The 144,179-nt window shown below is 40.7% G+C and overlaps 1 long non-coding RNA gene across 2 annotated transcripts; it reads right to left on the bottom strand.

Annotated features, from left to right (window-relative positions):
- Positions 1–66,344: 66,344 nt before the first annotated feature.
- Positions 66,345–115,539, bottom strand: LOC141577744 (uncharacterized). 2 transcript variants are annotated; one of them, XR_012507165.1, is made up of 4 exons: positions 115,313–115,539; positions 103,579–103,664; positions 85,847–85,908; positions 66,345–80,408 (listed from the first exon to the last, which is right to left on the bottom strand). It is a non-coding gene; the product is annotated as an uncharacterized LOC141577744 (long non-coding RNA). The 2 variants fall into 2 exon arrangements; XR_012507164.1 differs by having other exon boundaries at positions 66,345–80,324.
- Between the last annotated feature and the right edge of the window lie 28,640 nt (positions 115,540–144,179).

The raw sequence follows: 144,179 nt of genomic DNA, 5'->3' as shown, positions 1-144,179 counted from the left end.
ATTCCTTTATGAGTCAGTGGGAAGAACTGGATCAGTGAGAGGCACAGAAAAAAGAAAAAAAAAAAACTAGAGAATTTGATGAGTCTGTGATTCTAAGAAATAATGGCATGTGGGAAGCTGGAATCCAAGGTCGGCTTGGCAGCAGCCAAAGAGGAGGCTGCTTGGCTGCTGTAAGCATTCAGAAACCACGTGCAGCTGGATGATGCTTCCTCCCACAAAGGCACATGCCTTGAGATACGTGAGGGACAGCACTAGAAGCCCTCTTTTCTTAACCATGTTGGTATATAGCTATGTGACAAGTCACATAGATTCTCAATTAACTTAATTTCCACTAAAATCAAGTATCTAGACAAGACAAGCTCCAGGATCTCTTCCATCTCTAACACCCCTTTGATGATAAACTTCATTTCATGAAATTATGTTAGGATCAGAGTATTATTTTATTCTCCTACTCGAGTAATTGGCCCTTAAATTCCTCTTAGTAAACATAACATTATCTAATGATCTTTACCCATCTAATGCCCTTGCCATATTTTTGTAGACCTTTATAGCTGAAAAAAACATTTTCATATATGAAACTTTGTGAGATAGATAACAAAGGAACCACAATTTGTCTCAGACCTCATAACTGAACTGGGATTTAAGCTTAGTCGCCTGGAGATGTTGCTGCTCTATCATTCAGCAAAATCACCCACATATTTCTTTCGGAACACAAACTAGATGCAAAGTACTTTGTTGAACAAAAGAAATGCATCATTGAACAAGACAGGTGCAATCCATATCCTCAGGTTGCTCATATATTGTTGGGCAAAACAACACTTAATTATAATACAATGTGATGCGTGTGATGGAAGGGGATGGGGCCATCCAGCAGGAGAATCTAGCCCAGAGTAAAAGCCCATAAAGATCTCATTGGAGAAGTGAAATTTAATTCTGCTCAAGAATGGAGTTGCTTTAGCCAGGCCAAAAGGGAGTTAGGGAAGAATGTTCCAGGCAGTGGGAATAATATGTCCTTTGGATTAAGACAGGATTTCTCTAACAACGTGGATGGGTTGGAGGAAGGAATGTAAGGAGAAGAACAAGAACAACCCAAGATAAACAATGGGCAACTAGAAGATTATTTCCCACTGTGTTTACATATAAAATAACTTTTGAGATTGATGATCTACCTGAATAATTGCAGCTACCTCACATCGAAACTGGATAAATTTTGGATAATTTAATAAAACATTAAATCAATATGTATCCTGGGAAGTCTATGAAACTCTGAATGCCTGCCACATCCATAGCCCTCATCTATGGAAAGAATCCGCAACAGGTAGTCCCCTTCCTAGAGGTCAATCAGGTTTGTACCATGTGGCCTTCAAAACCCTGGAGACATCTGATCGGACCAGGGATTGATGTCTGAGACATTGGTAGTCATAAGAGGTGCCCCCAGGGAAGGACTATATTTCACAGAAGTGCAAGAGATTGGATAGTAACTGAAGGATCTAGTCAGTATATTTGAAGGTAAAACAGAAAGACAAGGAGGACAAGAGATACTATGACTGCAGAAAGCTATAGAAGCCATGAGTAAGAAGAAATCATGCTGAGTGTGCAGGGGGTTAGAGAAAGAACAAGAGTAGGTAAATACAGTTCAAGGGAGCAGGGGGCAAGGGAGTAGGGGGGGCAAGGGAGTAGTGGGGGCAAAGATGGCAGGGGATGGGGAAGGAGGAGGATGAAGGCAGAAGTAGTAACAGAAAGAAGCAGAATTGTAGAAATTGAAGAATGACTGAGAAGCCATTTATTGAGTTAGAAAGCTGCAGAATGCCAATGGTTTGGAGTGGATTTATGCACTGCTGTTGGGAGTGTTGCCAGGGACAGTCTTTCTGGAGAGCAATCTGACACAACTTAGTCAAATTAAAATGAACACTACATGTATTTCCCAAGAATATCTCACATAGGCACATAAGGGGATTTATGTGAAGATGTTCATTATAGTGTTGTTTGTAGTGACTGGCAGTTGGCAACAATCTGGAAATGCATCAGTAGAGATTATATAGGCAACATGTATCATGGGGAACTAAGCAAATATGAACATGAACAGCCTAAAGGAACTTTTAATAATACAGATGAACTTATATATAGTGATGGGTGAAAAAGGTAAGAACAGAAGGAGACATATAATAAGGCAGCATTTTTCAAGATGAAAAATACAAATATTAAAGAAATATATGCTTTACAAGAACATGTACAAACCAAAAGATATACACTAAACCCAAAAAAGAGGGTGGAGGGGTATAGCTCAGTGGTAGAGCATGTGCCTGGTGTGCCTAAGGTCCTCAGTTCAAACTCCAGTGCCTCTGTTAAGGGGGGAAATAAATAAGCTAAATTTAATATTAAAAAAAAAAGAAAAAAAGTGGTTGCTAAAGGGTAGGGGAATAGAAGACTAGGATGCTGGAAGGGGGATAAAAATAAACAAGAAACAAGATAAAGAATAGCCGTGGCCTGAGGAACACAATTTGCTCAAATAACAAAAGGAGGGAAAGATGGAGAGGAGAAAAAAGTGAGGAAAAGAGAGTAAAGTTGGTGACAAGCAGACAAACACTGGTCATATGACAGGTTATGGCTGCAATAACCTAAAAGGTTAAGAATGATTTTCCAGATCTCTGAGGTCTGGCCATGCAGCTGTGGAGTTTCCTGGACTTCTTTTATGCCACATATCTTTATAATAAACCCCGGTCCTCTGAGGTCATCTGAGCAGGTCTCCATTCTCTAAAACCTTAAATCACCTAAGGAAAAGTTGTAAAATGGGATATAAATGACAAATCAAGCTACCTTTGTAGGACAATTATTAGGTACCAAGCCCTATCCTAGGCTTTTTTATATGTCGGATATTACTTAATTCTAACAACAATTGCATGTTTAGGTACAATTATTATCTTCATTATACGAATGAGGAAACTGAAACACAGAGAGGCTAAGTCACATACCCAAGGTCACAGCCAGTAGGTAGTAAGATGGGATCCAAAATCAGGCAGTTTGGTTATAAAGCCTGTGCTCATAACCACAAAGTGGTATCACAAGATGCTCTTGAGTAAACTGTATTTGAGTGGCTAGCTTTGCTCAATGTCAAGCTTGACTAACTTCTCAAAATTCTTAGATTTTTAAAATTCAGTAACCCCAGTAGAGGCAGTTAGTAACACTTAGACTGACTCTGAAGTACTCAGATTTGGAGGAAGGAAATGTTACTCCAGGCATGCCATGTTTGATTCTAAAACCATGATCTTCCTATTTCATCATGAGTGTTAACACCAAGGACACTGGATTTGGAGTCAATGGTTCATCTCTCCCAGGCCATGTGACCTTGTGTGAGTCATCACGCTTTCTGATCCTCAGTTTCCTCATTTGAAAAGCTGTGACTAATAACAATTCTCATAGCTTGTTATGGGCATTAAATGAAGTGATATACAGTAAAGAACTCTGAACATTGCACAGCCTGTGTTAGGAGCCTGTGACACACTATTTGAGGTGACCCTTCAGGCTCTTCTTCTTCCACCCTGTGCCTTTTGTTACGTCTCAACACCAGGTGGGAGAGCCTTGGCTTCCTGTTGCATGAACATCAACCTGGGAGTTAGGCTGTGGTCACCACCAAGTCCATGGTGCTGTTTGGTAGTTAACATATGTGGTAATTGAGTTTAGCCTCAGTGTTGTTTGTTTTTCAACTCTGCATGGAGTAACTTGGTATTTCTGGGTGTGTTTTCAATTTTCTTGGCAATGAGAGCATCATAGGACTGTATTTCCCACCCTTACTCTCTGGGTTTTGCCACATCTTTTCTCCACCAGCCCTTCTCTGAGTCTCCTCCCACACCAGAATCTGATTGGTCCTTCCCTGGAAGTCCTTTAAAACTATATTTGTCACTTTCTTAGGAGTCATATCTTTATTCTAGTGGTAAATGTGCTTATACTTACTATGCCCTGTTTAGAGTAGGAGCCCTTAAATGAGTCCTTGCCTGCTTTACCTTTAAGTAGCTTGGTGTCTGCCATGTAGGGGCACATAAAAGATGCCCAGTGAACCAAAGAGCTGTGAACCCACCCTTCAGGTCACCCAGACTGCATGAAGTAAGGGGCCTTTGATGAGTCGCAGGCCCTACTGGTGTAAAGAAAGATTCAAGGGACCAGCAGCACCATCTGACATCAGCTTTCAAGCTCTCCATTGCTTTTCCTGGAAGGGTCATGAACTTAGCACTGTTTCACTCCACTGGTTCTAAGACTTGGGGCTTTCAGTTACTACCATTCATTGTTATGAATCTACTCAAGAAACATTTATGAAGTGCCTACTTGTAGCTGACTGAGGGCCCAGGATTAAGAAGACTAAAATGTGAGTCTTGCCTATGAGAGGCCATGGTCTGATGGGAAACATAAATGGAGGCAAAAAACTAAAATTCAATAGCAAAAAGAAATGTAACAGTAGAGATGTGAGCAATTGGGAGCAAGTGGACCACAGTGAAACTTTTCACGTAAAATGTTGGGAGAATAAAGGGAGTGACTGAATCTTTGGATGTTCTTTGAAGTAGAATTTGAGCAAGAAAACGGAAGAAACTAAAGACCTGGAATGACCTGTTCTTTGCTGCACTTTTCTCCTTCCTAAGAGAACAACAAGTGCCAAAGCTCAGAAACATGAGGGAGAAGGTATACTTTGGGTGATGATGAGTACTTCTGTACTGAGATAAGGGTGCTTGAAAGAGGGGCAGAGTTTGTAGTGGCTAAAAGTACAGACATCCTAGGTTCAAATGCCAGCTTGCCATTCACTAGCTTTGTAACCTGGGAGAAGTTGCTCAAGATCTTTGTGCTTTAATTTTTTAATCTATAAAAATATGGGTAACATTATCTACCTTATAAGACTGCTTTCAATGTTAGATCTGTTAACATCATCATCATCATCACCATCATCATCTTAGGAAAGCTTATCCTCTCAACTCATCAAAGCTTAGAGTCTTCTCCCTGGTTCCACCTCACCCCTTGTTGAATGAGAAGCTTCTAGAGAGACTCAGCTAGAAGCGGAAAGGAAGAGCGAGAGGAAGAGCCACAGTGAATGAGGTTGGAGTAAACTGAATGGGAGTCTGGGGTCCAAGAAAGAAAGTCAAACACTCAGGTACCAGTCAGATAGATGAACACAAGAGACCCCAGGCATTTGCTCATGTCAGCCTCATGCACGTGGCTTCTAATGGTATATTTAAAATGTTGGTGAAATTATAATCCTGTTGTAGTTCCTTTGGAGGCTGGTTCATTAATCTAGGCAGTGTGTGTGGCTGGCAGGTAGCCAGCATCATCCCCTGACTCCCATCCCCATGTGACTCAGCACAAATCAGACACTTTAGTATCTTCTGATCCCAAGTTTGAACTTGCCCCTAAAGAAAGCCTGCCTCTCCCTATCCACTTTCTCCCCACCTTCACAATCCATACTCTACTTCCAATTTATCAGCTAGTAAATTCTGAGTTGAACTTGGAGTCAGAGTTTCATTTAGTTTTGGCAAAGAATCAACTTCTTCCAAGAAAAGCAAAAAAAAGGAGGCTGTGGAAGGGAAGGTTTAAAAAAAGCCTAGCTAAACAAAAAGGGCTCATGGAAACAGCCCCACAACATTAAGTAACTCAGTGCAGAGTGCAGAGAGAGCAGTTCTTTTTGATGCATTAAGTGTGGATGAATTTAAAACAGTGTTGGAAATGCTCTGAACATGCAATTGGGGTTACCAACAAAGCATAGATAGGCTCCTGGTTTGGAGAGGTCATGGGATCACCAGTCATTAGCGGGTGACTTCAGAGCTGGAGAGAGGGTCTGGAGGTGACCATGGCACCCACACTCATTTTCATTCTGGATTGTGTAACATCCTTATGCTTGTGAATAGCAGAAGACTTGGTGATCTAAGACTCTGCCCTGTTGGGTCTGTCAACCCCCTGAAGAGCAAGAGACATTTCTGGCAGTGTACAGTATCCCAAGCTACAGAAAAAGACTTGGGAGTAGTTCAACTCCACTTATAATGAGAAAAGTACAAGTCAAACTATCAAACTGGAAAAAAAATTAAGTTTGATCATCACCGTCAGCTTGGAAAAAATATTTTAAAGTTTAATAGCATCCACTACTGGAATTGGTAGGGAAAAATGGCCACTCTCTAACATTGTAGCTTTTAATGTAAGTGCTATTACCCTTTTGGAAGGAAATTTGACCATATTTTTCTCTGCTTCTGTTATCCCCCCTTTTTTCATTCCTTCTTTCATTCATTCTCCTTCCACAGGCCATCATTCCCCATATATTTAATGTTTATTATTTTGCATATATTCTTGTAAAATGTGACATACTGATTTTTTTCTCCAATCTTATTTTATTTAAACTTCTTTATTGAAGTATAGTTGATTCATTTCAGGTATATAGCATAGAGCAATTCAGTATTTTTACAGATTATACCCCATTAAAAGTTACTACAAGATAATGGCTATAATTCCCTGTGCTATACAATATACCCTTGTTGCTTATCTATTTTATGCATAGTAGTTTGTATCTCTTAATCCTATACCCCTAACTTGCCCCTCCCTGTTTTCCTGGTAACCACTAGTTTCTTTCTATCTGTGAGTCTGTTTCTATTTTTTGTTTGTTTTTTGTTTGTTTTTAGTGGGGGAGGTAATTAGGTTTACTAATTTATTTTTTAATAGAGGTACTGGGGATTGAACCTAGGGCCTCCTGCATGCTAAGCACCCACTCTATCAATGAGCCATACCTTCCCCTCTTGTTTCTGTTTTGCTGCATACATTCATTTACATTATTTTTTAGATTACACATGTAAATGATATCGTACAGTATTTGTCTTTGTCTGATTTATTTCACTAAGCTCAATATTCTCTAGATCCATCTGTGTTGCTGCAAATGGCAGAATTTCATTCTTTTTATGGCTGAGTTATTTTCCATTCTATATCTATATACATACCACATCTTTTTTAGTCCATTCATCTCTTGATGGACACTTCAATTGCTTCCATATCTTGACTATTATAAGTAGTGCTGCTATGAACATTAGGGTGCATGTATCTTTTCTAATTAGTGTTTTCTTTTTTTTTCCAAATATATACTAATGAGCAGAATTGCTGGACCATATGGAAATTCTATTTTTAGGTTTTTTTTAGCATTTTTTTATTGATTTATTTTTAGTTTTTTGAGGAACTTTCATACTGTTTTCCATAGTGGCTGCAGCAATTTACATTCCTATCAACAGTGTACAAGAGTTCCCTTTTCTGCACATCCTCCCCAACATTTGCTTTTTGTAGACTTTTTGATGATAGCCATTCTGAGAGGTGTGAGGTGATACTTCGTTGTTGTATTGATTTGCATTTCTCTGATAATTACCAATGTTGAACATCTTTTCACATGCTTGTTAGCCATCTATATGTCTTCTTTGGAAAAATGTCTATTCAGGCCTTCTGCCCATTATTTGATTGGGTTGTTTGGTTTCTTGATATTGAGTTGTATGAGCTCTTGGTATATTTTGGATATTAACCCCTTATCAGTCATATCATTAGCAAATATTTTCTTCCATTCAGTAGATTGTCTTTTTGTTTTGTCAATGATTTCCTTTGCTGTGCAAAAGCTTTTAGTTTAATTAGGTGCCATTGGTTTATTTTTGCTTTTATTTCTTTTGCTTTAGGAGACAGACACCCCCCCCCCCCAATTACTATGATTTATGTCACTGTTCTGACTATGTCCTCTTCTAGGAGTTCTCTAGGAGTTTTAAGGTTTTAAGTCTTACATTGAGGTCTTTAATCCATTTTGAGTTTATTTTTGTATACAAGAAAATGTTCTAATCTCATTGTTTTACATATGACTATTCAGTTTTCCCAGCATAGCTTATTGAAGAGACTGTCTTTCCTCTACTGTATACTCTTGCCTCTTTTGTCATAGATGAATTGATCATATGTTCATGGGTTTATTTCAGGGCTCTCTGTTTTGTTCCATTGATCCATGTGTCTGTTTATGTGCCAGGATAATGCTGTTTTGATTACTGTAGCTTTGTAGTATAGTATGAAATCTGGAAGGGTGATACCTCAAGTTTTGTTTCTTTTCCAAGATTGCTTTGGCAATTTAGGGTTTATTGTGGTTCCATATGAATTTTAGGATTATTTGTTCTAGTTTTGTAAATATGGGTATTTTTATAGGGATTGCATTAAATCTGTGGATTGCTTTGGGTAGTATGGTCATTTTAACAATATTAATTCTCCCACTCCAATAGCATGAGATATCTTTCCATTTCTTCGTATCATCTTCAATTTCCTTCATCAGTATTTTACAGTTTCCTTATATAGGTCTTTTACCTCCTTGGTTAAGCATATTCCTAGGTATGTCATTCTTTTTGAAGTGATTTCAAATAGGATTTTCCAAAACTTTCTCTTACTAATATTTCATTTTCAGTGTACAGAAAAGTAACAGATTTCTGTATATTAATTTTGTATCCTTCAACTTTGTTGAATTCATTTATTAGTTCTAATAGTTTTGGGGTGAAGACTTTAGGGCTTCCTTTGTAAAGTATTGTGTCATTTGCAGATAGTATCAGTTTTACTTCTTCCCTTTCAATTTGGATGTCTTTTATTTCTTTTTCCTATCTTATTGCTGTTGATAGGACTTCCAATACTAATTAAATACAATGTTAAATGTGTTAAATACAAGAGGTAAGAGTAAGCCTTATTGTCTTGTTCACAAATTTGAAGGAAAGGCTTTTAAAGTGTCTGATTTGTGCTGAGTCACATGGGGATGGGAGTCAGGGGATGATGCTGGCTACCTGCCAGCCACACTGCCTAGATTAATGAACCAGCCTCCAAAGGAACTACAACAGGATTATAATTTCACCAACATTTTAAATATACCATTAGAAGCCACGTGCATGAGGCTGACATGAGCAAATGCCTGGGGTCTCTTGTGTTCATCTATCTGACTGGTACCTGAGTGTTTGACTTTCTTTCTTGGACCCCAGACTCCCATTCAGTTTACTCCAACCTCATTCACTGTGGCTCTTCCTCTCGCTCTTCCTTTCCTCCTCCAGCCGAATCTCTCTAGAAGCTTCTCATTCAACAAGGGGTGAGGTGGAACGAGGGAGAAGACTCTAAGCTTTGATGAGTTGAGAGGATAAGCTTTCCTAAGATGATGATGGTGATGATGATGATGATGTTAACAGATCTAACATTGAAAGCAGTCTTATAAGGTAGATAATGTTACCCGTATTTTTATAGATTAAAAAATTAAAGCACAAAGATCTTGAGCAACTTCTCCCAGGTTACAAAGCTAGTGAATGGCAAGCTGGCATTTGAACCTAGGATGTCTGTTCTCTTAGCCACTACAGCCTCTGCCCCTCTTTCAACCAATTTCTCTAGTGATAGATTCTCAACTTGCCTCCAACTCTGCACTTTTGCCAAAAAATGAAAAAAAAAAAAAGCTGTAATGAACATTGTTGTATACGTCTCTTTATGAACATGTATGAAAATTTTTTGTATATATATATATATATATATATATATATATCTTCTCTATCTCTCTATATCTATGTTTATATCAAGGTAGAATTACTGAGTCATAGTATATGAATGTATTTAATTTAATTAAGTAGTACATCAATTTGAAAACATCAACTCAAATTTAAAATTTTACATATTCTTTGACTTGGCATTGTTAAGAATGTACCCTATAGATAGAATTCTGTGTGTTTACCAAGATAGACATTTAAGGATATTTAGGGAAATACTGTTTATATTAGCAAAAGCATGGAAAGTGCTGGCGTGTCATGGGAATATACATTTAAGTGTGTCCCTAAGAAGGGTTACTCTGTAGAGAGGGAGAGAGCACAGTCTCTGGGGAGCAAACCCATTGACTGACTCCTTGGTTCCGTATCTCTTGGCTGTGTACTTTGCTCAGGTACTTACCTTTTTTTGCTTCAGTTCTTTCAATGGTATAAGTCTCAGCCCTGAATTAGTGACAGAAGATGGCAGTCTCTCAAATGCAGAAAGCAATCTGTATGGAGAAGACCACTTGACTGGAGCTGTGACCTGCCCTCCAAAGATAGAGCAATACCATGTAACCATCAGAGGAGACTAAATACCAGGGGACTGAATACCTGACCTCTCTCTTCACCCTCCTCTTATGTTTTCTGGTGCCACCCACTGGCTGAACACAACTGGAAGCCAGAGGCAAACACGTTGTTGATACTCTTCCTACAGATAACTTGCTGGTGCATAGATGAGAGTGCAGAGTGAATCAGGGAGACAGGTGGGCAAATGGAAGGTGTCCAGCAAAATACTTTATGTGGTTTAGGGGGAATTAAATGAGTGTGTGTGTGTGTGTGTGTGTGTGTGTGTGTATGTACACACACACATATATATGCTTAGAACAGTGAGCAGCACACAATACATGCTTAATAAATGTGAATTGTTATTATTGCTATTTTATTAATATTAGCATTGATTCCCTATTAAAGTCATTGAGTCAGATCCAGATGTGCTGCAGTGGGGTTAGGTCTCCAAGACACACCACATTAAAGAAAGAAGATCTGGGCTTAGTGTAAGAAATATAAACCCCTTTGTATAAAAGAGATTTTTGAAAAATTGATTAATGGTCAGTGTCTTTGGAGAGAGAATCTAAAGTTTACATGGGAGTGGGGAGAAGCTTTCATTTTTTATTTTCTCCCTTCTGTTACAGTTGTACTTTCATGCATGAATTTTAATTTTCAAAAATGTCAACAAGTGTTATCTGGGTGTTGAGTTCATGGGACATAGCTTTCTTTTTTGATTATTCTATCATAGTTTTTTAAAGTATTTGTAAGTTTAAGAAGGAAGTATGTTACTGAGAAGTGCACTGTGCTGGAATATTCTAAGTACAAAAATTGGTCTAAAATAGTATTTTTGAGACTGTTAAGGCCTCTGGTGTGCTCATTATTTATTACTGAAGGGTCACCTTGGCCTCACATTCCCCTCCTTTCTTAGTTCTAGAATCTGTGCCTGGAATGAGTGACTTTCAATAGGCTTAAGCAGTAAGACATTCCACAAAACAAGTTCTTGCTGAGAGGGGAAAAATATATACCACTATATGACTCCTTGAGATTTTATGGATCTGTATATGTAGATTTTATGGATATGTGCAAATACATATACATATATTATTCAGCATGGCATAAGTGTATCATAAAGAGAAAGTGGCTGGGCTCTGAAGTCACACTACCTAGATTATTATTCCAGCTCCACACTTACCAGCTAGTTATTGTGGGCAAATTACTCAACTTCTCTAAACCTGGGTTTTCTCACCCCTAGATGATTGCTACCTGCAGCACAGGAACTTTGGAGTATTAAGTGAGATGAACATGCTCGGCACTTTAGGAATCACTCAGTATATGGCAGCAGTTTTTTCTTGTTAAAAGTAACAGCTCAAGCCAGCTTTTTCCAGTGAAGACTTTTGTTTTATTCCAACCCAGTCTCTAACTTATCTATCAGGAATTTCTCCTGGATAGAATGGGATCAAATGGGTGGAAGTGGGCATTTTTAGACATGCATCCCTATTGAGTACCAAGCTCTCTGAGCTCAATATTCTCTTCAATCTTCTCATTAGACCAATGAGGAACACAATGTCTGTGGAAATTCAGTGACCTATCCAAGCTCACAAAGGTGGGATTTTAAAACCAGGCTTCCTGACTTCAACAAGTTACCTTTAAAGTACTTAGAACCCCATCCATGCATGGCCATCAATGACAATTTGTTAAGAGGGACAGAAGGGTATCCACAAGAAATTCTCAGGGTGGAAGAGCTCTAATAGGTCATCAGATCCATTGCCCTCCTGCAATGGCACTCCCTCAGGGGCCAGTGGTCAGGATCAGGGCAGCTTCTAGTATGCAAGATGGAGCAGACCTGAGCAGACCACAGCTATGACCTAGGTGCCCCCCTCCCCAACTTAGCCCTCATAAACAAATTAATGCTTCTCCTTGTGGCAGAGTCCCACTCTTCAACTCAGATACTTTGTGGATTCTTTGAAATTGGAATCTCTATCCCTTGGCACTCCTTTCAAGTTTCACTTCCCAAAAGACTGGGCATTTTTAGTGTCCTCTTAGCTGGGCACCAAACCCTACCACCCTGAAGGGAGTTCTGCTCTGGTATGACCCCCAGTAGATGGGAGGTGTCATCTGAACCAATGTCACCATTGTGATCATCACAGAGACTTTGGCAGACCAGAAGTCCTGGGCATCAGCTCAAGCTAAATAACTTAAAAAGAAAAAGTCCCTGACTTCTAGATCCTGGAGTGGTTTTGCTTCACTTTTAAGGAATGTCTCAACATTAAAGCTGTCTGAAATGAAACAGCAAGTTCCTCATCTTTGAAAGTGTTTAATGAGAGACTGGCAAACCAGTTGATATAAATATTGTAGAGGAGTTAGATGATCTCAGAGTCCCTCATTCTAGGGCAAGGCCTTATCTTTTTCCTTAACTGCCAAAGAGGTGAGTAAATGAAACGAACCCTATATAGAATAAGGGAGAATTTAGTCAGATTTTCCATACTAAAAATTATTTCTGTGAAGGAAAATCAATGTGGTGTCTAGGATGAAGCCCTGGACTTGGAGTTAGGATGTCTGCCAGGATCTATCAAGTAGCTTTCTCTCTGTGCTCTCTGGGTCCTTGTTTCCTTACCTATCACATGAAAGTGTGGGATCAGAGCATCTCTAAGTTTCCTTGTTTTGGGAACTTTGTTTGGGATCCCATAATAGGTCAGAAAATAAAATTCAAACATCTTTCTACAGATAAACAGATGGCAGATCCATGGTCAAATGGTAAAACCCACAGAACTGTCCATGGTGTGTGTATATATATATACATATATGCACACACACATTCATTCATGTTCCTGGTTAAAAAAGGGGGCATACTGGAGAAAGAATTAAGAAAAAGCATCTTAAAAACTTCTGCATCAATATAACTCAACTTGGTCATGGAGGCCTATTCACCAAATGCGGCTCTTTTTTGGCAGCTTATGCTTCAGGCCAAAATAAAGAGGGTCCACATTTTAAATTCCCAGGAACCCTGGCTTCTGTGGGCTAGAAAGATATTCCTGCTTCCATTCTTGCTAGGGCTGCCATAAGAAAGTCCCGCAGGTGGAGTTCCTTGAACAACAGAAATGTATTGTCTCACAGTTATGTAGACTAGAAGTCCAAGATCAAGGTGTCTACAGGATTGGTTCCTTCTGAGGGCTATGAGGGAAGAATCTGTTCTAACCTCTCTCCCTGGCTTATAGATGACCATCCTCTTTCTATGTCTCTTCACATTGTCTTCCCTCTAAGTGTGTTTCTGTATCCAAATTTCCCCTTTTTATAAAGGACACCAGTCTTATCAGATTGGGGCCCACCCTAATAACCTCACTTTAACTTGACTGCCTTCATAAATAGCCTATCTTCAAATAAGGTCACATACTAGGGTGTTGAAAGTTAAGACTTCAACATATGAATGGAGGAGGCGTGCAACATTCAACCCATAATACAATTAATACCACCCCACCTACTCCTCTGGACCTTCTGGGTCATGTCACAGTTGGCAGGATGGGTCCTTGGTAGTGAGTCACGAAAATGACCACATCCTCCTTCAGGGTCCTTCATCCCTTTTGGCACCATTTTCATCCCAGATCTTTAAACCGACATTTGTTTTTTACAGTAATATTTCTTTGGATTGGAGAGTAGTCTGTATGTCTGTGCATTTATGTGTGTGTGGGAGAGAGAAAGACACAGAGAGAGAGAGAGATATTAGCACACACTTCCTCTTCTCAGTACTTCCATTCAGTAGAAACCTACAGCATTTATCTGCAGGCTGTACATGTGTCTAGTTTCTATATAAATAACCAGATTTGGGCTATTGCCTCAGGGTTCTCCTAGAAGAAATCTTGAAATATGAACAGTAAAGCTAGACTTTCCAGGGTGAAGCAGTAGCCTCCCATCCATACCAACACAAAAATGGGCTCAGTGTAAATCAAATCTTATCTTAGTAATTACCCAGCTGGGCATTTATGTTGGGCTGGATCCCAGTGCTCTACCATGATACTTATCATCTCTATTCTGGACTCAAATGACCCACTTTGCAGTTGAGTTCATCCTGGAATCCCATCAGGAGGACAGGAGGAGGGAGGCCCCTGAGGAAACGTTTGCTGCTCTGTGCTCTGGGTCCTCAAAGGCTAGAATCTCTGGCCTTGGTCATGCTCAGGTTGGAGAGAGTACCTGATCAATGCCCAACAGTCCAGAAACATCAGCAGGGAGTAGCTTCCAAGCTCATGCTCCTAGTACATTTTTGACTTTCTTTTGGGTTTAACTGTCAAGGTTAATCCATGATCTTGTTCACCATGTGACTGGCCAAGTATTTAAACTGCCTGGAAATAAGTATCTTAAGCCTACAGCTGCTAAAACAGTTCCAACTTCATGTAGTGAAGCATTATAATATATGCATGAGTAAAGTAGAAGCAGATCATTTTGAAGAGGCAAGAACTCATACAGGGAAGGCTAACATCTTGACTCTGGTCTTCAGTGACTCAGTAATGAAGATTAGGATTAACTCCTAGCTCTTAGGTCTCAGCTGAGAACTCGTTCCAGCAGATTGCCCCACTGTCCAACCTGACTTGGTTCTATGAAACTGCTAGTTGAACATTGCAAAGGTCATCATGAGTAACAAGCCCCATATCAACTTTTCAGATCCTTCAGCTCTGAAAACACTGGGCCTTCCCCAGTTTTTAGGATAAGAAAGAGATTTCTCATCCTATTGTAATGCAAGTCTAACTAGGGAATGCTGCTGCATAACATGAGTTTTACCCATCACCTGGAAACAAGCAAACAAAAAAGGCAAATTGAGGGGCAAGGGATGGTCAAGAAAACTCAGGATTCTCCAGTCTCTGAAGATCCTTCAGAGTGTGATAAGAAATGGACCACATTGCCTACCAATTTCAAAGAGTTAAAGGTGACATTTATCAAGCATATATTACATGCCAGGCATTATGCTAGGTGCTTGTACATTCTCCCATTGAATCCTTATAAAACTCTTTGAGGTAGGAACAATTTCTAGAGCGGTGAGGATCAAATGAACTAATGCACATAAAAGTGCTTAGAAATGATGAAGTGTTATAAAGCCTCAAAGATTCAATGCATGCTATTATTTCATTAAATGACCCCTGAAATTCCTTTTAGCCTAAGACTTACGTAGTGAAATAATAGATGCCTAGAAGATACTTGATACAGCCTTCTCATATACCACAAAGAATCACCAAGAGAAGTGACATCAGCTTGTTAGAGAGGGATAGAAATGCCGTGCAACCTGCTCAGGGAACCACAATCATGTAGAATCTTTCTTCAGTTACCATGAGGGCACTCAGGTCAAATAGGTTGGCTATTGACCAAGACACACATGTTGTCAACACTTAGTCCAGGTGTAAAAGAAGCCAGATTTTTCATTGCCTTCTGCATCTTGGTTAGTGTCTCTGATTGGAGTATAGAATATACAAGGTTGGATCTCTGCTGGACTCAGTTTTCATATTAATAGAATGGGGATAACATTTTGCGTGTTTATACTAATGTACTAGATGAACTGATGTGTTTGAAAACATCTATCAAAGTGTTGACATACAGGAAGTAATACAAATAATAATTAACACCCACTGTTTCATCCTGGTTGGGAAACAAAGACTCAGAATTTGTGGGGCTCATGCAGGGTGACACATTTTATAAAATGGGTGGTGTTTGAAAGGAAGTGAGTCTACAGGCATTAGAGCTAGTGGAGTATGAATGCCCTCAGGGCAAAAGCCCTGTTTGTTCTTATTCACATAATGCCACCCACCTTGTCATTGAGTCACTCCCTTCTTGTTGGCAATTGTTTTTTCTGGAGTGTGGAGGCATATGAAGGAGTTTGTATTGGGACACTGCGGAGTTGTTTTTAACCTCATTAAGGCATATAAAACTAGAGAGCCAGAACTAAAGCTGAGGGCATTAGATCAGCTATCAGGGTGAACATCCTGGTAAATAGCTCGGGAGATGTATAGCTGCGTGGTTGAAACAGCGGCTTTGGAATCTGATAGACTTATGTGTTTGTGAGCTTCCCTGAGCTTTGGCTTCAATAGCTTCCATAATTAGATATGATAATTCACATGAAGGATTTAAACAGTACAAAATAGGTGTTCCATATCCTAAATTATTTCATTTGAAAGTAAGGGAACCAGAATAGGAACTAGAGACAGATTTCCCATGTGTCTAGAAATCTAGACAGATTTCTCTGTGTTCTAGTTCTGGTTCTAAGTGCCCAGTCAACAGCTGCTTGTCTGCCCTTTGCTCTCTGATAGAACTAGAGTATATAAGTGCCAGTGATGCAGTTGAGAGAAAAATGTACAACCACACGTGCTCCAGAAGTGGGAAATGAACTCTGTCCGTATTTGGAAATTGAGAGTGTGAGGGCAGAGGGAGTGAGGGGAGAAGGCTGAATCATGTGGCTGCCATTTGGTCACAGGTTCTCTCGAGAGATCGGCTGATGAGTTCTGAAAGGCAGATCACCTCTAGCACTTGGTCATCAGAGTTGTGGAGGCAGAGCCGCAGATGAAGGAAATTCTGGCTCCTTCCCGTAGCCTGACTGCCCTGCAAAAGGTCCATGGGAGTGCTGGCAGCAATGAGATGAAGGGAATAAATGGAGACATAGAGCTGGATAGATCTGGTAACTGCTGGTGACTGAGTTCTTGTTGGCTACAGCTCATTTCATCTAAGATCCCAGATTGGATATTCACAGGCTGGTTCTGGTATGGGATCCCTGAAAGTCTCCTTGTAGACAGTTTCCCCCATTTAAACTTGGTGAAAGGTGAGTCTGATCCACAATGCCACTGCCTTTTGAGTGCTTCTGGTGCCGACCCCAAAGCCTGTTTTAGCAAATTTAACTGGGGATCAGAGCGAGTGGGCCAGTTACATAGTGATGAGGGGTCATGTCAGGAGAAGCACCTGGGACAAGCTTACCTGTTGATCTGATCAAGCTTTCTCACTTCACATGTTCTCAGAAAATGCTGCTTGTCCTGTCCGCTATGTGCTCAGTGGGAAAATTAAATAGATTTAGTTGCAGGTTGCCAACATATCCATCCATTGGTAATGGCAGATCATAGTGAGCCAGGGTAGGAAAGTCAATGTGGTCTTCTGAAAGCCCAGCATCTTCCCTCCCAGAGGGTGGCAATGGAAAGTTGATGTTGCCTTCCAGTCATTCTCCACACTCACACCCAATGCATGGCCATTATTTACTGCATAGTAGAAGATTTTTTTTTCACTTTGTGTTCTCAACATGTGCATTCTGTGTGTCTGTTGTTTGTTTAAGATAGTGTTACACCTTAAATAAAATTCTAACAAGGACTCTGTCTTTCAGAATTGTTCTCTATAACTTACAGTTGCTTCATAGGTAAACAGCCCATCCTAAGTTATTACTCAAAATATATTCTCTTGGGGGAAGGAGAAAGGAAGAGCGCTTGGACAGAGTGACAAATTCTAAAAAGTCTTGTTTTTTTGGTCACAAAATGGCTTGAGATTTTTCTCCTAGAAATCTCAAACTTTAGAAATTTTTTTTCTTAAACTTAAAGCTTTGTTCCCTGGCAATATGCTAGAAAAGCTCTGTAGGAAAGGACACATGTTACTGCTAATCTCTTGATTACACTTGAATAGGGATGAATATGAGCTTTACACAACATTAATTTTGCTAGGAAAGGGATGAGGGTTGCTTGACTGAGTTGGCAGGAAGAGGTATAAAAGGATGAGAGGGCCAGGAATCGGGCTCACCTTAAGAAGACAGGGGTACAGAAAACATACGCAATGATGTAGAAGCAAATCTTTTGTTTTTTCATAATTTTGAGAAAAATCTGTCTTGATGGTGAGAATCTTGGAACACTGAGATGCACTGTGCCCTGTGCTTTTTCTTTAGCCAAGTCATTGTTAAAGGTAAAGCCACAATTCTTAGACATTATAAAACGAACACATATCAAATGTTTTATGTCACTCAATAATTAATGAGGGAACCAGCAAGTAGTTACAACTGGTTTGAAGGAGAATTCAAAGAACCACACAAATCCAGGCCATGCAGAATGCCAAAGTCAATAATAAATGGTGACATTTCCTGAACTTGTCCAAACTTAAGTGAAATACCCTATTGACGAGCATTTAGGAACCTCCTTATTAATTGTGAGGTTTTGTATTATCTCCATCAGTACAACTTCAAGTTTTTGAAAGCAATATTGAAAACTTGATTTTGTTGTAGTTAATTGTAGGGAACTGTTACAAACTGGGTTCCCTAGTGTTGACCTGTAAGCAGCTATTTTGATTACTGGAAAAGGGAAGATCCTGCCTTGGGAATGATGACCTAGAAGCAGAAATCTTTCTTCCTCTGCACAGATGCCCTGTGTGATCTAAGGGGATCCACATCTCAGTTTCCTGTTTCCCCAGGAATGATGCTAGCTTTGACTTATTTTTCCAAAGGCTTTGCAAGAAAACCAGAAATATAAGATTGTCAAGTGAATTTACATGACCATCAGGACTAGCACCCCAACACAGAAGTTGCTTGATTAAGGCTCTGGCTAACAGCAGAAATCCAAGTAAGGAAGAGGGAGCTATTCCATGACCCTGCCCAGCCTGATTGGTGGAAATCTCCTCAACTCACAAACACTCTTGTCATTTCTCCTGGCAGCCTTCCCCATGCTGTTTGTTTGCAGTGACTTGACACGCTGGCGCCTGGAGACAGGGCAGGGCGGGGAAGGCTTTGGAATCTGCACAACTCATTGCCCTCCCCACCCCCACAAACTCTGTCCTCAAGCTCTGTCTCTGGGCCCTGGGATCAGATTGCTTGCTTCCAGGTGCCAGAGAGACACTTTTCTGTTTGCTCTCCCACCCAAACTGCCCTCAGTTTGTCCTTCCCCTAGGTGGGGGTGGCAAGTGACAGAGGCAGTTTTGAAAAGAATCTTTCTCCTTCTTCCCCCTGCCTCCTCAAACTGCAAGAACTTTTTGGCTCCTTTCCATCACTTGGGGCTTGTATTAGAGATTTGAGTTTGCTCTTGTTCCCTGTAAACAGTTCAGACATTAAGGTAAGGGTACAGTCTTTAGAAGTGAGCTGTTCTTGGGGGATAAGCAGGAATGCTCAGAGATGGTTGCACTGTTGATGGTAATACACTTTTGATTTCAGTGCATGAAGCCTATAGTTCCCTCAATACTTCCATCTTAAACCAGATTGTCTTGCCATTGGCTAATTTTCTACTTCCTCCAGACATAGGATATTACCCAATTTGATTAACTTTCATGTCCTAAAACTGGCAAAAATCCTTTGTCCTGCTGTTAAACTTTTTGGACTATGACTCTTTCTTAAGAACATTTTCTATATGAAGAGGACACCTATGGGTCTTTTAGAAGGCAGAACTACATTAGCGAGGAAATTTTATGTTGCAATCCGGCTCAAACTAATTTAAACAAAAACAAGAAGCTAATACTTCACATAGTTGAGAAGTTCAGGGATGTATTTTAATGGAGAGGTTCAAAAGTGGTCACCAAGACCCAGGCTTCCTGCTGTGAGGGTTGTCATATTTAGCAAATAAAAATACAGAGGACCTTGTTAAGTTTGATTTCAGAGACAGAAAAATTTTTTTTTTTAGTATAAGTATGTCTCATATTGCTTTCTATATTTTAACTCTACTTGGCACCCTATGTCAACTTTCTATTCCTTCTCATGTTGGGATTACTCTCAGGCAGACTCTAGCCTTGAGGTGACAGAATGACTGCTGGAAGCCCTAAACTAACATCTCAGATCATAAGAACCATAGGAAAAAGGGCCACTTTTCCCCAAAAGTTCTAGCAAAAATCCTAGGGCTGCATCTCATTGACATGGCATGGGTCTTGTGGCCATCTTGGAAGTAAACACTCTGTCCAGGGGGATGAAATGTGGTTCAGTCTGTTATGTTTCTACCTTTACAACTGTGATACGGAGTTAAGTCCACCTGAACCACTTGCATTAAGAGTGGGTAGGAGTGTTCCCAAAGTCAAACCTGAGTGATGATATCAGAAGAAAGAGGAATGCTAGCCAGACACCAACTCCATGGTCTAAAAGTAACCATTCTCTAGGGCAAGGCTCACTCCTCACATCACACAGTGGCTTCTTAGAGTCTGATTGGACCATAGAGAAGTGGATCATGGTTTTGCTTCTAATGGGTGAGTTTGGAGAATGGATGGCAATCTAGGTAGTTCCTGAATCAATAGCAATAACAGTACCTAAACATTCATTAGTGCCATCTCTGTGTGGCCTGTGGTACCTAGAATGAGTTTTATATAAAGATAGAAAGGGAGATATTGTTGATGTCCATGAACTTACGTTCTAGTGAGAGGTAGCACGTTGTACCTTGTTTTAAAGTCTTATAATACTCCCTTTGTTTCTATATATAAGTAATTATACAAAGAAGGGATGAATTAATTCCAGATAGGGATTGCTAGAGGAGATACATTTAAGCTGGATCTTAAAGAATAGAGTTTAGACAGGCAGATGGAGAACAGAAAGAGAAAAATTCCAAATGGAGAAACTAGAAAAAGCAAACCTTTTGACTTCAGATTGCTTCTACCTGCATAGAAGGACATTGCTTTTCAGGGAGATGGATCTTGATGTGGGCCCTTGACTTCACTCAGGGACAGACAGACATGAAAGAATCCTGGAAAAAAGTGAATGATTGTGTACTCTGTGTGAGCTAGTAATTTGATAGTCCTTTGAATACTTGTTCACAGTTCATTTAAAGAGAAGACTGAGTAATGTGAGGAGGGCGAGGAGTTGGAGAAGAGGCACTCAATCGCTTTTCTATTATCCTTGGTAATTCTACTCTGGCCCCAAATCTGCATACTCCATTCAACAAATAAAAGATTTGCAGTTAAATGGACTAATCTTCCTTTCTTAGCAAGTATCTGGGGTTCCTTAAGCCTAATACTTGGAGGAAGGAGGGTCTCACCTCCTTGACCCAGGTGCCTTAATACATCTTCTGAGCACTTGCAGTACTCTTCCTGAAGTGAGCTCTGATAAAGTCTATTTTCTCACACTGCCAGGATACCTTATCTCACTGATGATGTTTGGTGTGACAGCCTGCCACCTCCTCCAAATTTGACAATACTCCAAAGAGCTGAAGATTGGAAGAAGACTGGAAATGTTTTGCCTCTTCAGTCCATGGCTGCCTGAGCACGTGGTTCAGAGGAGATCTGAGTATGTGTCACTGGTTCACTTAGGCAAGACTCCTCAGAGCATGAGGTTTTCTCCTGAAATGACCATCAGAGACTGCAGTAGAGGCTGAGTGCAAGAGAAGGGCTACCAGGGGAGATTCCTGGATCTTTCATTTAACCTACACTGAGTGACCCTGAAAATTCAGAAGAATAATTGATAGTTCATAGTTAAACTGAAGGCCTTTTGCTGAGGACTGCCATCTTCAAGGATGGATAGATGTTTGGTGGTAGGACAGCTCTTCCAACTCACAGGCTGCTCTAATCTCCAGCCCAAAGTTCTCCTTTACCTATGCCTTCTATTGACATTGGCCAATCAGAATTCACTGACATGAAAAACCCCAAATTAAATTTTGCTTGAGAAAATATTATTGTTTCAGATTTGTGTCTTTGGGCTATATATATTTAAGACAGATCCCTCTGTGTTGTAGTGAGGATCCTCTAATGAAATGAGCCGGAATATGTGGTTCTAGAAAAAGATGGGCTAAGAATTTTCTAGAAAATAAATAAGTTTGACTCATGATAAAGTTATACATTTGAATCAATGGTTGTAAATAATTGAAGTAGACAAGAAAAAAAACAACATAATGGAATAATAGTTCTAAACAGTGCTGTATAGTATTCTTGCCCCAGGGGAAATTGTATCTACCCTCTTGTTGGACAATTGGGTTATATTCTTTGTGGACAAACTCAAGGGCCCTTTGGTCCCCAGCCCTATCTCCCCATGGTGTGTACAGTGTTCATTTGTGCCCATACCTTTCACATGCCAGCATTACTACTTTTATCCTGGGATCTTCTCTTCCAGAGTGAGTTTGTCCTTATGTCTTTCAGATCCTGGGAGCCAAAAACAATAGCACAGCCTAAAATTTTCCTTTTATTTATTCTCATGCTCCTCATCTATCTTGAAAGGAACTATTTTCTTCATTTTTTTTAAAGAGTCCCCTGGAGGAAACTTGAATACATATGGAAAGAAGCCAGTCTGAAAAAACTATAGACTGCATGATCCCGATAATATGACATTCCAGAAAAGACGAAACTGTAGAGATAGTAGAAAATCAGTGGTTTGGGGGTAGAGGAAGAGGAAAGGGATGAATAGGTGTAGCACAGGGAATTTTTAGGACAGTAGAAACTATTCCATATGCTATCGGATTGGTGGAAACATGACATCGTGCATTTGTCAAAACCCTTAGAATAGCACAACTCAGAGTGAACCCTAACATAATCTATGGACTTTAGTTAATAATAGTGCATTAATATTGTTAATGTACCATGCTAATGAAAAGGTGTTAAAAATAGAGAAAACTGTGTGAATGAGGGAGGGAGCATATGGGAACTTCATATTTTCTGTTCCATTTAAAAAATAAACTTAAAACTACTCTGAAAAATAAAGTTCACTAATTTAAAAAGGAAGGCTCCTTTTACCCTAAGTGTTATTTTTTTTCCTATTTTCCCATCTCTGAATCTTCCTTCAGGAATGTTTGAGTTGAAAGTTACTTAGATTTGCTCAAATTTAGATCACCAAATATTCCTGCATCCTCAGCATTTCAAATTATTTCACTAGAACAAAACACAAATTTATCATTTTTGTGCTTATCTTTAATTGGCCCATGTTCACTCAAACCATGAAGCTGAGTTGTAGGCAAATTTCAGGTCAACAAGATGTTCTTGTTCCCTCCAATTCTATCCTTTCAGATCATGATGTCTTGGTCTTCTCCTCCCTGTGCCTTTTCACTGACCTAAATGCTGTCTGTAAGAAGTTTATGCAAGGAGCTGGTGGGCAGGGACCTTGCATGTAACTTTAGAAGGGTCTCTTTCTCTTGACCTGGTTGAAAAGAGCTTCACTGCATATCATGCTGATCCATCTTGACCATCCTTCCATGCCTCATAAGAGCCGACTTGGGAATCCACTGAGTTTGACTCAAGAGTGTGGTTCATTATCTTAAAAATCCTGGTCATACATATCTGAGATGATCCCTGAAGACTCTCCAGATATTTATTTAATGAGAGCAGCAAACCCAAACAGAGAGCTGTGTGGTTACAAAAAGAATTTTAAACAAAGTCACTGAGTAGTGTTCGACCCCTCTCTTCTATAAACAGGCCCTCTCTGTCATCACATTGGCTGTTCCATAGGGGCCAGAGTTATCTGTCTTGAGACACTGAAATCACAGGGTACTGCACTTCCTCAAGGCAGAGAAAATAGCCTCAGGCCTCAGAGATGGAGGCTTCCAGGCAGATCTTTTAGCAGGACTATCTTAGAAGCCAGAATGTTGTCATTTTCCCCACATTTAGCTCCAAAGGTAGAGCTGGGCTGAGAAGTAGGGAGGAATGACTGTGTGTCTTCCTACAATGTGTCAGGCATTGTATTAGGCACTTTATACAAGCCAGTCCATTCAACCCTTGGAAATGGGTATTAGGATTCCTCAGTTTACAGATAAGGAGAAAGATGGGGAAGGGAGAGAAAGCAACACATCCAAGGTGAAGTGGCAAGATCATCCCTCTAGCTCAGAAAATTCCAACAGTGATACAATGCAAGACACAAATGTGAGCCACATCTGTGGTTTTAAATTTTCCAGTAGCCATAGTTCTTAAAAACGAAAATAATCAGATAAGATCAACATTATTAATATATTTAATTTAACCCAATACATCCAAAATATCCTTTCAACACATAATTAATAAAAAAAATTGTTGAGATATTTTTATTTTTTGTTGTTGTATAAAGGCTGTAGAATCTGGTGTGTATTTTATGTTACAGCCTATCTCAGTTCAGACTTTCAGGTCACATTTCAATTCACATGTGGATCATAGCCTCTATATTAGACAGTGCATTCTAGAACTTTTGCTTTTATCCTTGGGTTCAGTGGTACCACCCAAGCTCTGTTTTGCTCCAGCCCTTCACTGAATTGTGTTTTAATAGGATGCCTTTGACTTTCAGTGAAGAATACAGCAGCATGAGTTGTCACAACCATCAGCGACAACTGTGGGAGAGTTATTGACTGTTACTGGATCATTCACTGCTCCACACAGCCTCACACTATTTAAAGGAGACATTTACTTGTCCTCCCAAATGGTATGTCTCCTTCTTTGTCATAAAGAGTATTTTGTTGTCTATTCTGTGTTTTACTTTGCATTGGCTACCAGGAGGCTCGGGGCCAAACTGGACTCAATATTAGCTATGGATAGATTAGTGATTTAATGGGGGAATGTAATAAAATATTTGGTTAAATGTTCTGGAATTCATGAATATGCATATTCTACTCAGGGTAAAGGACTGTATCTTTTTCCCTTCCTAAGCAAAATGTGCTATATGTAATTTATCATGGTGTATGGCTCTGGGAAATCTGCTATTACCTTATGAGGCATAGCATGGATGATTTTTTAAATTTTAATTTACTTTTGAGACTTTGAGTAGGTTTTGCTTTCTTGAAAACTCTTAAACTGTGCTTCAAAATTAAGTAAACCATAGAGTACTATTCTCTTTCCTTTGGTGAAATATAAAGAAATACAGAAAACAGAGAGTAATATTTTTCCAAATGCAAGCAAGAATAAGTGTTTTCTTCCTCTGCAGAAAAGAGGCAAAAATAGGTGTCTTTTTCTGCCTCTTCCCAACTTCTGTTATTTTTACAGAAAGGTCTGGTGCTATTCAGTCTATTCCATGAAGCCTCACCAGAGAAGTCTCCACAGCTGGTGCTGTTGTGTTGCTGGTTCTCTAAAAGGCATTTGCAAATAATGGTAGAAGATGAGATGAATCTGAAAGGAAACTTTCAAGCCTTTGGAATTATCCAGTGTAACCTTTTCATCTTACAGATGAGGAAACCATCATCGTATCTACCCACAGGGATAGTAACATTTGAAATGGTGTCATCTACCAGGTGTTGCAAAGAGCAGGTGGAAACTTCGGGTGTAACAGAAGGCCATCTCAGAGACATGGGAATTTGTGGGGTGTATCATTTTATCCAGACTCCAAACTTGATCACCAAGCTCATTTCTTTTTAATTCCTTACTGATATCACCCCGCCAACTCAAACCCGCGTCCTGATAATTTAACCTTTATTTCTATCCAAAGTGTATTATATTACTGATTCATCTTGTCCTTGATGATTTGGGCCACTATCTAGAATAGGAAGAAGGAGAAGAAGGAGGAGCAGGGCCAGGAGGAGGAGGAGGAGGGGGAAGGAGAGTGGGGAGAGGGAGAGTGAGAAGTTAAACACTGAGATAAGTGACAAAAATAGCAGCATATCTATTCTTTTCAATTCCTCAGCATGTACTAAGCACCCTCCAAGGTCATGCTGGTGGACACACAGATAAATAAGACCAGCTCATGCTCCTTGCTTTTATTTTTTTAATTTTTTGCATTCCTTTTAAATTGAAAGCATAATCAGTTTACAATGTTGTGTCAATTTCTGGTGTACGCCAAGGGCAAAATCTTGCTGTCAGAATATTGTTTCCTCTATCTCAGGGTTCACATTTCAGACAAGGTATTTGTGGGGTGCCCTGAAGGACAGAGCAAGCTATATGACTCTCTTTCAGTGTGCTCAGTAATAAATGTTTGGGCATCTGGTGGAATCTGGTTTGAGGCTTGCTCCCATCGTAATACGCCACCAGGCACATGGTTCTGGAAGAGGAGCTATGTGGCTAACTTCCTACTCCAATTGTCTAGAGAATCTTATGGCTGTGAACAGCCAGACTGGCCTCAGGTGAGGTCCCACCACTCACAAAGAGACAGAGCTCTTTAACACTTCAGGAACTTTCCACTGTAGTTCCCTTTGCTGGAAATGCTCTCCTTCTCTGGTAGTCATCTTTTGGGTTAGCTAGTTTCAGCCTGAGTTTTAGTTTCTCTGAGTGGCCTACTGGATCGCTCTTTCTAAGAGGGTGTAGGTTACTTGCTTGATTCCTCTCTCATCGGATCCATCTTTGTTCCCTTCTTGTTCCACCCTGAACCATAGGGAACTGGCTCTGGCCAGATCTGGCCAAGGGGAGGCACTAGTAGAATACTGGCATATGGGAAAGGGGGAAGCCAGGGTAATATTCTCTTGTGCCCTATCTTGGTTGGCATCTCCAGCAGATAAGCCCTCACTTCATATTCCCGTGGCGCAGCACCCCTTCTATGAGTCTAGCTTCCAGGTAGCCCCAGCTTCTAGGCTCTGGAAACACCACCTCTTCCCATTGCCCTTCAAGTCCTGGGGGTGGGAGTGGACTTCCTATGTTGCTAACATCTGACGGCTTTCATTGTTCCTCTCTTCTTTCCATCACGTGTACCGCAACTCCTTGTATTAAATTCTCTGTTACACTGTTACACTATCCCCTATAATAGTGGATTATATCACCTTGCTTTGTCTTGTCCACACAGTTCCTTTCACAAGCTTTAATTATTTACTTGCTTATTTGCTTACTAGCATCTTATCTATTTCCTACATTAGACTGTGATCTCAATGAAAAAGGATACTATCTATATTTGGTCACCATCAGATCCTCAATATCTTCACAGTCCCAGGTGCTCAGTAATAATTTATTAAAAGAATAAATAAACCTAATGTCAGGTGTTTTTAAATTTTGGATCCACGAACCATTCAGGAACACATGGATGAGTTTCAGGAGATAAATAAACCTTTTAAAATTACATACAAATGTTTGTATAAATTTGTGTATGTGTTTTTTTCTCCTCATGAGCAGGAATCCATAACTTTCATTAGAGTTTCAGCATATTAAGACCTGACAGGTAAGGGACAGTGCACCTACAAGAAGAGATGTACACATGTACAACTGTTATTAGAATTTTATAATATTGATGTTAGTAAAAGTACATGGGAGCACAGAGGAAGAATTTAGTCTCTCTTTCCGTTGTTCAAGCTAAAAACAGATGTTACCCTTGACATCTCATTTTCTCTTATTCTTCACTTCCAAATCCATCAACAATTGTATCAGTTGGCTCTACCTTCAAAACACATCCAGAATTCAATCTCTACCATCATCACCCTGGCTTAAGCCACCATTATTTTTTCTGGATGAATGAAAAAAGACTCTTGTCTGCCTCAGCTCTTCCCCTTATATAGTCTGTTCTCAACAGAGCAGCTCAAAGTCTGACAGGAGTCAGATCATGTCACTTATTTGTTAAAAACTCTCCAGTGGTTCCCATCTCGCCCAGAGTTAAAGTTAAAGGCCTCCCAAAGCCCTCTTTTCCCCCTCTTTCTCCCTCCTCATTTCCAACCTCTCTCCCTCAGTGTCCAACCAACCTACCTTTTTGCTGTTTCTTCTCCCACCACAGATCTCTGGCAGTTTCCTATGCTGGAATGCTCTTCTCCCATACAACTTCTTCTTTGTTTCTACATTCCTTCCAAGTGTTTGCTCATACAACAAATAATGCCCCTGCTCCCCTCTCTCTATCCTGCTCACCCTGTTTTATTTTTATCCATAGCATGGATCATCATCTGATATACTGTTTATTTAATTTATTTGTTTACTGTTTATCCCTTCCACTAGAACGTGAGCTCCAACAGGACAAGAACTTGGTTTAATTCAAGCTTGAAACAGTGCCTGGAACAAGGTAGAGTCTCAATATATATTTGTTGAGTGGGTGTGATGGTGGTAATATTTAGAGAAACTTAAAAGATGAGTAGGATTTGGAGGGGCAAAGATGGATAAGTGATAGCAGGGGAGAAAGGTCAGTGACAAGCATCCATCAAGGCTGGACTGGGATAGAGTCCTTTCCTTCTGAGTATGTTTTAGTTTCAGAATATTATATTCAATCATCACCCATTTCCCCTCCCCAAGGTCTATCCTAGATAAGTTCATAGGTGGGTAGATATTCTGTTTCATTGAATTGGCATTATTATTATTATTATTATTATTATTATTATTATTATTATTATTATCATCATCATTATTATTATTATTATTATTTGCTTAGTCCATGGGTATAACTGGACTAAAGAAATTTAGAGTTTAGTTAGCTAGTGCTATTTCAGGGTGAGTTCTTGACATACCTGATGAATAATGCAACAGGTGATTGTGTTGGGAGGCAGAAATTGATGATGGAAGTCAAGGAAGGTGAGAGTGAGAAAGACAGAGAGAGAGAGAGGCATAACAAAACCTTACTGACGAGTTTGAGGAGTTCCAGGTTATCCAGTAACTCTTTTCCAGCCTCTCCCATCTGTCATCCTGAAATGCTGGGGAGACTGACTTCAAGGAACACAGTCAACTTTTGTTTTTGGAGACTGCAGGGTAAACATTACAGATCTGGAACTGCTGGCTCAAGACTTCAAAGCCTTGAATAAAGCTGCTGGATGATTTGGAAGCCACCTGGCAGGAAATTTAACTTTTGCAGTTTTTTTCCTTCCCAATCCTTAATTCCTACCTGCCTCCCTCATCCTCCGTAACACCAAATTAGCTATTCAGATGCCATAGATGCAGTTTAGTCTTGGGTACCAGCCAAGGTCACGCGGCTTAGTGCATAAGAAGTGAATGCAAGCTGTATTTCAGACAGAATTTCCAAGGCCAGAGAAGCGGGAGGTATGGGCTTCCTGATCTTGGATTTTCTTCTCCCTTCTACACACACACACACACACACACACACACACACACAATCCATTTCTACTTCTAATTTCCTGCTTCCAGAAAGAATGGTGTGACATTCTTTCTGTCTCTTTTCTATCTGGGTATAGTCCTCTCTTGGTCCCATTTCCCATGGATGCATGAACTCTACACATAAAAGGGTGAAAATAGAGAATAGTCAGTAGGGAATCAAAGAAACAAAAATAATAACTAGACCAGAGGAGTCTCCAAAAGTTAACAAGAGCTTTTGAAACATAAATTCATGCTCTGGAGGGGAGCAGTGAGTGTAATAAACTATGAGAACCCAATTCAAACAAATACATGATTATAATTGTCACGAATTATATAAACCTGGCTCTGATTCATGAGTGTGCTAATTATTTTACTGTTTCCAATGTTAAAACTAAGTTCAAGACTTTTCTCTGTATTATGTAACAGTAAGCTGTATCTACCTACCTATCTATAACTATATGATAGACACAGATATAGTCTATTTATATAATGGCTCAGTGTTTGCTTTCTGTGTCAATGTATATTCTGCATGCCTGCACCTTGGTGTGACCTACAATCAGTCTTAATTTCTGCCTTCTGAATACTTAAACTTCATTCTGTTCTTTATGGTGCTGAACATTATACCATGGTACTCCAAAGTATGATCCCAATAAAAATCTGCCTAATATGAAAAACTAAAATAAAAGCAAACAATAGCCTTAAGAGATTCATCCTAATTAGTTAAATGGAGTTCCTCCTTGTGTATCATTGTGAATATCCTATTTGACCTAGCGTGCTGGTCCAAACACCTCAGCCACTTTAAAACTAAAACACATTTAGCTAGTAGATTTATAAATATGAATCACTCACTCACCAAGTAATTTTTGAGCAACTGCTATGTACCAGGAATGATGTCAGACTCTGAGGATACAGAGTAAAAGGAAACCAGTTTTTGCCTCAAGGAATTCATACTGTTAAAAGAATTCTCAGAACAGCAATCTGAGGTGATGGGTGCTGTGATACAGGGAGAAGGCTCAGGATATGTGGGAGCCTCCAGGAAGTGTATCTGACCTTTGAGACATTCTCTGGGGAAGGTATCCTGGAGGAGGTGATGAAGTTTTGAAAGATTAGCAGGACATAGCTGGGTAGAGGGCATGGAGTGGAAGGTCCAAGAAAGTATGTTCAAAGAGTAGTTTGCAGTGTCCCCAGGAAGACTTGCATCACTGAGATTCTGTGCTTGGAATTACCAGAGCAAAGGTGCAGAGAATAGCAAGACAGTAAGAAACAAGGTTAAAAAAAAAAAAAAAGGTACATAAGCTACTTCTAGCTTACAATGAAATGCAGAAAGATCTTTTCTTCCTTAAGTCGAATCCCATCATCATCTCAAGAACTTGATCTATGTTTTGCCAGTTAACATTCATAGCACTTGAAGAAATGACTTATCAAATTAGATTCTGTAGAATAATAAGCACCAAATAAAAGAAAGAATCTAGACAAAGTAGAACTATTGGGTACAGCACATCTTAATTTTCAGAGCTATAAACAGTGTTGTCACCACAGGATGCAGGCTGGCTCATTAAGTTTGGTGAACTTTTAAGGATTGGCAGTTTTTTTTAAACATCCTTGGTAAGATGATGCTAAGAGATGGCCGACTTCCGGGACTCTGAGGCAAGCTGTAGAGTGGATGGTCATCTCTGGCTCTGCTCCTTGGAGGGGATGGTAGGTAGAAGGAAAAGAGGAAGATACCTTTCCAGCATGACCTCAGCAAAAGGCCATGTGTCCAGGTTGGGGTTGGAGAACCTGGTTTGGATCTAGCCAGAAGCTTGGCTTGGGGCTAAGAGAAGTTGCAGAGTGGAAACGCAGTTCCTCTACTTACTAGCCAAGAGTCCTTCACTGTGCCTCTGTCTTCTTATCTGTAAAACGAGGATATTTTCCACAGCCTACCACTTGGGGATATGTGAGAATTAAACATACATTAATGTCCAGCACTTAGACCCATGCCTGCACCTACTGGGCTTTCCATAAACATTAGCTATTGTCATGCTGTGTTGTTCCCATCATAAATTAAGTGAAATCTTGGCACATAATTAAATGCAGTAAGCATTCATTTCCTGTCTCACTCAATATTAAGAAAATAGATACACAGTGAGAGGTATGACGGAAGGAATGTGGTCCAGGAGATAGGGGGTTGGCCTGGATGACCTGTTGATGACCTACTCAGTTCTGAATCTGTGACTATCTAAGCAGAGCTAGAGGCTTGTCTGTGGTGTGTGTCTTCAGTTATTACTCTGGAGAGCCCCCTGCCCTGCCCTGCCCATGGGAAACACACAAATCGAAACTCTATCTCCTGGAAAATTGTATCCCGCCAAGGCTGGGAAATTGCTCTGTGCCACCCTGTTTCCCACTGGCCTCAGATTCTCTTCTTTAGTCCAAATGTATTTGCATTGTTCTCCAAGTCTGACTAAGGCTAGCAGGGATTCTGTGTAATCCCTGCTCTAGTTTCCTCTGATTTGAAACACACACATGCACGCACACGCGTGCACACACTTCATTTTCACCAGGGTCCCAGGAGGTGAAAAGTCCACTTCAATATGTGCCAGGTTTAGGCTCCAGGGAGCCCTGAGATTTCTCCATCAGCTCAATGGCCTGATTGTGTGTTTGTCTCCGTCCAGTGGCAGGTTGGCAGGTTAGCTGAAAGCTCATCTTGAACAATCACCTCAAATCTTAAATCCAAACACCATGGCAGCTCTCCTGGAACCAGGTCTGTTTTCCTTGCCTATCTGGTTACAGTATTTTAAAACTGAGCAACCTCATTATCAGTAATGTTTCTGAGAACCCAGCATTCTTTTAGAAAATGCTAGCTCTCCAGGGCTGGCAGAAGCTGCAAGGCAGACACAGTCTCTCGCCAGCCACTCTCTTCCTCAGGCCTCACTCAGCCAAATCCAACAGCCCAGCTCAGCAGAAATGAACACGAGGGCTCAATATCTACTAAGGAGCTGGGGTCCTGGGTGACAGAGAAAGGGAGTGGGACCTCTTTCCCCGGAGGTCTTGAAGAATAGGAGAGATGTTTGTGTTTGTGCTGAGCCAGCACCTTTGTATTAGTGAGAGAATTGGATTAGACCTTGGATTTTATTTTCCTGCGTTAGCCTGTATTCATTGTGTCATCTTCAGTTTCAAGTATTGAAATTTTCCAAGCCTCCCTTTCTTCATCTGTGAAATAGTGATAATTACTATGAGGATCAAAAGAAATAATGCATAGGAAAATTAGATAGCCTTCAACATTTAAAAAGAATTACCTATTCCTTATAATATGAGCTTTCTTTATATTTAAAGAATTTACATGGAATTTTCTCACCCCTCTTGAACTAGTTTACAAATCCTTACAGTTTTGGAGGACAAAAATTACTTTGAAATAAGTTTAAAACACTGCTCTCAAAGGGCTCACTAAGTTGTAGGGGAGTCACTACAGTATCCTGAAGGTTTCTTTTTTTTTTTTTTTCACATATCTCAATGTTCTAATGAATGCTGTAGAACAGAAGGACAAACAGATGTCACTACAGAGGGATGTTGAGGAGATGATATTTTGAGCTGCTTCTTGAAGGATGATGAAGAGGTTTCTCCTTGGTGGGTATTGTAGTGTTATTATTCCCAATTAGTTACTGTCGACCTATTTGAGAGGATTATGCATACCCACCCCACAGATTAACTTTGGCCATGTGACTTGCATTTGCCACATGGAATGTGAGCAGAAATGTAGACTATATTTGAACAGAAGCCTTAAAAGGCATCACCAAGTTCTGTTGCTCCTTTTCTTTTTCTTTTTTTGCAAGAATAACACGTTCCAGGGAGGGGCTTCTCCTTCAGCCTGGATCTCGGAATGAGAAAGATCCATGGAACACGAGCTGTAGCCAGCAAGGTCAGTGAGGAATAGGACTTTGTTGTTGGAAGCCACTGAGATTTTGGGGTAGTTTGTTGCTGCAATATAAATGGCTAAAGCCAGCTAATAAAAATATTTGTACCAAAACTGGAGTGCAACAGAAAACCTACAATGTATGCCACTGGCTTCCAGGTTGAGTGTTACACAGCAAGGAAACTTCTTGGTGACTCATGTTATTCAGTAGAGAAACATTCGGTAAAACTGTTGTTTGCAGTATCTTGGAAGGTGGCAGATTATGTTCCTGTGTATGATACCTATGTCTATGTCTCTATCATCTATCTATCTATCTATCTATCTATCTATCTATCTATCTATCTATCTTTTATTGCAGAATTAGAATATACATATTAGAATATACACACTTTGTGTGACAAACCAACCCAGGGGTCAGTGATATGCAAAAGTAAGCATTTATTTCTCATTCATGTGCCTGCAAGTCCCTTGGGCTTCATCTGATCTGAACTGGGCTTGGTGGGGCTTGCCACCAGCTATATGTTGGTTTTTGTCTACTTCGTGTGTTTTTCCCTACTTCGTGTGTTTTTCCAGCTCCTTGGAACAGTGGCTAAATGAGGCATGTTCTTGGGATGAAAGGTGGGAGCAGGGAGATATAGTCCTCCCATGGCATGCGTAAGGGAGGCAATGAATATGAGCTAAACTGTGAGTACCTAATGGACCTGTGGCTTTAGGTGGAAAACAGCACAGAAATTATAGTCACATATGCTGTTTTATTTGTGACCCAATCCTTAATAGATGCTTGCCTTGGGCAGGTCACAATTTTTCTAAACTTCAGTTTCCCCATTTGAAAAAATTAGTGAAAAACAAACCAGTATTTTTTGCAAGGAACGGAAATTCCAGCTAGCTCAAATAATCATAGTGATTGGGTGATGGTGTTTCTCATCAGAAACATTCTGTGGTGTCCAAGGGAAACTCAAGTCTAACCAGGACTTAGAACAGAGGACTCAGTAGCCCCAGGGACCCTCTATGCCCTGTAGACCTTCTTTCATTAATGTGCCTCAGCTGAACCCCATGTGTCTGTTTTTCTTCTATTGAACTGAAGTTGCTTGTGTGTTTGTGTATAGACACACATGTCTTACAATCTAAACTCTTAACTCACATGTGTTACAATCTCTCAACTCTTTCTATGATAATAGGAATAGAATTCATTTTGCTCCTTGGAAGGAAAAGAAAACAGAGATAAGAAGAGAACTGTTCAACACTCAAGTCTTCAGTAGAATTGACTAAAAATAAGATGTTTGGTATGAGAATATTGTTTTCCTAAAAAATGTGTCAAGTTTGGGTTAGCATGAGGTGAAACAGAAGTAGTACTCACCTGGAGATTAGCCAGAGCAGGGGACCATGAAATATACAAACCCTAAGAAAATAACAGATGTTATGCAGGGAGCTTTGGGGAAAGTGTAAGTCAAGTTTCCCTAAATCTGATTAGCACTACCCGAGACTGAGGCAGCCAGGGTCCCTTTCCTGGGCCCTGCACTTCAGAGGGCCCCTTTCTGGCTCTCCTCCAGGGGTGCCTCTCCCTGCGGAGTGAGGAGTTTGCAGAGTCAGAGATAATGCACATCTGGAACCCATACCCCTCTAGATCCATGTGACCTGGAATCTTCTATCCTACTTATCCTAAACTGGCTTCCTAGGCCTGCATAGATCTCTTGCCAAGACTCCTTTGGAGAATGGAGCACCCTACCAGTGTGTATACTTCTGCGCCAGAAGACTGTCCAAGGAGTTTGGTTTGCAAGGATGTGGATAGAAGTTGGATGTTGGATCCTAGGATGCCCATGTTCATACATGTGAGCCCCTCCTGGTGATGGGTGGTGCCTGGAATGAAGAGAAAGGGCTTAGGCCAGGAGTGTCCACTGACACTCTTACTGAAAATCTGAGAAAAAGGCTTATCTCTGAAGGTCAGGGTGGCCCCAGCTGACAGTCCACGAAGTATAATTTGAGGGGAATTGCAAAACCCTGCATATAATACAAGGTATGCTTTGGGTAAACCTGCCCTGAGAATTAACCATAAACCTCCTCCCTAACTAGTATAGTAATGAAGCAGCAGGAAAAATTCAGCTACAATTTTAATTTTCAAAATTATTGTTATGCATTATGATCTCGTAAGAAAAATATTTCATATGCAGCCACCTGTAAAGTAAAATAGGCAAAAGACTTGGTCCTCGCACAAGGCAATAATTTCTCCATTTGGAATGCTAGCAATGTTCCCTCCTCGGAAAGTTTATAGACCTTATATCCTGCCTGCTCTCCCTTAATAAAGAAATGTTAAATATTTTAAAATAAACCTTCTTTAATGAACAGAAATACATGCCCTCCAGGTCTTTTGCTTTTTTAAACATCCTGAGGGCTATAAAATCCCCTGGGTTGACATGTCAGGAGTGTGTCCAACTCACTTGGTTTTGGGGGTTCTCTCTGGTTTACGGGGCTACAGCTGTGATGGGGAGAAAATTCCATTCATCGCTGTTCCTTTATTTGTGTTTGTTGTCTATGTACATTTTTTCCTGATGCTTGACTGAGTAAACTGAATGATTGCTAGCTTTTGTGCTTACTTTTCTTTGCTGGAGAGATTTAAACTCCCCACCATGTGTCCATCATTCACACAGGACTCTTCAAGTACACAGCAGTGTTTAACCTCATGTCCCTGCTCCCTCGTCCCTTAGGAGGAATGCTCTCCTGGACTGAAGAGAGGAAAGGGCACTGAGCTTGGAACCAGATGGCTGGATTGCAAGTCCAAGGCTCTTCACTTACTAACTAGGTAAAGTTGAGCAAGTTAATGGAAAATACTCTTATTAGAAAGAAGCCAGGCACTCACTTACTCCTTCAAAAAGTACTTACCCAGGACAACTTTGACTTAGGCAACATGAGAAGCACCAGGAAAACAAAGACAAAATGCCCAGGTCAACAGAGGGTGAGCAATCACTCTGTGACCTCAGTACTTAAATAGATTAGTAACACCTGCCATGTCTCCCTCCCAGGCAAGTTGTGAAGCTCAAATGTGCGGATGTTCTATCTGTGCCCTGTAGACAGAAGCTATCAATTTTGGGGAATAGGAGAGTGCTGGAAAAAGACCTTATTTCAGAGTTATATATATAATGGATGTGCATTAACTGAGTCGAGTGTATCTGCCTTTTCAGTATTTGTGACTGTTTTGTTGTTGTTATCTCACAACTTCCTTTAAAAATATAAGCAGGAGCAAACTGAGGTCGAAATGAATTTCAATAAAGTTTATCCTGATAATTTGAAAATGGGATCCCCCTGGGATATTGTGAAGCTGGGCTAGGGACCTCGGTCTTGGGATAAGTGGATGATCGTTCACATTCAGAGTGGAGGAAAGCGGCAGGAGATCGCTCACCTAACAACAGAGATCATTGTACACTGGTGGGGAGATCGGGGCAAGAATTAAAATTAGAATAATCTGAATACAAATCCTAACATAGAAAAAGGAAATTTTCCATCCCTACAGACTCCTTGAGCCATTGATTGGAGTTACAGATACTGCTGGTCTCTCAGCAGAAATGTATTAAGACCATATGTAAAGATAAATATTCTGGTTGGAGCAAGATAGGAAAACAAAAAGCAAAGAGCAAATCAGTGGGATACCTCATGGACTGCTGTGTTTCCACCCACACTAAAGAATACTTAGACCCGTAGGAGGTTTAGATCCTGTTCACCCTTTCATTTGCTCATTTATTCAATAAATATTTATTGAGTGCCTGCTGTGAGTTGGGACTTCAGAAGGAAGCAAATCTCGTGCAGCCCCTGCCTTCATGTGTGCTAGTAAAGGACACAGACATTAATCAAATGGGCACACAAACTCATCTACAGTTGTGAGGTTGGTTGCTATGAAGGTGAAGTGTATGGTGCAAAAGGAGGCCATACTGAAGAGGTACTGACCTCGTTAAAGGAAGACACAGTACGGTCCTCCAAAGAAAAGACACTTGACTTCTGCTTGCATCATCACATCTCCTTTCTGTCTCTTCTACCTTGCTCCCCCATCTTTTAGGGACCCTTGTGAATACGGTGGGCCCTGCTGGATAGCCCAGGATAATCTTACCATCTCCAGGTCGTTAACTGAATCACATTGGCAAAGTCCCTCTTGACATGTCAGGTAACATATTCACAGGTGTCGGGGGATGTAGGCATCTTTGGGGAGTTGTATTCTGCCTGCAACACCAGAGCATCTGTATTTAAACCTGAGGAGGAATTGAAGAATAAGTGGTATATGAAAAGACTGTGGCAGCTTTAAGCAACTGATGATTGTGGCTTAACTGTACCAGGCTCAGCCAAAGTGGACGGAAGGTAGGCTCTTAGCAGGAGTAGTGCTAAGGAAATGAGAGGTAGGGCCCAGAACTTAGTGCCTGAATGAAATGTTTATGGTGTATAAGGCTGGTCCACTCTAAAGGCAAATAAATTTCTTGATAATCCAAGGGATCTGTGAATTGACTTGAAAGTACCTGGGTCTGGCACTATGCCTCGCCATGTCTGCAGCAGGGCTGCCTGTGACGAGCCTGGGGCGTTATTTCTCTAAGTGCATTGTGCCTGTCCTTGGAGAGAGTCTGGTTTCCTGCTCCTTTGGAGACACCAAGTATGTGCTGTTTATTAGCACCACCATCCACCCTCTCATACACACCTCTTCCCAGAAGAATCTAAATTGCTTTAATCATATTGTGTGCTTCTTTAGAAGAATTTTTCCAGTTCCGTTTTTTCCAGTTTGCTTTTATGGTCATATTATTTTTTTTCTTCCCGCCTCACTTTCCTTGGGCATAAAACATAGCCACCCTACCTCTGGTATTGGATGCCTACTAGGAAAACCCAAGGGGCTTCAGTCACAGAAACCAAGGGAAAGTAGAGAAGGGGTACTACCCCCACATCCTGGGCCTGTTAGGCTAGGTGGACAGCTGCTGTTGGCAATACTCTGTAAATGTTGGACCCAAGACTACGTCCCTCCCTCTGTACCACCCACAGAGAGCTCAAATTCTCTCCAGTTCCATGCATAATACCTTCCTAAGGAGTCAGGGCTATGAGAAGATGGATTAAACGTAGAAGATTCCATGAATAGTCTGGGGCTTTTCCTGAAAGTCTTCCCAAGCCAGACAGAGACATTGCAATAAAGGAGCATAGAGAGGGGTTCAAATCATTGTCGTCAGGATCTTCTCAAATTCACTGTGGAACCAGAGGTCTAATTTTTGTTTCTAAAATTCATGTTTCTCTTCTCTTTCCCTTTGGAGCTTCCATACTTTAGTGTGTACTGATTTATTCTTTGGGAGGAAGGAAAAACTGGAAAGCCTGAATAGGAGCTGAAATCCTCTGAGCCTCTGCTTTCTCAATTGTGGAGGCTGAGGTTACACCTTGGAAGAGGTTGAGGGCCCTTCTCTTCACCACCCCTCTGCAGGGTATGGGGAAGCAGCCCCTCCCAAACTCCTGACCTGTAAGAGGGAGATGCTCATCTCTATCTTAGGAGAGATGATGTATGATAATGCATGTAAAGCATTTATAAGATACATGGCATCCAAGAAACTTTTAATAAATGTTCCTTAAGAGTCAGGATAATGATGATGATTCCTCAGTTGTTCCAACCTTCCCATCTCGCTGGGTTCTCAAGCTTTAAAGAAGCGAGGATACTTAAAACAAACAAACAAACAAAAATACCCTCCTAGTTCTTTCCCCAAACTTCCCTCTATTGATAAATAAAATTCTAACAACTTACATTGCCTCTTACTTAATGGTCCTACACATAACATTTTTCCCAAGTTCATTCAGTTCTTTATTACTCATGTCTCTGTTGGTCTCCATCAGTTATCATCTCTCATTGACTGTCTGGCTGCTGTGAGGGTTGTTACTTGTAGATTATGATCCTCTGGGGAATAACTACAGACTTACAGAATTCTCTATCTTCTACTCCTTTAGATCCTACCACATTCCTCCCAAGGCACTCCTTTCAAAATGTGAACTGTTAAACATGTTGAGAAGTTCTGGCTTAAATCATCAGGTCACACATTTCCCTTCCCTTCACAGGTTGGACAGTTCAGAGTAGGCTGTGAAGATGATCTGCTAAATGTTCTCCTGCCCTCAAAATAACCTAGTTGATTAGAGGCAGAACCAGTGTCTCAGGTTTTCCTGGAGGCCTCTTCATGACCCTTCTGCTTTTTCATGCCTTTCCCCAAAGAAACCCGTTTCCATGTTTTTCAGAGGGTCTAAATGTTCATTTACAAGACTCACAGAGAGAAAGAAGAAAAAGGACAACAACAACAAAATGGTTCATTGCTCAGTGCAGCCCCTGACAACAGATGCTCCAGCTCCCCTCTTTGCAGGCCATAAAGTGCTCTGTAAAAATTAAAAAGCGTGAATTTATGGTGCCCAAGAGGAGCCAGAAGGTGAGGACGTATCTCCACCCAACGAGTCAGGCATACTGATGAAGCAGGAATATGAAGCCATGCCAATTTCTGGCCAATAAAATCTCTTTCCTGCTTTCCCAGATCCCCGACCTTCTCTTTCCCATGCAAAACTAAGTTGGGACACAAATGAGGGGGGAGGTCAACAAAAAAGCAGCAAAACAAAGCAAAATACCCTGGGTGCCCTGGCCTTGTAGGGGAACAGTTCGATCACAGGGCTTCCCTCTTGGTCCCTTTATTCTTTTCTGTGGATCTCTTGGCCATCTTGCCTGTAAGCACCTCCTGATTTTTCATTTCAGGGAAGCTTGAGTTGGTTACTAGCAAAGACTGTTGCCAAAATAGTTCCAGACGGAAAGAGGAGCCCGAGGTCCTGTGGAGATTGAGAAGACTGGGCAAATCCTGTAGGTGATAGACGAGACACAGGAGGAGGTTTAGAAGACATGGCTAGACTATGTTGGATTTGCGACTTTGACAGACCACTTTAACCTCTCTGAATTTCAGCTGCCTTATCCCTAAAAGGAGGAGAGTGGGACTGAAATGGACCTTGAGATTTCTTTGTCTGATATTCTCTAGTTCTCAAGTAGGTCTGGGACCCAGGGAAGAAGAAGTAGCATGGATTGTCAGGACAAGCATCGTGGGATAGTATGGGAATGAAGTTATTCTGAGTGACCAAATGTTACCTGCACTTTGTCCATTTATCAAACTGTGGTCAAGATTGCATTGACTTATGTTTACATGCCTGGGAATCCTTCCAATTTTTTTGAGTTTGAGACAGGAAGTGAGAGGGAGAGAGGGAGAGAGGGACTGAGAATAAATAAACCTGGATTGGGTGAGTGGAATAACTCTAATGGAGGTAGCAAATACCAAGACAGACAGAATTATGATAACATTCCTTGGTTTCTTGTTTGAGGATAAAAGGTGTCTTCTCTATTACTTAAGGATGTGGCCAGTTACTGCCCCAACACAAATCTCCCAAATAGGTGATGAATTTGATTTACCATTAATCACTGTGAGGCTGAGAGGTGGAGGGAATCCAGATGAGTTACTTTTTGGGTAATGAGTTGCTGCAAAATTGTCTGCCAGTAACCTGAATTTGGCAAAAATAGTAGTCCATCCCCTAGATTAGAGCCTCTGGAACCTAGAGAAAATTGGACTAGATCTCTGAGGTCCAGAAAGTGACAGTAGTTTATACAAGGTCACCTAACTGGCTAGTTGGTAATTTGGAATTCATACCTAAGTTAATTCAGTCACTTGCCAGTGTATGTCAAATGCAGCACATTCTGGGCGAGATGTTGTATGTTTCCATCTCTTGAAACCCTGCCCAATTCTCTTCCCAACAGGTCATAACAACTTGATTTCTATTGAACACACAAAATTGGCAAAGCTGTACATTTCCTTCATTTACAAACCTTTTTTTCTCCTTTTGTTAGGATAATGAGATGGAGAGATAAAAGCATAGATGACGGGTATTTCCTATTTGGAATGAGAGTGGTGATCATGGGTTTAGATGAAGTCTCTATAAATATTCTATAAATACTCCCCAAATAGTCTGAGCTGCTTCCTTTAGGTCCACTTTACCAGTGAAACAGCCTGAGGCACTTGGCAGACAGTTGGGGGGTGGTCTCAGAGCCAGGCGAACACACTTAGAGGAGATGTGCAAGTCTGAGCCTTGGAGAAGTGACTCAGAAAGCGTAAGCTTTTGCAGAAATGCCCAGTAAGTCAAAGCTGTTCTATAAATAATATTTATTTTCTCTTGGGTGCAGTCTTGAGTTTAGTGGCTATATATTTTCTTTTCCTTACTCAGTTTATTTCTTGGTTGTGTATGACTTCTCCACCCAAAAAGGCTTTTGAGTTTCCAATATATACATCTGGAGGGTGTGTGTGTATGTGTATGTGAGTCTGTCGAGGGGAGGGTGTCCTAACCTTGTTATTTAGGGTAGATAGGGCTGGATGAGGTCAGCTGGGTTTTTGAGAGTTCAGGTCAAGGCTCCAACTGGCAGGGAGCAGTCACATCCTCCAAGCTTACAGCCAAGTGCATGCTCTTCCGAAAGTCACTGAGCTGAAGATAAACATGGAGCCCGTAACAGCCTTTTCACTTGATGTCTTTTATTACATATTCTACATTTTAAATTCCTTTGCTTTACTTCTGTATTCTTCTGGATCTTTCAGAACAAACATTGAAGTAGGAAAAAAAAAAGCCAACTGCCCTCTTTCCCCCTTCCCATCCTTTCTGAGTGACTCACTTCAACTGGAACAATTAATCTTAATCAGGATGGTATGACAGCAGAAAAAGACATCCACAGTGAAGTCCTTTGATGCCAAAGACTTAGGCAACAAGCTCCTTCCTCTGGGCTGCAGTAGGGGCAATGTTGCATGATTTGGTTGTTTTAAAAATAGCATTTTGCAAAATTAGAGCTGCCTGTATCTGCAGGATGGGCAGCAGGTCAAGGGTTGTGAAATGCCTGTGCTAACCACCAAGTGTGAGAGGGCACTTTTAATAGTGTTGGCTGGAAGGCAGTACAGTCTACTGGACCCAAACAATCAACTCTACCTTCTCTGAGGGAGATTTAAGACAAACAATTCCACACGTTTGTACTCATGTTTTTCTCCGTGGAACTCAGAGCTTCCGTGAGTGTATCCTTAACCATTAGCCTCATTTTCTGACAGGTGCAATTACTCATCTCCTCTCCTCTACCCATCTCCTGTTTTGTTTTTCTCTGAATGGGTCAAACTTTCCAACAAGCCACCACTACACCTGGTACTCCAGAAATGCTGTGGCCAACAGAGTGTACTTCTTGGAGATGGCTTAGCAAGTTCTGGAATGACTAGGAGGAACCACTTCATCACCTTAAGAGTGTGGTTATACCTTTTAATTTGCAGTTAACTGATTGAGTCCTCATTAGCAGGAAGACTATTCTCTTGAGATCCAAGAATTCCAGGGACTTAGTCCAAAGTTCCCAGTCCTGTTTCCAGAATCAGGGCTGAGAGAGACCCTGAGTGTATACAGTCTGTTCAACTATGGATGCATGTTGCTCAGCTCCTTCCATGGGAGCGTTTGTTAAAAGCTGCCCTGATAAAGACAAATGAGACTGTGACCATACCCTTACAGACCTGGATATGAGCACTGGCCAGTGATTTCAAGGCTGCACACGGGCACCAAGGTTCTCGTCCTTGATCCATGATGTGAGAAAGGCTGTATCAGAGGTGGTGAGGTCATCATGGTGGTGGCATTGTGGGAGGGGTGGATAGAACGGCTTCTAGTTCATTCAGGGTGAATTCTGTCCTTAGAGGCTATTATCTCCTTTCATTCTGGAAGACCTCAGTTGGACTATCCCAGTCCTCCCGGTGTGTGTTAGTCTATTCAGAACACCATAGACTGGGTGGCTTATTTCTTGCAGTTTTGGAGGCTGAGAAGTCTAACCAAGATCAAGGCATAGGCAGACCCAGTGTCCGATGAGGGTGCTCTTCCTGGTTCGCAGATGACTGTTCCCTCATTGTATCCTTACAAGACAAAGAGCTAAGAGAAATGAAGTTCTCTTGTGTCTCTTTTTATAAAGACACTAATCCCATTTGTGAAGGCACCCCCTTCACAATCTAATCCCATCCCCAAATCCCCACCTCCTAATACCATCGCATTGGGAGTTAGGATTTCAACATAAGGATTTAGGAGGCACACAAATGTTCAGTCCATAATATGTTGTAATAAGGTCTCTCTCCCAGGGGGTTTTTCAGCCCTTTGTGAATTTGCCTTTCTTCTCTGTACCTACTGTGAAAAGCATCAGATTTTATTTATACTCTTTCCCAAAGAAATGGCACCTGCTGGCCTTACATTCACAAAACTAAGGGAAGTCACTCCAGTTATTTTTCCTATGGTCTGCTCCCCAATGCCTTGCTACCTTATCTTCCAGATAAAGAGTTTGACCTAATTATTTTCTATATTCTGACTCTGCACACTGTTCTACTGTACCTTCTATTCTTTCAGGATAAGAAAGAAAACACCCTTTGGTCAAATTGTGCTCCAGTGCATCCAACAGCTCTTGGATGTATTAACAAGTCATTGGCAAGGGAACAGAAGTCATAGTGTAAGAACAAACTCCCCTCCTATCCCTCTATATTGGGTGTGTCCAAACAAGGTCTTCAGGTCCCTGTTGACACTACATTTCCCAAAGTCTGTTATCATTTGTAACACAGACATTTCTTGAGCACCAGTACTATGCCAGGCACTTATCTGGCATATTGTAGTACATAGATGGAAAATATAGAATCTACCCAAATGATTACATCATCAAGTAAGGGAGGGCTGAGATACACGTATAAGTAAAAAGGGTTACAATGCAGTATGTGATAGGTTTGCATACCCTAGAAAACAGAACCAGATGCAAAAACTGTTGTGCTACTTCTTTACCAGGGAGTGCAGACCCAGGAAAGGATGAATGAGGAGGGGCAGGGAAAGGAGAAGAACAATTACAAGAGAATGTTTACCAAGCCTGACACCACTAATAAGTATATCATTATTAGTAATAAGTATCACTAATTTCTCAGTCTCGTAGTACTCTTTTCACAGAGGCCTGTGAACTATGGGGTCTCATGGAAGTGCATGGTAGCTGGGGAAGTTTTCACTTTCTCCCATTGGTCAAGCTTCATGTATATCCCACTGGGTTTAATGCCTCAGAAGCAACAAGGATACACAAAAATGGAAAGCAAGAGGTTCAGAACACGGACATGAAAAAAAGTCACTGTCAGGTTGTGCTCATATACAGTTGTCCAGAATCCACACCGGGCAGCTCACTTCAGTGGCAACTGGTCAACAAGGGTCCCTGAAGCACCTGAGCATGGGGAGGCGGATCTGAGGTGATGCATCAAGGGAACTTGATCTGGTAACATAAGTAAGGTCCAGATAAAGTACTTTGGGGATTCAGGCAAGGAATTGTTTCTTAGAAGTGACGTTGGGGACATGATGTTTACAGATGATTTTTGGAGAAGGTAGATCTTGAGTGTGACTGCAGATAGGTGGGATTAGGAGTTATAGAGTCGTGGGATGGGGCTTGGTGGAGAGGGCATCCCACGGAAAGAAGACACTGATTTCAGGGACATAGAAGGGCAGTACTGAGGATCAGTGGAGAAAAGTGCAGGGTTCCATATGGCCTGGGGATGGGAAACAGGAAAGGATGTTGAGGTATAAGACTGAAAATGTAGATGGGTAGCTGGTAGAGACAAGGTGAGGAATTTTGATTGGAATCTTCTGACATAAAAGTTTAAATTCAGAAATCTGAGTCCTTCTTCTCTAATTCTCTTCTATATAGTCATCCACTTGTACACATAATAGCATTTTGAACAAGAATATGATGGACAAGTCTTAGAATTTCACAGATCCATGGAATACATTTAAAAGGTCAGTATACTACCTTTTCCATTTTTCAGATCAATATATTGAAATATGACACACCATAGCTGAGATTCTTACTTTTACTGGTATATTTACAGAGTCCTTGTAGATTTGACTCAGGCATCTGCTGAAGCTGAAGCTTGGATGATGCTTGGGACTCGGCACTCTACCTCACGACTGTCCACTTTCCTGTCCAGGCTTCAGTTTCAGATAAGTGCCCCTCTGGTCAAGACAAGAGCCATCAGTAGCTCTAGGACAGCTAGTGGGGAATAGAATGTTCTATTAAAAAAAAAACCATGAGGAATTCTGGCTAGAAGATGTGAAAATGGAAAAATGACAGATCCACCCCCAAAATCAGGAATATATTATCTCTATTGAAATTAGAGTTTGGTTCTTGGAGTTGATGATGGAGAACACAGGGGTGGGCAATAGCCATTATCACTTGTTTCTTTTTTAAAGGTCCCTGGGACAAGACAGCTTAGATTTAAGGTCTGAACTCACTGAAAGAAGTCCTAACACTTTTCTGATCCTTTTCCAAAAAGGGGATCATAGATTTACCCCATGGTCAGTGTTGAGCTTTCAGCAAGTTTCAGCCTTTCTTTTCCTATAGAACTAAAGTTGGAAGCTTCCCCTCTGAGGATTCCATGAGTAATACCCAGGACTGGAATATGGCCTTCATTACCCAGAGTTCTGGAAGGGAGCTTAGTCTCTTGTATCAGGGCAACAGACTTAAAAAAAAAAAATTCTACAGAATGAAAGATGGCATCTCAGCATTTTGGGTTTTTGTTTCTTTCTTTCTCTCCCCTACTTGAATTAACATGAAGTCAAAAGCAGATCTTAGAGCGGAACTGGCTGCCACATAATTTAGACATGTTTGCATAACATTCCGAAAATAATTCAATAAGAATAGGTTTTTCTTGGAATTTATCACTGCCTGGCAAATTAGAGCCCAAACACAACAACTTTGTGCTAAAAAGTCCTAAGACCCAGCAAATGGAAGTGACAGTCGCAGAGAGCGAGGAAACCCAAGCAGCCAGTCGACTCTCATTATCCGTGATGGTGTGAAGCAGACATAGAAAACACGAGGCAGGAGCAGGGACAAACACTGCCCGCGTTTCAGACTCCCTATTTTCTTCAGGACGCAGCAGCAGATGACAGGCCAAAGTGGCGAGAGAAGGGCATCTTAGGTCTCAGGAATGGTTCTGAGAAATTCTCTCATTCTGTATTTTTCCACGTCTTCAGCTGAAGATTTTTTTTCTTATGGGTTCTAATGCAGAGGACCCACAGGTTCAGAAAACAATAAACTAACATAAACATACAGGAGCAATAAATAGTAGCTTAAAAAGACAGGGTCACAGCATTAAGCCTAAGTCAGAAGATCTGGAATGATTTCAGGCTCTACCATTCTTATGGGGACAAACTGAGTAACTTCTCCACTTTTCAAGTGGGGAGAATAATAGCTTGAATCACGGTGAAAATTATTATCAGTGTGGTACTTCATAGCTGCAGGGCATTTTTAAAGCCGCATGATGTATGCAGGAGATCTCAGGTCTAACTCAGGCCTTTTCTTAGATGTCAGTTCCTTAGGATACCACTGTTACTAGGCTAGCAGTTAAAACTCTTGTAAGGCAGAATTATATACTTGAGTTACCTGCTTGTGGTTCAGTCACCTTTAGACTCTTCCTCACTCTGGACCTTAGTGACTGTGAACATGGTGGGCAAAGCTAAGTCTCTGCTCCCTTGAATGCCAGTGTCCCTAAACCTCTTCTCTTCTCTGACCGGCTCCCTGGTCACTTCATACATGCTATGGCTATACATTTCTCCCAGAGGTTTGTGGCCCAGAATCCCCATCCTTAGCCTGGACTTCTCTTCCAACCCTTGCTCTCTAGTCTGCCACATCTGGCAGCATCTCATTCGCACCTGTTCCTGTCTGAAAGTGGAGTTGTTCTACCTTCTTTTCCCTGTAACAGTGTTTTAATCATTTCAGGCTGCTATAGTAAAATACCCTTAACTTCCTGGCTTAAACAACATACACTTATTTCTCACAGTTCTGGAGGCTAAAATTCCATATCAAGGTGCTGGCAGATTCAGTGTTTGGTGAGAGCCCACTTCCTGGCTGGCAGATAGTCCTACCTTTTTGCTGTGTCCTTGAATGGCGGTGAGAGGAAGCTCTTGTGTCCCATTCTTTTCTTATAAGAGCACTAATCCCATCATGACCTCATCTAAACCTAGTTACCTCCCAAAGACCTCACCTCTGGATACCATGATAGTAGGGGTCAAGAATTCAACATAAGGATTTGGGGATTCAGTCCTTAGCACACAGTGAATGATTCCATCATCACTCTAGGTGCTCCAGCCAGTGGGCATCCACTAGGCAACCTTGACTTCTCTCTTTCCTTCACCATCTACTTTAAATCAGTCAGGGTCATTCTGGCATCCCACATCAACATCTTTTTTTTTTTTTTTGTATATCTATTTTTTATTGAAGTATGGTCAGTTTACAATGTTGTGTCAATTTCTGGTGTACAGCATAATGCTTCAGTCATACATGAACATACATATATTCATTTTTATATTCTTTTTTACCATAAGTTACTACAAGATTTTGAATATAGTTCCCTGTGCTATACATTAGGAACTTATTGTTTATCTATTTTATATATATTAGTTAGTATCTGCAAATCTCAAACTCCCAATTTATCCCTTCCCACCCACTTCCCACCCTGGTAACCATAAGTTTGTTAGTATCTCTTGAATGTACCTACTTTTCTGTATCCTTGATACTACCACCCTAGTTCAAGTTCCTGTTCTCTTTTCCTGGGCTATGATCACAGCTGTCAAATTAGTCTCCATTCTTTCTCTATTCTGTCTCCTTCTAATTCCTTCACCATGCTGTAGCCAGAATATTTCTCAAAAGTGAAGCAAACATATCTCTATTCTGTTTCACATTCTTCACTGGCTTCCTCTTGACCTCAGGATAAACTCTAAATTCTTTAACATTATTTACAAGACTCATCTCCTAAGCTTGCCCCCCCCCTGCCTCTACCTCTCTTTAGTAACTTACATAAGCTGTGGTCTCTGTGCTTCAGAGATCGGAGTCTTCATACAAGATGTTCTTTCACAAAACATCTTCTGCACTCTCACTAGGCACTTCTCTATCCTTCAGTTGGTCTTTACTTCCTGTAGGAAGTCTGCCTGGATTCTCACTCTTTAACTCCGAAGAAAGGAATTTCATAATGCTAGAAGTAGAACTAACAGCAAGTCCTTTCTCTCTACCTGAGTGCATTTTCTACATGGGGAAAAGACTCAGTAGTTCCAAACAAAATAAAAGCAAACTTTACTGTCATCTCCTACCTCTGGTGGACCTGGCGGACCTAGCGAAGCTGGAATGGGAAGTCCCTAGCCCACAGGAAAGGAAATTTAGAGCTCTAGGCAAACTGCACCCACTCAGAGGGAAGGTCATATGCCGTCCCACTACCTGTAGGTCCCCATAGAGTCTTGGGTTCACCTTGCCTGGTTGGGGGAAGCTCAGCAGGCTTACCAGCAGGTTCTATCAGCTGCAATAGCAATGACATAAACAGTGAGTGCACATCCTTGTTGAGAGGAGCAGAGGTCCCTTTCAGATGCTGAACTCTTCCAGTGCAGCTAGGATTCACGGACAAAGTCATCATTTACAAATAACCACACACATTCTCAAATATTATATTGTTGAAGCCAATCACGCTCTAACAAATTCAAAGTTAGTATTTTGGCCACTGTACTTTGAGAGAGATACATCATCTTGTTTATAACTAAAGGCTGTAGTTTCAATTGATTTGGAGAATGTTCTGGTGACCAGAAACAGAAAGTCTCGTTATGAGGTGGCATTTTCTTGGGACAAAGGTCCTAAAAAGGAGGATTTTCCTAGAGACCACTATGTAGTCACCCTCCTGAGTGGAGTTAAATGCACCTTCCTGTTCTGGGGTCCCATATATCCCCAGATTTCTCCTATCAGATCTCTTAACTCTGTATGAAGGTGGCTTATTTAATACTTCTCGGTCCCATCAGACCCTAAACTCTGGAGGGTAGGACTTTAAGTGACTTTTTCAATACTGTATCTCTAGTTCCTGAAAAAAAAAATGTCCTCAGGAAATACTGGTTGAAGATACACACTCTCTGTTACTGCTGCTCAGGACACTGGTATACATGAAGAATAAGCTCTCTGTAAGTGCACTGCTTTCCCTCTGAATCAGATTTATCTGCTGCCTTTATTTCAAGACTGTGTCAGACCAGCCACCATCTCCTTAGGTTAAAAAACATCAAATAGAAAGAAGCTCTTCATTTTACCAACTATAAAGAGGTGAAGGGGAAACACAGAGAGAAGTGAGATTAGAAGCCTATAAAGCAAGGAGAACCTTGTGTTTGGGGTCAGAGGAGCTGGAAACAGGTCAGCAGACACTTGATCAGTTTCTCCCATGTCACCTCAAGTTTCAGCAGCAAATGGGCTGATGGAATATGTTCCAAATCCAAACACTTCATTTCCCCGAGGCCCTGGTCATCTTGATGAATGACCACCATTGTGAAGCAGGCTAAAGGCACTGTCCTGCCTGAGTATAAATCTCGCCTTCTCTCCCCTCATCCAATTCACCCATCTCCCCCCCACCCCAACTCTTTCACTCCCTTTTGCTCCACAAATTATTAGGAAGACATTAAGTAAATCACCCCAGCAAGAATAAAACTGCAAGAGAAACACCTCATCCATAACCAACTCATCACTCCTTTTGCCAAAAGTAGGGTGAAATGAAGACTCTAGCATCCTTTAGAAAAGTTCAGTATCTGGGACACATGTTCTAGGAGAGACTGTGTTCCTCCATTTCCCAATCTTAGGCAAGGTGGATGACCACACCATGAATTTGCAGGGTGTAAGGTTGGAGAAACTACACATTAGTGTAGGGTTGGAGAAACCATACATTGGTGTGCTCACATGGCACCCTTGAATATCTCTAAGATGGACCACGATGTTTTGGAGTGTGAGTAGGAAAAGGAACAACAAGTGAACTAAGGCACATCTCAAGATCTTAGATGAGGATCTGGAGCCAGACTGCCAAAGTCTGAATCCCCTTGCACCGCGTCCTAGTTATATGATCCTGGTCAAATTGCTCAACTCCTCTATAAGCCTCAGTCTGTCTACCTACCTTTCTTTCTTTCTTTCTTTCTTTCTTTCTTTCTTTCTTTCTTTCTTTCTTTCTTTCTTTCTTTCTTTCTTTCTTTCTTTCTTTCTTTCTTTCTTTCTCTCTTTCTCTCTTTCTCTCTTTCTCTCTTTCTCTCTTTCTCTCTTTCTCTCTTTCTCTCTTTCTCTCTTTCTCTCTTTCTCTCTTTCTTTCTTTCTTTCTTTTTTGTAAATTGGGAATAATAATTCTACCCAAGTCAAGGGCAATTGGGAATATAAAATAAGGTGATGCAAGGAAAGGACTTAGCACAAGGAATAGCACCTAAAATATCCTCAGTAAAAACAGATATTATCAATATCAATTCTTGGTAAATCATTTAAAGTGGTATGGTTAAATTAAAATAAATTTGAAACATTTACAAAAAATATTAAAAGAAAATATGACTTCAAGGAAATTTCCTGATTGTATCAGAATTCCCATGGCTTCTGGTACAGAGTTCATTAGCCATGCTGTTTTGGGGCTTAGTTGGACATTTTATGAAGGCTTGAGTCAAATCCCCCTCTTTGTATCTATCTAGCTAGCTAGCTCTATCTAATAAAACTGAAGTCTGAGAAAACGCTGTGAAGTCTGAAACCAGGATCAAACCTAGAATGCAGAATTTCTATTCTCTTATCCATTAGTGTTTATGCTGATACAGTTCACAGTGAACTTTTGAGGTACATAAGAAGGTCTTTCTCCATGCTATTTGTACTCTTCACCCTGAAAAACGGGTGCAATCACTTGCATACTGCAATGAAAGAACTGTAAGCTTAAGTAAATAAATTGGACTGACTTGAAGATCATAGTGGTTTGATTCTTCCACCAGTTGAAGAGATTGGGTATATAAGATGCCTTAAAAAGTCCAAGTAACTTTGCATTCTAACAAGGGAAGGGAGGATAAAAGCAACAAGAGGGCAGGGATCTTTGATGGTCTTCCACTGACATATCCCAAATGTCTAGAAAGTGCCTAGCATTTAACAGGTGGTCCATAAATATTTATTGAAAAATGCTAAAAGAATAAAAAAATTAAACATAGCAATAAGCCAAATGAAATTTTCTTTTTTAAGTTTTAAAACTCATAACAGGCATTAACATTGCCAACTTGCCTCCATTACTAAGTTGCACTAGTAACTTTCTCTTTAAAAGTAACATTTATTGCTTTTAATATTTATAGAGGTAATAAAATTTTTGGTAAAAACCAAAAGATATAAGAAAAAATCTCACTCACTCCATGTCTCAGAGATAATATATTCATCTTTCCAATCTAGAAAATCTTTCCTCTTTTGGATATCTGTGATATCAGCATTCACATAATTCTAAAAATGATCCCCAAATTTCTGGTCCAGTCATCTCTCTATGTATTCTTTCTCTTGGCAGATTCATTCATTGTCATGATTTCCACTACATGCTATGTGGGGAGAACACTTACATTTCCAATTTTAGTCTTACCATTTCTCCTAAGCTCTGGTTCATCTTTTTTGACAATGTGCTCGACATTTCTGCCTTGATGTCTTTCATGCTGATCAGGAATGGAAGAAATTATCTTCTCTTCTCCAGGCATGACTATTTAAATTAAAGACCTTCCCATCTTCCCAGACAAACTATCCAGAAACTTCTATCATTAGTGACTTTCTTTCTCCTTGGCTCAGCATATCCAATTAGTCACAAGACCCTGGAAATTATACTTCCTAATTTCTGTCCCTCTCTGCCCCTTTCTGAGACTAGTGCAGTCATCTCTATTTTATACATTGTTGTTACATTAACCATTTTGAAGCTCAACTTGATCCACCTCTCTCCACTGTCCATGATTTCACATCGTCTGAAAAATAGTTGGAACATCTTAGCCTGGCATCCAAGACTCATTATTTGACCTAAACTAACTTTTTATGAATTTTATCCAACTTACTTTCATACTATGATACAATGGTACAAGCATTTCTGAACACATCATAGTTTTCAAGACATGACCATATCTTCTTTGACTTTGTTTTGTTCATGCTGTTCCCTCTAATGGAATGATTCCTTTTTGCTCTTCTCCTTCCTTCAGTTTCTGAGCTAGGCTAGAAATGATGGGCGTAAGTACTTCCTCTATGATGCCTACCCAAATACCCAAAGCAGGAGTTACTTTCTGTCCTCTGATACCCATCAAATGCCATATTTTTCATGTGTTTCTTGTCACATCCAAAGATGCATAACCGTTATAAATGAACATGTTGTGTCTAGCCTCCTAACTGTGAATCCTTTAAGATCTACACCTTGTAAATGTTATGGAGGAGCCCAAGGCCAGACATAATAACTTACACTGAGACAGAGCATCAGTTTTTACCCCATCTTCTCATTGTTTCCCTATGTTCCTCCTTCCTGAAGGTGATCTTTGGCACAATTTAATACATATTAGCATAGTAATTCATCAAAATTATCTTATTAAAGACAGAGTTGATCAAATTAATTTGAATAGTTCAGCAGTATTGGAGAGTGGGGATGGGCACTGGAACATGGAGCTCAAAAAATGGAAATTAAGAGGTTCTGTTGGGAAACAAGTGAGTGCTGGTGACTGTGATATCATCAGTATAATTTCTAATGGTATGTACTGGTGGATGTTTTCCCCAAGGATGACTGAAATCACCTACTGATGGGATATTTCTCCTAACTCTTATGAGTTGTAGACTTTGGGCAACCATTGCAGACTGACTTGCATGCTGGTGAAGCTGGAACTAGAATTTTCTCTTTTCTTTGAATCATTCAGAAGAAGTGTGTTTACCTGCAAAGTCACAGAAATCCCATGTAATTTAAAGATAGAAAGATTTACTTTTCTCACATAGCAAGAAATCCAGAAGTAGGCATAACTTGGGTCTGAGATCCAGCAGAAACACAGGCTCTTTTTCTGTTTCAGCACCTCCATTTTTAGCACATGGCTTTTGCCTTCCTGTTCACAGGTTGGCTGTTGCATCTCCCAACTCCACACCTGTGTTTCAGGCTTGAAGAAGGCAGAGGACTAAAAGGTTTTACTTGAGGCTTTATTTAGTCAGATGTTCCTTTGTACTGTATTGATCAGATTTGTGTCACATGGATAATCCAGGCTGGAGGATGACTAAGAAAATTGAGTAGTTAGCTATCTAGCCTCTTTTACAAAGGAAGGGAAGTGAGAAATTGGAAATAATTTTAAAGTGAGCCAAACTGTTCTGGCTATTATACCCTCTGACCCTCCTCTACTGCTATTATGGTCTTGATAAGCAGTAACATGCTTCTAGAATGTAGTTTTTTTGCTCTTCTTTTTCTAATTCTTTTAGCTGGTGGGTTAGATTGTTTATTTGAGATTGTTCTTCTTTTTTTGAGGAAGGCCTGTATCACTATAAACTTCCCTCTTAGCACTGCCTTTGCTCTGTCCCATAAATTTTGTGTGGTTGTGTTTTCATTTTCATTTGTCTCAAGGTATTTTTTAATTTCAACTTTGATTTCATCATTGACCCATTGGTTTTTTAATAGCATGTTGTTTAATCTCCATGCTTTCCTTTTTTTTATTCTTTGTTTCTCTGCAGTTGATTTCTAGTTTCATGGCATTGTGGTCAGTAAAGATGCTTGAGATAATTTCTATCTTCTTAAAATTATTGAGGCTTCTTTTGTGCCCAAGTACATGATCAATCCTAGATTGTAGTAAAAGTTGGGTCATGGGAAATGTATGTATGTACGTATGTATGTATGCATTTGCATACCTGCTCTAGGACTAGTTTTGCTCATCCACTGATATATGCTATGATAATTCAATTTCTACTAACTCTTCTTAACATGTTTAAAAGTTAAATACTTAAGAATTGGCTAATTAATCCAAGACCCTAAAGAAACCACCCCCATTCCAGTGAGAGGCTGTAGACGCTGAAGGAACACTCTATTAAAGAATCTGAGAACCCTGCTGTGTGAGACCAAGCAACATTTTTTTCACAAATAGAGAAGATATTATTTAGACTTTAATTTGTGTAGTCTTTAATTTAAGAATGTTGGCCTTTAATTTTTTTGGATTATAGTGTAAAGGAGGATTTGAATTTTTTAATTGCTCTCCAGGAGTTTAATACTGGTAGGCAGTTAAAATTCAAGTTTGAGTCATTCTTATTCTGCCAACATCATATTTCAGATTGTATTACTGTTATTCACACTTACTCTATAACTTCTGATGAATTATGTTGGGCATATCTTGGCTAGTGACAACTTGAGATAGGATAAATAATAGGCAATGGATTGTAATCCTAGGGTGTTTAACCCATTTCAGAGCTTACCAGAGCAAAGGTTAAATTCTGTGTTACGATCCAAGGGGACTGTAGAAAGGAAGGGACATTGGCAGGAGGAGAGAGACCTCATAAGGAGGAAGTCAGATCACCATGAGAGCAGGAATGAATAGTCTATCCCCTGGTAGACCATGAGCCTAATTACAACTTAACAGTTATAATAGTTCTTAAACAAAAATCTTGAGAGTTTAAGAGAGACATTCTCCACTCCTCATGTTTTCACAAAGGGGAGAACATGTCCACTGTACTACTCAGAAAGGGAAAGTAGGGAAGAACTCTCCATCCCTTCTCCACCCTGGTCTTAAGTGGTGGTGTAATTGGATTTTAGGACTTAGAAACATGTGGCTTAGTCCCTCTGAGTTTTCTTTTTCATGGCTCTGCCTTTGCCCTTTCTTTCCTATTGAGCTCATGAGGGTCAGAGGCCAGGTATGACTAAATGCTAGAGGCAGTCCAGAGGACAGACTTTTTCTTTCCTGACTGTAGGGGCCTCATGGGTGTGAGAGGGTGAGTCTGGGTAAAGAACTCTTCTCCACAGACCCTCACACTCCATTGAGAATAGGTCCTGATGTCTGGATCTGAGAACTGAGAAGTGTTCAGAAGACCAGTTGTGACCATATTTTCCAAAATGGTTTGATTGGCCATCAAGCTGATATTTTTCTCTCTCCATCACCTGTCTCCTGTGTCTAAGTTTCAGCTGGTTCCAATGTGAGGTGGGAGAGGTGAGATTAATAATCACCTCTCAATTCCAACAAATATTAGTAAGAGTAATGTTTGTTGGTTCAGCAGAAGATTCTCTCTAAAGGATCTGACCAGCCACACTGCAAGGGTAAAGCCCAGGGATGCATAGAGTCACTGAAAAGACTGAGGGGTCCTTAGGGAAAGGAAGAAGGAAGGAAGCCCCAAAGAGATGGAATTTCAGGATGTCCCTTGGGTGAGGACTCTATATGGATGCATAGGTAACTCAAGGAAAAAAGCAGAGAAATGTTTTGTACCACAGCCTGGAGTTATCTGTGGATGTCTCATAATAACATTTTTTTTTTCTGGTAACATACTGAAACTTCATACTTTCCCAAATATCATGGGAATTACTAAAGGGATGCATATATGTGAGACATTTAAGAAACATCTATTGAATATGTTAAATGAAGGTGAGGAGTTCTATTTCATAGAGTTAATAAGAAATCCAGCAGTCTAAAGGGACACATTAAGAAAAAAAGAAAGCCAAAACCAAATTCTTATTTCTCCAATCTAAAGATTATAGGTGGGACTCACATAAACACTTCACAGAAATAAGTAGGGGTGGAAGGAGGTAAAAAGAAATATGCTATTAAATATATATTATGTTATCAAGCTGACCTGACACCTTCATCTTAAATGATACTTTCATAGTAAAGTCTTTGTTGTAAATTGTTTCATCATCAAGCCTGGGGACAATGCCCTAGAATAACCCTAGGTGAGACTACAAATAAAGGAAAATTCAAAGTATTTCCGTTGTGTTAAGTGGAAAATTGTTAGGGTCACAGATGCCAGGCTGAAAGACCAAAAAAAAAAGAAAAAAATCTAATCAGGAAATACGAAAGCTAAGATTTTAGCCAATTAACTCACCCTGATGACTCATTCCAGATGTATTAAGTTTTCACATTTAACAGCCTCTTCATTGAAAATGCTAAATACCATCTGTCTCCAGCAGATGAGTTAATGCTAGTCTTAAAGCCTTAAAGTTCACATTTCCTAATTCTTTTGTTTGAAAATAAATAACATTTATGTTGCAGCAGCATGGTCTTGGGAATGCAATTTCTTTGCCCAACTGAGAGGAAGAAATACAAAAATTCCAGAACTGAGCTCTCAGGTTGTGAAATGTTCTGTGGGTCAACGAAGGTTGGTTTTGTGCACAAGTTGCTTCAGCTGGATCTGTCCCTGGGATTCTTTTTAAGATTATGCTACTTGCCTTTTTAGCCAAATCTCAATTCTTCATTAAAGTTGAGCCCACATGTGATGCTGGAAATGGGAAATATCTGTCTGGCCCCATCATGATCCTCTGAAAATGCCTCCAAAGGGCAAACAACAACCTTTCCATTTACTCCTCCCTCCTTTCCTCAGCAACAATTTTTTTTTTAAGGTAGGAAAGTGCTATTTGGTTTGTACAAGGACATTTGGCCTTATACATTTTGGGTGTTAAGTAAGAATGGGGGAGGTAATAAAGAAAATTTATCAACAATGTTTTTTTATAAGATAATAAAGGGTAATTGAAGGGAAAAAAGGCCTGCTGTGCTTTTGAGATCCCAGAGACCCAAGGATATACACAAAGTTAGAGTGTGAATTTGATGGGAGTAACGACTGGATTTCACGCTAAGATTAGATTCTGGTTCCAGCCCAGTCACTAACTTGCCAGTGACTATGGGCAAGTGACTTCATCCCATGGGCCCTAGTTTTCTCTTCTTCAAATGATGGGGTAGGACCAAGATGATCTAAGGCAATATACAGATTGCCCTGATGCTGAATGCTTGAGTAAAAAGGGAATTAATTTATATAAGGAGATTCTTGGTGAGGTGGGTTGGCAGCTCCAAGACAAATACTCTGAGATCATTTACTGTTTTACTTTGTCCCGGGCTCTTTGCACTTAAATTCTTAGCATTCCAGGCCTTTCAAAATTGAGCTCTTAACTTACCTTTCCAATTTCTATTGGCACTTCTTCCCTGTGCACAAGCTTTTACTTTTCTTCAAATACCTGCTGTATTCCTTCTCCTGCTATGTTCATGCTGCGGTTTCCACTATACTCTGCCTTCTACTTCTGCTTACGAAAATCCTACTTCATCCCCTAATCATAGATGCATTTTTCAGCATGTCCTTTCTGACATCCCATTACTTATCTCTCCCTAAAACTTTGATATGATTTATCATCCTCTAATCCAGGGTTTTTTAAGCTCAGCACTACAGACATTTTGGCCCAGGTTCTTTTTAGTTATAGGAGACTGTCCTGTTTATTTTAGGATGTCAGCAGCATTCCTGTCCTCCATCCACTAGATGCCAGTGTTACCCTCCCACCTCTCCCCCAACCCCTTCCAATCTGTGGCAATTAAAAGTGTCTCCAGACATTGTCAAATGTCCCTTAGGGGTGCAAAATCACCCTTGGTTGAGAATCACTGCTCTAACCTTCCATCCTGCTCATGGTACCATGTGACTAGTGTTGGCCAATGAGTTGTGAATGTAAGTGAAGTGTTATTTCCAAGCTAAAGCATTCAATTGCTGGTATGAAGCCATTCAGAGCTCTCTTTCCCTCTGCCGCAGTAGCCAGCAATGCCCCAGATGGTGGCTGATTCATTGGGTTGAATCCTACTGTGAGGATGGTATGAGACAGAAACTATAGTCACACCACAAGGTATGTGCAGCATGGGTGAGAAATAATGTTTGTTGTTTGAAGCCACTGATATTTGTGTGTGTGCTGGGAGGGGGCAAGTTTTTTATTGTAGCACAACCTCACTCAAACTGAATGATGCATACCATGTAGCTATAGGTCTAATATAGCTTGAGTCCCTTCTATGTGCCATGTACTGTGTTAAGCTTTCAAAGAAAGACATGAAATTATCAATCACAGAATTTACAACTTAGCCACCTCTTCCATTCCGATGAAAACTCAAGAACAGCTCCAAATTCTGCAAAGCATAATTCAAAATCTTTTATTTTTACCCTCCCATCTACTCCCAATTTTCGCTGACCACACAGTAGTTACCTAGATATTAAAGGGTCTGGAAGATCTTCTATTCTCAGTGTACGTCTACTCTAATATATCCACATGCAAGAGAGTATGTGTTTAAAGATGACAGAGGCCCTGGAGTGTATCCAGACCGCTGGTATCAGGAACCTCACATTATACCTCGATTTGCATAATGATACCTTACTAGGACACAGTGATTTTTATTTACTTCAAGGCACTGTCATATAAATTATCTCATTCAACGGGCTGGTAGTTTTAATCTGACTGGTTTGGGTTTTGTTACAAAGGGGAAAGTCACACAGCTAGTTGGTGGTGAAGAGCTAGAATCATTTCAGATCTTTTTTCATTTGACATGGTTCCAAGCCCTTGCTATAAAGCAGGGTGCTGGGCAAAGACGCCAGCTCTCACGACCCAGGGCCCCAGTGAGGATCTCCTTGTCTCTGTATTTGGAGGTCCCTGGTGAGGCACACTCATCCTAAAGCTGACACCCAGCTCCATCCTTCTAACCAGGGAAGTCTAGCCTGTTATCTTATTTACCTTATGACCGAAATGACAATGCCCATATTTTTGTCACAAAACTGAAGAGCTCACTTAAGATAGTCACACTGCTAGAATTCAGAGTGATTCCGGTTCAGTCTTTTCTGAATCCTGGCCCCTGTGCTGCAAAAGCAATCTCTTCTTCCGTCTTGCCTTCTCCCTGGCTTCCTTGCTCTGTTCCCCAGGGACCTCGCATCTCTTTCCTTTCCTATCTTTCTCCTCCTCTTTGTTCCTGCCATCCATGTCATGGAATAGAAATAGTTTCCTGGGCCACAGCATGATTTGAGTTTAGAAACACAAGTGGAGCCAGTTTCCCACTTAGCAGACAGTCCCTTTCAAAGAACTCTTGACAAAATTATTTAGTCTCTGTTTATACCTTGGTTCCCAAAGGGGCCCATTCTAATGATTGGTAGTTTAAGTAACTGTATAGTTTTCTAGTTTTTACTATTAGCGAGATAGGAAAACGTATCCCGGCTGTTCTATGTGAGACTCTCCTCTGCCCAGCAACTTTACTATGTTCCTTTCCAGGTGCTGATGGGCAGGGCGAATAGCTCATGCGTCTTTCCCTCCTGAGTAATGATTCTCTGACTTTTAGAAACCACAAGGGCTCAGTATCTGGGACAACTCTTAAGGGCTTTATTATGTATTTTGAGCTTCAAGAAACTAATGTGAAGTGGGCCCCAAATTGAGTGTGGTATCTGAGAGGGCAAGAGTCAAAATCTTAAGAGAGGAACAGTTGGCAGCTGTTCTCTGAAATTCTCTGCTTCACCTAAGAGTGTGCTTTTTAGTGACCTATGACATCCCTACACTTCTGCTCGCTGGTCTGCAAATACCCATGGCCTCTCCTGCATCCATGCCTTTGCTTATGCTGTTCCTTTTGCCTACAACTTTCAAAACTTTTCCTGAGTTATCTACCTGGGCTTCTGCCTTATATTATAATAATTGATATTGTTGCCCCCAATTCCTACCAGTCCCATAGTATTACTAAATTACTATCAACTTGAGGGCAAGAATTAGATATGACTTATTTTTTTAAAATTCTTATCCAGCACCTAGCACAGTACCTTGGGCTCAGAATGGGTCTGTGGTACCAGAAAAGAGAGAGTTGGTGCAGTTTATGACCTAGTTCATTGAAAGGTGAGGTCACTCAGACAGGAATTTCACACAAAGGAAGTAAGTCCAGCCTATTACTCCTTGTGGCTGAAAACCACAGCTGACGAATCAGCCCGGGCAGGTTGTCCTTCCAAAGTAGAAATGTTTAGGCAAAGAGGACAAACTGTTTGATGGAGGAAGATTAGAGAGCGCTACTGGGCAGTGGCGAGGAGGAAGCTTTTGTCTGAACTTCCCTGGATCTATGTCACTGACTTGCCAATACACTGAATTTAAAAAAAGGTAATAGCTCACATGCCCAGGCCTAAATGTGATCCTTCCCCTAGACAGACAGGCACACAGGCTGCAAGCCAGGCTCATACTTTGCCCTCTGGTGTGACCTTAGAGGGCAGGACCAGGAACAAAATCCTGGTTCGGGGAAACAATGGTGTGTAAATAATTCACCTCCACTCCCCGGTGACTCTGTGTGACATAGTTGATGGGGGACCTTCACCTTCTTCTGCTGACTCTGGAGATAGCTGGGGAGAAACAGAGCAGAAGAAGAAGAATGGGAGTGAGTGTGCTGCGGGGCTGCAGGATGTTGTCAGGGTGTGTGTGGGCTGGGTCTGATTGCAAGGACAATGGAGGCAGCTCAAGCCCCACCATGCCCTGGCAGGATCCCTGCCAATCACGGAGGAAACTCCCCCGAGCCACATGCAAAGATGACATGGATGGGAAACTCAACATCTCTGCATGATGCCATTTTGCCATGAAAGGAGTTTCTTCCTCCACCCCCACCCCCACATTATCTACTTAAATAGTTCCTTGAAAAAGAAGGATGAGCAATGATGTAGAGCCTAGGAAATTCTATCCGACAGCGGGAGGGTAGAGTAAGTACATGTGTGCACATCGACCACTCCCAACACTTGGGTCCTGAGTCCGGCTTCATCACCTCTCCTTTTCCTTTGCAGAAAGTTCCTAACCCACAAATAGCACATTATGATATGTTGCCTTATTGTATAACTGTCTGTAATTACATAATTCATGTAATAGCTTAATCTTTCAGTAGTTCAGGATAAGCCTTTTTCTCCCTGAAGAGTTGTCAATGTCTAGGAGACTCTACAGTGTTTTTTGGTTCTTTTGTGCCTTATCACAGTTGGCATAGTTCTGGGCAAATGGGCACGTCCCTGTGTATATTTGTGAATGGGCTCATTTTATCAGCTTTATTATCTGATGTCAATAGAATTCTATCATTTTCACTATACCATGACAATAAAATGTCTCCTAAGGGCTTATAGCCAAAAGGAGAGAGAATATGGTCGTCAACCATTCTCCATGTAATTCTATCTATGAATATAAATGAACAGACAAGATTGTGCTATTGAACAAATGCACATGAGTGGCTCAGTGGGCTGGCTGGTGATTTTCCTCTTAAGCACTCAAACCATTTGTCTAACCCCTAGGTGGGTGGCATATGTTTAATGTAAGCACAATATTAATAAGAACTAACATTTACTGAGCACTTACTATGTGCCAGACATGTCCTAAGCCCTTTACATGTTTTAACTCATTTAATCCTCACAACAAACCCTGTAATTACCCCTGTGTTACAGATAAGAAAGGCTGAGGGAAGTTGAACAGCTGGGTTTTGTGAGTGGCGGGTCTTTCTTTGAACCCAGAAAGCCTGGATTCCAAACCCATGCTTTTAATCACTGAGCTGTGTAAGAAAAACATACTCACACACATTTATACTATATCTCTTAATCTGTTTTAGAATAGATATGAAAAATTGTTTTTCTTTTATTGCCAAGTGGGGAGGTTTTTCTTGTATTTTGCATTCTTGACTATCACATTAGGCCAAGCACAGGGCTAACGTTGGCCATCAGCTTAGCACATAGAGCTATTGATCGGCCGTTTGGAGCAGCGCCTCAGAGCACATCCTTGGAAAGGGATATACTGATTAAAGATGAAATGAGGCTAATGTACTGCTCTTGGGAAAAAGATTAAATGTGCTCACAATGAAAGAGCAGACATGACCATAATTAATGAAGTAATAATCACTTTTGGGCTTAAGTAAGTCCTGATTCTTTGATTACAAGTCCTTCCATTTGAAGAGACCTGGAAGGGCTTGTGGTGAGTATCAGTAAAACTGTTTCATCTTAGGGCTGCAGTTGTGCTTGATCAATTTATCTGTCATTTTCCAAAGAGCTCCTGAGGTTTTCTTCTTCCCGTCTTTGTGCTTTCAATTGGTTTTAATCAGAGGCAAGATGCTGATTCAGCTTCTGGTCTGAATTTATTCAGCTGGTGCAAAGGTTCAGTGGCAGGGTTGCATTTACATTTTTATCACTGTCTCTTAAACCTGAATAATTTATCATGTTCTTTCCAGCCCCTCACCCGCATCGTTTTACAGACCCAGAGTGAAGTTCTTGCCTTTGTAATCACACTTATTTGGATACGCCTGCTGTTTCTCATGGACTCTGTCAGGGCAAAGTTTGGGTGGGAAACTTCTTTCTCTACTGACTGATTCCTATTAGTTAGATTTGTCAGCGATTTCTTTGCATGCATTCCCTTTCAAAGTTCGTGGATTCTGCAACAAATTAACTGGCTACAAAATTAAAGGTTTCTGGCTGGGAATCTGATATATTCCTTCTAAATGCATTTTTTTTTTTAGTGAAGAGACCAAAAAGTGACAGTGAACTCTGAAAAGTGACTGTGACATCCCAGCCCAACACACTCTGTCATTCCTTTCAACTTAAATTTCAGTGCACTTTTCTGTTGTTAGATGCAAACTGCAGTTGGTAGCAGTTGATTTGCAGTGGTAAATGATGAGATTTCTGTCATTTCCTAGGATAAGTCTCAGCTCCTGGCATCCTTGGACTCAACTCGCATGCCATGAAGCCTTCCCTGAGACCCTCCCCATCACACTGCCAAGGCTGCATTAGGTTTCCCTCTTCTGTGTTCTCACAGCAGCCTCTGCATACATATCTTTTTTGCTGTGTTCAGCACATTGCGTTGTACTTTTTAATATATCTTTTTCTCTCACTAATCTAAGACATGTGAGGGTGTGATCAGATTTATTAATCTCTGTATCCTTGGTGGATACCATAGTCTCTGCACAGAGTAGATGTGTATAGGTTTTGTTACATGAATGAATGAAAGGACAGTGTCCTATTGATAGCTCCGTGTCATCTCTAGACAATTCTCTCTCTATCCCTAGGGTGTATTGGAAAAAGCATAGACCTTTGAGTCAGACATCTCCGTCCTCTGTTCCAGTTCCCTCACCTTCTAATCTTGGGCTAGTCTTTCAACATCTTTCACATTCCTTTCCTAATCTGGAAAACAGAAATGATAAGCTATACCTCCTTTATTGGGTTTTCGTAAGGATTTCATGATGATTAAGTGTATGATATTTCAGTAAATAAGAGGTGTCATTCTCCCTCATCACTGTATCACTAAACATATGTTCCTACGCACTTAGTCTAGCTTCTCTGAAGTTGAATCTTCAGAACACACCACTGGTCTCTGGCTGTCCCCTCAGTCCCTTCATATTTTTCTTGCTAAGAAGAGGGCATGAGCACCCGGACCCTGCCTGAGCTCTGGTTCAGGATAAGCTCTCACTTTAACTAAAGACCCCTCCCTGGGATCTCTTGCTCACTCTAACCAACTCAGCACAGGCAGTGTCTAATTTTAGAAGGAAAGCAATTACTTGATGTTTGCTCTCTGAGATCCTCTAAATTAGTGACTCTCAACTAGAGGTGATTTTGTTCCCTGGAAGATGTTTGGCAATGTCTGGAGATATTTTCGATGACCACAACTGGGGTGGGTGGAATGATACCCACATCTAGCGGGTAGAGGCCAGAGCTGCTGCTCAACATTCTCCAACGCAGAGGATGTCCCTAGACAGCAAAGAATTATCTGGTCCAGAATGTCAACAGTGCCAGAGTTGAGAAACCCTATTCCAAGTGATAGAGAACGGACACTTTCTTCTTCAACACATAAAAGAACACAAAACAAGTCACAACTACATGTCAAAAGAAGACTCTCCTGAATGTTGATGCTAATAAATTTCTCTGTTCACTTCACTGCATTGTCAAACTAGACCACTATTTACTTATTCTCACCCTACACTAACATTATTCTCTGACAGTATGTATTAATATAAATACAAGTTTCAGGTGGGCGACTGGGTAGCAACAGAAACTTATTAGCATTGGATGGTGATATGGAATAAAAAATCTGTTACCACATCTTCTAGGTTTCTTGGCAGATGAGGATATTCAGCAGCTTAATTTGTGGTTAAAAGCATCATCTTTCTACTCAGGCTACTCTGCTCTGGTGTCATTCCGGGCTCTGCTAGATATTTAGCTGTGATGTTGCACAACTTAACCAACCTCTCTGTGTCTTGATTTCCTCACTGTACAATGGGAAGTGCACCACAGCCTCATAGAGTTGTTGTAAAGATAAGTAACATAAAGCAAGAAAGCAGCTCTTTCATCCTGGCTCTGCAACTTACCTTGGGCAAGTAATTAAAAATTTTTATGCTCAAAGTGGTTCACCTATAAAATGGAAATACTAATACTAATTTCATAGGGATGTTGTAAGCATTACATGAGATAACATATGGAAAATGCTTTTGTGCCTAGTGAACCCTTGAAAAACTGTAATAGTTTCTACTCTTTGAACAGCTGCTATACAAGATCAGAAAGAAAAAGTATCATAATTGCTCACTGGGCAAAGGATGCAGATTGGTTAAGGGGGACTCAGTGATAGTCTATTGGTGTCACTGTCTGGGTTTGCTCTCATTCCTTCTGGGTCCAACAAGTGAAGAAGAATCATCTGTAGAAAATGCGGATGTAGTCAGGTGAGAGTAACTTCAATACAGTACTTACTTAAAGGGCTGAGGAGAAATGTAGACTGTGGAGGGAAGAATTCCTTCTCTCATTCCCATCACCATCAGTGCACTCATGTTCCCTTATTCTGATGATACTCTAAAAGTCCAGTTTGAGAGATTGGTTTAATAACAGAGTCAACATGGTGGTAATTTGGGGGAAAAAAAAAACTTTCAACTGGCAATAATCACTTCTAAGTTAAGCCCCTGGGGCCGTGATCCTGTCACTGAGTTGGATTGAGTGACGTTTCCCTTGGGCTTCTGGATAAGATCTGAATGACAGCGTAGGGCAGTAATGTGAACTGTGCCTAACTGTTTGGGGTGAAGAACAGGGGACCATCAAACTGTCTTTGGGCTTAGGCTGGCCCAAGAGCAAGTACAGGCAAATTAAAGAATAATTCTGTAGATAAATGACATCAGGAAAATATTCCACTTGTCTGATAACTACTGGCTAATAAGACCTACTCTGAATCAAAGATGAAGATGGATGGGATGAGCTCCAGCACTTTATTTTTTTTTAAAGGATTATTATTAGTGCTAACAATAGCTCACTGAGAGTCATGCCTTACCTTATATTTGGGATATGTAAAAACAGTGGGATGGTAAAAATTAAAAAAGAAAGCATTTAAATTACTTGAAAGAAAAGGAGATGTTATAAATAGACCCCATTTCAGAGCCAAATTGCACCTTCCATACCTTATGCAAAAATCCAGTTTTCTTTCTTGCTTGTCTCAAACAGAATAAACAAACAGCAAGAGATGAGAAAGATGACCAGGCAGATTTGACTCAATTAAAAATAAACTCTAAGGCATTCTATAAAATTGGTTCTGTAGCTAACAATAATCCTGTGAAAACAACAAGCAAATTATTTTACAGGCTCATTTTGCAAAGTATAATTTAAAATCATTAACAGTGAGTGTAGTGTGCCCCAAATAATCATGTTCCATTTCAGTCATAAACACTGCATACAAGCATGCTGATGTATACTTACTGAATGTCAGTCCCAGTTTTACAAAACTTTCAAGAAAATGATTGTTCCAATAATCAGAAAACTCTTTTAGAAATAGAAAAAGAGAAAATTCTCCTCAATTAACTATAAGGTCAGTAAACTCTTGACTTCAAAATTAGACAAGGACAGAAGGAAAGAGAAAAATTACAGGTTAATCTCACAAATGTGGATGTAAAATTGTTAAAACAAAACATTAACAAAATAAATTGAATGGTATATAAAACTATGATACATCATAATAAAATTAAGTTCATTCCACAAAGCAACAGTGGTTGCACACTAGAAATCTATAAATATAATTTACCACATGGAATTGAACATAGGAAATATATATATGCATGTATATGTGTGTATATATATATATACAAAATCATCTCAGTAGATGCCAAAAAAGCATTTGATGAAATCCAACACATATTCCATAGATTTAAATATATGTTTATACACATACATGTCTTATATATCCTTATGTATGTATGGGTATATATAATTATATGTTATATAAATATCCTTACATAATTGTACAAGTATATTCTTAACAGTATATATATAATTTATGTGTATGTGATATATACTTATATAAATGCATAGAGTTAGATATAAATAGTCTATATATACATAATAATGTAAATATGTATAATAAATGCATGTATATCATATATATATACATATTTGGGTATAATTACTATCATTATACCAGTACATAAATATGCATGCAGATGTATGGTAGAATAAATTCATTTATTGCATGCTTTTATTTTGGGAGTGTCTTGGCTATTCATTGCTCTTTGTAAGTCCATATAAATTTTAGAATCAACTTGCCAAGTTTCTAAAGAGTCATTTAGGACTTTCAAAATAGGAATTATACTGAACATATAGATCACTAACTATGAACATCTTTATGATATTTAAGCTCTTTGTTCATTTAAATCTCTTTTAGTTAAAAAACTAAAAGTATAAAAGAAAATATCTTTATTTTCCCCATCCTTTGAGATAGAGAAAAATTTCTTAAACAAGACGCAGAAAGACCAAGCACAAAGAAATGATTGATACATTTGACAATAATAAAAATAAAACATTTTCTTTATTAAAGGCTAGTACAAAGAAAATGAAAAACAAGTAATATATTATGAAAAGCTATTTTACTGACCCAAGAATTAATGAATATTTAGCCCTGGAATATACGAAGAGCTTCTACAAGTCAACAAGAAAAAAATGAACAACAGAAAAACAAGCAAATTATTTGAAACAGCATTTCATGGAAGAAAATATAAATGGTGACTAAGCATATAAAATGCTTAGTCCTATGAATATCCAAGAAAATACAAACTAAGATCATAATGAGATGCTCTTTAAAGCTTCTTAATTGGCAATATCAAGAAGTCTTGGAACACCAAGTGTTGGTGGGGTTAAAGTAGATTAAAGGGAACTCATAAGCTGAGTCTACATTAATAAAATGACTTTGGCCAACAATTTGTCATTCTTTGTAAAGTTGAATATTTGTAGTCCCTAAGACCCAATAATTTTAATTTCAGGCATGTATTCCAGAAAAATTCTTATGTAAGTGTACTAGAAAACAGGTAAGAATGTCCACAGCAGCATTATTCATGATTGTAAAAACTGGAGAGAACTTAAAAGATGAATATTTCTTTGTGCCATCTTTGCACAGCATAACGAAACAGTCTGAGTGGAAATGATTGATCTGCAGCTACATAAAGCAGCAAAGATCGATCTCATAAACATAATGTTCTGTGGAAAAACCCCGTTGCAGAAAACTTTGTGATATATCTTGCCATTTTTATAAAATTCATAATTTAGCCAAGGTGCACAACTTTCTTTTTTGTTAAATACATGTGTAATAAAATTATCAACAAGTCAAGGAAATTATATCAACTGAATGTTAGAGAATATTTACCTCTGGAAGGCAGGAGGATGAGATAGGAAGAGGCACACAGGTAGAAAGAATGGAACTGGTAATGGTCTAGCTCTTAAACTGGAATGTAGGTACGTAAGTTTATTTTATGATTGTGCATCAACACTTAAAGATATCCTTTTGAATGCATCATACTTACATAGACACATCTGCATAGCTACACATACATGGTATAAGCTGTGTTCCTGACAGGTGGAATTGCAAGGAGTCCTAACTCATACAAAGTGGGAGCATTGCTCTTCTTTTATTAAATTAAACAGATTAGATTTTATTGTAACACAGCTAGACAAGAATTTTCCAAATCTGCAGAATGAGAATGTGCTCCAGTAATCTGAAACAAATTACTGAAATGACATCTCTCTGAGGTTTCAAACTGGAGAGTAGAAGACACACAGGGTAAGCTGACCTCCAGTGATCCATACCCTGTGGATAATCCCCTTGAGTGTGGGCAGGACCTGTGACTTGCTTCTAACCAATAGAATATAGCAAAGGTGATGGGATATTGCCCTCAAGATTAGGTTATGCTATATGGTAGGCCGGGGAGAAGAAAGGGTCTGGACCCAGCCTGTTGTCTCAAGCTCCTAGTACTTGGAGAAGCGTTCTAAACAGCAGGGATAGATTTACCAAGAAGCCAATGAACTGCCAATGAACTTAAGTTTCAGGACCCTTCCCTAATACCTGCTTCTTCCAAGGCCCTGGGAGAGTACCCAGCAATTTTGCATTTGTAATTTTGGATTCATTTTACTTAAAAGGTCCTCATAGACTTGCAAAAGCTGAAGGTTCCACAAAACCTGGATCTACCCAGGTAGACTACAGAGAACAGGGAGCCTTTGTACCTGCAGATTATCAGGTAAGAAGTTTGCAAATAGAGGTGTTGTTGAACAAGTACTTAAACTAAAGTGCCAAGTTCCCAGAGGAAAGATTTCTTTTATTGGTTAATCCATTCATTCGTATCATTGCAGAAATACACTGCCTCAGTGCAACTCTGACCCTCCAGCCATGTGTGCTGATGCTCCTAGAGCCTTGCTTGGAGACTTCATCTTGATATCCCATCTGCCTTTACCTGCCTGTCTTAGAAATCGCAGTGACATCTCACATTCCACATCTGTAGTTTTATACCAGCCTTGCTTCCCATCTCTGAGCATGATGAGCAGAGAAATTCATCCTCCTGCTTTCATCAGCTTCTCACCTGCTGTAGCCTTTCTCCCAGCCTCTTTCCAATGGGGTCATTGATGCCTTTCTAGAAATCCTAGCATGCCTGAGTACCTGGGGACTGATGCTGACTTTGCTTTGCAGGGGGAGGCTGAAAAGCCCAGTGCAACCATATAGTTTGACACTGCCAATTCCCCCCCAAATCTGTTAATGCACCCTGGAGTGGAAAGTCATAGGCCACAACTGCTCCACATTGAGCGGATAAACAAACCATAAATAACTCTGTGGGCACATCATAAATGTGGGGCCAACCTGTCTTTTTCAGCCCATCTGTCTCTAAAGGTTAAAGGAGTAATGTGAGGTAGAGAGCCTCCTTCCCAGGGGCTTTAAGCAAAATGAAGGGATCAAAACTTAAACCAGAAGTTTCTCTCGTGGGTGGAGTGCAGCATCTGGGCTTCACCTTTGCTAAAGCCAGAACAAGAGGAAGGGGACTGGTATAATTGAAAGAGGGTAAGTGTATAGACCAGGGAAAGAAGTGAAAGAACAGAGACTCTATTTTAGAAAACACTTAAAAATAAATCTTTTGTCCTTGTATATTTACGAACACATATGTATACACACACACACACACACACACATATACACAGACTTCTGCATGACTAGAAGACACTTTCATCTTTACCCGTTAAAAGAACATTGTAACAAGGGCTATAGTTAGGCCACAAGCATGTTGAAATTGTCTCGCGTATGTCTTCTCTTTAATCCACGTAGGTTTATAAATATTTTTATTTGAAATACCTTTAGAAAGTTTAAGTACTTTGCAATTTGCTATTGTCTCCACCACTCCCTAACACCATCCCTGACACTCCTCACAGTGTCTTTTACCTCTCTGGCCTCTAGAACAGGGTTTCTCAACCTTGGTACTAATAATTCTTTGCTATGGGGCTGTCCTATGCACTTTAGGATGTTTAACAGCATCCCTGACCTCTAGGTGCAGGTAACACCCCCCTGTACCAAGAAGTTGTGACAATCAAAAATTTCCAGGTGTCTCTTGTGAAACAAAATTGCTCCAGGTTGAGAATACCTACTCTAGGGTATATGAATTTACCATCCATGCTAGAGGTTTTCTGAGAATGAGAGAGGTAAAGCATTTTACTCAAGGCCTCATAGCTAGTTAGTGCGAGTACTAGGAGTAGTTCTATGAGTTTATATTCCTAGCACAGTGCTCTTTCGCCCATTGTGTGCATAGTAAAACTCCCGTTATGTAAGTCTTATAAGCAGCATTTATCAAAGGAAGGTTACTTGCCAGGTTCAATATATATTTTGGGGTGAAATGCTCAGTTGCATAATTTTGAGGTGATTACCCTGTCTCTGACCTAAGTTTCCTCACTATTTAAAGGAGCCATGGTGATACCTGATATCAAGCCAGTCTGTACTAGATGGCCAGAGTGGTGGCTGAGGCTGGCATTATCTGATTGGTTGGTGATTATGACATATTCGCTGTTAAATATTTTAACTATCATCTTACCTACCTTATTGGATTCTTGTAAGGATTAAATAAGATGGTCCAAATAGTGATGGGAACATTCTAAACCTGTAACACTCTTAGCTATTATTTTTATGCCCCAAATCACTATCAGGTAAAAGAAGGAAGTCCATACCTACTACTTTGACCTTATGTCCTACTGTCCTCCTCTCCTTGGCATGACCTAGCCATGGTCTTTTGTTTTTCTACTTTAGACTCATTCCTACCTCAGGGCCTTTGCACTTCCTGTACTTGCTACCTAAAGTGCCTTTACCCCAGGCTTTTATTTTGCTCTCTCTCATTATGTATATTTCTGCTCAAATGTCACATCTTTAGGGATTCTTTCCTAAACTTCTTTTATAAAAGAGTACCTACCTACTCAATTCCACATAGCTTTGTGCTGTCTGGAATACTGTCATTGATTGATGATGATGGTGATGATGTGTCTTACCTCCTCTTCACAAATAAGGGACTTTGTCTTGTTTGTATTCTAGCTCCAGCATCCTACCATATCATGGTAGAAGCAGAGAACCAAGATGCTCAATTAATACTTGTAGGAGGAATACACAAAGCAGAGAGTTTTGGGGATGTGGTTCAATGACTTTACAGATACTTCCATCACATTCCAGTTCTCACCCCTGAAAATATACCTTATCTTTATAGGTTATTGCTGTTGGCCCCACTGCCTCCTCAGGTGACTCAAATTCTGGAGCATGATTTTGATCAAGGTCCAAATGAATATGTGTGGAAAAAGAGAGTTCAGTAGAGCATCTAGGCTTTATACATGAAGGAAACATTACCCATCTAGGACTCTAAACACTGGGAAGGCTGGATACCTAAGTGGAAATTCAACATCAGAGAAAATCTCACTATAGGGACTCACTCTTCCCTTGACAAGAAATTCTAGTCAATTCTTATCATTTCACCCCTGCAGTCCAAACTATGCAGTTTATCAAGTACATCACAAGATTCATGGCTTTCAGAGTGCTGGGAATGTAAGTGGGAATGGGGCAAGTTAACTCTCAATGGTCAATTTGGTATCATTATATTACTTTAGTACCCATTGGCATGCTCCAGTTTGATCTCTTTTGAAGAAAGTATTTGTTGGGGCCCAAAGAAAATATTAAAAGTCCCATTTTTTTTCTGAGACTGTGAAAGGGACCCATGACACAGATCTGCTTTTACTCCTGCCTGCTCATACACAGCTTTTAGCTCCCCTGATGTTTCTTGGGGTACTCACTGGAATTCACTCTTGTGTTCACCAATATGTCTGTCAACTGCAAGTCACTGCTTGGATTCTGTCATTTTTCTCTCTCCTGCTTTGGTCCCCTGACCATTGTCTTCAATTTCCAAAGCCACTGGGGAACTCTGAATGCTGCCATCACTAAAGTTTACTCCACATTAATGCCAATGTTTATGCTAAGAGGATCATCACCCTAAGTTGTCAGTCAAGAGCAGTGCTATGGCCTTGGCCGAGGTAGGACAATGACACACTCCCCACCTCTCTGTCACACATTTCCATAAAAACTGCAGCTACTGAAACCTTTATGGTAGCAGCTTCCTTGGACTTTCCTCTAATCCCGCTAGCCATAGTCTTGAGGCCAAGTAATGCACTAGACACCATCTCCTCTTCTCTATTACCACCTGATGCTTGCATATATCTCCCTCTTTCCCTTTCAGATGGAAACAAAAGCCCCCATGCAAATCAGCTGCAGCTACACCCAAACATGCCTGAATTTCATTTAAGAACAGGGCTATCTGGGCTCTTCCAGGAAAAAAGAACACATGCCTTTACCTTTACGGTCTAATAAAACAGAACTGAGTAGTAAGGCTCATCGCCAACTGTCTAGGTAGATTTACTTTGTCTAGCACTCTTTCCCCCCATGGCTTTGCTCTTTTGCTCTTCAGTTTTTGGCTTGAAACCTAGATTTCCTGGAACTTTTGCATTAATTCATAGCCCAAAGGCATGAAGAATTAAATGGAAGTCTTGTGTGACTTGGATCTCACTACAGAAACTGGGCAGGTGGGCATCTACATAACCCTCTCTCCTTGGTTCGGGTTCTGTTGTTAGTCTATCCCTCAACTGAATGAGGCCAAATTGACATGCTGCTTAACAAGCTATGGTTCTAAAAGGGAGCACTGTGCAGAGCTCTCAGAAGGCCCCTCTCCATGAGAAAGTATATCGGAACACCATATGTACATCATGTTTCCTATTTAAATTCTACCCATCCTTTAAGAGCTCAACTAGATGTCATCTATCCTATGTGACCCCCTTCCTTTCTCCTAACACTCATCCGAACATTGTGGATTTGCATTTATTCTCCAAATGCTCTCATAGCTCTTCATAATCAAATCCAGGCTGTTGAAGTGCCTTATACCATTTACTTGCATCAACTCTAATAAGATGCACATTTTGTGAGATTAAATATAGAGTGCTGTAACCATTGACATCATGCCTCATTCTGGGTCTTTCTCTTGATAGATGCTCCACGCTGCTACTGTTCAGTCCATTTCACAATTTTGTTAGAAAAGGCAATTCTTCAAGGAGAGTGTGACAAATTAATTTTATAGGAGACTTTTACGTCAGTTGTGTTAAACTTTAACCACACTCAAATTCATAAATAAAGCAAAAAGGAACCAGCATCATTGTTCAAACAAAATGTAGCTCTTTTGACTAAAACTGAATAAATGACCAACTCTCCCCCTTTTATCATACACACACACACACACACAAACACTGTTTTGTGTGAATGGTCCCCGTTGCTTTGCATAAGACTGAGGATTATAATTATAGTCAGGAGCCTGAAATAATCCTGATTTGCCACTTTCTAGGTCCCCTATTGTGATTAGAATTAAGATTTTTAGAAATATGAAGGTTTCAGGGTGATGTGAAGCTGACAACGACACTGTGGGAACTTGTAAAATGTGACAACCTAATATTAATAATCCAATCATATAAAGTGTTCCTGGTCATGTCTGGTTCAAAATGGGACTGAAAATATTGAGCACATTTAAACTTTTTATTTGTGTTCATTTGTGTATTTATTTACTTACGGCTCACCTTGTTCCAAAAGTGATTTAGGGCAAGAGATCCAATTTGGATTTGGTTCATGAGATAAATATCTATGAATTTATTTAACCCACAAATTCAATGTGAACCAAAAGTAATAACCTCATAGTAACTGCACTGGGCAGGTGTCACCTGGAGGGATAATCCACCTGTGCATACAGCAACTTAGGAAGGCAGACAGAGATGGAACACAGAGCAGGTGTATAGTTCAGTGTAGGGCTTAGAACCTTTATCATATAAAGAAAGTTAAAGGGCTCAGGGATATGATATTAGTCTTGAGAGGTAAAGAATTGGGATATATCTGAGAAATGCCTTCAACTATCAAGAACTTTCACATGGAGCAGGCCGCACTGCTTTCTAAGGCTGAACTAGGATTGATGCACAAAACCTATAGCGATGCAGATTCTCATGCAATGAAAGAAACAACTTCTAAACAAAGATTTCTAACAGAGTATACAGCTGTCTTGTGAGGCAGCATGCTCCCCTGCACTAGAAGCTTAGATAGAGCCTCTGTGGCCACTCGCGGGGATATTGCAGGGAGAGTTTGCCCTTTCTGGTCTTCCAGGGCCCGGTCCAGGGAGGGCCTGAAGCCTGGGAACTGAGCCAGCCTGAGTGGCACCTGTTACTGGGGCAGCAGCCCCAAGAGGTTCTGTGCCAAAAAAAGGGATGTGGGCAGTAAAACCAAGAGTAACATAGAAGAACCAAGAGCCAGATATGTCATGAGTGGGTCACCAAAAAGCAAGGGCAGAACAGACAAGAAGCAAGATAAATACATTAGGGGTGGGTGGAGACAAGAAGGATCTGATTTCATGAATTCAGTCTTTTGGTAATGGCATTCTACTGACAGGGAAGTTGACTTGTTTGACTGAGTCAGGTGGGTATTTTTAAAATTAGACATACACACCTGACAGATTCTTGCTTTAGTAGGTTGTTAGATTTCTAACCCTAATATTCTTTAAACCTATAAGTCAATATCCTCTTGTGCTTGACTGTTTTATTTCTACCAACCTCATTATCATCAACAGAGACACTATGAACGAGCCTATGGCTTCATCCAAACTCTATGGCTTCTTGTATCTCCTAAAAAAATAAGCACTAGGTTAGGGAGCTAAATATCAGAGCTATTCACTTAACCATCCTAGTCTTCAGATTATTTATCTGCAAGAAGAAGGAGCTACAAAGAGAGAGAAGCTCTAGTTCCAACTCTAAATTACCAGGAAGGGGCTGTAATTTTCTAATTCTCTTTTGTAACTTTAAGTGTTTTTCCTTACCCCAGGCATCATATTCCATGACACATATTAGCTAATATTTTTTTCTTGGCCTCCAAGTGCATTCCCCTGGTCCCCAATCAATGATACAATCTGGTGATGGAAATACTTCTCTAACAGTACGGGCTGTAGATGTCATGGGACTCTGGATGATGGAGGTCAGACAAAGCCCAAAGGAAGTGGTAGGAAAAGGGGAAGAACATAAAAACATCTACATAACGGAATAGGACTTCAAGGCCTGGTTTTAAAGAGTTTGTAGAAGGAAAACAACATTTAACTTCAGAAGTCAAATTCTTATTGTGGGCTTCCCCAAAAGCAGAATCTGAGATAAGGCAGAAATATGAGTGGTTTATTGGGGAATCCAAGGTATGGATATGAGGGGCAGGGAAGATGACCCGGGCAGGAGGGACAGGCCATCCAAAAGTGGTCACTGGGTTGGTAACCACTAGGAGTGACTAGGTACTTGACCTGTGGGACTGTCTGAGAAGTCTTATAAAATGCATTTTAGAACTGTCCCCCTGGAGGGGGGGTGGTACAGAAGGACATCTACCAATTAATTCTCATTTCCGATTTTCAAGAATTCTCCCACAAGTGTTAACCCTCCAGATCTTTGGGGTTGTGCGTGAGAAATGCTGAGGGATTGCCACAGGCATCCCAAACTGTGACATCAATGAAGCTTCAGGGCATTAATCAAGGAGGTGAGGAGCTCTCAGGTGATTCATGGCTGAGGCTTAATGAAGTCTTCAGGGAACTGGTCACCATAGCCATGGGGTAATGACTTGAAATAGAATCTGTAGTAATACATGAGTTGTACTATATATATATATATATTTATTTATATTTATATTTATTTATATTTATATATATATATTTATTTATATTTATATATTTCATATATATGTAATCCATGTTTCTCTAGATTGCATCCTTCAGAGTGTACAGCTATAGCAACCCCAAGTTCACTTCCTCTCACTCCCACCCCAAAACTGTAACTCCCAGCTGATAATTTCACAAGTACCCTTGAACAAGTCTGATGGACTCCCATAGAGGATCCACTGAGCACTCCCACTGCTTCTCCAGGGGACTGCTGCCACCTCTGCTGGGTACTACTTCTGCTCCTGCTGAGAATTGCCAGCCCTGCCCTAATAACCATGCCACACTTAAAATCCTTTCTCCTCTGCAATTTCATGGCTTGGTTATTTGGCCAGTCTTCTTATTCTCAACTCATTCATTTTGATGAGTTCATTCATTTTCAGGAGACTTCTCAGTCCCTTATGGAAATAGACTCTGGGAAGTAGGGTCTCTAGGTAGCCCATTGGTGAATACAGCTTAAAATTGGTACTAACCCTACATCAGTTTAACTTGAACATTTGCCATAAACATAAAGCAAATGTCACTTATGAGATCTGTTAAGGGAAAGTAAACTTTGGAGCTAGGAGTGGAGGATAACGACAGAACGAGAGAGAATCTGGATGCTCAGCTAGAGAGCAAAAGAAGTGAGCATCCCAAGTCTCCTATATTTTCCTTGTACTAATAACTGTGACTACTTCACATCCCTGGACCCATGAAAAGTGATTATTTGTCTTTAAAAAATGATATTCTTGTACTGAATTCAATTCTGAAAGTCATCACTCCCATGCTTCTAAGTTTCTAATATTTTCCAGAGAAGGCATTTCAGTGGCTTTATTTATCTATGCTATTAAACTGCTCACTATCTAGAATTCCCTGCAAATGAGTACTGCAAAGCCCACATGGTGTCCGGAGCCATTTCCTAGTCAAAACCCATTGGAGACAGAGAACAGTTACCATATTCTGTATACCCTATAGACTTTATAAATATGCTCTAACTGAGTATCTAGGTGGCTACACTTCCCTGCATCTTAAATTTTCATTTTTTTGAGAACCAGGGATAAGTTGCTACTGAGTCATTTCTTCCCAGAGTAGCTAATTCCAAGTCCAATAGAAAATATAAGGAAAAGCTATTTACCAATCTTTTTACCTGCAAATGCTTTTCGTGAATCCTCTCATGGTCCTTTCTTTAGAGTGCCCTAAGGGCAGTGGAGACTTAATATGGTTCTTTTCAAAGAAATCTAAACCCTTTTGAGGTTTGAGTTAGCTCATCGTCTCCTCTTGTACTCCTTCCTCATTGGAGAATGTAGTAAAACAGAGAAAAGGACAGAGGCAGAGAGCCAGGAAGAGGCATCTTCATGGTCAGGAAGAAACTGTCATGGAAAGGATGACAGGAAGCAGGATATTGGAGGATGAGATAAGTTTCCTACTTAAGATTTTTTTCCTGTTGTTTTATAAAAGCATAAACTCTAGCTGGGTCTTTTTGTCTGTCGATCATGGCTGCTGTGCTTGCAGACTACTGACAGACAGAAAGGGACCTTCTGAGTTCATTTTATGTGGTTTAATGTCTTCAGACAGAACTTAAGACACTGTACATAAACACAGAAGAGAGGGGGTAGAAATAGAAGGGTTATAAATGGAAATCTATGTAAGTAATGATAATAATAACAACTATGACAATAGTAATTAATAACTGACATTTATTGAGCGCTACTGTATGACATGGTCTTGCTTATTTGATCCTCAACTGACCCTATTGTATTAGTCTGGAACCTTTTGATTGCAAGTGATAAGACCTTAATCAAGCTAGTTCACACATCACTTTTTGGCTTTGAATCCAGATATTTCTTATTTCCAGGTCCAGGTGATCTAATGATGCAGTAGGACTTAGTCTTACTCCCCTTCCCTAGGTCCAGCTTTCCCTGGGTTAGCTTTATTCTCAGAAAGTCTCCCTCTTGATGGCCAGTTGGCTACCAGAAGTTTGAGACTTATGTCTTATCTTCATGGAAAAGAGGGACTGTGTCCTTGCTTGGCTCTGACAAATTTCCATAACAGAATTTTATTAGCTATCCTTGGGTCTTGAATCCATCCCTGAGCCAGTCAATGGCCATAGGTGTGCAATGTTCAGCTGGCCAGGCTCAAGTCCCATGATAGTCCTGAGGGCTGGGATAGGGTAAAAGGACTGAGAGTGAGAGAGCTAGTTCCCAAAGCAAATTTGCAGTCATAGAAGAAGGAGGAAAAACTTTGAAGTATTATTCAATTTGTCCAAGGCTGGATAGTAAGTTTCCAAGAATATGTTTCCTATATGGTACCAGTTTAGAGTTAGCCAAAAGTGGAAGATTCAAGAGGAGAGAATTAAGCAGAAGCCACTCCTCTAAAAGGCTGTCACGGTCAGACACAGTCATGGCAATAATAATAAACACAGAGGAGCCTGGCTTGTTCTCTATTTGTCCAGCTTGTCTTCTGTTTGTGCAGCTTGTCTTCCCTGCTCTTGGCCCTGCTTTGTGTGTGGTCAGGCCACCACAAAGCACTTAGCTGTGGACCCCCAGACAGTGGCATCAGAGTCCCCTCCTCAAGCCTCCCCTAGTGATCCCACTTATACTGTGCACACTTGGTTTCTCAGATTCTCCTGCAAGCTCTGATGTGTCCCTCCTCCTCACCACTGACTCAGGCAGACTGCTTAGTGACCAATTCCATACTTCTCCAAAACCACTCTGCACACTCAGCTCCTTCTCTGTTTGTTCAATTGTTCTTAATAAAACCCCCTTATTCCCATAACACAGTCGCTCTGTCTTCCTGACTGAACTCTGATAGATACACTGCAAGAGTAAACGTGACATATGTTCAGGATACCCATTATCCTCATTTTACATATGAGAAAATAAAATCGAGGATCAGGGAGGTTAATACTTTTTCTCAGAATCACACAGTTTTTGAGAGGGAGGGTCAGGATTGAAACCTAAGCTTTAAACCAGTTTTGAAACTAGGATTAGGTGTTCCCTGAGAATCTTTTGAGCTGTGTGATTAAAAAGGGTTGGGAAAACAGAGAAAAGGCCAGTATTGGTGTGGGTGTCAGTGGCATAGGGGGTTAGTGGTGGGGGTCCTTGGGGATGTGGGGAGGAGAGAATGGCATTTTGAAGGGCTTCCAACTTGTCTCCATCCTGCCTCACCCACTCCCCCTCCTCTCTGCCCCCAAGGACATGGGCTCTTTCCCTGGTTTCTGCTGTGCCAGTCTCTTTGAACCTGTTCTGTCTGATGCCTATGTTTCCTGGCATCATGGTTGGCAGGCACCATTGGAGCAGCACAGAAGGGGTCATCTCTGAGCAGAGCAGATGAGGACAGAGGGCATGGACCTCAACATGGTGCAGTGCTGCGCCAGGCCAGAGTCAGAGGGTAATGTGTGTCCCAGCCAGAGCCAGGAAGTGGCAGAGGCAAGCTGAACACCCTAGGTCCCTCTGGACTCCAACCAGCACTGGAAATTTTCACGAATGCTAAATCCACTCGCTACTTTACAGGAAAAGCTGACCCTTGAGCCATCTTTCCTTCAGCAGTTCCAATTTGTTTTTCCAGTGGCCTTCTGCCTTAAACATCATTGCAATCAGCTCTTGGGCATATGGAGCTAAATTGATGATCTTGTTGAATAATCAGAGGTTCACACTCACACCCATACAGGAATGAAGTGACATGATCATAAACACCCACACGGTCTCATGGGCCAAAACACATTTGCATGCTTCCTGGCCTTGCCCCCCAAATAAATAACTGGTTATTGAAATTTAAGAAGAACCAAGAAAATTCCAAAGCAGAGCCTCTTGCAGTACAAATGCCTAAATTCATGCCCCATCCTTATTCTATTTCATCATTATTCGCTTATTATTTGTAGCCTAAACTCATTACAGTGATGATAAGATCATTTTGGCTTTTTAGATTTCATTTTCCAAGAATTTCCAAGGAATCCATTCATGGAATAAAATCATCCGGCAGAGATTGGAAAGATATATAGAAGTACCAATTTCTGGATTATTGCTACTGTTATTTATGCTATTTGTGGTTATCAATAATGAAAAATACAAGGATGGTGGAGAAACAAGAAGAATCATAGCATGAACACTGGGCTTGGCATCAGAAGACCTGGTTCAAATTCTTATTACTTGCTGTGTGGTCTTAAACAGATAATATATAATCCCTCGAAGCTTCAGTTATTTCCTTGGTAAAACTGGAATAACAAAATCTACCCAAAAGGTTTAAAATGAGATTTAAAATAAACAATGTAAGTAAAAGTAGCTGGCACATTAGAGTATTCAATAATGTCTGAATAAACTATGACCAATGCACACTCATGCAGAGTTAATTAATACAAGGGTTTTGAAAGCCTAACTATATTTTCCCCCTTGGTCCTGTAGACAACTATTTTTTAAGACGACATCTGTGAGGCATTGCAAGATTTTGTTGTTTCCTGAATGACCAAGTCAAAATGAAGCCATATGGTTTTTATGTTAGAGGGATTACTGATTTTCAAGAAATTAGCATACAATAAAATAATTTACATGTGAGGCAATGCTCAGATTTCAGATAACACAGGCAGCCGATTAACCAGAATAATCCAGTTTTACTGATGGAAACCATTTCCATATAAGGAGTCACACCTGCCAAACTCAGAAAAACAGATCCTTTGGGATTCTTCCTGGAGCTCTAGCATCGAAGAGCTGCCACAGGGAAAGGAAATGCCCTTCTCAGATCTCTTTAATTCCTTCGACCTTTCATCAAGATATTGACCATTTTCAGAAGGGGTGGACTTCCTCCCTTCATTCTCTACCCATTTTGTCATTTTGCTACCTTGAGGCTATTGAATGGGACATGACAAAGTTCACTTTTCTCTGAGACACCAGCTGGGCTTTCCTTTGAATTTAATGTCCAATGATGTTTGTGGCCTTATTTCTCCCATATTCTGTTTAAAGTCATAATTAAAGAATGTCTGGAGAGGATTTGTTCTGGCTGCAGAGGTGTCTGACTGGACAGCCAGAGAGGCAGGTCCTTACCCTCCCTGTAGCATGGCTCCTATGTGGGACTGGGCCTTGGCCTGGACAGGAACCACATTGGCTGGAGGAATATGTGTGTGGCCTCTTTGCCGTGGTAGGGGCAGCTCATACCTGGAAAACGGGATGCAATTCACTTCTGAATCAGCAAGAGGTGTTCGTTAAGCCTCCCTTTGTTGACTTTCTTTCTTCCCCTTGGCTCTGTTTCGAAGACAATCCAGTTCTTATCCCATGACAGAGCTGGATCTGACCAGGAAATAGTCAAAATAGTAACAGATGAAGCACTGTGAGAGATAGAAATATCTTCTTCAGGGAAACTCTTGAGTCTTCCTAGATGCAAAGGGAGACATGAAATTCTTTTCTCAGTGCAGTTTTTCAATATTTTTTTTGAGTTGGCACAAACATATCTTCCCGTAATGAATATGCATGAGGTGGTTTAATTTCATGGAAAATTGCATGATTAACCTAAACATTTTGAATTCTTGATTGGTTCCTCTGTGTGTGAAACATAATAAATAGTACCTTAGATTAAGTTTTAAAGAAATACAAACAACTAGATATAGTCAGTCATCTGAGAACTTTAAAGAGTTACTAAACCTGGTTCAGCTCAATGTCCTTTTCCTGGGCTAAGTAGATATATTTCACCTCCAAATTTTGTAATCCTAGATCAACTATGTCAAATGTGATGGAACCTACACCCTCCAAGGTTGAGATCCAATAACATCTTTACTTGTAGTTCTTGTAGTTAAAAAGAAAGATAAAGAACTTGAGAATCCATTTTACATTATCCAACCTGACGATCTTACTCTTTAATTGGAGAATATAACCTATTTTTAATGTAATTACTGGTATAATTCAGTTTATATCTGCCTTTCTATTATTTGTTTGCTATTTGGCTTACTTGTTTCCAGCTCCTTTTTTTAACAATCCTTTCTTGCTTTATACTGGATTAATAAGGTATTTTTATTATTCCATTTTTTTGTGTGTGTGAATATATTCTTCTACTATTTTTTAGTGATTGTCCTACAGATTACAGTATTGATTTATTATGGTCAAAACAGACTACTATTTTTACCATTTCCTTGTCATTGCTAGAATCTTTTAATTTTATTACTTCCTTTTGCAAAGCTTTATTTTTGCCATTAATTTTAGTTTTATGTATAGTTTTCCCAAATTAACACATTTTTATTTCACTTTTTTTCATTTCTTTATAAAATAGTCATCTCCTCACTAGCAGTTCTCTCTCCTAGAGTGAGGGAGGGGGAGGCAGGAGGTTGGGCACCTCCAAAGGAAAGGGGCTAGGGGAGAAGAGCCAAGGGTTATATATATTTTTAAATCTACAAAATATTGCAGTTATTGTTTTGAAGTATCAGTGTTAATTTATATTTGTCCACATATTTATCTTTTCCAGTGTTCTTTATTTTTTCCTAATTTCCATGTTTTCATCTGGGATGATTTTTCTTTTGTATGAACAACTCTTTTGTTATTTTCTGTAGTGCACACCTGGTAATAAAAAAATTCTGCTGTTTTTTCAATTTCTGAAAAATATTTTTCTTTCAGTTTAAAGAGTGTTTTCAGTGGGTATAGAATCTGTTTGAGATTTCCATTCTTTCAGTACTTTAACTCTGTCTCCTGTCTCCTCAATACATTGTCTCCTGCCTTTCATCATTTCTTTTGAGAAGTCAGCTATCACTCTCACTCTTATTGTTACTGTCTTGAAGGTACATGCCTTTTTCTCTCTGGATATTATTAAGATTTCCTCTCTGCTTTTGGTTTTCAGCAGTTTGGCTACCATGTTCCTGGATATGCTTTGCTTTGTATTTTTCTCACTTGGGTTTTATTGAGCTTTTTATATCCATGTATCCTTCATCAGTTTTTGAAAATTCTCAACCATTATTTCTTCCAATATTGCTTCTGGGCCATTTTCTCTTTTTACTCCTTTTGGAACGCCAATCATACATATGTTAAACTTTTTGACATTTTCCATATGCCTCCTACTGTTTTTACATTTTTCTTTCTCCCTGTAACTCAGTAAAAAACTTGGATAAAAAATGTCTTAACTACCCCCCCCCCAAAAAAAACCCCTTAACTGTTATTAAGCATATTTGTTGAATTCTTAATTTCAGACATTTTTAGTTTTAAATATCTAGATTATCAATTTGGTGCTTTTTTAAAAAATACAGATTCAGGTTACTTGTGGAATGTATACATACTTTTATCTTTCTGTCCATCTTTTCCTCAGTTTTCTTAAAAACATTAATTGTGTTTATTTTAAAGCCATTAACTGCTAACTCTAATATCCAAATTATCTCTGAGTCTGTTTCTAATAGAATGTGCATCGTTTAAAAGAATCACAGATGCTCTGGATGAAATTAAGTTCTACCTAAGAGAGGTTACCCCCTTTCCTCTGTTAGGTAGGAAAGGGGAATCACTGATCTCCTCAGTACAATCAGGAACTGACCTCAGTCTGGGCTGGACTGCAGTTGTCAAACAAAGTTCACCTCTGATTTTTCTCTTGTTTGTTAGTCAGTTGTGGGTCCCAGGGTTTTGAATGAGAGCCTTAGTCCTGAAAAACTGGGAGATTTGGTTCTGACTGGCAGAGACTTTCAATATAGCTCTTAAGTATCCCTCCCCACACAACTTCAAAATTTGGCAAATACCTTGAGGCAGTTCTCCTCCTTCTATGGGTCTTTGTGTCCTTTATTTCCTTCACTATGTGTGAGATTTCACTCTTTCTTTACGAAGCTTTCTGCCCAATTCTCTAGGCTTCCTCATAGATTCATAACTCAGTAAGTGTTCTTTTGAAACCTTCTAAGTTTTCTAACAGGTAACTTTGGGTCCATACGCCTACCAAAAGTTTGCTTGTTTCTCTTTGCTTCTGCAGATTCTCTCAGTCTTTGATAGTCAATTCTCATCCCACAACTATATTTTCAAAAGCCCCCAGTGGAAAAAAGAAATTACTAATATTCATCAGCTCACCTTGAAATGGTTTTTTTCTCCAGATTTTAGTTGATCCAGTCCTCATTGCTTCTGCAGATCTCTGATCCTTTAAAATTGTGACTTTTTTTTCATAATTTGTGTGGTTTTGTCTGTCTGTTGCAGTTAGAACAGTGAACTGCTGTGATCCTACATTCTACCCAGAAAGTGAAATCATGATTTTCTGAGCCATTTTCTAATTGATTGTCTCTAGTCATTGTTGATCAATTTTATTATAATTAACTATGGGTACAATAATGTATGGAAAAAACTCAAAACTGAGTCTGCCCATTTTTTTTAACCAAACCCTTATTCTCTCAAAATTCTAGATCCATTATTTTTATAGGCATTCAATCAATATTTAATGTCAATTTCTTTCTAACAAACTAAATATTCAATAGCTAAAGTAAACTGAAAGATAAACTTGCATTTTTAATACTTTGCAACTGATTATTTTACTTCTAATAACTTGTATGAAAATCTCTCTAACATACATGGCTATTTGTAACTCTTTTGAACTTTTTAATCTATATTTAACCTATGAATCTACATCCCTGTATCCTAACGCTACTGTAAGATAACTGTTGGGTAAAACTATCTGACAGATAGCAGAATACTTTTGAGGAGCCTAAACTGGATTGTGTTCTGATTCCTCTTATTTTTAGCCTATAATTTTATTAAATGAAATCATCTTTATAGGAACAAGACACATGTGCTTATGTAACAAAGAATAGAAGGTAAATTATGATTCTGTACACTGATAATATGGTGACATTGTCATAAATCAAAGATGATCTTGACAGTTGGATCTAGCCTTGAGTTAGTATAGAAAATCAAGTTCAAAACCAAAATTATCATCACTGGTCAAACTTTTCCAAAATTCAGTTAGTTTCTACAACTTACTCTAAATTGAAGAATACATTATTTAATTGGAGGGAGGGATATTTTACAGCTATTTCAACCTGATAGATTCCCTAGGAGTCAGGACACTTCAAATCAGCCACTTCATAGGAACATTATTAAGGACTTTATTATTATTATTTTTAGCAGGTTGAACAACTGGATGGAATATTTTTCAGTGTTAAATAATCCTGGCAAAGGTTCATAATGGAACTCTGAGAAATCAGTTGAGCCCCTTTGTGTGCTGGAATCTGCCCCAAAGTGCTTATTGAGGAAATGGCAGATGGCAGGCAAAAGACATGGGGAGCATATTCAACCTTTCCATCAAGATCTGGAACATAGGGATCTACTCTCAAACACTCCTGCAAACACCCATTATTCAGGCCTCATCAGTAAGTACAACCTTGAATGGTGTCCTATTCAACACCTAACAAAAGCTTGGCTGACAAGGGAGATTCTAAATTCTATGTTTGGTTCAAGTTTGCTTATCTGAAAGAATGGCCATTCTGAGACATTTAAAAAAAATTGTTCAGTTAATAAGAATTATGTCATTTATGCTTTGTAGAGCCAAGAAACTCAGGAGCAATTTGAACTCTTTTGTGATATTCATGCTAGCCTTTATGGTCTGTATATCTGTTTTCTTCCTTGTCATGGCCTGGATTTTCTATTTCTCTCTCCATTTTCCTTTATTCCTATTTAGTCTTTCTTTCATTGAGTATGTTTGTGCTGTAAGCTACCTCAGATCTTTTTGAGCATGATGTGGCATATAAACACATCAGTAATACAAATGTAAATTTCACTGAAATTGTTTGTGGTGTCTCCACATCTCTGGGGTTCCAGCGCGTTTTGACTGATGTTTGAATGGTGTAGTTATCTGTTTTGCTTAATCTTAACCCTAGGAGGAAATGCCTGGATAAATTTCCCCTTCAAATGATCAAGAAGAGGTTCTACAATTTTTTCGAGATTCTGTTTCTCCTAATGCTTTTTAATTTCTGTCAGAATTTGTTGTTATGGGCACTATGGCTTTTGGGTTGCCCAACTCTATTTAATATAGCCATCAAACCCCTATCTGTTGAATCTGGAGCCAGGATAGGCCTGGTGAACTGAAGTAGAGATTTGGGGCTAATTGTGTACCCAGGGCTTTATTTGCATGAGGGCCTTTTAAAATGACATTAGAAGGGGAATGAAATATGAAGGTGAAACTCTAGAACCAATTAGACTCTGTCTCCTGAGGATCTATGAGATGAGGATGGACCCAGATGTAGGAAGAAGGTGTTAACAGAAACAGAAGATGCTGTTTTGGTTAAGACATCTTCTGTGTTGAAATTTGGGCCATAAGAAATGATTCTTGGAAATAAGATGTCAAAATTCACTGCGGAATAAACATGAGGACAAACCTTCCATTTCTGTACAAGGCTCAACAGCAGGGTGAATGACGGAGCACCACAGTGGCCTAGCAGAGGACCACAGGAATAGTATTCTCACCAAGGTACCTGCAGTAGCACACGAGGGGAAGTCCTTCCTTGAAAAACCTGTGGGCATCACTTTGTCTCAAGGAGATTGAATCAGGAAAGGGCTTGTTTTTGACTGTAATTGAGACTCCACTGATGCCTCAAAGAAGCTACTGGGGGGGGGGGGCTTTGAGAAGCTGTGATCAGGCATCAACAGAAGGTGTAAGAAGTCCGTGTAATGTTACTAATACCATTGATGAGCATTAGGGTGAAGGTACCTGGTCCTCTTTCTCTCCAGGACTCTGGCCAATCAAATGTAAACAACAAAGACTTCAGTCAAATGGGATCAAAACATCAACTTTGTTATTCAGATGAAAGGCTTCCTAGAAAGCTGGGGATACAGATTAAGTTGGGGAGCAAAATTGGGATTCTTATCCTCACCTTTTGAAGTGAACTAGTTGGCCTCCAGTGTGATGTACTTCTCCAGCTTTCCTACGTGAGTACTGGTGGAGGAGCAAGAAAAGAGAGCAAAGGTCATCACTTGTCTACTTAATGTGCAGATACCAGCAGTGCAAGGGGAGTCCATCACAGACCAAGAAAGCATACAAGCATGAGAGGTTTCTTGCTTTTGAAGCAAAGTCACCTAACCGAGTAGCTCAGGCACTGTGGTTCCTGGCAATCAGGCCCTCACCAATTAATCACTCCTTTACTCTAAGAAGAGAACTAGTAAGGGATAGAAAGAAGGCTTTAAAAGGTGACAATAGTTCCTTTCTTTGAGGGCCAAGGCAATCACTTGGTTAGAAAAAGAGGCTTCCTCTTTATATAAATGCTACCTCATTGAGCTCATTGGCTGGAGGGACCTGGCAACATCTGGGCTGTATGTAGACAAAGGCAAGCCTTTTACACAAAGTATCTATAAGCATGTTTATGGGGACAGTGGTTATAAGGTATTTACAAGGTCAAAAGTGCAGAGGCTGTCCTAACAGTGAGCAATTGCCTAGTGGTGGCACAGATCTGTCTGCTGTGACCAATGTCACAGTGGCCAGGGTTGGAAAGTTTGACCTGCGTTTTGCACTTGTTCTCCCTCCTTGAGCTGTAACCTTTACAGGCTCTGAGTCAGTCCTTGCAGGGGAACTCTCTGAGTCGTCAACACATGCCATCTCATGGAGGTGGTTCTTCAAAGTCACCTTATGGGATTGCTCATGGAGAAGAGCCTTCTGGGGCCACACCATAAGTGCAGATGCAGAAGCATAATACAATGAGTGTGGGGTTGGGGGAACTATATGTACCATACATTCTGAATGTTTGTGAGGGATACATGGCAGGCCTTAAAAAAAATCCCCTAATCAAAGTCAATGTAGTTGCATCTAACGGTTCCCATAGCTCTTGTAACAAAGCTCTACCAAGAAGCATGCATTCTAGAGTCAGTCTGATTCACACAGGCTGACACTGTGATACTGGCGTACAGGAGAAGCTAAACAGTGATTCAAACTCCTGCCCCAAACACATTAGAAATCACCCTGTGTCTTTCAGGGTCGCTGGCAAGTGGACACAATCAGGGGTTGTAGATCTACAAATGACAAGAATAGTCTATTGAATTTCCTTATTATTGGAAAAAAGGAATGAGGCACGGAGGATAGGAATGACATGACAGGGTCAGCACAAAGAGAGGCCCGGAGAGCAGACATCAACTTATTCTTCTTTTCAGAGGGAGTCTTTCTCTCACAGACAACATGGAATCAGGAAGATCTTGGGACAGGGCCTGGACAGGGCTGAGTAGATTATCCCATTGGCTGTGTGAGGGGTGCACTGAGCTTGGCAGGGTGAAGGATGCAACAAGATCAAAGCGAAGGGCTTTAGGTATTTTAATGTCCAAAATATATGTATTCCATAATACTTCTTTCTCTTAAATTATCTCTATAATTATGTAGACTATTTGCACAACACCAATCACTTGCTAAAATTAAAAGAACAATGATCAGTTCAGTGTAGTTTTGTCTACTTGTAACCCCAATGATAAATCTGACTAATGTTGCCTTAAAATGGCCCGGATATTTATTTGGCTGTCCTCATCATCCATTGGTTTTGTTTTCTGTTTTTGTTTTTTTTTTCCCCTTGGTTTTATTTGCTTTAGTTTGATTTGTTTGATGCTGTTGTTCAAGTTTACTAAGCCCACTTCTCTGTGGTCCACTCTCTCTCCATGTGGAATCTGTCTTGTTGAGGCCCATCTGAGCTGCTATGTCAGGCCCCAGAGTCCTGTCTTCTGGATCTCACGGTATCTGTCTTCTCTTAGGAGAGTTAAGTGTTAACATTGTCCTGACCACATTTGCCTTTCAGGAAGATTAATGGAGTTCAGCCTGCAGAAGATAAGCTTATCTGGGAGGAGCAGGAGAGAGCTAAGCTGTGTCAACACAGCCTAAGGGCAGGAGAGAACCAAATTGATTATTCAGGTTATCTCCACCCTCTGCCTCCCTCCCCCAACCATTTTCAATTCTAACACAATTTGATGTCTGTATAAATGTGAGGACAGATAAAGAAGCAAGCTTATGGAGCAGCTGCTTAAAGTTCTAGTCCTTTCAAGATGTTTAAATGCTCCCAGAAATGCAGTAAAATGGACAAAGTAGAATTTCCCAGAGGGTACACTCCTTGGAGTTGTGAAGGGTTGGGGGAGGGGATTAAGTGCAAACAGTGTGAGACCCCCAGGGGACCTGCTTGAGTACTAGTGATTGCTAAAATTCCTTTCTAAGGAGGGTAAATCTGTTGATGATGTGATTCATTTTCCTAAGAGAAAATAATGCAAATTGTTTTGCAAGGGGAGAAGGAGAGGGCGTCTGCCAAGGCTTCAAAATGCCTCCTACCCTGAGATGCCCCTAGTTGCCACCATCTAGAAAGTTTCTTCTCAACACTTCCCCTGGAAATTTCTACTTTCTCTCAAAGATCTCTCTCTGTTTAAGTGACCTGGAGGTAGCTTACTCAGGGAGGTTTTTGGCTCTCTGATTTAATAAAAATAAGAAGAGCCATTTGTTATCTGTGAGACCCTAAACAAGACACCTCTTGGGCCTCCATGTTCTTTTTACAAACGCATTGCCATCTCAAGTTCATCATCATTTGACATGGCCTTCTGAGGAATTGTCACTCAGTCCGCTGGTTTCACAGTTCTGTCTTAAAGGTAGCAATTGGGCTCTTCCTTGCTTGTAGGCAATTAGCCAGGATTAATTAGCAGTAATAGGTTATTCTCTGGGGTAATAGGCCAAAGGAACCCTGAAATAAGTCTGGACTTCCAACTAGTAAAGAATATGCATGTTAGCTGGGGCATAAATATATGTGAGAATTAAGTAGTAGTATTTGCCATTTGAATAATTTCACAACACAGAGGGATCAATTCCCGTGTATCTATGACTGAGGGCTTCATCAGTTAGATAGATAAATGGATATATAGATAGATATGATATATATCTATCCATGTATATAGGTATACACACAACAATAAAAGCAACCAGACTACATATGAAGCTATACAACACTCATGTTAATCTGGAAAGGTTCGCCCTACTCTTTCACTTGCTGTGTCTTGGACTTTATGCATATATGCACCCAAATTCTTATAGGCTAGTTCAGAAGTAACCTGCAAAAGGCGATGGACTCTTTTGAACCAGCTTAGAGAAAGATGATTCCAAGTAGCAAAGAATAGGACTCATTGTGCGAAGTCTGTTATACCTGAAATTGGCCTCCTTGTCTCCACTCTACAATGTTTCTTCCTCTAGCCAGGGTAAGGCAGGGTGGATTCTGTCCAAAAAGGAGAAAACAGAGCCCCCAAGTGAAACAGGTCTCCATTCAGGGAAATGAAATGCTTTTTAAAATTCTCTACATAGCCCTATTCAGAAACTCCCCAAGAGGCCAGCTGATTCTTACCCTTGTGGAAACCATCACTGTGAAGGTTTAATATACATTCTAAAAAAAAAAAAAAAAAACAAAAACAACCTCCCATTTCCAAATTGTACAGTTTATCTTGTAGGAGGAATTTTGTTTTCTTTTCATGCTGGACCTAAATTTGGCATGCTATGGAAGTTTTATTGCAAAGCATTACCTGAGAGCTCAGCCAAAGATCCCAATTCAAGAATGGCAGCTGGGAAAAGTTGAATGAATGGGCTATTTTTTTTTTTTTCTTTCTTTCCTTCCCTTAACTCCACATGTTTCTCAATTACTGGCTCGTAAATGTAATTAAATAAATATTTTTAAATATGGAAGATGGAGAATGTGAGAACCTGATAAATATGAAACAAGCTTCTAAATCTATGGACATGGCATTTGTGGGCCTATGTTATATGTGTAAGGAGAAAGGTATTGCAAAGCCTTCATAGTGAAGAGGAGGAGCTAGGATTTTCCTGGAAGAGAAGAAAGATTGGTGTCCAAATGTGGATGCAGAGAAACCATGGGAATATGGATACCCCTAGGAGATAATGCTCCAAATGTAAGCTGGATACCCCTAGGAGATAATGCTCCAAATGTAAGCTTGGAAGTGTGTTTATGAGAATGAGGTTATTTCTACAATCTATTTGTTGGATTAACTTCAGGAGGAGGGGAATAAGAAAACATGCATTGCATATTTATTTGGTATTTTCTAGAGACACGTGTCGGCTCCAGCAGCAGTGCAAGGGCACTTGAACTTATTTTGAAGATGCCCAAGACAAGGCTTCAGGGAAATGTTCCCAGGAGAGGAAATAAGGATAATGCTTTAAACTGATGCTAAAGAAAGAACTGGCTCAAGTATTCTGTGACTGTATGTCCTCAGGCCAAACAGTAAAAGAAGTGTAAACACCTACTGTGCTATAGCCTAAGACTTGCTTGTCGCAGGCATGGGTTAGCAATTTTGAAACTCTTCCATGTGAATCCTAGTGATGAACAAATAAGTAAATATGTTGTAGATAAAGGGAGCCAGTGTTCTCATCTGCAGAAAAGGTAGTCATAAGCATGGTAAGGAGAAAAAGATAGAACAAATTCAGTGGTGTTGGATTAGAATTGAAAATTTCAATCTGAACTTATGGCATTTATTACATAGAGAGAAAGACAGAGAGACCAACAGATGTGGTATAAATATAGAGATTTTATGGTGGTGTAGACGTGTGTGTGCGTGTGCATGAACATACATCTATTTCCTAGCTCGTCCTCTTAAGGGGCTTATATCAGTGAACCCCAGTAGCAACGAGCACATCTGGCTTCCAGATCTTGGTTTCTAAGTACAATTCTCTAATAAAAGGAATTAGAGGTCTTTGATGAAATGGTGATTCCATGACTAGAAGGAAAGTAGAAGAAGAATCTAGAATATCTTTTTCCCTCATAAAGTAAGAAGGTGCCCAAAGAATGATGAAGAAATGTTGAAAGGGTGCAGAGGCCAGCTTGTAGGAGTTTCCACTGGAAGCTCTGGGACAGTCTGGACATCAAAATAGATTATAATAGTAAAGGATTATAGCTTATTGAATAAAACAGGAGTCCACTGGTTTAACTAAATGAGCAGAAGGGAAAGCTCTTCCTTATATTAGAAAGTCAGCTAACAAATCTAGAAAACAGGATAAAATTAGAAAATCGCCATTTGGCAGCTATGGCAGTCAGAATGGGGTGCATGTCTCTAGACAATAAGACTTTAAACTCACTTGTAGGTCCTCACTGGGTGTGGTAACTGACCTTTGAGAAGCAAAGTATCTGGATTTTGTAGTACTGATTATACAAACCTAGACAGAGATGTGTCTCACTATTTAGTAAGATTGTGTTAAGAGCCTACCACTTAAGATGATGTGTTTGGGTGTGGAACATGGTCCCTCCATTGCCAGGGACACTAGTGATTTCACCCCATGTTTAGACTGATATCTAAAGTTGGAGAGGCCCTAGAAAAGGGCCTCTAGAACTTGGCCAAGGCCATTGGGTTGGAAGGACACTGCTCCAGACACAGGGAGCAAAACACATCTTTGTATCTCTTACAGAGCTTTGAGTGGTACAGTGCACATGAAAGGACTTAATAAATGTTTGCTGAATAAATGAACAAGTGAATGGCTAAATTTGGGGATAAGTCTTAAATTAATCATTGGGGAAACTTAGAATGGAATATATACCTGTTTTGAGAAGATTGTAGTCTAATTGTACTCTAAAAGTAAAATTTACGCTTTTGGAGCCTGAAGACATTTACAAGTCTTTGTATCCCCCTGTTTCTCAATTATAACTTCCTTTGCATTTATGTATGACAGAGAGCGTGCTCTATGAAATACAACCTATGTAAATGCTTCCTGAATTTGAACATTATGTTGCTTTGTGATTCCCTCCATTTGAGATTCCAAATGATCCCAAGTGGATTTGCTGGGGGCCTTGGATAACTGAGGACCCAAGGAGACAAGGCACACACACACAGCATATACAAGTACACGTACGCCAACAACATAAATAGACACCTAACTAGAAACAGCTGTGCAGAGCTATTTAGTAAAAGTCTGAGTAGCTGGAACCAGCAGGATTGAGTTGGGATTGAGTTCAAACTCCCCCCATGAGGCCTTCCTAAGACTTTGCAGGAGGGCAAGAGCAGGGTCTGGGAAGTGGAGAAACGGAATGGCTCATCCTGTCCTCAGCGTCTCAGTCCCTGCTGACTCTCCACTTCTGCTCACCCTTGCAAGATTGCACACTTTTATTTATGTAACATTCAGGCAGAAAGCAGACTGGAGAATTCTGGGAATATTAACCAAGAAGAAATACAAATCATATTTGACCAAAGGAAAAAGAAGCCTCGGACATCTGCATGGGAATAAAAAGGATATAGACTCCTTTACCTGGCCTCTTTCTCTCAGGAAAGTCAATGGATAAATGATAAAATATATAGCGCATGGAGGATTGAGACACAAGACTTGAAGCACTCAACCCAGAATTTCTGGCATGAATGTGATGTTTATACTCCCTCCAAATCCCTTGTTTCCAAAGGAAATTGGTCCATTGCTAAATAGCACCTCTTCAGTCCCCTCCAGGTTCTGAAGTGGGATAGTGGCAGAGGCATGTCCTCATTTTGAAGGTGAGATATTTTTATTTAAAATGGGTCTCTTCTGAGGAAAAATATACAAGTAGAATCACAGAATTCTAGAACTAGAAGGATCTTAGAAACCATAGAGTCTAAGTTTTTATTCAGAGGAGAAAACAGAAACACGGAAGGTGGAGGGAATTCTCCCAGTGCCCTAGAAAGACTAAGCAGAACCAGTAGGGCAACTAAGGACTAAAAACTCCGATTTCAACTCTAAAAAGATTAGGTGGTACACACCACCGTCCCACCATCTACACAACTGAGTCTTTCTTTCTTGTGCCCTTCGGTTGTCATCCAAAGGCATCAGCTTGATCACTCATCTTAGTTATCTGGTACATTTGAGCCAAATCCAATTCCTGTTTGGTGATCACAGGAAGCAATGCCCATTCTGCCCAATCACCTCAATGTTGTCAAGACTCGGTGGATTTGACATGAGGGATTCCAGTGTCGTTTTGAACAATGGTGACATCGTTGGGGGAGGCATGTAATTCCCAAAGTGCATGAGCTGGGGTTGTGTGTTATGGTGGTTTAAATTTCGAGCTTGAACATTGACTCTGCCGCTTTATAGCAGGTGAAATTTGGACAAGATTCTTTACTGCCTACCTCATGGAATTAAATGAGATAATGTGTGGAGAGGACTTAGTATATTTCCTAATGCATTAAAATCACCATCATTTGCTAAAAATGTAGTAATACTGTTTTATCACTTATGTTTCTAGAGTAAATCTAAGTCAAAATTTTGGTAACTATTAAATGCCAATATGCCCAGGAGCTTGTCTTCTGGCATCAAAGCCACATGAAGCAACCTGGGCTAGTCTATTGGAGGACAAGAGACATGTAGTTCCATGGGTCCTATTGCCCTGACTGGCAGCTCAGTAACTGCCAGACCATGCGACTGGGGCCATCCTCCCTCATCTTGCTGCCAGACAACTATCATGCTCATTGCAGATGCATTAGTAAGCCCAGGAAAGATCAATGGGCTGGCCTAGGCCAGAAGAACTGCTCAGCTGACCCAGAGAATTGTGAGTTAAATAAATGGTTATTTAAGTCATTAATTTTTGAGATGGTTTGCAACCCAAACTAACTGATACAGTGCTGCTATGTGATAATGCCCCAAATGAATGAGAGATGATGATAAAGAAGATGCCAAGAACTCTCCATCAGTAGAATTATTTTCTCAGCAGAGCAAATGGTTTTGCGTGGAGTTAACCCCCACTGTCTTTCTTGGCCCCTCCTTTTCTGGTGAAGAGTGCAATTTGTGACACCAGAATGGAGACTGCTGCTTGGGTGTGGTGGGGGACCAGGACATGACCTGTCCTCATTAACACCATACTCCTACCAGCTGAGCCAACTAGCCTGTCTCTGTCCTCCTGGAAACTTTTACCACCCACTGTCTCCCAGACTAGAGCACCCCACCCATTGGTCTTCCCTGAGAAACAAAGATGCATGCAAGCACGTAGTGGAAATGCCAGGCAGTGAAACTTGGCACACACTTGTTTCCCAGTACTCTGTGTTGGGGTTCCATGAGGGCAGAAATGCCACATTAGAGTCTCAGGTGCCAGAAAGTCCTCACTCCTGGCTGCAGTAGTCCTCCGAGAGGGTGTCTCTAGAAAGAGAAACTCCATTTATTCCAGAAGATCATTCTCCCATTCCTAATCCTCTCCAGGAAAACGGTTCTTACTTATGTTGTAATTTTAATCTCTTTTCTTTATTTCAATCCCAGGCCCTATCAGGTACCAGTTTCACTAGCTTTTAATATTTCATCGAAAAATATCTGTTGATTTGAACATATCAGTCAAATTCTCTAATCTCCTTCTTTTCAGCAGCATGTCAAGGTAAGGGGAGAACTAACAATCGTGTCCTCAGGTCAGTTAGTTTCACGTGGCTTTATTCACTGTTGCCTGTTCCACCTACTTCTGCCCTTGTTTCCTATGGGATCCTCAACTCCTGGGCTCTTAGAGGAAATGGGATATACCAGAGGGTGAGTTTGGCAACTGCCCCAGCACCCACCTTCTCTGCCCTCATATGCTCATGCCTCCTTACGCTTGTCTTCAACTCTTCAATTCTAGCTGCCGTTTGATGAGCCTGCCAACTGCCTCAGGTTCCCCGCTTAGTTTTGGTTTCTGTTCACTCATCCCTCTGATTTTAGCATTCCTCCCTCAGTATGTGTAAGCCCCTGCTTTTGAATTTGGTCTCATGGAGCATCACCCCAGCTCAGCTAGGCCCTTGTCCCCCAATATGTGGCACTCTGGGCATAGTCCCTACAGTTTAGTTTAAGTTAGTCCACCTTCTCCAAAATCAGTGTCTCTAAACTATTACTAATGTTTGAATCTCCACCATTAGAGAATCTCTGCTTTAATTCAGAGGCCGGAAAACTTATTTAAATTAAGGGCCAGATAATAAATATTTTAGGCTTCACATGCCACTTATGGTCTCTGTCACATATTCTTTGTTTTCTTTTTTCCAACCATTTAAAAATGTAAACACTGTGCTTTGCTTGAGGGCTGTAAATAAACAGGTGTGAGCTGGGTTTGGCCTTTGGGCCACGGTTTGCCAACCCCTCCTTTAAATTAAATCAACCTATTCTCAAAATACAAGCGTCCCTGGAAATTGTAACTAACATCTCTGTCTGTATTTGATCATTCTTCTTTCTAGTTCGAAATGGATGGAATCATATTTTGAATATGGAAGGAGGGAGGGAGGGATTGGCTTCATGCCAATCCCGCTGTACAATGAGCAGGAAGAACAGACATCCTGGAAGGCTTGGGCAAAGAGAAGAGAGAACACAGTGCTGAGTCAAAGTGTTCTACTGTATTTTAGTGTTGTGGGATGATATTCAAAACACATAACAACCGGTAAGGCACGGGCACTGCCCAGAGGAGAAGGACATCAAAGAGCCTTTATCAGGGACTAGAGATTCCTCTCAGACCAGGCATTTGTGCTTTCGTTCCTGGATCACAGAGAGGTCAAACTCATTGGGGGCTGGGAGGTGAGAGGGAGTGTGTATTGTGAAGCCTAAAATTCCACGTGCTGCCTCGACATCTTCGAGCCTCACAGGGCACCAAAGGCCTAACTGTGATATGCTCCATACTCAGCAGGAAAGGCTCCCCACCAGGCTAGTTCCTCTATCAGCTGAACCAACTACATTCTGCCCCGTCCTCAATCTGATGGGCTTTAGTTCCCTGCCAGTTCACAAAAGTATTCAAGCAAATCAATTGCAACCTCCCATGAGAACCAGGAGGGCAGCTCATCCTTTTGTTACTACAAAGTCTGCCCTGCACAACTCTGGTTTTTCACTCTGTTCCCAAGTACAACTCCCAAGTGGTCCTGCAAGGCAAGTGTCCTCTTCCCCTGGGATGTGAGAATATGCGACTAATAAACTACTGTCAGCCTCATCTTCCCAGTGTTGGTGTTACATGTTCAGCCATCTCTTACTATTAGGGGGCATGGAATCTCTCCCTCATAAGTGATCAGAACAGGGTGTCACTCTGGATCCTTGGGACAGTGAGTATTGACCAGTACGTAAGGAAGAATTTCAAATTTAACAACCAGTTCAGCTGTATTTGAACGACTGGTGGGGCAGTGGTATAATTTGGAGTCCCTGATATTCCTCTTCCCCAGATTTCTTTTATGGGACAATGCTGCTCTTCAAGTAAGGAGACTGAACTGATCCCAGTACTTCAGAGGTAGCCTGGCCAGAATGGATGAGAGGGGCTACCGTACTTTGTTCTAAGGTGCACTGTTCTAGCCATCTCTGCAAGGAGGAAACTGTCAAGCTCCTAACCCGTTATGACTACAATCCTTGAATCACTGGGAATGAAAGAATATAATGTAGAAATGGTAAAGTCACCATGGAATCTCAGGATTGGAAAAGAACTCACCAGTGTAGTCCCTTCATTATACAAATAAGGATATTGAGGCCCAGGGAGGGGAAGTGGTTTGCACAAGGTCCCAAAGGGGAGAAGATGCTGGAGAGAGAAACAGCAAGGAGAAAGCAGGTAGGGAGAGGGCAGGTATGAAAAGGCAAGGTAGGAATATCGTTATTTGTGGTTTATGGTCATCCAAGAATGGGGAAGTGAAATCAAAGAGAGCAGACTTGTCCACTGTTTGGCTTCTAGCACCACCGAGGTATAATCGTTTAATGAAAAACAAATGGAAGTTGCAAATAAAAGGCCTCGCTATCATTGCCATGATTGGTCAAATTTTCAGATGCACTTACGTTAGCTTACTTGACATTGTTGCCTCCTCTGTGAGAAAGGCAGGTTACAACTCTGATTTTTATTAACACTCCAACATCTTACCTTCTGTGGCTTTCCCAAGTCACACAGCAGAGAGGTTCTGACTCTAGGTCTCCTATAAAGTTAATAACCTCTTTCAAGGAGGGCAAACTTAATCCCTACTGGGTAGCTCTCACTCTTTTAGATCAGTAGGATGCTTGTTTCAGTGAAATTCAGATGCTTTTACTGAAGGGAAATGCTGGATTCCAAGTGAAGTCAGGCATCATAAGAACTCCTGATAAGACTTGGAAGAGGTGGGGTCTGGCCGGGGCTTTGCCATAATGGACTGTATGATATTGCACATGTCATTCCTGTCACTGTAAAATAAAGTTTTGACCAGATGATGTCTGCAATGCCATCCATCCCTGTCATCCTGAGGTTATGATGGTAAGACATACCTCCTTCCCCATCAGCTAGTGAATGGACATGAGCTCACCCGGAGGCACTCACAAGAAGGATTCAGGTGGAGCTCTCTTGCTAAGGTGCATCACAACACAGAATAGTCTCACATCCTCCCAGAAGTTGTAATGTGTAGCCAGGGTGAACCGTGGAGCCTTTTCCCTGCAGTCTTCCAAACAATAGAATATTTCCCACCTTTAAAATAGGTGAAAAAATTACTTAATTTCACATTTCCATTTATTGTCCCAAACCAGGACACTTCTGAGAATGAAAGTGTGGTGGTATTAATAATATCAAGGGACACAGTCATGAGCTATGACTGTCCCAGGGCAAACCAGGATGTAAGGTTGGATCCACCTGTAATAATTGTGATATCCTGGGGAAGAGTAAAAATAGAGGCCCACATAACCCATCTAAATATTGAAAAGCTATACAGAAAGCTAAGAAAGTACTAAGTAAATGTGTACTACCCTCCTGCTTTGAAGAATAAGTCTCTCTAAAGAAAACACCCATGGTCATCCCCTGGCCTCCTTTTTCCAATTAGTTGAGAAGTCCAATTGTGGATCATACTTATATTCTCTTCTGTGTGTGTGTGTGTATGTGGTGTGTATGGTGGGTGCAGGAGCAGGGGAATCTTTCATCCTCTATCAGAGGCTTTGATGACCACTTCCTTACTGCCTGTCTCCAATCCCACCAGCCAGGTGCCTGCAGTGGCCTCAAGCTGTTTACTTAGCCCACTTAGTCCAAGCTGGGAAAACTGTGTCTACAAGGTATCCTAACCTCACCCACCAGCTACACCAGCATAGGCCTTTCAAATTCTCCAAGCAACACTGACACTGAAAAGTCAAGTTCATTTAGAAATTTCAGAGGTCCTCAGAGGACCTTGCGACAACATGGGAGCTTGTGGTGAGCTGGCCCTCAGCCCCAGCCCCTGGTCCCTGGATCACCTCCTTTTTGTTTCCTGCCCAGGTAACTTCTTACACCTTGCAGGCACATGTGTAGACACCCCAGCTCACAGTTCCAAGCTCTGTTCCTGTTCCTAGAAGTAGCTTCCCCCTTGGCTACCCACTGAATGAGAAACATGGCCTTCCTTTGGGAAGGGAATTCTGGAGTCCCAAGTACCCAGAACATGATCTAGAAGGGAGAGTACCAGCTCTGGCATGTTCCCCTGATCTTGCAGATTCTTCATGCTCTGGGGAGAGGTTCAACCTGAGGAGGGCTACAGTGGTGCCTGTAAAGCATGCGGCCCAGAGCAGCACTCTTCTTGTCTGTTCTTGTGAACTAAACCACGTGCCAGATTCATTCAAAATAAGTCAGAGCTCTCATGCCCAGTGTGACTGTATTTGGAGATAGGTCCCTTAAGGAGGTAATGAGGTTAAATGAGGTCATGAGGGTGGGGCCTTGATTTGATGGGACTTGTGCCCTTATAAGAAGAGGAAGAGACACCAGATCTCTCTCTTTGTCTCTCTCCATGCTCACAGAGGAAAGACCATGTGAGGACACAGTGAAAAATGCGGCCATTGACAAGCTAAGGAGAGAGCTGTCACCAGACCCTAACCCTGCTGGCACCTTTGTCTTGGACTTCCAACCTCCAGAACTACGAGAAAGTAACTTTCTGTTGTTTAAGTCACCTAGTCTGTAGTATTCTGTTTTGACAGCCTGGGGAGACTCATACACCTGGGAGTTAGTGCAGTGCTGTGCATAGTCACCCCGATCTCAGACATGCTCTCCCAAGTGGTATGAAAAGGGAGGGTTAGATTATGTTAAGTGGGGTGGGAGGTAGAAGAAGGAAGTCTGATGGATCCAGAGCACGGAGCATTGCTGGGAAGACTGGGCCCCATGAGGCATAATTCCTCCATTATTATATTCATTTAGCAAATAAGTGTTGAATTCCCACTTGTGCCAGGCATTGTGCTAGGCAGTAAAACAAGATAGAACCATCCCTGTTCTCAATGGACCTTCTTTCCAGTGGGATCACAGGGTGGCAGTGTCAGAATGGCCTCTTAAATCCTAAAGAGATAGATGAGCAGCAAAGCTTTCTGGCCCAGGGATCCCTCAGCCTTGCTCTCTGTATGTTCCTCATCTCAGAGGGTAACCCAAGAGGAGGAGGGTCCTTCTGTCGCCTTGCTGAGCATCCCTCCCCTGACACCTCTAGCAACCGGAGGAGGATGGGTGTGATAAACTCTTCCAGCTTCGGAGCTCAGCTGGGCCCCAGATGTAACTCTGGGGAGCCTGCTTGGATCAGGAGGTTGCTGAAAGGTGAGCTCAAGCAGGCACTCTAATTCCTGGCTCTCTGTACAAAAAGGTCAGGCCAACGCAGTGACTTCAGAGTTCCAATCCCTTACTTCTCAAAAAGTCACTAGACTAGAAATTCCCTGGGCTCCCTGGCTACTTAATCCTTCCTGCAATTAGCATCAATTTTCACCAGCCTAAGAGGCATATTCTGCCAATTGGGGAAGCTGAACATGTGCTAGAGGTACCAGGAAGGCAGGAAATAGACAGAAAATATAAAAGTTCATTTCTAATGACCTTCTGCAGAATTTTGCAATCAAAGTATCAAAGGAGAAAAACCCATTTTTACTTCAGTAAAACTTCTAAGTCTTATCTTTTAAATTGAGTGTTCTTTTGAATGTCATGTTAGTTTATTTTTCATGCCTAGGGTTTCTTAGTGTCTTACTCTGACCTTAAATATCATGGAAACAGCACAGGTCAGGGTCGTTGCAGAGGAAGTTCTAGAACCTGGGTGTCCTAGTTGGTTGTGTGACCTTGGTCAAGTTGTGTAATTTCTCTAGACCTCAGTTTCTTTATGCATTAAACAGAAATTGATCTCGACGTTTAAAATCCCTTTTACCTCTAAAAGTCACTGGTGCTATAACTTGACAGTAATTTATATTCCTGTACACAAACCAACTGAGGTTTAAAAGTTATAATCAACTAATTACTGCCATGATGGCAGTAACCCTTGGAAGCCATAGTTGCCCATAGAGCAGAGATGACTCTTTGGCATATGCCTTTGAATGGCTGCTCCTTTGGGACATGGCACATGACTTTGTGGCTTGAAGTGGGATGGAAAATTCACTCTTCATGAGACAAAGGACTCTTTAGGGTCTGGATGCTCAATGCAAAATGAAAACCCAGAAGGGACCACCACGTTTCAATGAAAGATGCTGATGGAAAACAGACACTGGGCCCACATTTGCATGATTCCTGGGGATGCCCAGCTCCTGCCCAACTTACTGCTCTGCTCTGTCAGTAATTGGGAAAATGGAAAGGACCTTGCCTGGCCTCATTTCCAGACCCACTCTATCCAGTCCCCAGGGGAATCCTGATCAAAGTTTGCCTGGGCAATGACCTCTTGGGGAATGTAGTAAATCCTACTCAGTAGGTAATCTTTAAGGGGCCTTAAGGCTTTGGTGCCTTGTGACTCCAAACCTGGGGTCTTAGGGATAGAAGGTTGATTTTCAGGGAATTAGCCATAACCCTATCTGCAACCCCAATGTCTCTCAGCCAACAGCTCTGCCTGGCTGGGAAAGGCGGGAGGTCCAAAGTCGATGGAAGCAACAGCAAAAGAACAGCAAATTCACAGCACTGACATTTTGTATGTGGTTGGGGGTGAGGAATATGCAGTTTCTGCAGAGATAATCCGAGAAGGCTTCTTAGAGGAAGTGGGAGCCTGGGAGTGTTTTAAAGTAGTGGGGGAGGTAAGGTAGCTTGGCAAACTTGAGATTAAAGAGGAGGCTCTCCACAGGCAAAGCCAAGCTGATTAGCTGCCTGAATGCTAGAGCTTGTGAACTCTGTGCACCCACTCAGTGGGTGGTCTATGCTATTGCACAAATTACCTGTGGACCCCCAGAAAGTTGTGGGCTGTGCTGCCTGGGTTGGGCTGCTCTTATTGCTCCTTTTAGTCTTGGGCAGGAGGCAGCCAAAGGCCTCAGCATGACAAGGAGTCAAGGCAAGAGGTGAAGGGGAAAAAGTGGTGATGGACTTGGAGGACACTGGCAGGCAGGTCAGGTCAGGCAAACAGGTTGTTCAGAAGCCTCCACTGTCCACCCATCTGCCCTTCTTCATCTTGCTCTACCCTCCACAAAGCCCTTCAGTATGAGCCCCTTTCCCGCCAGATGTTTTGAATCTCCTTTCCTGCCCTAATTGAAGACAGCTTTTCTTTCTGCTTGAGAAGGAAGGGGAGGAAAGTGCCCTGCAGCTCTTTCCCTCCTTGACTCCCCTGTCCTTCCTCTGGGGTGGAGAAGCTTATCATTTCCAAGTGAAAGTTGGGGTTAAATGGTTCACCCAGCCCTTTCCCAGCAGAAAGCGGGTCTCCCAAGGAAGCCAGCTCCCTTTTCCTGGTAGGAGGAATGTGGTCCTCACCTCAGTTTCCCCCACTCCTCTCCCCTACTGGCACTCACCTCAATAACATAGCTGCAAACCCCACCCCCCCAGAGAAGCTGGGCTTTCTAGCTGTCAGCGGGGGAACAAAGGCTCTTTGCTTCAGATCAGACGTCTTTCCCTGGAGAGAACTGTGGCCAGTTAGAGAAATTATTCACTTTCCTCTCCAAGTAGCACTGGGGCCCACTAAATTAGGGATAACCATAATTCAACACCAGTTATTCCTGAGGGTGACAATTTAGCATCAGAAATCCCTTAAAGACTCACCAGTGGGCCAGTACAGTCATCTGCTAGCCCTGGTGATTTTGTCATTCACATTTGACATTCTGGGAATCATAAGGCAAAGTCAAGGGACCCACATAGAGCCTTGTGGAGCAGCATCCTTTCATTTCATCAGCAACCTACATTTTTCAGACCACCCAAGCCTGAGGATAAAAATAGGGTCCCAATGGCAAATACAGAACTTCTCCAGGAAACTACACTTGTGTTCTGTAGAAAATTTAGACTTCCTCTCAAATTTCTTCCAAGTAGTCCTGGGTTCCTGTCTCCCTTGGTATCTCATCAGTAGCCTCAGAGCATAGAGTGTTCATTACGTACTCTGCAAGCTGGTCCTTTGGGCTACTGTGTGATATCTGGTGATTTTATATACTCCCACCCTGGCTCATTTAGGGTAATGACTCATTGTTTCTGAAATACTGTCACTAATGTCTGCTGAAGATATTCAATTCCTGCCCATGTCTAATGTCAAGGTCATTAGCGTCTATGGTGGGACAACCTCACCAGCTACTACCGAAGATACTGGCATCAATTCTGCTGATGCCCTGCATGCTAGTAGCCCAGCTCTTTTGTTTTTGCTTTGCTATTTCACTGGCCCCACACCATCACAGTGACCGGCATCAAGAAAAGAGAATCTTTCCTTTTTTCTAGAAATGGCAATACATGCCCTGGAAGCAAACACATGTGCCCTGATACTAACCTCATTCTATGGTTCCTTGTATAAATAAATACCTGGCAAACCCACTACATCATTCTTCCACTTGTGTCAAATTTTCTAAATCCTAGCACCTAGACTGTTTTAATTCAAGCTGAGACAGATTCAGAATTACTGACTCTGATAGTTAAGAGCTGGGATTTGAATCCAGGCCTCTACCACTTAGAAACTCTGAGCCTTAGTTTCCTCATCTGTAATGTATAGATAATAATAATTCCTACTAGGTTACATTAAAGGCAATGCGTGCAACTTATGTAACCTAGTACTTAGAATGTGGTCAATAAATGTTGACTATTGTAATTACTATTATTTAATTTTTTCTTAAAGAAGGAGGAGCTGCATTTGAGATAGGTGAGGTAACTTGTCTGAGACTACAAAGCCAGTGAGTGCAAAGGCAAGCCAGTGTACTTCCAGGCATCTGACTCAAGGTTCAGTCTTCTTGAATAACATCATCTTTCCATAGTCCACAGGTGAGTTTCTGCCAGAACTATGTTTGCTTGGTAGGTTTTTTTTTTTTTTTTTCTATTTAATGTCACTGATGAGCCAATGTGGAGAGGACTCAGTACACAGAGCCAAGGGACAGCAAGGCAGGAGATGAAGAGGGACCAGACTGTAAACACTGGTGAAGCAGAGGAAATAGTCCATTAGTCATACAGTTATGTCCAATGTCTTCAGCTCTGTGTTTTATGAAGGAAGTTAGAAGACAAAGCAATCCCAGAGGAAGAACATGAGGCTTGGAGGCTAGTCAAGCTGTGTTCAAATTCTGGTACATTGACCGGCTGCTAGTTGGGTCTCTTAATAATGCACTGACTGGCATTATGAGAGAGCAAGGAAGAACCTTTTATAATTAATCCTTTACTTAAAGAGGTCAGAGAAAAGGACTTTGCCAACATGATACATTCAGATCAGGGCAGATTTAGAATTAGAAACCAGCCTTCATGCCTCTTTTAATATGGTCGAAATAATAGACTCTTTCCTCAAAGGCTCCAGAGTCAAGCCTTGAAAACGGACACATTTCCCCATTTGTCAGTCTCATGTAGGGTGTTCTGGTGAAGTAACCCAGGCTTACCAAGCTGCAGACCAGACACAGGCAGTCATGGGAAGCCAGGAAGCACTCTCTCTTCTATTCTAGTGTTGAACTTCAATTGCTAATGCCTTGGTAGAAAGAATATTTTTCAAAAGGTTAGTTTTACCTTTTAATAAGTATATAACTGCTTTCATGATGGTAAATTAAGGGAAGCAGGTTAATACTCTCTACTAGCTATCTATTGTTGCATCACAAATCCCTCCAAAACTTAGTGGCTTAAAACAGTAGACTTTTATCTGAATTTCTATGCGTCAGGAATTTGAGAGTGGCTTGGCTGGGTGGTTCTGGCTTGCTGTCCTTTATAAAGTTTCAGTCAAGTTGGGGCTGCGGTCATCTGAAGGCTTGACAGGGGATGGGAAGATCTGTTTCTAAGATAGTGCACTCACAAAGCTCAGGACTGGAGACCTCGGTTCCTCATCATGTAGAGATGAAGGGTCAGCTGATGGCCCCCAGAGAAAATGGTAAAGAGAGAGACCGAGGAGGAAGTTGTAATGTCTTTTATAACCCAGTCTCAGAAGCCACACACTACCATTTCTTCCATACTCTAATCTTTGGGAGTGAGTTACTAAGTCCAGGTCACTCTTAATGGGAGGAGATTAAAGCACAAAACTCTTGAAGGAAGAAATGTCAAGAATTTGTGGACATGTATTAAGATCATCACTTGCTCTACCAGCCTGAGCACTATTCATTTGTATGAAATTCCACCATTAGTAAACCCAAGAGAGATAAGGAAATAAATCATTTCCATTTTGCAAACCATTTAAATTGATGCCAATTATGAGTATCTGGAATGGCACTGCCCAGGAATTGGAGGCTTAGGTTCTATGTTACACACTGCCCCTGGCATGCCATAATCCTGAGACATGTCATTTCTTCTGGGCCTCAGTTTCTTCTTTTGTAAAATGAGGTGTGTGGACTAGAAGATTTTTACTGTCCTTCTGGGCTCTGGCATTCTCTCCTTGGATATCATCTATTAGATTTCCAAGTCCTCATTTATGAGAGTATCACTTGTGTGTGCTATCTGTCTACCCATACATATATATGTATATATTTAACATAGTTTTATATGTGTCTCTATGTTTCAAAAGCCTATTTAAATACATCTTTTATGGCTCTTTAGTTTTAGAGGGAAGGTGAGGCTGTTTATGTTACATGAACATATTTTATTTGCCCACAGCAGCCAAAGCACAGCATGCTTTTTCTATAAATGGGGCATGATGGTGTTTTGTTATGAAATGCCTTTTGATGTAGGACAGCCACAGCCCAGTGACTTCCAAATATATTTCAGCCTACTGGAAAGAATAAAATGACAGATCTTTTCATGGCCATGGGGTCTCTGCACACATTTCCAGGAACTTGAGGCCATTTCCTAAATCCAAACAGAGAAACATTGTTTTAATGATTATAAATGTGTCCACTCAGCTTTGAGCAAGCTCCTCCCTCCTCTGGTCCCTGCTCCTCATGTCTGAAGCCCAGCATGGATCAGTCAGGCTGGGTCACAGAGGAAGTGACATACCTGAGTATATTTTTCAAGACAGGACACTAACCCTTCACAATGTTCCACACAACACCCCTGACCACTCCTAGGCCTCCATCTCATGTCCAAAATGCCTATTAATCAGGGGGAGTCTCTGTTTCCCCCAATGGCTACTCACCTTTAGAACAAAATTCTAAGGGGAAAAAAATCTTATAAAACTAGTTAGAACAATTTAGGAATTGAAGAAACTAAGAGGTATTGTTCTAAGTGCTTCTCCCTAACAGTCCCATTGTGCATATACATCCCAGGGTATTGTTCACACAGGTCCAGAGGGGACTCTTGCTTAAAGTCTTCACTGCAGTGGTGTTTGTAATAGTGGGAATTAGATTCAGTCAGGTGCCTATCTGCAGGGAACAGCCAAGTACATGTGGTAGAAACAGGCTATGGGTACTGTGTAGTTGTTAGAAGTGGATCAGTTATCTATTGCTGCACAACAAATTACCCCAAATTTAGCAGCCTTTGGCTCAGTGTGTCTCACAAGGGGGCAACCAAGTGTAATGCAGAGCGCCAATCAGTTATCTCAAAGCTTAAACATACTGGGGGGAAGATTTGCTTCCAAACTCCCTCACAGGCTGTTGGCAGGATTCAGTTCCTCATACGATTGGACTGAAGGCCTCAATTCCTTGCTGGCAAAGTATATTGGTGGTTGTAGGTCAAGCTCACACTCAAGGTGAGGTGATTGTACAAAAGTATGAAAACCAAGACCCTGGAGCCATTTTAGGATCTGCCTATCACATGAAGCAAGAGATTTAAAAACCACACAGCATTGAATACAATACTTAACAGAAAAAAGATAAGAGAATCAAATGTGCAGCAGAATACAGTTTGTATAAATTAAAATACAGAGGAAACAAGGCTACAAGTATTACAAGGATGCAAATAAACTCAAGGGTATGGAACAATCACATCATGTTGTTTGCCTGGCAGGCATGGAGAGAAGAAAAATGAGGATAAATACCTATATAAACCCAGAGTGATGTCTCACAGACACACAAAAAAATGGTGGACTAGAAACTCAGCACCAAGTTCAACTCTCTGCACTTGACGTTCAAAAGAAAGGAAAAGGAAAGTAACAAAACTACCACCCTAGGATTTTGCTAAAAATGCAAATTGCAGCATCTTTACAAGAGATTCTGATTCCATGTGCCGGAGCCAGACCAGAAATCTGCACTTTATGCAGTGCCAGAAGTCCTTCTGATATAGATGATGGTCCACCGATCACCCTTTGAGAAACGCTGCTGTGGAAGGATGGTTTTGAAAGGTACTGCTGGTAGCACCAAAGGTTGTAGCTAATCTCAAATTTGTAATCACAGATTTCATGCAGCCACCTGAGGGTAATTCACCATTACCTGTTGATACTCCTAAGGCTCTGGTTCACAATCCACTGACTCTAGAACTTGTCTTCCACATAAGGCAGATCCTAAGATCTAGGAGGCAAAGTTCAGGAAGGGGTCAGGACAGGAGTTTGGGGAAGATTTCCCTGATTGGCTGCTACAAGAAAACACACCCCAAGGCTGGATTAGCTGTCTACAGAAAAGTCTCTCATAAGTCACTCACCCCACAGTGAGATCTGAGGTATGTGCTAATAAAATTAAAGTGAGAACTTTTAGGTCCTCAGGAATTAGACTGCCTAAAACGCAATCCCTGTAAAACATTTTCCATATTTGGAAAATATAAAAGGTTACATGAGTACATTGACAGGAGAAAATGTGATGAGGTAATGACAAATACCTCACAGGATCTACCCAAAGGAGGGTGGGGAGTCCTGACGTCACAGGGAGGGGGGAACTTGAGAGGTTGCAGGTGTACTTAGGTAGATCCATCCTTATAGGAAAAGGTATGTCAGACCACAAAAGTTTGCCAAGTACTTCTAGTGACCAATAAATTGTTCTTGCTCTATTTTTAAATTCCCTAAGTAACTTTTTGATCTCTGTATACTTTGTTCTCCACATATGGACTGAAAAATTTCTATGTGAGGGGCACATAAACTTTTAGAGTTATTTATATCCTAGTCTTAATTTTTCTATTGGATTTCAAGTCTAATGAGAGTACTCTGATTACCAGATTAATGCAAACAAAGTACATTAATGGTTTCAGAAGTTGTCTCTAATGGTAAGAGCTGTCATGGTTTTTGATTCCTCCTGAAACAGGAATTCAGATACAAGTAGATTATTTAGGAGGTGATCCCAGGAAACACATGTAGAAGAGTAGATAGTAAATCAGGGAACGGAAGGAAGCTGCTAAAAGGCACACATCAAACCAGTTACCATTAAGGACAACTGGTGTTAAAGCCTGAGTGGGAACTCTCTGAGAGACAACATAGATTCTGTACAGTCCATACATAGAATGTACTTCAGAGTTATTCCAAACAAGGGGAATCCATTCACGAACTCTCCAACTGTCATTGGTTGAGGGTTGCTTCCTGAGAGATTAAGGCTCAGACACTTTTGCTCTGTCCTTTATGGGAGCTAAGCCTGCTCTCATGACTATGCAGGATCACAGATGTTTTCCATAAACAGCTCTGAGACTGTAGAGATGAATACCAAGGGGATACAGATGGGCTTTCAACAATATCTGCTAAAATAGATCAAATGTGCTACATGCTTACAGGATTCCATGCACTAGATTAAATGTGTATCATCTCACTTAATATCTGATCACTATTCCTCATTTCCCAGATCAGGGAACAAATGTGGAGTGCAAGTGACTTGCTCACGGTCACACAGTCAGCTAATGGTATAGCTGGAATTTGAACCATACAGTTGGTCTTTAGAATCCATGCTTTTGGCCACTGCAGTCTACTGGATCCCAGAACAGTTTATGTGTAGTTGAGAGAATAGAAATAGATTTCAAGATGTGGGTGTAAAACCCAACTGCTGCACAAAGTACAGATAAGATTTCAGTTTGAGATACAGCACTGGTATTGAAGTATGAACATGTAGATGGAGTTCAAGAATCATCAACGGTCCTGACTAACTGAAATACAAATCACAGGTACTTAAGGGTAAGCAATATTGGGGAGGATTTTGAAGGCCAAGGTTAGGAGTTTACACACTGAGCAAAAAGGAAATATTGAGGCTTTTTGAGCAAGAGCATGGCAGGAGGTAGGCTTAAATAACAGGCAAATGTGCTTATAATACAAACAGTGTTAAGAGAATAACACTGAACAGGAAGCAATGACTTGGCTGGGTTGAACAAAATAGAAGGAAAGATGGAAAACCAAGTAAGAGCTGTGGCAATAATTTAGGAATTTGATGATACATCTTTCAGAGAGACAAAGTCAATGCAAAAGGACAAGGTAAGAAGAGCCACTCTAACTATAGACTTCTGGACCAGGTCATGGACACTAAATGTTTAATGTATCCCAGATTTTGGCATCATTATTGGAGTATGATAATGGAGAAAAAAATCAATGAGTGATGGTTTCTTGAACCAATTCACCATGCCATTCATAGTTGCTGATCAGCCTGAAATATACTATACTAATTGCCTAGCTGATGCATTGTCTTTCTGGAAAAGGACTCTTCTCACTCTCCTTTTGATAGCTGTTCTTTCTATTCTGGAACCCTAAGTGTACACCTGGTCCAAGAGTCTACATTCACCTTTGGCCTAGATATCTTAATCTCATCTATGCCTTTTTCCCGATGACTTTCAAATTCAAGTCGCCAGAACCCACGTTTTTCCTTGAACATCATCTCCAACTGTAGGTTAGGTATCCCTACCAGAATATTCCACCAGCACCTCAAACTCATCATGTCCTAAAACCGAATTTGTCACATTCTTTGACAAGCAAGTTTGTTTTCCTAACTTTCCAATTGATATTAATGATCCCATCATTCCTCAACTTGCCAAGGCTTAACACTTGACATCGTATTGGACTCCTTGTCAACTGTTTACTCCATCTAATTATGTCAAAACCTTGTTGATTCTACCATTAAAGTAACTCTTAAAATTGGTGGAGTCCTCTCTCTTCACACCAGTATAGCACTGTACAGTACATTTCAAAGTTTCATCACCTACTGGGAATATATTCTCACTTCTTATACTGTCCTCTCTGTAAATAAATAGGGCCTCATCCTCACAGTATTTTACTATATGTTTACCTATTGTAGCTATCTTATGATAATAATAGCCAAAAGCAATACTAGGTGCCAGGCATTGTCCTAAGTGCTTTACATTCATTACTTCCTCTAATCTTCACAAAAACCCTTCAAGATACAGACAATTATTAGCCACACTTTATAGATGCAAAAACTGAGGTACGAAGAGGTTAAGTGACCTCCTCAGGATAACCTAAGTAAATGACAGGGCCTGGTTTTAAATCCGGGTCTCTGTCTCTCCAAGGAACAAAGGGTTACATTGAACCTCTTGGCTTCTTTTCTAGACTTTCAACTCCTCGAAGCAGCGGTTGCTCTGTATAACTGTGCGACTTCTGCACAGTGCCTTACTAATAGCAGCTGATACTTGATGTATATATGTTTTGCACGAATGAGACTCCTGCTTGATGATAGAGTTCAGGGGAATATGAAGCTGGAAGTCATTTGTTCCTGCTGTTCCTGTAGAAGGGAGACCATACCTAATTCAGTTTGATGACAGACTTTAACCAGACCAGATCCTTTAAGTAGTCCCTGGCTAGGGTAGAAATGACCCAAGAGAAATCAGACTGCAGCCTACATGAAATCAGACATTGGGCTCAGAAGTATGTGCTAAGCTCTGCCTCTCCCTTCAATCTTGTTTCTATTGGGCTTACTTTGCTGCACACCTGGAAACTCATATTCTTCCCAACCTAAGAAAAGAAGAGTCAGAATTAGACTTAAAAACACAGAGTGCATAGCATGAGAGTACTTGCTAATGTAGGTGGGGCAGAAGCTCTCTAAGAAGCCCGATAAAATTACTTTTTGGCTGAATGAGCTTGCAAACCCCTTCTTGAGGCTAAGCAGTGCTATTTCATGCCTTTACAGCAGGCATTTTCTCCCTGAAAAATCAATGACCCAAGAAAGCAGTTGGTGGTGGGAGGAGGGGGAGTCTCTGAGCTAATCCTTGAGGTTGAGGCAGAAACATGACTGCTGTGGATTCAGCCTGGGGAGATCAAGGGGAAGCATGACTACTTTGTTTGGAGAGGCCCATCTTCAGTTGGCACTATTCTGAGCACTCAAGTTTCCTGTCAATAAGCACTCTACAGGGGAGATAAGTGGATTTGGAGCTGAAGATGGGAGGAGGGTGTCTGGGAAAGAATAAACACATTATCTGAGCCCCTCCACCAAGCCTCTTTACGAAATGCTCAAGGACTCAGACCATGTGTTTGGCAGAGGCTGGTGGGAGGGAGAGAGACTCTCTCCACCCCTGTGAGTGAAGCAAGCTGCAGAGATCTGGTCTAATAATAATAGCCAATATCTGAAGACCATACCTCTGCAGCTTGCTTCTTTGCCCACAGGGGTGCCAGGTACTGTGCTATGGCATTATTAACTATTTTACCACCATGTTCGCTTCAAGACTAGAAATAATTGTCCTCTTACAAAAGGAAAACATCTACATTCATTTTAGAGGGGTAGGTGACAATATTCTGCAAAATGGAAGGTGAAAACAAATACTTGGAAAAGTTTACCTTGTTTTCTTCTATAATGGCATCCCTTCCCTACACATTTTTAAAGCCAAGAAGAGTCCTTCCTAAGAAATTATTGGAGGAAGGGTAAATCAAGGCACACTCAGTTCCCAAAATATTAAATCATTCATTAGTGGCTTTATGTTATTAAGTATGGCCTCCCTACAGAGTACAGGCCAAGGAAACAAGTGCTAGTATTCAGTTTTGAAGAATATAGTTCTGAAAAATAACACATTTAGTTAGGTTTCCCTACAGAGCAACTCAGGCATTCCCAAATCCTCTAGAAGAGCCTTGTGCTTTTAGTAACATCATTGGCTGATTATAAAATCTTTAAATAAATAAATGTGTAGCTTTGATATATATTTTATCACAGAAACAGCTTCCTATTTCTAGCGCATTCCTTCTCCTGGCAGATTTGCTGATATGATGCATGCACACACCATTTTGTTGCTCTTCATCCTACTTTACCCTTTTTCTACATATTTTATGATCTGGCAGCCACCTATAACTCTGGTTTTAATATCTGTTATCTGACCCCCTCTTCTGCCAAACAACCCTCCTCTAGCACCCTAGGGTGAAGACATTCTTTCCTTCCAGTGATATGGTATTCTTCTGCTAGAGAATCAATTTTCCTCTCTCATGGCATTTTCATTGAAGATGTGGGATGTCCTCTGTCATATTCAACTATTCTTCCTTCTTATATTTCTTACAGTCTCATAATTCCTTATCATTAATTGTACAACTATGTTTGCCTGGACTTTTTTCTCATGCAGCTCCACCATAACATGCCCCAAACTGAACTCACATCTCTTAATTTCTTCAGTTCTTCCTTCACCCTGCCCTTATCACTCCCAGCCTCAGACTTCTCAGCTCAGTGAATGACACTGTAATGAAATCTGTTGCTGAAATAAAAGCATAAAAAATAGATATACCTCTTTCCCTTATCTTTCTAGATTCCTCAATCACTGCAATCACTCACAACTACTTCCTAACTTTTTTTCCCTCTCCTTCCTAGTTCTTGTTTCCATCATCTCCACCGGACTATGGCTGCAGACTCACAACATGCTACATTACCCACAGGGTGGGTACCATAAAACAGGAACTTCTACTGAAGTCTCACAACTAGCCTACTCACCATCAATATCCCAACACCACCCCTTTCCCCTGCCTGGCCCCAGATCAGTATAAGTAGAAGACGGGAACAGTAGAGGAAAGAATCATTTTGATGACTTGCAGGCTGAGTAGGGACTGAAATATATTCCTCTTACATAAGCCAAGTGAAGGACTTACCAAGAGAATCTCTTAGAGACTCTGGATGCCCCCAAAATAAAGGCTGGAATCCCAGTCCCCCATTAGAGGTTTGCCTGGGTAGCACACTTGATGAACTTGTAGAACTTCCTGTATGCATTCTTCCCCAACTCCCACCCACGCCCCAGCAGAGAAAAAGAGAACTAGATAGAAAAGGGGAGAGTCTGCACTCCCTCCTTTCATGCTGGCATGGAGACATGAGATTTCTTTGGGTCAAAAGGACAGAACGGAACTGGGTATATGCTATCTGGCTGTCTTTTCTGTTCCTCCATTCAAGGTGGGTGGCCAATGTACCTTAGCACCCAGTCACAATAGGAAGTCACTCTGTAGGGTCAGGGGAAAGTGCTGCTGGGGAAAAAAAAAAAGAGCTAAAAACTAATCTCTCCAAGTCAGACAACTGATATGAATCTCCTTTCTCTAAAAGGGTCAAGAAAGCATTAGTGTGCTGGCCAGTGGAAGGTATCCACTAGCAGCCACATTAGCCAGAAAGGCAGAAACAGCCAGTGGAAAGAGTACAACAGAGGCTACTTAAGCAAGATGCTCTTTATTTCCTTTTTCTTTCATTTCCAACATCTTGCATGGGCTAGAGCCTTGAAGAGTGAGGGGAATGGTTTGGCCTTGCACTGACTATTCCCCTACACTGACCCCTAGGATGGAGAGGAGGAAAGAAGTGAAAGAACAGACATCTCTCCTTCTGGTATCCTCTAAGCACAAAAAGGGAAGAGGATTATTTCTAATAACTGAAAATGATCAAAACCTGACCACCAGGAAGCTGAGTCCAAGATGTCATGACAAGGTCAGTAAGGCATGCCTGAAGGCAGTGACTGGGGAAAACACCCCAAAGCTACTTCATCTTTGCAGCCACTGAGTAAAGAATGTCCAAAAAATGAGTTGTCATAATGACACGCACGTCCCATCATGTCATTCTCCTGATGAAGAGTTCCCAATGACTCCTTATTCCCTACCCTACAGGATAAAAATGTACTGTTTGGATGACTCACAAGGCCATTTGTGATCAGGCACCTTTTGCCTCCATGGTGTCATTTACCCCTTAATTTTAGGTTTGACATTTGCAATTATCCCAGTGTGTCAGGCCTCCCATCCCTCTGCATCTTTGCAAACACAGCTTTCTCTACCAGGAAAGAGCCCTTTCCCAACCTAATCTATAAAGGAAATTCCATTCAGTCTTGGTTTAAGCATGATTTCTTCTATAAAGCCTTTCCTAATACTTGCAGGAAGAATTACTTATTTTTTTCTACCATGTTCCCATTTTACACACAACTCAATGATCATATTGAGTTACTTCTTAGGGCAGTTATTGTGTGTCTGTCTTCTCACTAGACTCCAAGTTCTTTGAAGGCATCAACTGTGTTCTCTCTTATAATCCCATGCCTGGGTGGGAGGGGTGTGATTTAAAGAACAAATCCAGAGCCTGGGCCAAGAACTAACCAGACACTGTGAAATTTGCTTCAAAGAGATTGCTGTAAGTCTATTGATGTGGTCTTTGGGCTGAAGAGTCAAAATCTGACTTTATCTGCTGGAGTTCTTTCTGTTAGATATGTCTTTCTCCCACAGTCTAGCTGATCCTGAACCCATAACTTTAGTTAATTTTAAAAGGCCTATACCCACCCTGACACCACAAACTCTCCTTATCTCACCACAGCAAAGTCTCAGTTGTCTGTAAGAAGTCAATTTCCCCATGTCTCTGACCAGTGCCTGTATTTGATATTGTCATGATAAGATACATACAACTCACTTATTATACATTGTCTTTGGTTGTCTCTCCCTGGGTAGAAATCCAGTTTCATTTAGATGATGACCCTGTAGAAGGCAGGACTTACTTTGCTTTGTATTCCACATGGTAGAGACATGTTTAATTTGGTGAGTGGCTTTTTGAAGTCTGACATGGGCCAGACACTGCAGAGTGGCAGATGTCAGAGGAAACACCCTTGGTCTCTGCTCTTAAGTACTTCTCTGTCTTGGAAGGTTGTTTTCTTTGACCTTGAAGAAAGCTCCGGAGAGGGCCGGGGGAGCACTGAGGACAGAGAGAGGTGCCAAAGCAGATGCCCAGGTCATCAGGGGAATCAACCCTGCAATCCCTGGGATGACAAAAGTCCCATCGAAATTATCCTTACAGACTCTTTGGGTTCCAGCCCTTCAGACGCTTTTCGTCTACCACACTCAGTTTTGACTACATAGCAACTGCCCCACGGGTGTGAAATAGTAGAAAGTGATGGGCCTTAGAATCAGAAATGATTGAATTTAAATTCAATTTAGTCTAAACTGAGCTCCTTAGATTTACTCACTTATTTTTCCTATTAAATGTTGATTAGGTTTACCAGCCTTTTATAGTCCTTTTATAAATACAGGAGGTTGTTGGGATCAAGGCGTAATGTTCCAGATCACTTCCTTGCCTTTCCCTGTGGCCTGATAGGCTGCTGCACCTACCACCACCACAGATTTTCCCAACACACACACACACACACACACACACTCTCTCTCTCTCTCGCTCTCTCTTTCCCTCTCTCTCCTAGTGGGCCCTTTCTCTCACTTCTCAAGTAAACCCTCTCATTTCCCTGAAATGATTCCTCGCCCATCATTATCTCTCAAAAATCTTACTAAATTGCAACAACATTTTAAAAGCTTTTGTTCCTATAAATGAGATTTCAGGCCTCTGAGGTTCTTTATCGCCATAATCAATGTTTCTGGAATTCTAAATATAAGTAAATCTGGCTTTTTATTTCTGTAGACTTGGAAATAGAGAAGCGCACATCTAGTCTATACACACAGAGACCATGCACACGTGAATTTGTGTGTTTGCGTATCATATGTGTTTGTGTATGTAGACACTATACATCTAACAAACATAAAGTGGAAATTACTTTCTACTGCTCCTTTACTCCTGCTCTAGCCTGAGACAAAAGTTTTGCTTCCCTCCCTCTTGCTCACATCTCCCTCTCCCTCCTTTCATTCTGGCTTTTTGCATTTTTACTCCCCTCCTTCACTCTCTACCCCCTCAACTCATTCTTTAAACCTAGTTTTATCCAGATCCTCTTAAGGAATTGCACCGTGATACTCTGAGAGCAGAGACCTGGCCTCCAGGCTAAACGCTGGTGTGTCTTTTAGTTACTAAGGACATAAATCTTCCCCTTAGTTCTCTCTCAGGGATTATTTAAATTGGTCAGATTGAGAATCCATCTATTTCTTTAAAGCCCAACCCATGAAGAGCTGTTAACACAACACAAGAGTTTAAGGCATTAAGCATGTACCTGCAAGTACTTTGCCGTCTTGGTTCTTCATTTCCTCCCCGCTGGGAGTGCTCTCCAGTAGGCTGGGGGACAGGGGAGAGAGCAGAGCCTAAATAAACTGACCTATCTGGAAAAGCACTCCTCTCCATCTTTGCCATTTTAATAAAGCTTAGCGCAGGGAGAGATGTGGAGTCCTTCAAGAACAGGCTCCGTTAAAACAATCGAGGAGTGTGTAAAACACAGCTCAGGCCCCGTGTGCCGGGCTGCAAACTGACGTCACCTCATAAATCCATGGGCTCTGTTCTTGGCCCCAATCTGTGAGGCACAGCCTGGACCCATCAGCAAGCTGCTTTTTCTGGAGATTAATTATTTGTTCAGACAGAGGTCATGTGGAGGGTCTTTAAAAGATTGCTTCAGTGTTTTGCCCCACCCCCTCTCATTTGGGTAAAAAAAAGTGGACTACTCTGTGCAGACAGGCTGTGGAAATAACACAGTGTACACAGAGGCCGAAGCAGAAGGGACTGGGGCGTTGTTTGACCTGCACTGCCCTTTAAAGGGGAGAGACTGAGAGGCAGGGAAGTGAAGGGGCTCATCCTTGGGTTCTTCTTATCTTACTGCCCTAAGGTCATACGTTTCCAACTGTCCAGAGTGGGGTCTGTGGTCAGATTGGAAATGCAATGAATTGAGAAAGGCACAGGGTTTGGGGAAGCCACCCGACAGCGGGGCAGCCGGAAGTGCCCGCATCCAAGGAGGCCTGGACGCTGTTGGAGGCCTCAGATCTTCCCAGGGCATCCTGGCATTGTCCCATCAACCACCTTGATCTCTCCCTGGGGAATATTTTAAACACACCTGAAGGAAGGACAGCACTCACTTAGCAGAAAGCAGAGAAGAGGAGAAAAGGCTGAGGTGTAACAGTTGTCCAATGCCTGAGAGCTTCCAGAAGGATAGCAAAGGCTGGGTCCACTGAGGGCAAGATAATGGGAAATGGATTTTTTTTTCTCTAGGAAAAAGAGACAGGAATTGATTAAACTGGAGTTGGCCAGAAAGTTACTAAAATTTTGTTCACAAATTTTAGGAGAGTGGCAAGCAGTGTTTTGTTGATAAATATTTAACAATTGTCTTCCTAGAGAAGGGTGAAAAAAAGCCTTGGTTTACAGTGTTTACTGATTTCTGTGGTGTAAATACGCCTGTCAATGCTGATTTCCAAATCAGTGTAAGGCCACAGCATGTGGCGATGGGAAGTGATGTACACAGTAGGCTCTTCTGAGCTGGTGAGAGCAGCTCCAGTCCATGGCTGGTTGGAACGAATACATTAAAAGGTAACTAAGGCATGTTCTCAATTCTTGTCCTGCAAGAGTCTTCATGGTACAGCTAAAAATGCTGGAGCCCCTTGCTTGTGTAAATTCTACCCTGTCGTCTGCTCCTAGCTGTGCATTTATAATTTGTATACTTTACTCTGTATACTTCAATAAAAAGTTGAAATATTAAACAGTGTAAAGTAAAGAATTCTTTCCATCCCTTGCAATTACAGACACGTCATTTCTCATCATCATCTCTCCAATAGTTCTTGTCTTTGGGAAGTCTCAGGGTTGGATTGCATTGTCAAGGGGTGAAAAGTGGAATTTCAGACGGCAAGTAGTGTGTGGTCCCCTTTTTAAGGAGTTGGAGAGAGAAAACCTAGCTTCCTTCCAGGTAAAGGGCCTGATTGACGTAGCCTGATGGGAATCATGGTGAGTTCTGTAATGTAACTCTGTTCATAGCCCCTGGCTCCTCTACATGCCCCAAATAAACACCGACTGTTGATGCTGCTTTCAGATGAATCCCCTGCAAGTGCTGGCATAGCAAACTGAGCAGCCATGGGCCCTGCCCTCTGGGGAGGGAGCCCCGAACACGGCTGCCATGCAGGGGATGGAGGGGTAAAACGGGGGCGGTCCCTGAAAGCCAATCCCAGCCTCCTGCGGTTTGGCAGTTGGCCTGGGAGCCCTGGGGCTTTCTGGGGAAAAGCCAAGAAGAAAGGACAGGGTGAGGGAAAGAGGGAGGAGGAGAAGGGGGACCTGCTTTTACAGGCAGGGTAGGGCTGCATGTGCCTGTCAGGGCCAGAATTGTTGACTCTTTCCTGGAATGACTTTCTATAGAGGAGAGGAAAGTCAACCCGACCTGCACAGCCTCCTTTCAACCTCACAACCACCAACCCCGTCAGGTAGATTTTCACATTTCTCAGATGGGGAACCTGAGGCCTGGAGGGTAAAAGAACTGGCCTGTGCAGCACAAATGTTAAATGCTAAAGGAGAGATTCAGTCCCACTGTCTACCTGTTTTGGCACCTCTGGATCAAATCCTTTGATCTACTGGCTAATTGAGTGCAACACTTCTTTGTCTGCTTGTCTTATGCTCCATTCTCTCCCTTGTAAACAAACCCTTTGATGGTTGAAATGGCTAACCAGACTGATCATGCTGACCTCCAGTGATGACAGGGGAGGGGTTCTTCTCTGTAGGGGTAGGTTCGGTGTGGAATTAGCATCTGAAAATCTTAGCTGTGTAGGCACAGGGCACCAGTGCAACCCTCCTGTCAGAAGACAGTTAATAATACCAATGATTTATTTCTTCAACTTCTGGCTTGGGAGAACAGCAACTTGTGTTAAATCAACTGTGTGTCCTCACTGGGGCATCAGCACGGTCAGGTCAGCTGCTCTGTCGTGAATCCAAGCACGTCTATCTCTCTGTCCATCAGTCCTTGTGGTTGCATTCTGCCCTTCAAACCCTCCCTGCACAAACACGAAAATCAGCACAGACTCCTCACAAGGGCATTCGCCCCTTGGCTCTCAGTCAGAATAAACAGGCAAGGCTCTAAATGCTAAAACTCTGCCCCAAAGTGAAACAAAGCCAGCATGGCCACTTGCTGCCTCTCTTCCTGTACCCGTTACACTTTCTGTGTCCTGTCTCCTGCTGCCATTTTGTACTTCTCTATTAAAAAGTCAAACGCTGAAATTTCTAATTGCTCTCTTTGAAGAACTTTTATTGAATTTTCATGGCTTAGATGTCCCATTTTCTCTATTGATATGGTGGTAGTTTGGAGGCTGGGAGGAACAGCAGGGGCTTTTTCTCTAGTTTGAGCAGGTCTACTCACGTGTAGACATGAGCAGCATTAAGCTGAACCATACAAAAGGGTCATTTTGTAAGTGAGAAACAATCCAGTATTAGCAATTTCATAAGGTTCAACCTACTTCACCAAATGCAGAATCTGAAACTGAGCAAGACCTTGCAGGGCCCTCCTGGGTACAAAGCCCCTCGGTGTCCCCCATTTCTTGTTAGTAAAAAAAAAAAAAAAAAGAAAAAAAAGACTATAGTCTCCTAGGCCTTTTCTGACTTCCAAAAAGCAGCCTTAATCAGTTACTAATTAAGGAAGTGAGGGAAGGCAAAATCAGAAGAAAAGTAGTCAAGAAACAACAGTTCAATGATAAACAGAGTCCTATTTCCTCTTCAAGGGATATACATAACAATCTGATGCATAACTTTGTGTTGTTCTGCAGGGACTAAGACCCCTGCACTCAGATGGAGGATGGTGACTACATGCAGAACACAAGAAGGTAGATCCAAGACTGGTTGGAACGAGAAGGCTAATGATTGAGATTCCTCAAACATCATCCTGTTACTTCACCACCAACCGATCAGAAAAAAGCCATGCACCCTGCAGCCCTCACCCCAATTGTTGCCTTTAAAAACCCTTCCCTGAAAGCCATTGGGGAGTTCAGGATTTTTGAGCATGAGCTGCCCATACTCCTTACTTGGCACCCTACAAACAAAGGCTGTACTTTTTCCTTCACCACAACACAATGTAAGTAAATTGGTTTTGCAGCGTGGTGGGCAAGTGAACCTAAGTTCTATTTGATAACAAATCCTCTGAGTGTGGTTACCAGACTTGATTATCTTTGTACTTTGTTGTATTTCTTAGATCAGGCCTCTATCACTAAATGTTTTCTGAGCACAAGAATGAGGGATTGAGAGTGTGTGAATAGGAGAGACATAATATATGAATTATCAGAAACAAAGGTAGGTTTCAACTTCAGAGGGGAATGAGCCTGGGGACAGGGTAAGGGGTGTGTGTGTGTGTGTGTGTGTGTGTGTGTGTGTGTGTGTGTGTGCGTGCACATGCCAGGAGCCAAGCCATTGATAGGTGGGGCCCAAGCTTCTTAAGAAAGCTCCACCCTATCTTCACCTTCCCTGTACAACTGTCTGACCACTTGTGTTGCCATCCTATATTTCTCACTGATGTCACTAAGTTCTTTTTTATCACAGTGTCAACATATTACTTCCAAAATAAATCAATGAACAGATGTTCTTTTGAAGTAAGTGGTATGGTCTTAAGAAACTCCCACAGCTACTTTCTAACAGCCCAACATTGCCAGAGACAATGTTCTGGGTATCCGAGGAGCAAGGACATCAAAACTTAAGATTCAAGAAGTGGGAAGCTCATAGCTTACTGTCTCCTCCCTGAGAAGCCTTTGGACATGATTCAGGAGAGCAAATGAATAAAAGTCAGCACAAAGGAGTGGAAGGAGGGTCACACTCCATGGGAGAAACACAAAGAGGAGAAACATAAGAGAGACAAGAAGACAGACCCCCTGTTTGCTCCTACAAAGCATAGTCTTTGTGTGTTTTTATGTATTGTACATTCTTATCAGTAAAATGTTTTTATTACATTTCCAAGTAAACACATGTTCATTTTGCAAATTATACGCACTTGCTACTATATTGATATACTATGTACATCTGAGACAGACTCAAAATTATAAGTTACAACATAGATAAAATAAAAATGCATAAGAAGTTACACTTTCTTTCCACACCCTTGAAAAATCACCTTGTGCATCCCCTAGGTGAGCTCATGTCATTTTGGAGACCTTTGGGTCGGAATAGCATTGCCAGTAGAAATACAATGCAAATTGCGTAGGTAATGCATAATTGTATAGTAATCCCACTTAAAAAAGATAAAAAGAAATAGATGAAATTCCTTTTAATAATACATTTCATTTAACCCAGTATATTCAAAGTATTATTTCAAAAGGTAGTCAATATAAAAGTCATTAATGAGTTATTTTGTAACTAAGTGTTTGGAATCTAGCATGTATTTTACACCTCCAGTACATCTCCATTTGGAAAAGCCACATTTCGAGTGACCAACCGCTGCACATGGCTAGTAGCTGCTGTATTAGTCAGCATGGGGTTACAGGAATATGACAGCAGGAGGAACGGGAGTCCTGGGGATGTGTGTCTGCAGTCAAGGCTGGGAACTATAGAATAATTATGTTAATCAGCCATTGCCACATGGAGAGTTGTAATCCTCCAGTTCCTTTAACTAGACAACCTTAAATAAGCATATCAAGTTCAGAGTAATGTGATCTTGTTAAAAGGGAATTTTATGTAAGTACATGAATGTATGAGAATAGTAAAGATGTGCATAAACACACAGCAAACAGTGGATACTGGTCACTGTGGGGATAGATTGGAGGTCAGTGAGTAATAGGTTATTAAATTTTCCTTATATGTGTCTATATACCTTGAGCTCTCAAAATGTACACTTTTAAAACATAATTTTAAATGACAAATATCTTTCCAAGGATATGCACTATTTTTTCCCACAGAGAGTATACAGTATTAATCCTTATTGATAAAATAATGTTTCTTCAGTCATCCAGATTTGGACCTACTCATCTTATCCACACAGTCAATGTATTCCTCTTAAAGAATAAAACAGACTTTTTTTTTATTTGGTGGAAGGAAGGTTGGGAGAGGGAAGCTGGGTTTAAGTTTGCCAGATAAAATACAGAACTCTCAGTTAAATTTGAATTTCAGATAAACAATGATTAATTTTTTAACATAAGCACGTCCCATGAGACATTTCCTGTATATGATCCAGGGATAACCGTAATATTTGCATGGGACATACATATTTATACTAAAAATTATTCATTGTTTATCTGAAATTCAAATTTAACTGGGCATCCAATATTTATATTTACCAAGTCTAGCAACCCTATTTGGGCTGCCGTTTTCACGTGCGAGCGGCAGTTGGTTATCTTGAAGTGCTGCTTTTCTCTGCGCTTACAGGAAAATGCTGCCTCCAAGGGAATTATTCTCATCCCTGGTTCCCAACTGGGATCCCTCTTGCCATGATAAAATAATTATGAAAGTAAATTCACCTTTCAGTCTTTCAATCTTTCTCCCTATTTCCCACCTCCCCCCACAAATAAGGTCTTAAATTTGTTTCATCTGAATTTCTTCTCTACAGGTATTTTCAGAAGTTTGACTGGAGAGAAATATTACAATTCTTGAATGTTTTGAACAAGCACACTACTAACCACATTACATATTTTAGTCTCAGCTCTCAAAGAATGTATAGTATTTTGCAAAGAATATGTTCCACTATTTTTATTACATATTTATATGTTAACACAGTGCTAGAATCATGGCGAGTGGTGTGGATGTGTGTATCTGTGTGTGTGTGTGTGTATGTGTACCCTCACCTTATATCCAGGGCATTTCCACTCTTTCATTGCTTGTCACTGATTGCTGGTGTTCAGATGGACATTGACTTACATTAGGCTTGCAAGAAACCAAACAGCCTGAAATCTCATGCATCTCTATTCACTGAATTCAAGTTTTAGATATACCATCCAAGGGTTTGTTCTTTTCTTTGGATAATCCAGGGAAAACCTCAGCCTCCAATAGCTAACTTGTCAATCCACTCCAAAATGCAAATCCTTAAGAAATTAGCCTGGGCACTCATGTCAGGAAATCACAATACTCTTTCCCTGAGGTTTTAATGATGCATGAATCCTTTGATCCAGAGCTTTCTAATGTCTAATCCATTAGCAGAATTGCTTTTTCCATTGTATCCCCCTTCACTAGATTCAATTAGCTCTGTCTATAGAGTTCAAACCACAAATAGAAGGACAGGTGCTTACCCCAGTCTCCAAACATCCTTGTATGCATTTTGAATGTAAGCCCAGGGCTGAGTGATAGTCACATTGGCTCTCCTGAGCTCATGCCTTCATCTTACCCTAGCCTCGTTTTCTTAAGCACACAACTGCAGGGCCAGAGGACTAGAATGAGGGAGATTTTCTAAAGACATAAGTCACATAAAGCGGAAATCCTAATTTTAGGGCTGGGATAGGTCCTGTGAAGTCATGTTGTTTATCCTCCTGTTCCTGGAAAACAGCAGAAATCATTATAAGGACAAGTTCTTGGATAAAAGTAAACATATTAAAAGTGTCTGACTGAGAGGCTACAAAAAATCAAATTGTGACAGGGTTAATGAAGAAGGGCAATGAAAACAGTATTTGCACTGCTTGAGAACCTTGTAAGAAAAAGAGTGCTGCTATCTTCTTTTCAAATAGAACAGAATAAATTGAGATTAAATGAGTCTGACTCCAACTACAAACAAGAGATCATCTTGATTTGCAAGTCACAGCAAATACTCATCCCCAATTTCAACTCAGGCTCTTCTTCCTTTGTCCTCAAACTTTTGTTTTATTCTTTCCTCCCAATTTCTTATCGTAACTCTTTCTTTCTTTCTTTCTTTTTTTTTCTTTTTCCTTTGGAATTGATTTATTTTCTGTCCTCTTGGAGGCAAGGAGCCAGTTCACTTGAGAAATGTGCTTGCTTTATGGGCCAGGGTTCCAGAACACCATAAAAGCTAAAGTCTTTCCATGAACCCAACTACAAGAAAGGTTTTTATTTGCACACAGAATATTCTCAAGAAAGACAGATGTATCTTCTGAAAATTATAAATGGTCATTAAAGCTTAGTCTTTTAAAATATGAACCATGCTGATGGCGCATCAAAACACACATAGTGCCCTTTCTCAGGACACTTTACACAAGGAAGGATTTACTAGTTTTTTTAAATTAATTTCTCTAAGACACTAGACAATAGCTAGGTCACCTTTTGCAAATATATACAAGACAGTAATCTAAGCTCAGTTGGAAAGATATACTGTGTTCATGGATTAGAAGAATTAAGATTGTTAAAGTGACCGTACTATCCAAAGCAATCCAAAGATTCAATGTAATTCCTATCAAAATACCACTAGCTTTTTTCACAAAACTAGAACAAGTAATTTTAAAACTTGTATGAAAACACAAAATATCCTGAATAGCCAAAACAATCTAGAGAAGGAAGAACAGAACGGGAGGAATCACACTCCCTGACTTCAGACTATACTGCAGTAATCAAAACAATATGGTACTAGCACAAAAACAGACACACAGATCAATGGCACAGAATAGAGAGTCCAGAAATAAACTCATGCACTTATGGTCAATCTCTGAAAAAGAAGGCTAGAATATATAAAGGAGAAAAGACAGTCTCTTCAATAAGTGGGTTTGGGAAAACTGGACAGCTACATGTATAAGGATGAAATTAGAACATTTTCTCACACCATTTACAAAAACAAACTCAAAATGGATTAAAGACCTAATTGTAAGACCAGAAACCATAAAACCCCTAGAAGAAAAAATACACAGAACACTCTTTGATGTAAATAGTAGCAATACTTTTTTGGCTCTATCTCCTAAGGCAAAGAAAACTAAAGCAAAAATAAACAAATGGAAACTAATTAAACCTAAAAGCTTTTGCACAGCAAAGGAAACCACTGACAAAATGAAGAGATAACCTAATGAACAGGAGAAAATACTTGTAAATGATATGACCAATAAGGGGTTAATATCCAAAAATATATAAACAGCTCATATAATTCAATAACAACAATAAAAAAAACCTGATTAAAAATGGACAGAAGACTTAAATAGACATTTTTCAAAGAAGACATATAAATGGTCAATAGGCATATAAAAAGATACTCAACATCTCTAATCATCATAGAAATCCAAATCAGAACCACAATGAAATAGCACCTCACATCTGTCAGAATGGCTATCATCAAAAAGAGCACAAATAACAAGTGTTGGTGAGAATGTGGAGAAAAGGGAACACTTATACACTGTTAGTGGGAATATAAATTGGTATAGCCATTGTGGAAAACAGTATGGAGGTTACTAAAAACAGAACTACCATATGACTCAGCAATTCCACTCCTGGGTATGTATCTGAAGAAAACAAAAACACTAATTCAAAATGATACATGCACTCCAATGTTCATTGCAACATTATTTACAATAGCCAAGATGTCCATCAAAGATGAATGGAATATATATATAATGGAATATTACTCAGCCATAAAAAAGAATGAAATTTTTGCCCATTTGCAACCACATGGATGGAACTGGAGGGTATTATACTTAGTAAAGTAAGTCAAACAGAGAAAGACAAATACTGTAAGTTGTCACTTATATGTGAAATCTAAAAAAAAAAAAACTAGTGAAAACAACAAAAAAGAAACAGACTAACAGATACATAGAAGAAACTAATAGTTATCATTGGGGATAGGGCTATGGGAAGAGGCAAAATAGGGGTAGAAGATTAAGAGGTACAAACAACAATGTATAAAATAAATAAACTACAAGGATGTATTTTACAGCACAGGGAATATAGCCAATATTTTACAATAACTATAATTGTAGTATCATCTATAAAAATTTTGAACCACTATGTTGTACACTTGAAACTAATATAATATTGTACATCAACTGTACCCCAATAAATAAAAGTATCATTGTATTATTTAAAGATGAATGGTAAAATCTATTTTAATAATTTATAATTTTAATTTTTCTTTACTTAAAATAATATTAAATTGAAAAAAATTAAAAGTCAAGAAAGATTACGGAAAAATAGAAAAATTCTTACATTCCTATCTTTATGCCAGCTTTCCTGTGCATTTTGAGCAAGAGGCCCCACATTTCCATTTTTGCACAGAGCCTGAAAATGAGGTAGCCACACTGTTCTGTTTCTCTCTGCCAGTTTCCTATATCATTACTACTCCCAAATAATTCATTTCTCCATCTTTATGTTCCTCTTCTATAAAATGGGCATCCCAGTAGTATGTATCTTACAAATTTGTTAGAAAGATAAAATAACAAGATGATTAAAAATATTTAGCATAGTGTCTGCCTGGATCAATAAAGGGATGATAAATGCTGAATGAGTGAATGATAGTATTGCCAATTGGTAACCACTGGGGATACAGCTCTACTTTGGTTGTGGCGGGTGGGGGGCAGTGTGAAGGAGGTAATGACAGTGGAGATGACAATAGGAGTGGTGGTGAGAGGGATTGCAGTGCTGTGGGAGAAGGTGGTCATGTCAGTAGTGGAGGTGATGGTGGATATAGTCGGGAGGTACACATGGATAGGTGGGTAGAATAGGATGCAGAGAATGGAGATGTGACATAAGAATCAACCCAGAGTTCTCCATAGGATTTAAAAGACCAGGACCCTGATCATAGAATTCTCTGCTCAGTGGTCCTAATTCATGTACATCCTGGCCCATGGGTTTTATCTGCCTCTAAACTCTCTACTCTTCTCCCATTTCTCTCCATTCAGACAGATACACTTGAAATCTCCCAGGCATATTTAGTGATTTCATGCCACCCGGTTATGTAGTTTCGGTCCTTGCCTTCGTGAATGCTGTCTCCACTACACTGGGAGGAAATGCCCTCCACTCTGTTCTTTCTATTCACCCTTGAAAACTCAGTCATTCATCAAACTTCTTCCTCACTTCCTTCCCAGAGCCATCCCAGACCCATGTGCTCACCTCATCCCTTTCAGATTTTTTCACTGTACTGGCTCTTGGTTTGTTGGACTAAGTGGAAGGTACCATTTGTAGTGGAGGGGTATGAGGAAGAACTGGAGATTCTGAGAGGATTGATACATAACTCGTAAGTAGGAGGGAAATCTGAGGAGAAATGAGCAGAAGGAGTGTCTGTGAGGCATTTTTTGTTTGTCAGACAGGTGATGGCAGAAGGGAGTGATATGAAATGAGACAAGGAGCCCAGGTCAAAAAGTGCCTCAGTCTGGACCCTTCTGGCAGTAAAGTCCATGGTGGGGTCTTAATTTCCTCTAGAGATGGAATTTTTCCTGTTTGTCTTGGGATGTTAATTTACTCTCTGGTATACAACGTCTCAGATGAATTTTCACTAGGATTCATCTTTGGGCGATTCTGATGTTTGATCACTATTACTTTTTCTCTTTGAATGTGTATCTCATCCACTTGACCTAAGCCATCAACTGAAAGGGAGATGCTGCCTCATTGCTAAGTCCTTGGAATTTCACAGTCTACCTCCAGTTTCTCAGCTATCGATGTCAGTTCCTTCCTGCATTTGACTGAATGGGAGGGGGAGTTTTCTTCTACCCATGAGCATCCTTGTCTCACTTCATAAATGACATTCCTAGTTCTTCTGGGGCCAGGCCATCTTACTTAGTCCTTGCCTCCAGAGAGCTCTGCCTCTCACGCATCCCAGATTGTGGGAAGAGAAAAATGCAAAGTTAAATATTAAAAAGGGTTTAATTACAGTCTCTTCTGCTATTAAAACCACTGTTACTCTGTGAAAATGAAAGTTATTGATAAGAGTTGTAGACTAACTTTTTTCCCTGAAGAAATACAAAAAATAAAGTTGATTTTTAATAATTTTAAGTTATTTTGTTGTGGCTAAAGTAAGCAAAATATAACAACTTGAGAACCAAAATAAATCTAAAAGTCTCTGAGAAAAATTCTCAAGGGAGCAAAAAAAGTCCTAAATTAGCAAGTATCTAGGTAAATTTTAGGCCAGTTCCCAGCTATCAATGTTAAACAAAAACACAAGCTGCCAAATGAATAGCCAGCTACTCAGACAAAGCAGCTGTGGATTCTTATAATATTTTTGGAAAGATTTTTCCCCCAAATACGCCTTTGTGCCCTATTAGCCACCAATTGTGAAAGCATTTTTACCAACAATAGAGGGCAAAATGCCAGGTACATGTAAGAGGTTATATAACCTTGAGTAGTGACAGAAAATGACTGAAACTCAAAGGGATGATATTTTGGTAAGGAGATGAGTGTAAAAGATAAAAATTAGCATCCTCAAGTCATTTTTTACAGAAATCCAAAGATGTGGCTTATAAAATGAACTCCATAAATCTTTAAAGGAAGTATGTCCACAGAAGCAAAATGTGGTTCAAGCTGAGAAGCAAAGGTGATATTCATCAGGCAGGTCAGGAGGATTGGTTAAATTCAAGGAGAGAGATTCCCATTTCAAGAAGAAAGGAGCTATTTTCATTTTTTTCTGATGTACATTAATAGTCTACAAGGGTTCCTTTTTCTCCACATCCTTGCCATCATTTGTTGTCTGTAGACTTTTTGATGATAGCCATTCTGACAGTGGAATATTACTCAGGCAAAAAAAGAATGAAATTCTGCCATCTGCGACAATGGGTGGACCTAGGGGGTATTATGCTCAGTGAAATGTCAGACAGAGAAAGGCAAATATTCTATGTTATCAGTTACATGTAGAATGTAAAAAATAAAAATAAATAAATAAATTCATATAACAAAACAGAAAAGACAGATAGAGAACTAGTGGTTCCCAGTGGGGAGAAGGGAGAAGGGCATGATGGGGGAAGGATTAAGAAATACAAACTACCATGTATAAAATAGATTAGCAACAAGGGAACTATACAGCATAGGGAACTATAGCCATTGTTTTGTAATAACTTTAAATGGCATGTAATTTATAAAATTTTGAATATGTTATACACTTGACACTAATGTTATAAATCAATTATATTTCATTTAAAAAAGAATAAAAAGAAAAAAAAGAATAAAAGGGCTGAATAGGAATAAGGAACTGAGAAGGTGAAAAGCGGACATGCATATGGCAGGGCTAAGGTAGATGATCTGGAGTGAAGAGATTAGGAATGGAGTCAAAAGGAGAAGAGAGCAGAAGAGACAATCCAAGACCTTAGTTTAGACACATGTTCCTGAGGACAGAGCCAGGGCACCGGTAGACCAGCTAAGTGATGCGGTCGTGATCTCCAACTCAGAGAATGTTAAAGTGAGACAGACCCCAGAACTCATCTAATCCAAACCATTCATTACCAGGAGGGTAAACTGAGGTACCAAGAAAATCATGACTTACCCAAAGTTATGGAACTGAATGTTCCAACATTAATTCAATGCGTTTTCTGCTGCACCACAAATTATAGATCAGATGGGAATACCTAGGATCTATATCAGAATGTATCTTTCTCTTCTAGAAACATGTGGTGGAAAGATGATCAGTTCCACTTGGCAATAGCAAATGTGGTTAAAGAACTAGCCCCAAGTCCACTGCCTAAATTAACATTTGATTCTCCAGCACTTATCAAGTTCAAGGCATGTGCTAGGCTCAATGCAGAAGCCACAGGCTTGGAGATTATTTCCTGCTGGACTGTAAGCCCCTTCATGTCAGGAACTGATCTCATGTACTTTTCCGTCTCCAACCCCTGGGTGATTGTCATTTTTTAATACATATTTGTATATTTTAACAAGTAATTAATTATCCCAGGGTCCCACTGGAGTTGCATCACTATTGCCCTCATATTACATAGAAATTCACTGAGATCAGAAAAGCAAAAAGTCTACAGTCAGAATGAATTAAGAACAGAACTCTAATTTATCCTACTCATCCTCGTCACCATTGCTATTGCTACCTCTTTAAGAGGCCTAGGAAAAGGTAAGAGCTGAAGCAAAAATGTATACAGAATTGAATCATAATACTATTATCATGAACAATGATCATATATACAATCATCATTTGAAAGGCAGAGTCAGGATGAAAGACCTATGAACTGAAATAGGGATACTCAGTAAGGATTTCTTTAGAGTCTAAGGCTGGGACTGTTCATAGCCATCTTGGTATTCACAGCATCTAAAACAAGGCTTGGCATATAGCCCCACACTGATACTAGAGGGAACAGCTCCAATTTTAAAGTAATAAACAGCATATCCTGTAGTTAAAGTGCTTACCAATATCTATTGAGTGCTAGCTTGGTGCTTCAAACTTGAGTTAAGTTGACAGAAGCCTTCAAAACAATGTTATGTGAGATAAACACAATGGTTATAGTCTGTGGCCTGAAATTCTTTTACTGTGGGAAAGCCAGTTTCAGTCATGATTTGAAGGTCAAATGAGGTCAACATCAAAACAGCACAGTGTACTGAAGTGTGGGCAGTAGGCAAAGAGAAGGAAAGAAAATTTTTTGGAGAACTAGACATTGGGGAATAGTCATGCTCTTTGATAACATTATCCAAAGATGGCAACAGTAAATGGAATTGAATAATCAGACTATGAAAGAACACAGTTGGGTTCTATGTGTGGAGGAGAGGGAGGGAGAGCCATGTTCCAGGGCTTCAGGGTTTCTCAATCTTTAAATATCCTCAAAGAAGGGACACCCCACAGCCTCCCCAGAACCATCATTCCAGTTTATTATTATATCACAATGATGACTATATGATTAATGACATTTCACCAGAATGGATAGTAATTCATATGGGTTGGATTTTGTTTTTTAACTACTAGGGGAAAAATAAATTCCAGTTGATTTCTTGGCCTAGCAAAGCAGTTTTTTGGGTTTTTTTTTTTTTTTTTTTTTTGCAGAAAAGGGGATAAAGCAATCTTGATGAGGAACAAACAAAATTGTCTTGGTGAAGAAACATCAAATCAGAATGCAATTCCCTTGTTCATGTTTTTCTTAGAAAGCATTTCCATTCTGCCTGGTTCTGGGAACAAAGCCAAGGTCTGCTTCAGAAGAACAGAGATTTCCAGTAAATGGGGCGGGTGAGGGTGGCTGGCTGGGTGGGAACCTGGGGGAGGTTTGTAGGGGGGAACTGTTCAGAAACCTATATGCAAACCGGAGAAAGACAAGGTCTTGGTCTGCCTCTTCCTCCTGGACTGACAAGGCGTCTGAGAAATGTTTAAGACCTGGAAGGGGTGAGAGTGAATCAGAAAGCGGAGGCTAGACATTCCCTGGCCTCAAATAATTAATAAACCGCAAAAGCAGGGAGGGGAGGGAGGAGAGGGAGGACGGGAGGGAGAGAAGCTGATGTGGAGATGGGCACTATCTCCCACCCTCTCCTCTGGTTTCACCTGCCAAGGTCATGCCAGATGCTGGGTTTCACAGCAGCATCAGCCTCGTCCTCAGGAACTTGTCTTAGAACCAAGTTCAAGCACCACATTTTTCCCTCCTTTCCTTCTCTCCAAATCACTCCCTTTGGTCTATTTTTCTAGCATGGTGAGTGGAAAAAAGAGCAGCGGACCGGGATTCAAAAAGGAAATGAGGAACGAAACGAACACATTCTGAATACAAAATAATCACAAGACATTTTGTTAGCTGTTTTATCTATCCACCTTATTCATATGATCTTTACAATTCAGAAAGCTTGAACTTTAAACTTTTGAACCGGTACTTTCTTATACCAAGCATTGAATGACTGTGGATGAGTCACATAACTTCTATGCTCCTTACTAAGGAGCTCAGGGTGTGTATAAAATGGGGACGATGGTATTTTCCAACTAACCCTGGAGAACTGGAAATGTAAAAACCAAATGTGACAACATACAGAGAAGCGCCTGGTAAGCTGTGAAATATTGAACATGTGGAGGGGATTATTATTTAGTTAATAAACTGCTCTCCAAGACACCGGTCCCTGAGATCCCCCTGCTTGAGAGATGATGTTTTCTCCACTTATCCCAAACATGTGTTCTGACTCCAATCCAAAGTCACTTGGGAAATCGGCCTCAAAGATTTAACTATATCTTTGGCACCAGCCAGCAAATCAAAACTCAGTTCCTGCCACTGTCTTTATTTGCAATGTGGCTTCTGAAGTGAGAAGCCAAATCTGAGGTTCCATTAATGGTGAAACAAGGGCGATCAGAGCCTCACATTCTGATCCTGTGCTTGACAGAGAAGGAGGAAGAATCAGTTGGTGATGATGAAAGTTCCAAATACAGAGTGAGAGTGGGAGTTGAGCTTCAGGAGCGGGGAGATTGCCCAGATCATGAGAGTAGGGGCTTAAAGGCTGTTTTTCGTAGATGGTCAGGAATATCAAATCATTCAGGGACAAAATAAGAGTTACTGGAGGAGGAAATTAGAGAGGGAAAACTGTGAGAAAGTGGCAAGAAGAAATTTTAAAAGCAAGGGAGACACCAAATCGTTTGATCACCTGCATTGTGCCTGCTAGGAGGCTGTATTATGCATTTTTTCTTGTATCTGTGTTCTTGTGTCCTCAAGCCCACGTCCTGCTTTGCTTGCTGTGATGTTACATCATTGGAGAGCAGACATCTCTGGGTGGGAATATTCTAGTAGCACAAATTCTTTAGGAATCCAGACACAACCCACCCACTGACTGCTGGAATTAAAAGTCTGGGTCAGGAAGAGAATCCACAGAGAAGGGTGGAGGGAGGGAGCTCAGGGTGATGGTGGTTTTAGAAGAGCATTTAGCACTATTAGGAAAAATTACCAAACAGCAACCCAAATGCTTTTACAAACAAAGTGCAGTTTTTGCCCAGTGACCCTTCCTTTCCCCTCTTCCCACATCTTGCTTTGCGGAACATCTGATGACACTGAGCTCAACCAGTAGACTCTATTATTGTGGTTAAAGCTGAGGTAAGCTTGGATTCAAATCCCAGTTCCTCTGCTTACTAGCTGTGTGGCCCTGCTTTGTCAGTTGACTCCTCAGACCGTTCCTCTTCTATTCAATGGAGTTGATAATGCCTATTGGGTGTACAGAAAAATTGAGAAATGCATGTACAGTGTTGAACCCAGTGCCTAGTTCAATAATTGGAGTGTCTGTTATATCTTTGTTATTAGTCATCCAGCTGTCACCTCCTATCTGTCACCAAGCATCTATTAGACACCTACTATGTGCCAGGCTACTGCACTAGTCACTGAGGCTGTGGAGATGAAGCAGACAGAACCCTGACCTCAAAGAGCAAACAATCCAATGTAAACAAACAGTGAGAGTCTCAGGCCACAGGGAGACACACAGGAGGTGGTACTGTGTTTGAAGGTGTGTCACATGGACAAAAGGTAGGCTTCTTTGAGGGGCTCCAGGGGACTCTAGGGGTGGAGAACAGGGGGCAGCTTTAGCTCCTGTGAAGCTGCCGTGAAGTCCTATGAGCAGGGTGGGGTCTTTGTCAGGGATCCTGCAGAGATGACCTTTCTCATGGCGTGTGCTGGGGTGTCAGCAGTTTTCAAGACCTGTTTAAGGCTGATTAGACTGGAGCTCTGAGGAGGTGTCTCAGAGGCCATTTGGTGGGAAAGAGTTGGGCAGAGGTGGTAGGTCCTCAACCCTCTATCTGGACCTCATCCAGAGCAGCTTTGATTACGTCTGTTTTATAAATAAGGAACCTGAGTTAAATTTAAAGGGAATCTCAAGATGATACAAATGTTCAGGAACCCTCAGCTAAGTGAGTCCTAGGGCCCTCACCAAAGATGGGATGTTCACATCGTCTCCAGCCTGCATCAGTCCAGAGGTGCCTGGAACTGACCCATCTTGGCTTCACGTGCAGCCACCTTAGGGCCTGTGGGCTTCCTGAACAGCAGGGGTTCTCTGTCCAGAGCTCTTTCATTTCGCCGTGCCTTTCACCGAGTGTTTCCTAATACTTCCTAACCATCCCAATCCTTCCCCACTTCCCATATCAAGATAGCTCATTCCCACCAATTCAGAAATCAGGGAAAAGTCCAAGTGATGCAAAGAGAGGCCAAATCTGCTGAAAATTACTAGAGAAGCACCTTTTCTGTTTGTGGAATATCCAAGTGAAAACATAACAATAGGTCAGAAAACTATTGACTTAATTTCACTTGAACTCTATTCCATCAGCCAAAGCCTTGACCTTCAGGTCAAAAGGCAAGCTGTCAGAAATATGCAAAAACAAGCCCTTCATGGTAATGGGAGGCTGAGTGTCCCACTAAGGAGGTCTGCCTCCACTGTGAAGTTCCCGAGCAGCTGGAAGGGGACTCTCAGGCTGAAAACAGGACCTGGCTTAAATTTTCTCACTCCGTGAGGACAGCTCTTAAATTGAATTGAGTTCTATATTCTAATACAGCTTGGATGTCAACAGTAATTCAAGGTCATTGTTGCCTTCTTTATTGCTTTATGATAAATGACAAAGTCCCTTGTTTAAAAAAGGAAGAAAAGAAAAGAAGAGAGAGGAGGGAGGAAGGAAGGAAGGAAAGAACGAAGGGGACGAGGAGAAGAATCTTTAAAAAATAAGAATCACAATTAGTGAATTCCAACGTGCTTCTTCAGAATAACAGTCATGTGGTACAATCTTGAGTCCATAGTTTAAAATTTGTAAATATTTTAAAATGGGGTAATAAATTTTAAACAAAACATTAAGTTGTCAAGACCTGTTTGCAACCAGTGTTAGAAGCAGCTGACCGGGCAGTTCAGCCACTCTATACAAAGCATACAGTATGTACTTTATACACTGTATACAAACCTCTTCATGTTCCTGGTGGTTCCATCCAAAATCACCCTCTGGTGTCACATGTCATGGTCACATGTTAAGGGAAACGCCCATCTTTCCATGAAAGTAGCCAGAAGTAGCAATGTGAAATAATTACACTGTAAGCTTTTCTAATTTCAGTGATCTGTTTCTTATTAAGCAGATGTCAAAATCCAACTTTATATATCTATTCACCCATCTCTGAGTAAAATGGGCTGAAATTTTGATTTTATGATGCTCCAAGTGTTTAAAAGCAAGGATCCTAATACAAATTTTGAAGTCATTTCTCTGTAAGGGGATTTGTCTCATATGCAACATGGATATTTTGCCCATAATACCAGGAGCTCTGCCTGACTAGAAAGCCGTTCTGCCTGGGGCAATTCATCTGCTCCAAAGGGAGGGGAGAGTTATGCAGCACTGCAGAAATAAGCTGGCACAGAGCACAGCTTTACGTACGTAGAAGTAAGTCAAGGAAAGATCGATGGGAGCCCTTTCTTTTCACTCTAGAGTTATCTAATGCCGAGGTCCTACTCGAACCTTCAGAGGGAAGCTTTCTAAAATGTAGCTCTCCTGTGCACTAATAGAGCAGTGTTTTAGTTAGTTGGCTTTGCCAACATTTATTATTAGGGTATATGTTCTCAACATTTTAATATGTAGGATAAGAGCCTCCAGATTTAGTTTCTTAGAGCCAAGAGCATGGCCCAAAGACCACTGTGGTGACTTGCATATCAGAACGTCCTGTTGGAGCTTCTAGTTAATGATATTCATGCCTCCCTCTTTTCAGAGTTCTGAACTCTGTGTTGAGACCCAGATGCAAGAATTAACCATAGATCATTGGCTTAGTTGCTTATGAAATTGAACTGGAGAGCGCTTTGGATGTGAAGCCAAAACAGGTTGCCTTATACCTGCCCTCATACTGAAACCTTGGGACCCAAGGCTGAGTTCCATTTGCAGAGCTAATGCATATTCAGTTAGCCACGAGAAAAACTGCACCTTCCCCATGGGATGAAGAGTAGTCCTGGAGGGATGGGGTATGTATGTGGAAGGTTAGCTCCCATGTGTTTCTGACTTGCTAACTGCCATCAGGCAGGAACATAGATTGATGGATGTTGGTCTTCTATCTCACAAATCAAATAAACCTCTCTCTCCCAGAGGGAGAAGCCAGCTGGGTCTGGAAGCAAGATGGGAGGAATTCTCAACAGCAATTTAGTCAGGGCAGAAGTCACTCTTCTTTATTTCACCAGGGATGGAGGAGAGAGAAACACGATTATCTCTATGCCCTTGACATAGTACACAGGAGGGTAGTGGAGCAGGGATAAGAGTGTGGGGGCTCTGGATGCTGACTGCCTGTGTTTAATTCCTCCTTCTGTCACTGGTTGGGTGACTTTGGAAAGGTTCTTTTAGCCTCTCTAAGCTTCAGTTTATTCAAAAGCAAAATGGGGGTGAGAGGCTTTTTTTCCATAGTGAATGCCCCCTCACTTAGGATTGGCCCACTTTCACCCAGATGATCGAGGAAGACACTGGTTTCAAAGGAAAAAGTTGTTAGTGTACACCTCTTGTCTGAGATCATCCCCACCAAGAAGATGGAGCTAAACCAAGGAGAAGTTAGTGAAGCTCATTTTTTTGGCAAGTCATCTCCCTCAGGGGCCCTTTTGTAGTCAAACTGAGAGGCCAGTTTGAAATGCTCGGTTGAACTGAACTGAATGGGGAAGACCAGAGTTCCTTGCGTCAATCTGAGGGAGAGATAATGAAAGCTTTAATGAATTGTGACTATGAGAATAAGAACTAGGATAGTTGAGAAACAACATTTTAATAGATTTTCCAAATTGTACATGCTATACTGGTTTTATTCAAAGAATTAGCTCTTGGGCTTAGTCATCAATTTTATTGGAAACACAAGTTTTGGTTTCCCAGTTTATTGATTTCTGTACTTGTTATAATATATCATTCCTCCTGTTTTTATACTTTGTTTTTTTCAAATTAAGATGAATGCTTGGTTTAGTTATTTTTATCCTCTCTTGCTAACAAGGGAAAAGTTTAAGATGATTAATTTATCCTCTCAGTAAGGCTTTGGCTACACCCCATACATTTAGTAATGTAATGTTTTATTGTGGTTTATCCGTTTAGAAACAGTATATTCCAATGAATACTAATTGCAATTTTGATCTCTTACACTCAACACTCACACAGGGGAGAGTTTCTTTTTTATTAATAGTAGTTGTTTGTTTTATGCATTTTTTACTTTTAAGTTATTAGTAATTGATGGATTAACTGTGTGTTAAGGAGGAAATGTTGCCTGGATGACATTAGCTTCTATAATCGTGTTAAAATCTTTTTTTCTTTCTGGTGTAGTATATTACCAGTATTTGAGAGGCTAGTGTGGACAAATGAAAAGGAGACATGGGATCTTTTTTACAGATTAAGAAAACCTATCTAGCTTTATATATATCATGTATCTAGTATGTGTATCTATATAATATTAATTTTGTTATTTACATTTCACTGACTTTATTTTTTATCTACTTCATCTGTCAAAAATTAATATGCATGTTAGAGTCTCTCACAATAACTGTGTTTGTCTTTACACTTTTTCATATTGTATTTCTAGCCATTTTACATTTTTATTTTGGTTTTTATAGCTTGCTGTGAAATTTTCAGTGTATAAAGTCACCTTCATCACTGATTTTATGATGACCAATGTAATATTTTTCAGATCATGGTGTCTTTTGCCTTTTAATTCTACATTTGGTTTGAAATTTATGACACTGCTGCTTTTGGTTTTCAGTTTTTGTTCTTTTTACATTTGCCTGATAAACACATTGTGTGTGTGTGTGTGTGTGTGTGTGTGTGTGTGTGTGTGTGTCTTTCTCAGACCCTTTCTCTTAAAAGCAACATATCATATTCCAAGTCTTTGTCTTTAAATTGAGGAATTCATAAAGGTATGTCTGGTCTCCCTCCTCTTATCTCATTTATGGAAGTGGGACAGGGCAGTGACTAGAAGTCTGTAGGTCAGATAAACCAGGGTTTAGGCCTTGAATCTTACATCTGTGTGACCTCAGGAAAGTGATTTATTCTCTGTGAGTTCCTGCTGATTCATCTGTAATATTGAAAAGATAATATTACTAAAGTTGCTATAAAGAGTCAATAAAAAATAACAGAACAAACAAGAGAATGGTGCCTAACACATTAGAGTCAGGCAGTAAATGTTGACTGGCATTTTATATATAAGTATCCTGTCATTCTGTACGTATATCCCATTATTTCAAGTTTCGTGTTTGTCATTCTTTTTGTCACTTCCTTATTTTCTTTTGACATATGGACTAGATTTGTTTGCTTTTCTCTTCACTAATGATTTGAAAGGCAAACATTTGTTTTTAATTAACTAGTGGTCACCTTCATTTTTCCCAAAGACAGTATTTGAATTATTTTTCTGTGATTATCAAGGCCAAAATCACTTCCCCTTATGTAATACTTAGAATTTAAAATGTCTTTACTCATCACCCTCCCTTGCCTCCCCAATTTTTATTGACATAATTTGGAGTTTCTGGTGATAATTGTTTTATAATAAATTAATATTTACATAAAGTATGTTTTCTTCATAAAAAGAAACATTTGCTTTGTTTTGTAACCATACTTATAATTACTTAGAGACAAATCTGTGTTTAACAAATTTAATGCCAACCACTGGTCATAATATACCTTTTTTTTTTTCCTTGTTCATTTATTTCCCAATTTCTTGAAGTGTGTCATCTAGAAAACTTTTCAAGAAGAAAATGTAAATGATATATATTTTTTAAGCCCTAATATATCTGGAAATGTTTTCACACCAAAATCATCCTTGTATTTACAACCCTATTGTCCAAAACTCCGAGGCCCTTGCCCTAGTCTGATCTGGCTTTATAACACTGCAGGTAATTCTGCAGTGGACATAGGTTCTGGCCCAAGGTTTTGTTTTGTTTTGTTCCACTTGTTAGTGTGGATCAGATGCCTCCCTGCCCTCACCTTCTCACACCAGCATAGAGGTGAAGGATGGAGACCCACAAGAAGGACTAAAATTGTTGTCGTTTCTATCATCCAGGCAGAAGGTGGCTTTGATACAGAAATCCAGTTAAAACTTTACATTTTACAATTCATTGTATATCACCTGAGTTTCTGCAGAGATATTCAGAGTTGCTACAGAGATCAAATAGATAGAGCTTTAGGAGAAAATGGGGAATCTCCTGCCACTGGAGGAAGGGTCACAGGAGAAATGTAGGATCAGCGCCATACAGAGAAAACTATGAGGAAGTTCAGGTTTTAATCCTTCTCCATGCCTGGCTTCATGCCTTCAAATAGAAAGTCGCCGGATATGTTGATTTTAATTTTCTTGAATTAATTTAGTAATTCATCTGTTACTCTGTCAACAAAAATAAATAAGATACAAAACCTGTCTGCAGGGTGCTTAAACTCTGCCAAAGGGAAGGAGAAGAATTGAATACAAATTTTATAACACATAAACATCAAATGTGAAAAGCATTTTAAGGAGTCCAGTTCCCTGTTGACTGGGGTTGGGGGTGAAGTGAGCTCCTCATACACATGTTCTTAAGAAGTTCTCTGGACCTAAAAGCCACCAAAGAACACTGGATAACCGTTAATGTGGTCTATCTGTAAAGGGATAGAGCATTGGTCTCTAAGGTCCTATGAGAATGAGCTTAAATAAACACTGTTTTGGGACACCCCCTAGCTGGAGTTTTCCCATTCTTCAAAACTTCTATACTTTATCCAGTCTTCATGGGTGCACCCCAAACCTCCATCATTTCCACAGCCCCACTCCACAGGAGTCGTATCATCTCAGCCACTTACAGAGCTCCTGCGTACACAGTAATTACTTCTCGGCATGCATGTCCTTTCCTCTAAAAGGAGTGAGCTCTTGAGAAACAGGAATGAGTCTTAAAGTCCGAGGTCACAGAAAGATGTGAAAGGGTCCCTATCACTCTCTTAGCACTGGTTTCCTCGGGAGGATAGACTGGGGAGACCATCATTGTTTTCTTTATATGCTTTCATATAATTGGACTTGTTGCCTCAAGGATATAATGTTCTACTTTCATTATAAAGTCATCGAAGGAAAAGAAAAAAGAAAAACAAATGGGTGAGAAAAGAGAAGAAAAGAATAAGAAGGGAAGGAAAGACCTATGTATCTTGCCATAGTGTCCCGCCCAGAGAGAAACTGTGACGATTTGTGAAATGGGTTCTCTACTTGCCCGTCTTGACTTCTGCTCCTGGTATCTCCTCTGGCCCCTTCTCTCCTGGTCACTGATTTCCTTGAGACAAGGCAGAACCATTAGCATTGCTACAGCTTAATTTCACTCTGCTTACTCTGGCCCCATCAGACCAAGGATACTCCCAAACCCACAGAAGATCATTATTATTTTTATTATTATTTTCCCCTCCTCTAATTCCAAAGGGGAAAAGGACTAAAAACCACAGATAACAGAGGAGCGTTTCCTTTCAGGCTGAGAGCCCCTGGATGGAAGGGAATGCTGGCCTCAGATCCTTTATGCCAGCTCCCGGTTTAGTGTGGAACAGACCCATGTGGTGGTTTGAGGCTGAGGGCTGAGCTTTTTCTTCAACTCAGGATCTTAAAGAGCTTCCCAGATGCCCAAAGCCCCAATTTCCTCCACCGCTCCCAGCTGCAGCTGAGTCAGGGCTGGCCCGGCATCATGATGAAGGGGTTGTGTTTGCCTTTGGTTCCAGGCCTGCTCCCTTCTGCAGTGCTCTGGCCCTCTCCTGGACTATCCTGGGCACTTCATCTGCCTGGTCCTGCTTCCTCTTCTCTACTCAGCAATCCAGAGACCGCTCTGCTTCCATTCCTATTGAAACTTGCAGAGAAAAGTGGATGTGGAAGCAGGGCCCTGTAGGCAGAGAGCCCGTGAGCTGTGAGAACTTGTACCAGTGACTCCTCTGAGCCTGGATTTCCCCTGAATGCAAGAGGGTGGGGAGCACCAGGGACCAGCAGGTTGAGTTGCCAGAGCATACGGCACATGCCATGGCTACTCGCCCATTTGTAAAATGAGCATAAGAATTACTGCTCACAGGGGAGAGTGGAGAGTTAACGAATCAGCGAATGTCACATTGTTGATGCCCCATATCAGCGCTTCACAGTATCCCATTTCCACCAGGGCTCACTCTCTGATAATTCCTTCACATCCCCTTGCTCACGCCTCCAGCTAAACCAGAGGTATGGCTTAATAGGAGAGTCAGGTAACAGCTGTGCTTTCTTGCGGTGATGGCCTTCTGAGACGTGACTCCTGCTTTTGTTATCTAACCTATTAGAGGCGGTAATGGAGAGAGAGAGGCGAACACTTGCGGATTTGCAGAGACTGCCAGTCACCAGATATTTGATACACAGGAGTCTCCAACTCCACTTATAGAGGGATCTCTCATCACCTCCTCACAATCTGATCTTTGTCTCCTCTACCAAAAATGAATGATATCTTACCCAGCCCTTTCACCAAGTCCATTAACGGACAGATGGATCTTAAAAATCTATCCCCCGGGCATGGGCATTCTCCAGTCACACATCACTTAAGCCCATGTCTGGCAAAGTACATTCTTCTTACAAAGAATCGAAATAAGATGAGAGGAAAAGAAATGAACAGCAGAAAAGAAAGGCCTTGGGGAAGCTCAAATCTAGCAAAACAAGATGGGGGACTCTACCAGGGTACTAAATAAATGTTGAATAAACCAGCTGACTCGTTACTTTTTCCTTTGTGTCTGAAGTTCTCAGGCCAAAGGCTCATCTCTGCTTTTTCTCCTTGGAGGATCCGCTACTATCTTAACAACTGGTAAATGGGACATCTGGGAGGATGAGGGGTTAAAGAGAGGAGGAAGGACAAGGTCAGCATCATGTGTTCCATGACTTTCTCCTGAGTCTGGGCTTCATACAAGTGTATTTATGGAGGAAGTGTTATAAGAAGCTCTCGACTTCTTGAGGGTATTAACTCATCTAATCTTCATAGCAAGTCCGTGAAAACGGTACTATGGTACCTCCATTGCAGAAGTGAGGACTGTGGGGCTCAACAAGCTGTGAAACTAACCCAGGGCACACAGCTGGGGAACTGCAGGGCTGTGCCACTCACAGGATTTGAACCCTGCTCTAACCAACGCCCCACTGTCAGCTAACAGTGCGACCCTAGACCACTCATGTCCTGGCTCTGGTCTCACTTTCCTTCTTTACAGCACGGAGGGGTGAATGAAATATTCTCTCTGCATCTCTTCCCCCATCACCTTGCCACAGCTCTTCCAGCTCTTCTCTTTTCCAATGCAAAGGGAGATTGAACAAAACCCACTTCTCAATTCCCAGGAAAGCTAGTGAGATTCCACACTCAACATTGAATGTATAAACATTTGTTGGCATGCCCAGGCTGCCACAAAATCAGAACTTTTCCTATAAGTTGTCACCCCAACCCACCCATCCATTACCCACTGCTCCCACCCTTTGGTAGAGACCAAAGCTGTATTATGTTACACATAAAAACATCTATTTCTTTCTTTTGTAACTCTCAACAGGCTATAGGCATATCCGTGATCTCTGAAATCCTTTCCCAGGACACTCCTTTTCCATATATTTTCACCCCCAGCACCCCATTTTCCCTGAAGCCCACAGACAGGCTTGAGCAAGACAACACCAAGTCATATTTATAAAAATAATATTCATTTCCCCCCTCACATTCAAAGTGAAAGAGGAAGGAACTAACTTCATTTGAGCATGGAAAATAAAATTGAACACAACATATGCCAGTTCCAAAGCCCCAAACCAGTCCCTCACATTCTGTTGTGGTTGCATAGAGTTGAAGGAAAAGGGGAAAAAAATGCTATTTTAAGTTTCTGTAAAGCATTGAGGAAAAGTGCAGAAATACATCCAGACCCCCAGGTTTGTGCAGAAGATATCCAATTCCTTAATTCAGTGGAATAGCAGGCTAATATTAGAATTTCTGCCTTAATAAGCAGCTTTTTTAAAGAGAAAAAAAAAGCTACCTTATTATAGGGAGGCACTCTCGTGTTGTTGGTGGGAAACTCCCAGGAAGAATATGGGAAGGAATCTGCAGCCAATATACACAGTCTTAAATGTTACTTTCAATTCAGTTTTAAAAGGGGGATTTAGCAACAGTGATTAAAGTCTCTTGTCCCTGAATCTGCAAACATAAAAATATGCTGCTGAGGAATTTAGACATTTATCATGGGCTTTAGATAGCTGCTAACCTTTCAGCTGCCTTGAGATGTTTAAAAGATATACGTGTCTGCTTTTCTTTCTGAAAATATGCAGCATTGGGTTTATCTAGTGGAGGATGAACATATTCTTATACCAGAAATTTCCTCTGAGAAAGATTGGAAGAACTATTGAGGAAGATGGAAAGAACTGAGGCAAAATAGAATTCTTAGGACTCCTTGTGTTTTGCTTTTTGACTCAATTAGGATTATAAGTAGAAAACTTGACTCTAAATGGCTTAACAATGATAAGAAAAATGATAATTTATCAAGTTTCCTTCTCAAGTTCAGGTTAGGGTGGTTTCAAGATTGGTTCATTTAGTGGCTCAAAGTTATCATCATAAATTCAGATTTGTTTGTTTTTTTTCTCTCTCTCTTTTTGCTTTGCCATTCTCAATTTATCATCTCTGTCCCCGGGCTCATCTTCATCATGATCACAAGATGGCTGCAGAATTTCCAGACATCACCTGCATATGTTACAATTTCAAGAAGAAGAAGCAGCTTTCTCTTTCTGCACTTCTATTTTTGAAAGTAAGGACATAATTTTCAGAAGTCTCTACATACTTCCTCTAAGATTTGTAGGCCAGAGTTTCATCATATTTCTATTACATGGCCCTGGTCGTGAAACCACCATGACAGACTTAGACCAATCAGGACCCTCCTGATACCTGACTTAGCAGTTGGGTGCTCAGTGTATGCTGTGTTTTGTTTTAGAATGAGTGAGTGAGTCAACATAACTCCCTCTTTTTTCTCCCTCTAAAGTCAGTTGTGATAGACATGGTCCACAGCACAGACTCAAGGAAACATTGGGTAAGTAGAAATATTTCCCTTAGGATGATCTCAATCTTTTTTCCTCAGTTTCTTCCTTTGGCCAAAATTACTAGCCCCTACCTCCATCTTCCATCTCTTTGCAATGCATCCCCTCTTCCCCACTGAACTTGAAAGTATCTAAAGATGAACAAATTCACAGTGACACAGCAAAGTGACACAGGCAAAAACAAAATGAAACAAAACAAAAAACAAAAACAACCTCAAGGGTGCCTTCTGCTTCCAGCCATGACAGAATAAGTCACATTAGACTTACCCTCTGTTGTGACTTTAATTGTGTCTCCTAAAAAGATGTTGCTCCCAATACCTGTGAATATGCTTTATTTGGAAATAAGGTCCTTGTAGGTAGTCGAGTTAAGATGAAGTCATTGGGGTAGACCCTGATCCAATATGACTGTCAAAAAAAGAGAGGTGGAATTTGGACACAGAGGCACTCGTAGAAGGAAATACATGCGATGACATAAGAAGAATTCTACCTACAAGTCAAGGAATGCCTGAGGCTACCAGAAGCTAGAAGAGAGGCATGAAATGGAGTCTCTCTCAAAGCCTCCAGAAGGAACTAACCTTGGATTTCTAGTCTCCAGAATTGAGACAATTCCTGTTGGTTAAGCCACCTAGTTTGTAGTACTTTGTTAAGGCAGTTGTAGCAAGCTAATACACCCTCCTACTGAAAACAACTATAAAACTGGACAGCACACTCATGAGAACTGCTTTTAGATATTTGGACAACCGGCAGTGCAGGATTGTGATCCTTGAGAAAGGGAAAACACATGAGATAAAAAAAAGTTATAAGAATCCATTGCCAGGAGATCTGCAATACAAGAAATATTAAAGGAGGTTCTTCTGGCTTAAGAAGAGTGACCCATTAGATAGCAGTTGAGTCTACAGGAGGGATGAAGAGAACCTGAAATATCAGATATGATGGTAAATGTAAAGACCACCTATTTGCTTCTCTTCACTTCTCTGAAAGATTACAGACTGTTTAAATAAAAATAATAACATTAAACTGTATGGTTCATTATATAAATAGATATAAAATATACGTCAAATGTAGCAGAAGGAATGGGTATAGGATACATGGGAATTTCAGAATGGTAAGACTTGAACGTTTTGTAAAGTGGTGCAAGATCAACTCTAGGTATCCTGTGATAAGTTAACATTTTATTTTGTAATTCTTGGAGAAGCCACTTAAAAAATTCATAGAAGTACAGCTAAAAAGCCAATAGAGGGAAAAAAAGGAATATTTTTAAATATTTAATTAATTCAAAAGAAAGAAGGGAAAAAGGAATGAAGAACAGAAAACATGATGGGAGAAACAGTAATCAAATAGCAAGATGGTAGAATTAACCCCAAATATATTGCAAGATTCTCAGACAATAAAAAAGCAAGATACGCT

Source organism: Camelus bactrianus, chromosome 5 (assembly GCF_048773025.1).
Source record: "Camelus bactrianus isolate YW-2024 breed Bactrian camel chromosome 5, ASM4877302v1, whole genome shotgun sequence".
NCBI classification, from domain to species: Eukaryota; Metazoa; Chordata; class Mammalia; order Artiodactyla; family Camelidae; genus Camelus; species Camelus bactrianus.
This window is presented reverse-complemented; position numbering and strand designations above follow the sequence as displayed.